Source organism: Vanessa tameamea, chromosome 17 (genome assembly GCF_037043105.1).
Source record: "Vanessa tameamea isolate UH-Manoa-2023 chromosome 17, ilVanTame1 primary haplotype, whole genome shotgun sequence".
Lineage (NCBI taxonomy): Eukaryota > Metazoa > Arthropoda > Insecta > Lepidoptera > Nymphalidae > Vanessa > Vanessa tameamea.
The window spans coordinates 6,355,612-6,497,368 of NC_087325.1; the positions used below are offsets into that span (position 1 = coordinate 6,355,612).

The 141,757-nt window shown below is 30.6% G+C and overlaps 1 protein-coding gene, 1 long non-coding RNA gene and 1 pseudogene across 3 annotated transcripts; all 3 read left to right on the forward strand.

Annotated features, from left to right (window-relative positions):
* The first annotated feature begins 14,479 nt into the window (after window positions 1-14,479).
* Window positions 14,480-92,255, forward strand: LOC113400342 (synaptotagmin-15-like). 2 transcript variants are annotated; one of them, XM_026639875.2, is made up of 12 exons: window positions 14,480-14,605; window positions 34,521-34,676; window positions 36,384-36,578; window positions 44,093-44,255; window positions 52,247-52,383; window positions 73,977-74,065; window positions 76,683-76,807; window positions 79,546-79,639; window positions 82,583-82,750; window positions 83,359-83,466; window positions 83,780-83,996; window positions 92,091-92,255. In XM_026639875.2, the coding sequence occupies exons 2-12, from the start codon at window positions 34,541-34,543 to the stop codon at window positions 92,216-92,218; spliced, it is 1,560 nt and encodes a 519-aa protein (XP_026495660.1). In that variant the 5' UTR covers window positions 14,480-14,605; window positions 34,521-34,540; the 3' UTR covers window positions 92,219-92,255. The 2 variants fall into 2 exon arrangements, with proteins under 2 accessions (XP_026495660.1, XP_026495659.1); XM_026639874.2 differs by having other exon boundaries at window positions 14,511-14,702.
* Window positions 20,885-22,688, forward strand: LOC135193748 (uncharacterized; annotated as a pseudogene).
* A 27,657-nt stretch (window positions 92,256-119,912) lies between the features above and the next one.
* LOC113400445 (uncharacterized) lies at window positions 119,913-121,530 on the forward strand. The gene is made up of 2 exons (XR_010309407.1): window positions 119,913-120,193; window positions 121,345-121,530. It is a non-coding gene; the product is annotated as an uncharacterized LOC113400445 (long non-coding RNA).
* Window positions 121,531-141,757: the final 20,227 nt, after the last annotated feature.

The window sequence follows — 141,757 nt, forward strand, 5'->3', positions numbered from 1 at the left end:
CTGAATCTTTAAAAATAACAAAAACTAGCTATTCATTTTATAAAGGTAAAGTAAATTTATTTATTACGATTTCCGATCATCATGAAATTTTGTATACAAGTCGTCAGGAGTACAGAAAACGACATTGGCACACCTGCCCCCTCACCCTCCACATGCAGCCGCGAACGGAAATAGTTTTACCATAAATAACTATTTGTTACAATACATTAAAAATTAACGTATTTTAGTAAGCGAAACAAGTATGATATTTGTCTGTAACTTTGCTAATATTTCATTATTGATAGAACTTTTATTAACACTGACGTTATATGATATAATCTTACTCTAATATTTGTCATTACAATAAATTTAGCTATGAATAATGAAATGTTCTGATGGCTGATGGCTTTACAGCCTTACTTATCAACGTTGTATACTGAGTGTTGTTTGCCAGAAAGAGAGAAGGAGAGAGTGTTTGTTTAAACAGAGATTTTTTTTTTGGTATCGGTAGGCGGACGAGCAAATTACCACCTGGTAAGTGGTCATCACCGCCCATAGTCAATGGCGTTGTAAGAAATATTAACCATTCCTTACATCACCAAAGTGCCACCAACCTTGGGAACTAAGATGTTACGTCCCTTGTGCCTGTAGTTACACTGGCTCACTCACCCTTCAAACCGGAACACAATAATACTGAGTACTGCTGTTTGGCGATAGATGTTTGAATATTGATTAAATAACTGTCCCTTAGCTAAATTTATGGGTCAAACCATTAATATTTAGTATCTACAACATCAAGTGACGGTTCGATCCAGTCGATCACGTTCTACTTATAAAATATATGTGCATAGTATATTTTTGTTTTATTATTATAAGATATAACATATAATAATAATTGTGTTAGTCACACGTACTAACGTAATGATTTATTTAAATATATATATATTATATATAGTATAATGTTGCACAATGTGTAACAGATGTTCGATATTTGATATATATGTAGAAAAATAATGTCAGATGTAATTGAGGAGCTGGCCCATATGTAAAATTAACATAACAATGAGTACTAAATTTCATTAAATGTATTCAAGTTAAGTGTGAAGTTTGCTAGTTTTAAAAATATTTAACGACTTGTTTTAAAACGAAATGAAAATTTGTCAGTATTTTCGTATTACCCAATTTTTGGGAATTCACTTAATACTCAAGTACATAAGAGAGAATTGACTGGATTGTCGGTCTGGCTTATAGTTCTCCAGATTTAATCTTTCCTTTACCGGATTTTTGAGTATAGCATCCTGAGAGTTTAGAAATTGGGAGACTTTACTATTCCTCGCAAATCACTCCAGCGATATAACAATAAGTCTCTCTCTGGAAATTTATGATTGCTATCCGATTATTATTTGAGTGAGAAAATACAGTATACATTTACGTTTTTGTATACGTTTGTGCTGTATAATAAATAATATAAATTATATATAAAATATATTGTGCAAGTCACACTTGAGAATGACCAATCTTTAATATAGATATTACCTTTACACTGTAAACGTATATATTATATTTCCCCTTAAAGTTACCTTTTTTGATTATATACACAAATATGTATCTGTTCTGTAAAAGATACAAACTTTGTGTTTTTTATAGATTTCTCCGACTTCACCTTTAAGTATTCATTCGGGAATTCTAAATTAAAGCAAGCTATTGCTGTAATAAAATAAAAGGTAAAGTTAATATATAAAATAGAAGAAGTACTATCCTGATTATTTATATAACCACAATCTGTTATAACTTTCACTTATTCCGCTAGGCTTTTTAAAAGAACATACATTAATCCTTTCTTCGACGTTTTATTTTATATATCATAACCGTAAATGTTGAAAGTCATGAAACATTGTTATATTAGGCTAAGTCTAAAAGGGCAAAATGATCCAACCGTGAGAACGCATTATTATTAACTGACAATTGTAGGCTTAATACCAGGCAAGGTTCACTGAAAATGCGTTTACTTAATTTGTATTTATAATAAATCTCGTACTCGACGGAGAAGAAAACATCGTGAACTATCAAGTTTATGATGAAAATCTTCCACTTGTGTATCTACCAAATAAATTAGAGCAGCGTAAAAATAAGCTCCATATTCATTTCTCAAAATATATTTTATCGTTTAAGTTAAAGCTGTTTTATTCCAAATACCCCTTAAATGTTTCTTATTTATTACATCAAATATCTTTTTAATATTTAAATGCAAATTCATTGTTACATTGCATCCAATCCATTATACTAGGATATTGTAACAGGCAGTTTAATAATAGACAAATTATTTCACACGGAATAGCCTGAGGTCGAGGCAAGAGCCAACAATCTTCATCGTATGACCTGCATACTACGAGCATATTGAAGGGTAAATACGTTATAAGCTGTTCAGGTTGCGCTCAGCTTGTGTCCTAGTTAAATTTCTAATCTACATAGATAGTACACCTTTAATTAATTAATTAAAGTATGAACTATATTTTATTTGTGAAAATGTAAAAAATATTTTTGATAAGTATAAATTACGTACGTATGTAAAAGTTCCGTATGTGTTTGATTTTATTTTAAAATCATTAAACAAAGTTTAAGAATCAGATAATATTAGGCACTTCTCAATCGAATATAATGCTAATTAAACTTCTCAAATGTATGTGTACATACAAATGTATGAATATAATATATTTTCTTTTGGAAACCTACAAACGTACCTTCTTCTTTCTTTGGTAAAAAATAATAATAAGATTTTACTATTAAACCAGCCTTTTGCATGTTATATTTTTTATATTATAAATAAATAAAATATTTCTAGCAAGATTTCTTATCAAATGTTTCCATGAATTTTGTAACATTAAAAATATTTTTACAAATTTCTTTTTTTAATAATTATTTAAAACGACAGACAGTGTCAATTCGCTGGAACTCATGCAGTTAACTCATTCCTTACTTCCCATATTTAATGTTTCTTCTTTTGTCCCAAGTGACCCACTCTGAGTCTCGCTTGTATGATTCCATATTTAATGTTTTTGTAACAATCTGTAATACTAACCCATTTATTTGTAACTTGTTATTAAATAGTAACATAAATAAAAAACTTCTTTCACTATACCAAGTTTATTATTTTTTTTATTTATGTATTGAAAAAGTTACACCATCAACTTATAAGTAAGCATTTCAAATTAATATCTGATGTGGGTAACATTTAAATTGATACGTCTTAAAAGGTGTAAACAACATTGAGTTATATATAACACGTTTCATATAACAATTTTATAAAAACAATTAATATCTAATATTGAAATAAATACTTTAATCTTTTATAATCTGAATGCATAATAGATAGAATAGTTCTCCGTTCACGGTTTTAAGTATCAAATAATATATAAAAATCTAGGCAAGAGCGAATAGATCTGCGTTGTTATATATGTTTCAAACTTTTTGCGATTCAACGGGGGAATGCAGCCAGCATTTTTGCTACCATTCCACGTGGCAGATTTATACAGTAACTATTTTTAATTTATATTTGTATATATTTAGGGACTTAACACTAATAATTCTTATGTAAATAAAGTAGTGTTTGTATTTGAATGTATTCGTATAATAAATCGAATTTTATTATTACACCAGTGGAAACTCAGTAAACAAGTAAGTAAAATTAATTTGTTGTTCAAGTAGCGTAAGGCAGGTATTAGTCGTTGGGAAACTATTCTCTATAAGAGATCTAGCGCTGTATGTTTGAATAGTTTGACTAGATGACACAATGAAGATTTATCGCTGCAGCGAACTTCAGCTCTAACTTTTACCAGTATTTGAACAATGTTTTGTTTTTTGTGTGTTAGGTATAAGATATATATCTTGGACGAAAAAGACGGACAAAAAGTTAGTTAATCAGTCACTAAATTTTTTATTAATTTCGCACAGACTATACCACAGACGTTAGAAGAAAATAGAAATTAATTATGTTAATCTAATTTAAAAAGATCATATCAACTATAAAATACACAAAAATGTATTAAAATACAAAATAATTAAGATAATTCTGAATCATAGACATATAAATCCAATTACAATAACAAAACGATACATTATTCTTGTAACACACTCAATATAACTTGAAGATGAGGTTTCGCTCTAGTTGATAAAGTGCCTTGGAGTTCTAATGTGATGTCCCGATACCCTTAGTTAGCCACAATTCTTACAAATGATTCCGTTCTTTCATTATTTTTTATTTCATTTCGTTTTCAACGTAAATAATAAAATTGACAAAAAAGACCTGCTGAGTTTCTTTCGCCGGTCCTTCTCGCGTCAGGGTATTTTCTATTTCGAACCGGTGGTAGTGTTTAATTTGACTCTCAATAAGTAAGTCTAATGCTTATATATTGGATAAAGGAGTTCGAGTTTGAGTTTATTATTTTTAATTAATAAAATTATTATTATATTTGCAACATCTATGACAAAATATCTCTAATATGCACAGTGACTTATTTCTATCTTATCGCTAATGGACGTGTAACAAAGTCAACATTAAGTATATTTATCATACAATATACATATATAAGTAATGAACTAAAAAAAAGTCATTAAATATTTTGATGGTCGAACTGAATTAACATTCATTATGAATAGTCAAAGCACATCAAACACACAGGGTACAATATAGCCTACATTTTGATGAACTACATGTGACAACACACGTCCGACTAAATGAGATTGTCCGTTCATACTGCGTTGCTGGCAGCTGTCACTAGGAATTCAGTTACCAGCTTTGCAGACATTTATACCGTCCGGTAAAATCAAACGTGGTAATCTCTATTTTCTGTGTTACTTTTAAGCTTAAATAACTAATTCTTATTTGCTGAACGGTTACATATTTCATATATTATTAGCGTAAGCCGATTTTTGTCCTAGAGATTATGGGACGATAGCACTTAAAAAATCGGTTATGATCTAATTTTTGAAGAATTTGCAATTTCCTGAATTGTTACAATTTAACAAATAATTAATTTTAAAGAGCAGAAATAAGTTACTGACCGTTTAGAGAGCGGTGCTGCGGATGTATAAAATAAAAAATGAAAAACGTAAACTAAATTAAAGTAAATTGTTATCGAAAAACTCCCATTCTAACTGAAGTAATGTATACTATTTGATATTTTTGGCGCCAATTTAAGATAATTGATTTGCAGTTTACAATGAAATTAAATCAAAGCAAAACCTGTGTTGCCTTTGAAATTCCTATAAAAAACTTTTGAATAAAAGCCTTATGTGGGCAACCCACTAGTTGTAATTAATAAACCGTTTACAGAAAGGTATTATATTAAAATTTATTGAAATAAAGCACCAAAAGATTGGTAATTTCTAAATGTAAATTCATTTAGAAATTACCAATTTTCAATTTAATAATTTTTTTACACTTGATGTGGATCCTACTGAAGTTTCTGTCCTTTTTTCTTATACTTAAATATATCATATATCACATATGTACCTAGCATATTAATGACAAATAGCTTGCTAGGTTCGATATCGATAATCTAACCTAATAACCTAACCTAACCTAGGTATTATATAAAATGTTAACATTTCACAATTAACAAAATAAATATGGACTAAAATCCAAATTTTAAATGTAGACTCAGTTGGGATGAAATAGGAACTTTATTGATTTTCTCATCGCCATCAAATTTAGGAGAAGTTCAGTTACATACACACGTACAGAAGATTTTTATATATATAAAGAATTATCAAGCTTACAATACAGATGTCTAAAAATAAAAACACATAACACATAACTTTTTGAGTTCTGTTCTTTTAACGAAGTTAAACTTGCAGGTTTGCTCCTGACCTTTCCAACTGTTATTATGCACTCACGTCACTAGATTAATATTTTCTTTGAAGGAAAATTCAAAATTGTATTAATTATATCAAAATGTAATCATATTTTTAATAAATTTTATGAAAATAATAAAAAATGTACAATTTATTCACGGTAAATCCTACTAAATAACTTCTCATACCTACAATTACCACTTACGATAATTAAATAAAGTTCGCGCCGGATACAATAAAGTTTTCAAGTAATCTGGATATACAGACGATGAAATACAATACAATAATGAAAACTTTACAAATGAAATAATTATCGTTTAATTTTATCCTTTTTATAAATATTTATTTAATATAATACATTATATTCGAATTAACCAAAATAATATAACTGATGAAACCTCATTTACGCTATAAAACAGTTTAATTAATATAATTATAATTAATTTGTTTTAATCATAAATTTGTTGCCACTTTTACGATTTACATATTAAACATACAAATAGCGTCTGCAGCTTAATACTCTACATGATATCTAACATACTTAAGCAATCTATAATTAAATTTAATGACAACCATATTTGGTGCGGCAATTAAAAAGAATATTTATTGAAGAAACAGCATTAAGTAACTAAGTTAATGAACACATCCAAACACACACGTATAAAATCTCGATAGGTTAATAAGCAATGGCTTAGCATGGTCATAACCTAGCATTCGTGATCGTATAATAATTTATATATATATAATACAGTAGCTATCAGCAATATAAGCGAATTCTTATTTAAATATTTGAAACTGTAAAGTATTGTTAATATTTAATATTCTGCCAGAGTAATAAAAAAAGGTAAAAGGTTCATTTATTTTCAGCGTGGACGTGAATTCTTGATTTTTTGTTTGTAATGTTATCTAACAGGTGTCGAGAAAGCTTGTTAAATAGGCCAAGGCCGCACGTATTACTTATGCAAATATTTGTTAGTTTCAGACGCTTTTACACTTCTTACTTTTAGTACATAGATTATTTATTATATCTTCGCCGTAAACTGTAAATAACGAATGAAAGGAAATAAAAAAAAAACTTAAAATGAAATATTGCTAATCAAATATCAATTATCTTTTTTGTGAGAATGATTGGTAATCTAATAAGAGGTAGAAAAGAGATGTACTGAATTAGTAGCCAAATGATACTAAAGAGAGGATAAAAAATTGATAATCGGTTAAAATTGGACGAATTCAAAGAAAGTACGATGCGAGTGCAGGCAAAAATTGGAAAATAAGACGGCACGATGCCGAAAGATAAATATGGAAAGGTTTATTACTAAAGCTAAAATTTCCTTAACTGTATAAATATTATGTACATATATACATTATATAATAAAATGAATAAATTTAGTCAACGTGAATTCATTAAAAAAAAATCAAACTTAATTTAAATAACGAACGCAAAACCATAGATAAAATATATACCTTAGAGTAGGTAAGTAAGTCGTTAAAAAGTCTACCAAGAAATGGAATTGGATGACGCAGAAACTCTTTGATGTCGTAACACCTTACAAAGTTGAGTCGTAAAAGGCTGTTTCAAAAGTAATTGCAACAGAAGTAAGACATGATAATCCTTTCTGTGTCCTACAATCGCCATGCGGATATAAGAAACGATTTATTCAGTCTAATTTAATTTTACGGCACATAAGCCGTTTATATCATTTGTTAAATTGCAATGTTAGTTTTCATCGGCTTTCGTAATGATGATCAAGTTAATTTGTTCTTATATCAAATCATACATAAATGCAGGTCATATAGATTTTTCCATAATATTAATTGATATTTCAAATGATGTTTTACCTTGATCTCCCACGCTAGGGTTAGCTAAGCTAGTATATGATTTTTTTAACGACTAATTCCGATATGTTAGTTAAAAGCTATACCTAATATAGACTAGGTATTTAGTTTGGTAAGCCCACTGCCTTTTTAAAAGTGTAACTATTAAAAATATAGTACCCCTTGTATTATATTTAAGATTAAAGTCAATAATTATATTCAAACAAAAAAATACTAAACAAATGAAACAAATTAAAAAAAATACAAATTAATTATTTTCTTTCTATATTTATAATTATGATGGCGCAACTTTTCTAACAATTCTACCTGGTTTTACTTTTCATCGGATGATATTTTACGTGAGAGAGTCACTGGCGTTTTAATTTTTCCTTTTACCTCCAGTCCGGTATTTTACTCGTAAAAAAATCGCTCGATTGTATCACCTTAGCGAGGAAGGTAACTGAGCCTGAGCGTTCACGGTTGGACGGCGCTATATTGAGCGTTACGTTGTTCGACTTCGAATTAAATTTTTCCTCTTATTACAGAGGACGGAATTTTCATTAATATATAAATTATTCATTTATTAAATTTCCATAATCTCTGCTATCTTAGATTGACAAAAAAAAAACGACCCGCTGAGTTTCTTTCGGTTCTTCTCAGGTCAGAGTATTTCCTTTTCCGTATCGATGGTAGTTGTTTAATTTGACTATCAATAAGTAAGTGTAATGCTTCTAAATTGAATGAAGAAATTTGAGTTTGAGTTTTGAGTATCTACTGGGCCTGATTGAAATCGTTATATAAACAGAAACTAAGATTATTTGGACACTTTTATTCAACAATACCTGATATTGCTTAGAGGGAAAATCTTGCAACTAATTTTTGTATCATTTCCATCCAACCGGTTGAGGTGAAATGTTACATTACACTATTGGTTATGGTAATAATACCATTTTATTTATTTTTGTACAGTAGACGAAATAATTAATAAAATGTTGTGAATTTTATTTTTCTCGTAAATTCCATAATATACTTATATCATTATCCATGTTCCAGGTTATTTCAAGTTTATTAACAGTCAACTGTCTTTTTCCGAGATTAGGTCATAGCAGAATGAGTTCGCATTTTAAATCTTAGTCTGACATTTAAATGTGAGATTAACTGTTGATTTATTTTTTTGCGGCTGACGTTACTTCTAATACTTTAACAGTATCGTATGTCCATTACAACTATTTCATTAGGCACTTGGGGATATTTAGCTATCAATAGTTTGATTATAACTTGTAATAGGTAAAGTCTCGAATCAAGTCTTGATAAGTCTTGTATGTTTTGTAACGTAAACTACGTTTCATCAAAAGTGTTAAGATGAATAAGTAATTAATGTAGCTCTTAAGTTCATCCAAATTAATGTAGATTATATGCGGTAGGCTCATAGTCAATCTGTGCAAAGACGCGGTGTGATGGCGCCGTAGCCTTTAATTGCCTTCGTCGCAGCTACACGTTGATAGCGTTGATTAAAGTGCTCTATGAAAAATTTATATTTATTTCTATGTTGTTATAATGCTAAAATATAGATTATATGTTTTGAGAAGCTACAGAGAGACATTATAAAGAGAGAAATACATTAACTATAAATGGTAATTTTGCTTTTATTGCGCACGGACATTAAAAAAAAATCAATTTACAAATTATCATAACATTTAAGAAATTATCTCACTACTGGGCAAAAGTTTCCTATTCACTTGAGGTGAAATTTGTTTCCATCACGCTGATCCTTGCTGATAGGCGGGTACACATATGGCAAAATTAAGAAGTAATACTAAACATAAATATGCACATGAAAACTCAGTGACGCCTGTCTGGGTTTGTCTTTCCAAAACGTGAGTTTTCAGTAAAGATTTATTTATTCTAGCTATTGAAACATCTCGGTTCACTGATTATATCACTTTCGATAAATCGTTTTTTGAATTTTAAAATACAGTATATCATTTTTTTTAACAAAAAAACAATTTAAAACAAATGTTGTTTTCAGATCCATTATTTGCGTGGGTAACACATGATTCAACCTTAGAAAGACAATTTAAAAAGGTCAGAACACTTACACTGCAATCATTCACCGCATTTCACTATCTTTTAAAATATAATACTTGATATATTTTAACTGTTAAAGAATTGTATAAGTATATTGTAATTGTATAAATGGTTTAACTCAATGCTGTTTATTAATATACAATATCACATAAATATCATTATTGTTCTAAATTTTACAAATAATAAAAAATATAATGAGGCAATGTAATGCTTCCTGTGACATGCTCCTCTTTCAACTTTTCGGATGGGGCAAACTTCTACAAAATTTCAGGCGTTATTTTTCATATAAAAATTCAGTTGTATTTGTCCCGGGTTAGACTGCCCGACGATTGAGATTAACGTGTACAGCTCGCATATTTTCACTCTACCTACCGCTGTCATGCTTATAAATCTGAAATCTTAAAATGGAAAAACCAAAAAATATATCGTTTATGATGAGGCTGATGATCAAATGGTTCGATTTCTTCTGAAGAAGATTAGCAGCTTATTAGACCACGATGTTCAAGTGCGGGCTGTTAAATATATATGTTCTTATCAAACTACAACAAGATAAACTATAAACACAATAGCATCTTGGACTCATTGCAGATATGAACCTGCTATGTTCTACACTGTATCATTCACTTAAAATCAAAGTGTTTTGTCCACTAAGATATAACCACTCCACTTTTTATAGTTGATTTTAATTTAAATGAAATTTAATTTAAACTTTTTTTTATTTGAATTGAGTTATTTTTTATTTTAGACTAAGAACACATTGTAATTCTTCTGTCTATAACCGAAGCAAACTACTTTTATCAAATCCTATTATCTTATAATATTATCATAAGAGCTATTAACTTTTTCCAGATATTTAATATATTATAATCATTATTATTTCTGTCGGATGTTCTGAATAAATAAATAAATTATTTATTTGCGCTAGTATTGACGTAAAAACAAATAACTTGTATGTTTATATTACAAATATACGTTTTGCTATTATTTATTTTAAGATATTTTAACCGGTGTGTATATATGTTTATTTACATAATATGTATCAGGTATAATTTTATTGTACATAAGTCGACTTTGATGATTTTTTGCGTTGGTAACACTATTGCAGCTTTGTGCCCACCTTTATTATTATATTGTTGGATATTCTTAAGACAACTTATTATTAACAGAATTGTTTAATATCCAACTTTATGTCCTTTTGTAAAAAATAGATTTTTATCAAGATCGTTTATATAGTTATTTAATTGTATAGTAATGTGATTTAAATTAACGTTTATTTGTTGACGTTTTCCACTATTCGAATTCAATAAATAAATTAATAAAATAATATTAATTTTCAATTTGTAAATTGCTTTAAAAACAATATGTATTTGTATTTAATTTAATTAACATTTTGTCCTATTTATACTTTTGGTGTGTAACAGAATCCTATCATTTTCCTGCAATAAGTGGGAGTGATTTCGTGAAAAGGGACGCAAGCGTGTAACAGGAAGTCATAGCAGCGGCCGCTATTTGATTTGACCAATGAGCGCGTTGCTAGAGTAGACCGTCAGAGTCATTTTCTAAGAACATATACATAGTGTTAATGTTGGTTATCAAAAAGATATCTACTAAGTCACGTTGGAGTAGCGTGGTGGAATACGCTCCAAATCTTCTTCTCAAAATCCTTAGCACAGGAGTTGGACATTTAGAGGCTGTTATTTTTACCAAGGTGATATGTCAAATGTTACACATTATATTGGACAACTGTAAGGTTGTTTTCTTATAAATATAAAAAATGAAAATTAATTTATTTACTATTAGGTTGGCGCACTAGGCAATATGCCACGGCCATGGGCCATGAGGATTTTCTTTAAATCCCTTGTGCCTGCTTACTTACCCTTCAAACGGGACCACAACTGGACAGGAAAGCAATACTTAAGTATTAAAGTATTGCTGTTTGGCGGTAGAATATATGATGAGGGGGTGGAACCTACTCAGACGGATCATCATAATAGGATTGTTTTCTAAGCAATTTACTCGGATCTAATTACAAATTGCAATGCCGTTTAATGTTTCACCATCATCGATATTGTACACTACCTACTTAATTATAATTACTTTCTGCTTTTAATAAATCAACTTGCTTATATTGCTAAGCAACACACCGCTTGGCGTGACTTCAGATAGCTTCGTAGTACCTACAAAGATAAAAAAAAATATTAAAAAAACTTATTGAGGTTTTTTTCAATCTAAGAAACTTTTCGGATATTTTTTAAGATATTTAACTTTTTATATCTAGTAAAAGAACAATAAAAGTTGTCGTTGAAATTATTTAAATATAAATTTCGAAATTATATATTAGTAGTATTTCTGTTATTGTCTGTATTAAATGAACGCACACATATTACAATTCGACGTGGATATTTTGGCGTGTGGCCCGAATCGGAATTAATGTCGACATCTTGTTATGTGTCGTATTTTGATAGCCGCAGCAACAGATAAATGATACCATATCTAATTGGAAATCGTAAATTCCCATACGTAATAAGGTTTGCACTAAATTTTTAGAAATATATTATTATAGTATAATAGTAGGTATGTTTTTGGGTGTTTATTTACGTACTTACGTACGCCAAAATGGTTGAAGTATATCCAGTGAAATTGGAACAGAACATAAAAAAAGGAAAGAAAATTGTTGATATTTTGATATCGATATATAGTATTGTGATGGAGATTACGGTCAAGACTATGTGGATTAAGACTTTAAAACGGAACAATTGCTTTAATAATATTTTCAGAACACAATTATAGTTACATAACCTGAAGTATTTTGTGATCTTCTTTATATGAACATTCTTTTTATGGCATTGAAAGATGGACGGGCAAATAGGCCAACTAATAGTCAGTGGTCACCACCGCCTTTAGACACTGATACTGTAAGAGCCTACATTTTAAATCTACATTTACAATATTTAAAAGTAATTCATTTGGAAATGAAATGAAATTTGATTACCTGGTAGCCCTAAAACTACAATTACACCCTCGTGTCGAAATTGGAACTAAACTCAAGACTCATCTAAATACATCACACATACAACCACGATCAATCTCACACATGCGTACATACACACAATTTATACTTAGATTCGTTACGTTTATAGAAGAAACTGACATCTTATACGTAGTTTATAACTTATATTCAGAACGAAAGCTACATAAAAAATATACAGGGTTATTGGTAATTCGACGTATTCCCGTTAGGAGGTGATAGGGGTGACTATTTGCTAATTTTAACCCCCATATGCATGATGCAAAAGTGAACCATTTTTGAGTTATCGCGTTTTTTAGATTTTTTCAAAATAAGTCAAATATTTAACATTTTTTTTGCCAAAAAATAATATTGTATAAATACGTAAGCTGCAGTATTTAGATAGCTTGGTAAAAAATATGGTCCGATTAAATTGTCGTCAATTATTGCCATCCAGATATTGACCGTAAAACGGCGTTGTGACCCTTTTGGCCTCTTTTTATTAGGATTTTTGTCCACTTTTTCACTCCAATAATATTTATTGTGGTAGTTAGTAATACCATCTTGATCAAATTTGAAAAAAATGTTGAAATAATATCGTTGTCCGTTTCGCATTTTTAAATTTGGACCGATAATTATTGTTTAAATATTGAAAAATATCAAGTGTTTAATCGTTTTTATAAATCAGAAGAAAAAAGTAGATTTTAATTGATACTTTTTTTTAAATAAATTTTTGAAGTTGCATATTTGTCTTATTTTGAAAAAATCTAAAAAACGTGATAACTCAAAAATGGTTCACTTTTGCATCATGCATATGGGGGTTAAAATTATCGCAAATAGTCACCCCTATCACCTCCTAATGGCAATATGTCGAATTACCAATAACCCTGTATATAAAAATATAAGACAGATGTATAAAATAAATTATATATTATTATTTATTTTTATATTATTTTATATGAGAGTAGCGCTCAACTAACCAGAAACAGTTTCTTTAACAGCTCTTTTAAAAGCAATTTAAGCCACTTAATTTACGTTAGAGTTTGTAAAAGAGCAAAGACTAGACTTATTTAAGGCTCACTGAAAAAAGACTTAAATATATTTTTATATAAAAGAAAAAAAACTTTATTGTAAAGTTTTTTAAATAAAATACATTTTATTTAATTGCATCGTACAATGCGTTTTTATTAAAACACGTAGTTTAAATAATAAATAACTGTTATTGTTGGTAAACAACAGATGTAAAAAAGAACAGATAACATATTTAAATTTAAAATATATAGGAACAATCTACAAGCATCCTACTCCTGGAAAGGCCTTCTCTCTTTTCAGGGATAAGGTTTTTGTTGCATATTCCAAAATACAGCTCCAGTGTTGGCAGGTGGATATACTTGGCAGAATTTCGTCTGAGAGAAGCAAGTTCCGAGCATGCGATACATTATGTACATTTACAAATTAAGTTCATTAAAATTCTGTAGTGTTTGTCCAAAATTGAACCGAAACCATGGGTTAATATTCACATATTCTGTCAACTAGGCTATATCAACTCAAAAATTATGTCTAAGCATCATAAGCCACATATCATGAACACACAATTAATTTAGTCCCGTGTAACGGCAACAGCGCCTTTACAACAAACAAAACTCCTACGGCAAATACACTACAATACTTTAACAAAATAGTCTTTATTACACGGAAAGTTAAAGCTTGTACACACTAACTTAATTCAAAGGGCATGCGCAGTTCCTCTTAGAGAGTTTGGCGCTACCTTACCACAGTATCTAACTGGCACTCTTAACCTCCGTGCGTACAGTCGGGAGGAAACATTTTTCGACTTTTCCTCTTACCTACCGAATATTATATGTAAGCATAAAAGTAGAAAAGCATGCAGATGTGTGTTTAGAGCGATCGAATCTAATATCTTCGCAACTTAAGTGTGTGTGTTTTATATAGTTAAAGGGTAAGTAATGTGTAACCTGTAGCTTGCCTGTTATTTTTCCTTATTAATTCATGTTGGATATTGCATGGGTCTTAGACTTTGGTGTATCGTTTAATGTTAAATATAACAATGTTTTATTAAATTGTCAGGAGTTTTGTTTATAATATTAAGTCGATTAAAATATTTAGAATGTTTCACTTTTATAACTTTTGACTTGTTACCGACTTTAAAGACTATAAAACTGTTGCAATTAAATGATTTAAAAAAAAAGATCAATTATAAATATTAATCTATTATGGTTGAGTTTATTGTAAGTGAGTGTCCCTTTGTGTGTCTTCGTTAGAATACTTCAAAGGCTTATTGTAAGCTTATCATTCTGATCTGCCGAGTTACAAGTTGCTCACAGCTATTTTCATCTGACCTCTGAAATAATTTATGTATAAGCCAACAATTTATTTTAACACAACAGTTTCTTACCTTGAAGATAAGATTATCAGAACCATAAATATTGTTATCAACTGACAAGTAAGCCATGCCATATAATGAATATTAACACGATCATTTTATGGGATTCGCAGGATGGGCGGTGTTTTCATTTCTTTCGTTATTTTTAAAGCAAGGCTTATCTCTTGCAATGACTCTAAGTAATTTTTCGTTGTTCCTTCTGCGAAGATGCGACACAATATCTTCATTTATATCATAGTTCCTTATGTACGTATATTATTTTTATATTTTCGTATAAAATTATATTGCAGACCCAACTACGTGTTGCTACGTCATACGATGAATTATAATGTTTGATACGATATTTAGTCACAAACGTTTTTTGAAATACGCTGAAAATATGGTAAAAAAATATCATGTCAAAAGAATAAGCGTTTAGCATGATGCGCGTTCAAAAAAAACGATATTTTTATATATATAGATTTATTAGAAATACTTTCTACTTTAAGTAACTCTCTAATTTAGAGTACATTTTAGTTATTTATTCTGTTTTTTTTAATCATATTTTTACGGTTTGCTTAGTGCCTAAAATAAAAACTATAAAATTAATTTAAATTAAATAGTACTGGTTGGCAATTTAAAGGCCGTTAGTCTTTTGAACATTTGCTCCAACCAAATTAATACTAAACCAAAGACGTCTTAATATTATGAATACAATTTTTTTATGCAAAGAAATTACTATTTATGGTAATTTGTTTTCGGCTTAATTTGTATTTTAACTTGAGCCGTACTTAATGTGTCATTTAATCAGAATTATATAATTTTAGCTACTTAGAAGTAAATTAAGTACGGGAATATACTTTAAGAGGTCTATTTGTATAATTTCGGAACAAATGGTACACAAATATTGTTTATAAAAATATGAGTACGAGAAAAAATACAAAATTAAAGCTGGGTTAGATTTGATCCATTTGGTTGCTTTATTTTAAATTAAGACAATTACGAATGTGTTCATATATTATATTAGAAATGTACTAAATGCTTTCGAAAATAATCATATATAAATATGAGACTTGGACAAATATAACTTCTATCGATTTAAACAAGTTCAAGGCCTAGTTTTATTTTTAAATGAGAACGATTCAAGAACAACCTAACTGTCCTATATAATATGATCCTATATTTTTATAGTAAACTAATCAATCATTTAAAATTATGAAAATGTTGATAGATTTAAATAAAAAGCAGGTATTTTTGAATTCAGTTCATTCTCATTTTAAAAATTCAGCTTATTTGACTATTGCACAATTTCGTGTGTAGTTAAAAATGGTTTAATAAATTTTTGTAAAGCCTGCTAATCAATATATGAGGTTCCAATACTATTAAAATTTACTCAATAAATTAAATATTTGTATTATTTTAAGTTATTATCTTGTGTTTTTCTATCTATGGGTTATCCTTTTATTTGTTAAACTTATTTAAAGCTATTGAGTCTAGTTTGCTAGAAAAGACGATGTTCAAAATTATTAGAACATACTAAGAAAGTGAACCTTTGAAAATCTATAATTATTTGAGTAATAATATCCGTATCGTCTTAAGAATTTATTTTATTTACCGTAAAAATGAATGCATTGAAGACATTATTACAAATTTTAGAATGAGAAAATTTCTAAATACGAAATTTTTATTACAACAGTTAAAAACTAACCTTAAAAGTAAACGTGGCTGTCTTTTCTTATAAAGTAATTGTTTATTTATCCCTGTTCTAAGGAGGAAAATCCAATAAGATTTATCATCAATATAACTTAAAACTTTTTTTACTTATATACACTTTTCATTAAAAATCACGCTAAGTTCAATCATAGTAGAACCTTCTTTATCCTTGACCCGAATGATAGTTAATTAATTAATTGTAATACAAACGGTTTTCTAAGGTCACCTAGTAATTACTTCGCGAACTAGTAAAACGTTTTAAAATTAAGTTGATTGTATTTTATTACATAAAAAAAAATTGATAAGACTTTACAGTCTTTTAAAAAGCAATAACATATACATTTAATAAATTTATATATAAAAAAAGACGAATGAAGTCGATTGTATCAAATCATATAATGGATCAATATGTTCTTTGCAATATACAATATATCTTTTACAAAATTATTTAATATTAGTTCAAAAATTATGATGTCATTAGTCTACTAAATTATAAGGAAGATTATTTTGATAATAGATTATAAGGGCGTGTGGTAATTTTATCAAGTAAAGGTTATTTTTTTTTACAATGCTCGTACTTAGATACTATGAAAATAAGTGTGCGTTCAATTTATTTTTGGTTTTATTTTAAGCGTTCCATTTAAACGAACGTTACGTAAAATCGCTGTACTCACGATCTTGATATTATTGTTAATTTGTCTGTGGAAGATTAACTTTGAAATTCGAGTGCTTTTGATACTAGGTTACAATTTTGATTAAATACTCGAAGAGATTTTAATGAAAGTTCATCGTTTAATTAAAAGTTTGTATTGCCTTCGTTAGCTGTAAATTTGTATGAGTATAAATCACGTGAAATGATTTAAAATATTTGCTTTGCCGGTGGAAGCTACAAAGCGCTAAATGTAACACGTTTTTACGCAGAGTTGACATGATTTATATATGACATTAAATATGAGGGCTTGTCGACTGTTTTTTTTCTATGAACTACTTTTTTTTTTTATTTTCGCATTTTTCTTTGTTACCCAGGGTCTTGTTTTTAACGAATTGTAATAAAATTTTTGAAATTTTTTGGTAGTCCGTCTGGGTATGTACAACCCGTTTATTAGATATTTTATCTTATAGCTTGTCGTTCGTCGTATTTGCTCGTCCACATTCTCATCAAATCAATCTTTTTCATAAAAAAGTTATTCTTTAGCGCGACATGAAGTAATGCTATAATAAAGGTCAATTATTATGATGTGTGCACAGGGTTTGTTTTTAAGTGCACAGGATGATATTATAACTACTTGATAAAGTTGCTCGCTAAACCAACGTTTAAGTGTCAATCGAAATATACAAATTCACACCTTATCTCATTTTACATTTTTTATTTTATTACTAATTTAAATTGTGAATGTTAATATTTGTGAGTAAGTCTTATAATAATGGTGAAGAATAATAAATTACGTATATCATAACAATAAATAATATTAATAAGTATATTATTATATCTATTTTCAAATATGCCGAAGAACAAGAAGTAGAACTTCGCACATGCGTACATAAGTACACGCACCTTTGTTTAAATTATAAGTGTATTGATATTTTGACAATTTATCGGGTACATTTGGCACTAGTTGTTGTAAATATGTTTTTGTTAAATGTCAGCGTTTATGTGTTTAAGTAAAGTAAAGTAATAATCTGATTTTGTCATTTCCTGCAAAGGCTAAGAATTCGACGTTTATTTAATAAGGGTCGATATACATTTCGATTTAGAATAATACGAATTTCCTCGTGATGTTAGCTCTACTAAGCAAGGGATAACGTGAGAAAACAAATGAATCCTTTCAAAATGTTATCGGTACTGGCTTTGAATTAAACCCTTTGCTTCGAATTAGTGCGTCTTTTAGTGACAGTGATTTATATATTTATGTAACCAATTCCTTATATTGTGAATACGTCGGAGATAGTATCTATCATTATATCGGAGATAATAACATTATGTTTGTGTCTGTAATTAATCTAGTTCACTAATTCCTTCACATAATAACACGATCGATACAAATGTTGCCCAAATATACGATTACGTATTACTGTACAAATTGTTTAGATAGGTCTGTGTTTAAGTTGTTAAAACGCGTAAATCTTAACCAAAGGTTGTTCAAACCTGGACAAGTGCCTTTGAATAATAATTTCCTTAATTAGTGTTTATGGTTGTGAATGGTATCGTGAAGGAATCTCCATTTATCGGGTGATAATCCACCACATATGCCCATATCCCCCAAAAGGAGACGAGATCTTAGTCATATATTAAATTGATTGACATTGACTACTGCTTATAATAGACGTCATTAAAAATAATAAAATGATATTAAACTTAGATTGAAATAAAATACGACAAAAATAATGGTAAAATGTTTGATATAGTTGAAAGTTATTTCATGAAAGTTAATTAAGTAATTAAAAAATCTTTTATACTTTTTTCAGACTTGGAAATTGAATTAATTATATTTTAGCATATGAAAATTCTCTCATATGAAATGTTAAAACAAAAGCGTAGAGAATAAATTACGAAATATTCGCATGATAGCGGTCAGTGAGAGCTATATGTGGAGAAGAAAATGAATTGAGAGAGAATATTAGGAATATTGGAGCTAATATGCATCTTATTCGTAATGATTAGTGTGTTAATTAAAAAAAGTCTTAAAGCATGACCTGATATTTATCAATAGCATTTAATTTTTAAAGATTTGTATATGTCATGTTTGTATTTATACTTTTTTGATCGAAGTTTGAAAGACCGGGTTTTTAAATTAAGACCTTTTTTCTCGTTGGAAAAACGCATTACTCGCTGGTGCCCAGAACGACTAGTACTAAAAAACTAGCGGTACCCTCTCCGACGGCTTCGTCGCTTCGGCGGGCGCTAAGGTATCGCTTTCGCGTGCTACCGTAATGACTTGATTGTAAATTAAGGCTTAGATTGTTAGTAATTTTAATCGTTGTCACACGGCTTGTTTCTCACTTAAGAATATTCCATATTTTTACTGCCTTATTAATAATATTAAGCTTGGAAAACATGTATTGATTGTTTATTAGAGGCGCAAATTATTCTAAAAATATTTATAGTATATTATATTTTGAAATATTGACGTCAACCTTAGATCAAGAGCAAAAGATACATGAATAGTTATTATTAGCATATTTAATAAAAACAAAGTGTATTTTTAGTTAAAAATATTCAAAACTTTTAAACAACGTCGAGCGTTATGATTTATTACGAATAAAAACTTACGTTTGTTTATTGTTCTTCCAATCAAGGTTTAATAAATGTGTTTAAAGCGCACCTTTTTCAACATTCCCTTTTGAAATAATTTAGCTTGTTATCAATGTGAAAATAGACCTTTGAATAATTGTTTTAAAATAATCGGACAATAGGCATGATGACAGATTTTGAAAAACTACACTACCATGTTATTACGTTATTACTTTATACAAAATAAATCTTAATTCTGCAAAAAAAAATTAAGTTTATTAGGTAAAAGTGATCTTTTAAAAATAAATTTTAAATTTTGTACAAAAACGCTAGAATACTAATGGTGTCGGTCTATGACGTCACGCTTTCGTAAACATTTGACAGTTCGCATGTTAAATGTTTATTTAGATCCGTAATTTAATTTATTTCATACGAAAATTATGAATTCTAATGTGTATCGATGGTGTGCGGTTCCTCAATGTAAATGTAACAATACATCTATAAAAACTCCGAAGAAGTTATTTATTAATGTTCCTTTGAAGAAAAAAGTTAGAAATATGTAGCTAAATCTTGCACGACGAGACCCAACAGCTATATCTTCAAGTTCTGTACTTTATTTCTGCGAAGACCATTTCGACGTAAGTATTTCTCTTATTTACTATATAATAATTAAGTAAACTTGAGATCATTAGAGAAAATTGTCAATAATATTGGCGATCACGTTTCAGGTTATGTTCCATTCCTTTATTACTACTGCAATACTCTATGTATATTAGAACTTACCTAAAACTTTTATTCTTGTTTCAGTTACCAAATGGATAATTATATTCAGTATCTTGTGATGGGTTCAGTTTCGCAAATGCGCATGAAGTCAGAGTGTATGCCCACAAGATTTGAATGCCAATCGGACAGAAAAAAACGAACTTCTAATACTACTGAGCAACCCTATGTTCTTAAGATACAAAGAAGGATACTAATTGAAGAAAGTGAAAAACATTTTGCAGAGAAAAGTACACCTACAAAACATTTAGAACCTGCAAGCATTTCATCAGAAAGTTCAGGTACTCACCAACACTATAATGTCAGCGAATGAGTTTCTGTTTTATTGGGTTAAAGTGTATATTGATTGAACTTGCCTATTACTTTTATCAATAACAGAGAACATAAAACAAAACTATTATAACAAAGTTTGTTACAAAATTTTTGTAGAACTATACATACGTAAGGCACTGGTTTATTTATTTTTATATTTTAGTTTTGCACACAATTGAAGAAAATCAAGAAGGGCTTCTAAAATCAGTTGATAAATCTGTACAAATACATATAACACATAAATTTAGAAGCAAAACTGTCCAGACCAAAATTAAGCTAGTAAGCCAGTTAACATCACCCTTGAAACCTGCTCAATCGCTACATCTCCATTTAAAATTGAAAGCTGTGGTAAACCAGTGATATCAAGCAGTGGTGTCAAGCATGTTATCAAGAAATAAATGTGTATAAAAGATCAATCTGACAGTGACATTTCATATGCACCATCTGTGAGTCAGCGAGAAACATCACCATCAATACAATCTCTTATAATGAAATCAACATCAGACTGCAGTGAATTAACTGAGGAGATAAAAAAAGAAGAAGGATTAAACATTCTCAATTATAAAATACTTAAGATAATGAAAAAACCAAGGTCTTACTTAGGTCTTCCTAAAAGCTGTTGTTATTTATTAGATTTAATTGAAGAACAAACAAGAATCCCTAATAACCATTTACTGCTTTGTTTAAAAAAAATAAAATTAAATAATCCATTTAGAGAGCTTGCTGATGATTTTGCCATGACCACTACATATGCAAGCAAAATATTTATTAAAAGTATACCAGTGACAGCCAGTGTAGTGCGACCCTTTATTGTCAAATTAAACAAAGATTTGATAAACTGTACTTTGCCCATGGCTTTCAGACATAAATTTCATCACACAAGTTGTATAATAGAATGTTTTGAAATTGAAGTGCAAAAGCCTTCAAAAAGTGCCAATCAAGCTCTATCATGGTCAGAATACAAAAAGGCTAATACCATTAAATATTTAGTGTCTTGTACACCAAATGGTTTAGTAAATTATGTTTGACCAGGCTATGGAGGAAGAGTAACAGACACATGTTTGGTCGAGACTTGTGATTTTATCAACTGTTTAGAACCTGGTATGTGTGTAATGGCTGATAGAGGGTTCAAGCATGTAGAACAATACTCACGTAAGAAGAGAGTACAACTTGTACGGCCCCCAAGTGTTGTCACTGGAGCCAAGTTATCTAAAAGTGAAGTAAAGGAAACAAAGCAGATAGCTAGTTTAAGGATTCATGTTGAGAGGTTAATTTGACATTTTAAGAGAATTTAATATGTTAAAGCCCCATGCATGTCTAAACACAAATTTTGTAAAAGTACTTGATGATGTTGTTGTAATTGCATGTGCTTTTATAAATTTGCAAGACTCTCTAGTTAAATAAAGCTACAAAAATTATCATATGTGCATTTTATTTTTAATAAAGATTACAATATACTTTGGTACAACATTGGATATATTTTTCCTTTCCACAGACCCGCTAAAAGTTTAAGGAAATCAGACATATATGTGACGAATATATGAAACGAGTAAACACAAGGAAGTTCGAACGATATACAAATTGTCAAATCAAAACAATATTACAAAAGCGCGATTCTGATTGGTGTTTGACCTAATATGGCGGATTCTTATGTTTTGTATTTTTATTTTTATTAAAATAAATAGAATCACACATGTAATTTAAAAATAAATGATTTACTTAGAGTCTCTCTATCCTATATTATTATTTAAAATTATAATTTCAGTGATTCTTAAGTACTGTCATCATGCCTATTGGGTTCAATGAAAATGAGATTTAAATTTACGTTCCATTTGTTTTTTTCCTTTTTATAGAAAACAGATTAATTATAATTGTTACACGATTATGGTAAATGGTTTTATTAAAAAATATAGTATATTATTAAATGTCTGGTAAAGAAATTTGTTTTTTTTTTAAATCCAACAAGTATATATCATTTATTATATATTAGCAATCCGCCCCTATTATTATTATAGCCATAATAATGGTATATATACAACTTTTGGATTGAAGAAAAAAATTAAAGTAAATTTAAAGATCAAAGCTTACAGAGAAGCGACTTTGTTTTATACTAGTAGAGATTCCTTAGGACATCTCATCTGCAATGAGTTTTAAAAGCTTTTTGTAGCTTCACTTTCCTCGGTTTCTGTAATTAAATCTTGTAAGTTGATTTACCCCACTTCAATATTAATTTGACTGGTGTTCGATTGGGCTGAAATTTTGTAAACACGTTTGATTTTTACGACAATACATGATTGATTAAATATCGCTTTGTTCAATATGGCGGAAGCTGACTCATTTCATCATAGATCGGATCAAAGATTACTATCATATCAAGAAAGGTTTTGATGTGCTGGAAGCGACAAGCAAAATAATGTCACATTGACCCGTTCATAATTTGACTGTTCTCAGTTAAAGTAAAAATTTAAGCCTTATAAACAAAAATGTAACATTAATTATTATTAAATACTAAATATGTTATAGCGCTATTATACCATAATACAAACTAAAATTTATATAAGCGTAAAAATCACAATCACAAAACAAAACAATCATTTATATGATTAAGAAATAACTAAAACGCTTTTATTTAATCGAAATATGTTCATTTTTAATAAGATCTAAGGTTGGTTGGTTTAATATTTGTTATTAATAATTTAATCTTTGATTATTTTGAACATAAATTATTTATGATTAGTTACATATTATATAAATTCATTGGAGCACTTAATAGTAGGGCTTCGTTCAAGCTCATCTAGTTACAGCATTAATTAGAATGAATTGAATTTCAGTTTAGAAGGTGAGTGAGCTAATGTAACTATAGGTACTAGGGGCATATGATCTTAGTTCTTAATGATAATGGTACATTGGCGTTGTTGGTAATGGTTAATATTTTTACAGAAAACTGTGTACGTGTGCGTGTGCGGGCATGCCGGCGTGTGTATGTGTGCGTGCGTGCGTGTGTTTGTGTGCGGGCGTGCGGGTATGTGTATGTGGGCATGCGTGCGTGTGTGTGTGTGTTGGCATATAATATACCTTATATATTATAAGAATAGTGCAACATAATTTTTTTCTTTCCTGTAATGGAAATTTTTGTAAACTTATTATATTTTATTTTGTAACAACATGCTGCCCCTCACACAAGCCTTTCGCTAAACTGGAAGATTAAAGAGGAATATTAGTAACTTTATTAAAAACAGACGTTGCCAGTATTTAATTTAAAATAATTATGTATTCAACATTAGTACATTTATAACAATTAATGCTTAAACTTTCCGTTCTAGATGACATCTATAATTTTAAACAACTACAAAGTTAAAACGCCACTATTGTCGAGGACTTTTATTAGTTAACGATTTTGTACAATGACAATCGATCTCATATAATCTGTTTTGAAATAAGTATATTCTGAGGTTTTTGTTTTGTTTTTACAAAAAAACTAGATACTCCTCGATAACTTTGTCGATAGCAAACTGATTTCGATGAAGTATTTTAAAGGATGAGTAATGCTTAAAAAGTGTCCCTTTAATTTAAAGTGGAATGGAGTGTAGGTTTTTTTACTCACTTAAAATTTACCTCTATTTGTTTTACTTACCTACGTATTGTATGTATATTAAACGATTTCTGCGATGGTACTAAATCGATTTTAAAATGCACTCCTTAGGATGAAATAGGGGTATAAACTAGGCAATTTGTTATTTGATATGTAATATTGTATACTGTAACTTGAAATGTATACATAATTATACTCGATATTTTCTTCGATTCAAAATACAAAAAATCGAAAAAGTCGATTAAAAAAAAACAATTTACCTATATCATTTTAATTTTATTAAATAAGCCTATAATTTATTCCAAGAAGTAATGTATAAACTTGTCGTATTTAAAATGAATAATTTTATATATTGAAAAAATAAACACCACAATAAACATACGAAATTTATTACAGCTACAATTTATAATGTAAAGATAAAAATATACATTAAAAGTACTAAAATAAAACACATATAATTGATATATTTTACAATTAAAATACTTGTTTCTATTTTTCGCTAAGATGAAGACCAGATCAGAAGGAAGATCTCTGAATAGTAGGTAATGAGTTTTAGGCAACTTTTCTTGAGGCTCAATTTTTTTGATACATTTTCTTTTTATTACGTTTTTATAAAGGCCTTGTAAAGGCTCGACTAAGGTATAATTGGTTTTATTCTTATCAGTATCCACCGGCTCCAAGCGTTTTCTTTCTTATCAATAAATTGTATTTCAGTTTGAACCATACCTATTAATTGCAAACGGCTTTTATTGTTTTAATTTTCTATATTTACGCCACGGCTTAGGTGTCCACTAAATCAAACCGTTTTTTTTGCTGTCGCTGGGTAATTTATTCATAACGGGGACGTTAAGTGGGGAAGTGTACTTGGGACTGCTAAATGGGAGGCAGTACAAGCTGATAAAGTACAAGCCGATTGCCATCCTATCTGATGGAGGCACTCACTATAGAAATCATGTTAGGGAAATTCGTGCACATCGTACTCGATCGTGAGTATAGCATTTCAAATAAGACTCAGTGACTAAGATAGAAAACGATGGCCTCCACTCTTGCCAAGATTTTGAAAATTATCAGTGCTCGTCTCACGAAATATGCACTACTGGTCTACTTTTTTCGGTAACAGACTTACATGCTTAAAACGTGTCATTATGTCATACATTAATTCGAGATGATCTAGTCTTGTCGTTAGAACGCATCTTAATTGATAAGTGTGGGTTCATCTCCAGACAAGCACCACTGTGGTAGAATGGTAGAACGAGCTCTGATCCTTCTCCTCACATGTAGAGGCCTTCGCCCAGCATTGGGATAATTTTATTTAATGACTGTTACGTTACTAATATGATATGGAAGCTCTTTTGTTTCAATATTATTTAATTTAAAGGTGGATGTAATATAAAAATATTCATTGAAAGCATTTTTTCGGAATCGTTGACATAAAAAAATATATATTCCTTTATTTTACATTAGCTTGGTATTCCCTCGACGCCAGTTTATTCTCATCAAGACAATTTGTTAAGTGAGTGGCATCGTGATACGTGACCTATCTTTATTGGGGCTATAACAAGGATTTAATCACCAAGGATAGGAGATAATATCATGCAATCTGCTCTTACTTTTTATAATCGATTAATGTATTTATTTACCTAATTAGTGTAACAATATTATTTTGCTTTCGATAAATTGTAAACATTAATATAAAACGAAACGTATACGCTAATGATAATTAACTTTTTATCTGTAGTTTTTATATTATTGTTACAAAAATTAAATTAGCTATGACTCAAAAGTTCCCACTGCTCCCAGTATTTACTTTAACCATTTTTTGCACATAATTAGGTCGACCAAAGAGTACGTTCTATAGAGGATGTTTTTTTATACATATTCCTCTTATAAAAGTAAATAGTAATACCGCGAATAATAGGAAAATGTTCTGAACAAACGACATCAATTTAAATATAGGCAATTAATTGGTAATTTCAATTTGAATAAAGATTTTAAATAAAACGAAAATAATTCAAGCATTTTAGAATAAATGTGTTAGCCTTTGACAAAATGCGATCATTAAAATGAAATACACAAATTTTCTGCTGCAATTTAAATGTCATTTTCCCAAAAAGCTATCTTCGCTCAAGCGAAACTATCTCCGGTCTGTGTGGTAGAATCGATTGGACTTCCTGTTATATGCGTCGAATGATTTAAAGCAGGATTGTATTTAAGGATAATTAAGTATAAAGCGTTATGTAATGATCAATTTTATTTTAAAATACATGTATTTGTTTTACGAAACAAACACTTCTATAAGATTTGATATGTCGTTTCAATTATTAATTCGGTTCGAACTTTATACAATAATAATACATTCTGATAATTCATGATGAAATTTAAGAAATCGAATAAAAATTAGCCGATAAATTAAAATCAATATTATTTTTTAATTAAGCAGATTATTATATCTTATTAATGTATAATAACGGATTACTGAACGAATTTCAGCCACAGTAACTAACCTCAAAGTAAAGTCACGCAGGAGATGCTTTATTATAAGAATCACGTGCACTCTTTGTTTTCACAATATCATAATCTGATCAGATGGTAAAGATAAGCCTATTACTATGATACCTCCTAACCTATTACAGCCACAAATTATTTCTGAGGAACGGAACTGTAAACACCTTTCTACGTCAAGGCCGTAATTGTAAATTTATCTATACAAAACTTAATAACTTTTAGTGGTCCACCCTGGGATTCTAACGCTGGATATTTGGATTTGCAGCCTTAAGGCTCGCTATTACACCGACGACAGATAGTCCCAAATAAAATATACCTCATTAAACTAGTCATTGTTTCAACATTAAGACACATGTAACAGACAGACAAACAGATTTTTGTTATCAGAAATCTATTACATAATATTAAATATCTATTATAAAATATTCACAAAAAAAAAATTAAAATCATGCACCAATCAATACATGATTTAATATTACCATTTCATAGTTAAAGGAATGAAATATTCTATTCCAACAAGATTATTATCAGGACTCAATACTTCGTATGTTATTGCTAGTTGAATAGCAATGGTTACGAAGTTACACCGTTACGAAGTCTCTTATTAGAACAGATCAGGTATCCGAGCGTGGAGGAGCCTCATATCGCATTTACAAGGGAGTGTTAAAAATAACTATGAGGTTGCATATTAACTTAACTTAAGAAAATACAGTTAATATATTTGAATATATACAAAGCTATTATTACTTCTAACGAAAATTCTCATGTTGGAACGAAGTTCTCTTACGCGACTTAGCAGAGTGAACTAGCAGAAATCATCACGTAAGAAAAAACAGTAACGCACTATCCAAGGGACCTTTTTCTCTCTTCGTCTTTTTCCATTGCGTATCACTTTTCATAACATAATTTATACTTATTTTCTTGTTAGTTATATTAATTCAGATAGTAATAAAAAACTTTTCATTGATTATTCTCAAGCGTTATTAATTTATTGTCTTGTGTCTACATAATATAAAGCGAAAGCCACTTCAGTCAGTGTGTATATATATATATATGTACCTATATGTATGTATGTGGAGTATATATAGTCGTTGCGCCTGCAAAATTCGCTGTGTTTTTTTTTCTTATTTTTAGATTTTTTTGCCGTTTTAATAGTTATTTCAATACGCGCGTACTGTAAAAACAATTTTGTGATAACTTCAATAATTTAAAAGTTTTAAAATTTTGCTATGTGACGTTCATACATCGAAAGCTACATAAATTGAAAAAACGATCGAAACGGCAAAAAAATCTAAAAATAAGAAAAAAAAACACATAGCTACTTTAGCAGGCGCAACGACGATATATATATACAAGGTAGGACTCATATACTACTTCAATGTTCAAGACGCCTTTGAAATAAACATTTTCACCAAGTATTCGAACATTTTGTACAAATATAAATTGAAACCTATAGTTCGGTTCGTTAACTTCATAGCAGCGTAGTATCGCATTCTTAAGTGTTTTTATACTGGAAAGGACCATTTAAATTTTTCGAACAAAAACTATAAATGAAATAAAAAATTTTTTTGGTTGTTTGATTGGAAAATTGTCATCTACAATAAAAAAACCACGAACGAAAACGAATCCCAACCTCTTCGCAATATTTTCGAACTTGTGCAGCCACGTGGGGTCGGGTATTATCTTGCATCGCAGTAAAATTATTGCCTATTAATTCCATTTAAGGTACCACGCGAACTTCTGAAACCTCTGTTATATAGTTTTTAAGTCAAACCACCTCTTCTATCGTTTTGACGAACTATCTCGCTATATACTCGTAAAAGTTCCTTTCGCCCAATCATCGAAAAGAGCTTGTCCGTGAGCTGCACATACCTTTGACCATTTGCTGATTTAAAAGGACTAATTTTCCCTTCCCTCGGCCTAGTTCTTTATTGTTCGTGCACTTACATTTATTCCACGCACTTCATTCAGTTCTGTTTTGATGTTTACTGACGTGAGCTAACGATTTCGTAGAGAAGTTGAAACAATGAATCAGTCGTCACGGCTGGTGGTTGCTCGTGTTCTGCTGGTACCGGGTCTCCTTTTGTAAGAACCTATCTCAACAAACCTTTAATATACTCGAGAAACCATAGACTGGTTTAAATTTAAATTTCTAGCAATTGGTTTTTAATCAGTGTCTTTCAGCACCGTTGTCACAATTTGAGCGGTTTGTTTGGACGAATGAATTTAAAAGATAATACTGTTAGTAACATTAATTTTAATCACAAATAAAAAAAAACAAAAATAATTATTTATAATTATTTTCAAACTTTACTCCGAAAACACACAGTTTAAGTCTATGCATAAATTTTATTTTCCCGTCTATATTTTTATCTGTTACTGAGGTTCTATTTTTAATTATTTTTTTATGTTAAATGGACAGTCTTGAATTTTTATATAACTCATATTTTTGTAAGAAAAATACAAATATAAATGTATATATATATACTAAGACAGCGTATTATCTTAAATTTCGATACTTCACTAGTGATACACGAAGTAAGCCTTTATAGAGTAAAAGGAGAACTTATGTCTAGTGTTGCAATGAAAATTCTGTTGCTATTATGTATTTAATGTATTCTATTAATATTTTGTATTCGTCGAATACCGAATATTTAAAATTTGAATTAAATAATTATGTATTTATCGCATTCGATAATGAATCCTACAATATGTCCTATCATATCTAAAACTATCATTTTTATTAATCAGACCGAATAGTTTTTCAAAATGCTCGACTATTCGGTCACGTGACTGTCTAAATATTGTGTATTTCACCCGAGGTCAAATGTACAATTCGTTATAACACCATTATAAACTATAGGCTTCAAAAACGAATACCCAAAAATTGTTTCGTTAATATTATATTTCTAAATTTTATTTTTGATTATTATTATATAGTATTCAAAATAGGATACGCTTAGGATATAATTTAATTTGAGATAAAAAGCTCTATTTTTATAATTATCTGAAAGATTGGAATAAGTCCTTGATAGTTTTATTTGAATAAAAAAATATTTTACCAAAAGATTTGACTGTTATTGTATACAGTTTTAAATACTGTTTGAACAGAACCATTTTTGTTTTCTTTTTAACACAATAGCGATTGCTCGGGTTCGAACCCACAGTTCGGTCATCACTCATGTACCTATTAACACGTTGGCTGCGGCATCAAATTTTTATTTTTTCCATTCCTGCCGTACGTTTAAGACCTCGTATGAAAACTATCGCAATGGCGGTACAGGGCTTATTAGACCCCGTAATGCTTGAGAAACTAACAGTTTGTTTTTTGGTTAAATCTAAAAATAAACCTTGAATTTTGGTATACTATTATTAACTATTAATCGATTGACCTAAAACTTGAAGCGTACATCCAAGGGTTGGTGTATTTAGAATCTGTAGGTAAAAGAAAATGAGGGGTCTTATGAACCTCGTATCGCACTCATTAAGGAAAGTTTTACAAAGTTTTTTAAATTTTAGTGATGGGAAACAAAAATATCGATATTTTTTTTACTTTATTTTTATTTTACTAATATTTTTCATTAAAACAATTCAAACATTAAAATGATTGACATGACATATGACAATTTTTTTTACTTTTCTTTACTTTGACTCACACAGAGGTAAAATGTTGTATTATTGTTATTGTATTTACTTTAATTCGTGGTCGAAATGATCCCGTATTAAAGTAAATACAAGACTGCATTCTGTTTTCAATAGGGATCATATAAATATATTTATCTCTTTCCTACAATATACGAAATAAATGTTACGGCCTCCGCACGACAGAGAAGCTAATGTTTTTCTTAGCCGCACCGCAAGGGAGACACATACGAGGCGTATTAGACCTCGTTCCGCAGTGAACGTGTTAATATATAAGTATAGAACTGTTTATTGTTTTTTACGTTCAAAATGTATATTATGATTACAGATAAGTTATAAATGTAATACTTTTAATGTTGTGGTTTACCAATTTTGCGTGGTGGGCAAATGCATTGGGCAAGCCCGCCTAGGTCAGTACAACCTACACATCACATGTATTATAGGCAAACAGTACTAAGTAGTGTCGAGAGAATTGGAAGAGTGAGTTAGTGTAACTACAAAAACAGGGGACATAACATGTTAATTCCCAAAGCAGTTGGCGCTGTATTTAGTGATCTAACTCAAGTCTATAGACAGTAATAGTCATTAGCCATCATAGACCACTGGTCAGCCAGCCTGCCTATTTGAATAAAACCGCTTGTTAATCACAAAATATAATGTACAATTTGCTGTAGATACGTTTTTTTTAAATAGTCGATTGATGTGATTTCTAAAGGTAATTTAAAAAAAATATTGTTTGTATGATATAATTGTAAAATGATAAAAAACTGGAAAATGAGATTATTTACCGTTTGAACAGTGACGTCTGTGAAATTGATGGAATTAAGCTTGATGAATTAAGCAAATTGCTTCGAGGACCTGGAAATAGAAATATTTTTTTACATTGATAAATTCTAGCAACGATTCGTTTAATTAAATGCTAAAATTAGAATATGTCATATTTACACAAGCTATAACGTGTCCCTTAAGTATCTACCTTCATAAAGATATAGTCTGGAATCTATGCAAACAGGTACTTATATTGACAGACATTTATATTGCAAATATCCTCAAACTTAAATTGTGATGCTGCCTGGTGATAAAATCAGGAACAAAAAAAATATATAAATTAAAAATAACATCAAAGAGACGTATGTCTCTGGAGCTACAACAATAAAAAATAACAATAAAAAAAAATGTGTGAGACATTGCTAATATATAATTCTGGCAAAAACTGATGTCAATTGGAATTTTGAATAAAATAGTTTATTGCTTTAAGATAAATAAACAAATATGACAGTATTATAAGCAAACATAAAAATCTTTAGGTACTATATTAAAGTAGGGTTTAAAAGCACTTTAGAAGCATTTGTGAGATGAAATGAAATGTTAAGTTACTACTGGAGCTCAATTGTTACCCTTTTTCTTTTATTAAATGAAATACATATTGTAACCGATGTGCAATTAAGCAATTATTTCTCTTATTATTTAACGAACGCTAATTCCACGCTTTATATCATATACGTATATCTTTATAATAATTTCGTACAGGTCTACGATAGACTTGATCGAAACCTATCCACAATAATGGATCGTTAAAAAACTAATTATTTTAAGTCGACAACATATATCCGTAACATTTGAGATATTTCAATATTAAATCTGGAAAATTCAATGATATCACGTTCAACGTGCGGCCATGTTCGACGTTTACGGATGTATTCAGAAAATGTGTTCCAAATTACGGTAAACTCAATGGAAACTTATACACAATAAATTATTAATAAATGAAAAACCGTATTTGGTTAGTTTTATTGGTTTTATCCGGGAGAAACCGGGTATTCACGTAGTAATTATATATACCTATATTTTTTTTATGGCATTGGTTGGCGGACGAGCACATGGGCCACCTGATGGTAAGTGGTCACCACCGCCCATAGACAAAGGTGCTGTAAGAAATATTAACCATTCCTTACATCACCTATGCGCCACCACCTAACTAAGATGCTATGTCCCTTGTACCTGTGATTACACTGGATCACTCACCCTTCTAGCCGGAACACAACAATACAGAGTACTGTTATTTGGCGGTAGAATATCTGATGAGTGGGTGGTACCTACCCAGACGGGCTAGCACAAAGCCCTACCACCAAGTAATATATGTTTTATGGAGTAAAATTATAAGCCTTATTCATAATTATCACAGTCGATACAGCATATCACTTTCGTATAGAAATTTCACGACCGTGTTTGCAGTGAGTTTTAAATTTGTTAAATATCAGATCTTTTATTTAAATTATTTTCTTAATTAAATTTATATATATTACGATTTAATTTCTCCTTCAGAGCTACTTACCATATTTCTTATGTAATTATCGTAACAATTTAATTTAATACTAAAAGTCACAAGTTCGATAAATTTTAATTTTTTTTAACACGATTGCATAATTTGATTTTGTCTCCGTGGTGAAAGTTTTAGAAGTAAATTTAGTTAAGACACGCCTTGAGACACATAATAGACCTTCTCTGTACTATTACAGTTAAAATTTTCTGGGAAAAAAGTAAAAATTAACCAACTAGAATGAATAAACTTTAGCCAACAGTTCATTCATTCTAATTTTTATATAAAGTAACTCTTTGTCATTATTAGCTGGTACTAGTGACTTTGTCGTAATAAAACATGCATAAATTCTTATTTTAAAGTTCTCGAAATCGCATAATAAAAATAATTTCTAGTAACACACTTTCCATTTCTTTAGAATCGATTTTTTGTCGAAATGTGTTCTTATTTTAAATCAATACACTTCATTTAAAATTGCGAAGTTGAATTCGCCATTAAAAAAAAATCCTCATAAGAATCTCAAAAATATATAATGAATAAATCAACCTAATATACATATATAGTACATTATGCGTTTTTGGGTAATTTTGTTTTTAATTAATTTTTGGACGGGCAAACGCCTCCGAGGTGAGTGTGGAACGCTTTAATTTATTTTACGTGTCTCTAGTGCATGTAATGGTACTGACTCAATCAACCTTCAAACCAGAACATAATGCTTTACATACTCGTAGTATTCCTAATAAGATGGAAAAAACTAATAAAGTTAGTAGAGTGAGTGATACCCACCCAAATGGTAAATGTGTATTCATTCATTCATAAAGAGCCTGTAAATTTCCCACTGCTGGCCTAAGGCCTCCTCTCCCTTTGAGGAGAAGGTTTTGAGCATATTCCACCACGCTGCTCCAATGCGGGTTGGTGGAATACACATGTGGCAGAATTTGGTTGAAATTAGACACATGCAGGTTTCTTCACGATGTTTTCCTTCAACGCCGAGCACGAGATGAATTATAAACACAAATTAAGCACATGATAATTCAGTGGTGCTTGCCTGGGTTTGAACCCGAAATCATCGGTTAAGATGAACGCGTTCTAACCACTGGGAGATCTCAGCTCAATGTGTGTATTATTATCAAAGAAATATACTTTCATTAAACATCTAAAGAGGTTTTTTTATTTATTTCTTCTTAGCCTTCTTCTACATCGTACACACACTTACCTGAAGATATAGCTCAGCCCACAATATGTTGAACATATTGTTAAAATGATTACTTACATTTATTAATATTTTCTTTGTTACAGGATTCATCAGATGTTTAGAGATGTTAAATCTGTCACCATCAGTTTATCGGAACGCTGATGACGGAGAGCGGACGGTCACCAGTAAGAAGGTATACTCGAGAAGACCTTGGTATGCTCCACCAATCGACCCTATAGACCCAATTGATCCTTATACAAGTGAGTAATATGGTTATATTATTGATTTTTCAAGTAAATCATATTATACAAGTTAAGAAAGATACAAAATACATTCTATAGCATAAAACCGATACATTGCCTGTTTATGGCGCTTGTGTGCTGTTTGGCGGTGAAATATATGAGTGGGTGGTTCCTACACGAACGAGATTGCACAAAGCCCTAACACCAAGTATATATAATTTGAATAAATACTAAGTTCCTAAATTGAACGATAGAACGCTGTTAAGCGAGAGATCAAAACAATTAGGACGAGCTTGATTCGAATTCGTATGAGATAATTAGTTAAAGACGAAGTAAGATGTTGTAAAGGTTAAGTACCCGCCAGTGCCAGAACTTTGAGTGGGAATGAGCATAAGTAATTAGTCTTAGGAAACCTTCGTACCTTAGGATATCAGTATTATACGAAATTATTCTGTTCTTCTTGAAATTTACCTCTAGTTTTTGGCGGGTACGGGGTTTTATATATAAGAAAGTATCAGGGGTTCATATCAAGTTTCTTAAAATTCGGTTGAGTGGTTCAGCTTCCCATTTCTGATATTAGTATATATCTAAAAGATTTGAAATAGTTGGTATGTAATGTCAGTTGTAGATCAAGCTAAGAGCAAATGTATATATCATGTAGAACAAATATGTAATTTAACGATTGAAATTAAATTCATATTCCTTTATTGAATTTATTATTTTATAATATATATACGTTATACAATTTATAATATTTAAATTTGAAAGCATTGATGCATTACACTTGGTTAACCATAGTCAAAGTACACATCCATCGGTTCGGAAAACAAAATAACTGAAAAGAATCGGTAAAAGAAACTCAACTCCTTTATGGTTCATTTTACAATTGTTGATGTATACTAATATTATAAATGCTAAAGTAACTTTTGTCTGTTGATTTTTACGGCCACACCATGGACTAATTCCCTGAATTTGATAAAATTTGGTATGAACTGAGCTGGAACCCAAGGAAGTACATAACGCTTTTTTATACCGAAACTGGACGACAAAATCTTACAACGCGAGTGAAGACGCTGGTGACAACTATTTTTAGAAAATTACCCAGAAAACCAACGTTTTATGCCCCAAAACAAATTGTGCTATCTATGAACTCATTTTTGTATGTATAATACATATAACCTTTTGCTTACAAACGGATAATATTTCCACATAAAGTACTGGTTAAAGAATGACAGAGATATAACATTTCAAAAACAATTTACAACAGATGAATAAAAAATAAACTGGTTCTTCTGGAAAATTTGTCTAGACTCGCGGACGTATTATAAAGACAAATTTATTTGAAAATTTTCCATAACAATTTATAAGGCAAATTTATAGAAAAATAGGTTTATTTCATTTAAAAAAAATCGTTAATTTCTATTCGGGATATGTTCATTGTTATTTTTACTTATACTTTAGTTCACAATAGTTTTCTTTAACTACTTATCAGATTTTTTCCGCCAAACAGAAATAATTAGTATTATTGTGTTCCAGTTTGAAGGGTTAGTGAGCCAGGCATACGTGCCATAATATCTTAGTTCCCAAGGTCGATGGGTATTGGCGAAGTAAGGAGTGGTTAATATTTCCTAGAGCGTCAATGTCTTTAAGGGCTGGTGAACTATTACCATAATTTGTTCTTCCATCTACCTATTTTATAAACATTATTTTTCTTTTAATATTTAGATTACGAACAAGATTACAAATCAGAGCAGAGTGGAGACTACTATGGAGTTCTGGAAAATGATGACCCAGTAACGGTTATCAACGTCGAACCTCTTGGACGATTGGAGTCGTCTTCTCCCAGTCCGAAGTTAGAACAAACACCAACAGCGAGGACGGTTCCCGAATTCTCGATCGCCAATGGTATCAACTTAAGAGGTAGGTTTAATTCATATATCAATGGCAAATTTATTTATTATTTGTGAATTATAAACTAAGCCACACGTTGATGGGTTTCTATACATATAAGATACAGCGACAAATATAATAATGCAGCTGTTATATTCTGCCCACGCAATTAGCGACCCAGTTTACATACATCAATAAACTTACTGAAATCTCATGTGTCGATATTCTTATAATATTTATAATATTTAAAATTGGATTTGCAATCCTATTTACTAAGAAATGAATGAGATATAAATGTTTATGACAATATACACGTTGATACGTATATATACAAGTACGTGATTATAAAAAAAGTAATTGAGAGCTCTCCACGATATAGCTGTTTGTTAAAAGACTCTTTGTAAAATCAAACTAAAAAAACCCAGACCAAATTAGGTAGAACATTCTCTAACCAGTTATTATACCGTCAAATAGAAATGCTTATTGTTTTATCGCTTGGTCTGTGAGCCAGTGTAATAACAGGCTCAAGGCACATTACATCTTGCATTCTATGGTTGCTGTATTTACCATGTATGAAGAAGTTCTTGAAAGGCAATTTTAATCCCGAAACTTGTGGTACTTGTGGCCCATAAGTAAGGCATTTTAATTACAGATACATAATATAATACAATATTTTAGTTTAGTGGTGCATTGACGATATCAGGCTAATTAATATTTCCTGCAGTGCCAATCGATAACTGTGACAATTAAGTGGTAAATTTGCTCTTTTTATTCCTTATATAATTCTAAAAAACATCTGCAATCAACCTAACTTAGCGTAACACACAACGCTAAGATTTATAGGTAAACTGTTATTATAAAAGAGGTTCACAATATATTTCGTTAATTAATTAGAATCTCTAACTTTATTAATTAAAACCATAATCGTCACAATTTAGTACTATTTACGATTTACCCACGATACGGTATTTGTTGTTAGCATACCTATATCCATATAGGTGTGTCACTCGCAGAACCTATCATTCCTAGTGTAATTCAAACAATCAGACGACCCTCGACCCTTTCTGTACCTGTGTATTGTATTTTGACTAAGCTGCATAAATCTACATCGAACGATTGCAAATATAAGAGAGATGTAACGTATTTAAAATTGGCTAATTATGAATATGGAGAAAGCCGAGTGGATAGAATAGGTGAATCTTAATTAAATATCACGGTTTTTAAATTGATAAAACGGAAATCGATATTTTGATGAAAGAAAAACATCCCGCATTAGAGCAGACTAATGGATATAAAATAAATAAGGCGTTCTATCATTATGATTTTACCGTCTAGTAATTATATTTAAATTAAAAATTGTGAACATATAATGATTACAATAAAAACTAAAAAACGACATAAATAAACCGAATATAATTTTTGTAAGTCCTAAAATGAGACGTAGACATTAAACAATATAAATAATATTAATAGCGTAAACCGATTTTTTTCCAGTGATTATGAGACGATAGCTGCACTTAAAAGATCGGTTATCATTCTCATCAAGCTCTTCAAAGTGAGCCCACTCCCAGTCATCAATTAATCGTAATATCTTTTTATTTGCTGCACGTCTATGGATGTGCAGAAAATAAAAGAGGATTCTTGATTGCAATTTACTAAATTGTTACGATTTAACAAAGAATGAATGTTAAAAGTTACTGGCCGGGTAGAGAGCGGCGCTGTGGCTGTATAAAAAAAAACAAACGTGAAACGCGAAACAACGCGAACAGACGTCGTCAGTTTACAATGAAATTAAATCAAAACAAACCCGTTATAGGTTTCGAAATTTGTAAAAATCTGTTATGTGCGATAAATATCAACATATAACGATTGAAATAAATTAAATATACTTTACATTGTAAATTATTAACACGTGTTATATGATCCAATGAAGATAAGATGTTAAAAACTTATATCAATAGACTCACGTACAAACTACAATTTTTTTTGTAATAAGTTATAAAGGTAATTAAGGTAAAAGCTTTTGATCAAGTAAGACGTTAATTGTGAGAAAGTGCCTGTCTTGTTAACTTCGCTTTTACTATAAAGCTAAATATACCCAAAGTTTTTATATAGTTCTAATTTAATTAATGAAATAATTTCACTTTGTGGTTTGCACTGCTGGGTGTGCAGTTGAAAGGACTACTTTAAGAGTACCACCTACTCATCAATTAAACGGGATTACTTTAAGATGAGTGCATATTCATCAATTATTTTAGCGTCTACCAGTGTGTATATACTATAATATTAATACATTATATACATTAATTAATATATATATTATATACATTCCTGTGTTACTATGGGCCAGTAATAATTACAGGCAAATAGACATGACGGATTCCAAGCTTGACGACGCTGTCCTCGAAAATGGTATGACTAATATTTCTTATACAGCTAATGTCAATGTTGACCACATACCATCAGGTGATTCCTATACCTTACTATAAATTATATTAAAAAGTAATAATTATTAGACACGATAATATTTAATCACAGTAAATACTTAAAATCATATTAAATTATTGAATGTCACGCGTTCATGATTTAAGCCTTACGATCTGCAGCCACATATGGTAGCCACAAAAACAACGAAGCGGTCGATAACTAAAAAATAACATAAATATTAATAACTAAAAATTACATAAACATAAATATATTTTTATAACAATAACTTATTTATTATTTTCGAATTGATTGAAATATTAACAATATTATATAGTTTAATAGAATTGCCAAACTATGTTTGAATATGTAACTATTAGTCAACACATTGTCGAGCTGTAAACATGAATATGCAATTTATTTTGATGAAGCATTGTTCACGCTGAGGTTTCACAATATGTCATCGCTATAATTATATAAGTATTTATTATTAAACTTGATTACATTTGCTTTGGCTTGAATAAAAAAAGATTATTTCAATAATTGGCAATATTTACATTACATTAACAGCCTGTAAAATTCCAACTGCTGGGCTAAGGCCTCCTCTCCTTTTGAGAAGAAGGTTTGGAGCATATTCCACCGCGCTGCTCCAATGCGGGTTGGTGGATAGAAATGTGGCAGAATTTCGTTGAAATTAGACACATGCAGGTTTCCTCACGATGTTTTCCTTCACCGCCGAGCACGAGATAAATTATAAACACAAATTAAGCACATGAAAATTCAGTCGTGCTTGCCTGGGTTTGAACCCGCATCGGTTAAGATGCACGCGTTCTAACCACTGGGCCATCTCGGCTCTAACCACTGGGCCATTGGCAATATATAATATTAATATTATAAATTAGAAGGAAGTTCTGTCTGTCCACCTAATTTTTTTCGGATCAATGACGTTAAGCAAATGATCTAATAGTTATGAATTCTGTTAGGCAACGGCTACCATTCTTGCTGACTTTAACGCCACCAAGCTGGCTTCCATTACGTACCACCGATCATGCGGATAAATTAGTTTTCCTCTGACTCTTCCCATTTAAGTTTCGGCATTCAACGTTGAATGTGTTGAATTGTCCACGATCAAGCTCTTTCCAACCGGCTCGGTCCTTTAGCATTGAGGAGATATGTTGGCTCACTCTGCAACCTCTGGTTCGAGGATTTTTTTGTATTTATTGTGGATGCTGATCGGATCGGATCGCGTGTGGATTCTAAATTCCGTCCACATTACCTCGACGTCTGGAAATCCACAACAACGCATTTTTTATAATTCCGTCTCAAATTTCCATGGCGGTAATAACTTTCCATCAGGTGAGCCTCCTGCTTTTTTTATATCGGTAGGCGGACGAGCAAACAGGTCACCTGATGGTAAGTGGTCACTACTGCCCATAGAAAATGGCGCTGTAAGAAATATTAACCATTCCTTACATCACCAATGCGCCACCAACCTTAGGAACTAAGATGTTACGTCCCTTGTGCCTGTAGTTACACTGGCTCACTCATACTTCAAACCGGAACACAATAATACTGAGTACTGCTGTTTGGCGGTAGAATATCTAATGAGTGGGTGGTACCTACCCAGACGGGCTTGCACAAAGCCTGCTATGCCATAATAAAAACCTTAAATATTTAATTTAAGCTTAAAATGTACATACATATTCTATATTTTTAATACATTAGTATTTTTAAGGCTATGCTATTACGATGTCAGTAGCTCTGTTCATAAAGGTACCTACTTCAGGGCATCGTGTAATGAGGCTCGTAAAATGTTGATGGTTTCATGTCATGCTCTTATTTTGTGAGCACGTTCAAGATACGAAAATGGTATCCTGAGAAAAATACGCTCGGTAAAAATATGAAATTTATAATTTGTCATATTTTTAATATTAGACGACTATATTTCTTTTTTAAATCATAAAAAATAAAATATATCTTGGTACTGAAAACGATAAAAAAAAAAACTAGTTTTTGAATTACATTAACGTTTGATTCAAGATTGATTGATTGGATTGAACATGAAGGTGGTAACTTTTACTTTTTTTTATGATATCGGTAGGAGCCGACGACGAGCAAATGGGCCGCCGAATGCTAAGTGGTCACTACCGCCCATAGACAATAGCGTTGTTTGAAATATTAACCATTCCTTACATCACCAATGCCACCAACCTTAGGAACTAAGTTGTTACGTCCATTGGGCCTGTAGTTACACTGGCTCACTCACCCTTCAAACCGGAATACAACAATACTGAGTACTGCTGTTTAGCGGTAGAATATCTGATGAGTGGGTGGTACCTACCTAGACGGGCTTGCACAAAGCCCTACCACCAAGAATTTATAGAACATATAAAAATATAAGATTCTTGCATATTTTTTTACTTTTTTACTTTTGAAGTACTTAAATTCCTCATTATAACAAATAATAAATACAATACTAATACGAGTATAATAATAATAATGACCGCAATATTGATACTTTATGTTATATCAGCCTGTTGGTCCTGTTATCAATTTGAAAGAGGTAAGGGCATAGTCTATCACGCTGCCCTTTAAGGTCGAAGTTTATTTGAGGATTAGAATTTTTAGAGACATGCAAGGATCAAAGGATCAAAGTCGTGGATACGGGTACTAATATAAAAGTCTATATTTGGAGGTAGAGCTTTGAGAAAGTCCGCCTGGATAGGTGGAACTCACTCACCGTATATTCCAGAGCCAACCAGCAAAATTGTAGTGCTGTTGTGTTTCCATTTGTATGATGTGTGACCCGGTGTAACAGACCCAAGAGATTTAACATCTCAGTTGCCGAGGTTGGTAACGCGTTTGGAATGTAAAGAATGGTAAAATTGTTTTATGACACCAATGTTTATGGGTAATTATGAATACTAACCATTAGGTGGCCCATTTTCCAGTCCACCTACGGCGTTTCGGGACGCCCAACAGAAGTGATAACTTAAACTAATCTAAGTTAAACTATTTAATATTTAAATTGTTCAACTTGTTATTAAAATGATAATGTAAGGAAAGTTTATTTATTAATAAAATATTTTGTTGATTATAAAATACATTTTATTCTTAGTTACAATTCTTGAATACGTACATTAGAAGTTTGGGTGTGTACATTATTAGTATCATTATTACCTGCCTACCGCTGCCGTATGTGTGAGAGAAAAGGAAGCCAGACAGACTGGCGCCGTAAAGCGTTACGTTACGCGGCTTAACCTCCCATAAGAAGTTATCACTTTAATATATTGTAATTTAATTTACTATAAAAAAGGAATTACGTCACTCGATAGTAAATAGTTATCTTTGTCTATTGGCACTGGCATAAGAAGTAGAAACAACAATGTTACCAATGTCACGCCAGCCTTTAATATATTAGACCGTAATATTTGCTTTAGCATTTACTTACGCTGGCTCTCTTGCCCTCCAAATAGAAACAAAGTAATACAAAATATTGCAATAAATGATTTATGATAAGTGGGTATGATGGACCAATACGGTGCTCGAGATATCGGGATTACGATTAAGCCCTGCATGAGCGGATGTTTTGAAAGAAAACTTATAGTACGACACAACTTAGATGTAGCATCGGCAAAATTCGTAAAACCGATCACATCCGAATTAAGTACGCCTTCCCAAAACATCAACGTTTATTTATTTCTTATGTGAATATGATCTTTACGCATACGTAATAACTAGTAATGTCATATAACCAAATATATTCGTCAAATTGACGCGAAAATTCACGTACGTTGATAGCAAAATAAATGGTCACATTATTAAATTTTTATTTGTTTTTAACTGACTTCAAAAAGGTAAGTTATTTACATTTGATGGAAATGATAGAGTAAATAGCTAGTATTCAAAAATTCCAAGGTAACAACAACAACAACAATACTGACTACTGTTGTTTGGCGGTAGAATATCTGATGTGTGGAACCTACCCAGATGGGCTTGCACAAAGCCTTACCACCGAGTAGGTTTATAAATACGTAAACTAAATGATTGTATACAACTACTGTTATGTAGAGTATAATCTTATTTTACTTAAAATATATATATATATATATATATATATATATATATATATAAATATATATATATATATAATACACTATTTTAAAGCAGCTTCATTAGTAAAAGGTAATCGGTTCCTACATCCCACAGATAGCTTGTCAACGCAACGTACCGTATATTACATAGAAATTTAAAGCTAAAATCCATTAAGCCGTATTACACGAATATGAAAGTGACAAGCTTAAGGGCATAAATAATTTTAGTAGTGTCATATGAAATTTGAAAGCATGATTTATTCTTCACAATTGCACTTTAACATTAACAGCCTATAAATTTCCTGGTGGGCTAAGGCCTCCTCTCCCTTTGAGGAGAAGAGTTGGAGCATATTCCATCACACTGCTACAATGCGGGTTGGTGGATACGTATGTGGCAATTTCGTTGACATTAGACACATGCAGGTTTCCTCGCGTTGTTTTCCTTCACCGCTGAGCACGAGATGAATTATAAACATAAATTAAGCACATGAAAATTCAGTAATGCTTACCTGGGTTTGAACCCGCAATCATCGATTAAGATGCACGCGTTTTAACCACTGGGCCATCTCGACTGCACTAGACTGCAATTGCACTTTAGAAATCTATTTATACTAATATTGAACAATAAGTGAAATATACATATAAATTATGTTAGATATGTATTACTACACTTCCCGTGGACTGTCCTTTATTCAGAGCTCTTGCCCAGCCAGACATCGGCACATCATCTTCAACGTAGTTGTCATTGTTGTCGTTGTAATCGGACAATTTTAAATGAAATTCGGTCTTTAAAAACGATCGGTCGTTATAAGAGCCATCGTAATAAATGGATAGTATTTTCATGCTGGCTCATATTAACCAACCATTTGCCTTTTAATTTCGCTAAAAACGGTTGGTTGTTATATCCGAAATCGTACTAAACGGACTACACTGTAATAGTTTTTCAAATATTCACAACGTTAATAGTTTTTAATACATATATATACTTTATAGCCTCTAAATGTATTAATATAAATTGTCCAACAGAAGCAGCACTCGTAGCTCTTGGCGGCGCAAGCGCAGCTTTAGTACTGCTCATTGTGATGGCGGGAGTATTCTGCGCGCGCAGACGCAAGAACAGCCCCAGTCCTGTACCATCACCACCAATACTTGTCTATCCCCCACATGACATCGCTGCTTCATGCTACTTGTAAGTAATACTTTTATTACTTTGTGTTCTTGTTCGTTCGTGTTTTGTTCGTATACATAAAAAAGTGTTTAACATCTTGTATAATATTTATCTAGTCTTCGTCAGTTGAAGTTCAGTTCAAGGTCAGGAACTTGCAGACGTACTTAAAGTACCGTTTTAAACAATACGTTCTGTCATTGTTAGCGTCATTAGTATGTTGTAGTTAGCGATAAGTGAGAATTTTCTTACATAGCGTAATTAGAAATAAAAATTTGTTAGCAAAGAGAAGGTTTGACATATACTTTTAGTATTTTATGTTATTATTTTTAAAAGTTATGTATTCATTCACACGTAGTAATATTTAGTCTTGTAAAAAAATTATTAATTACTCAAAGAAATATTCAAATGCAGAACAAGTTCATGTTGACAATTCGACCTTCGTTGAACTTTAATAAAAGATAAGCTCACCAATTATTTTAGTACCACGGTTTGCGAATCTAAGCGCGAGTTAGCAAGCGCATTAAAGCTCAAAATGAAAATCAAAATCAAAATATATGTACTTTATTCAAGTAGGCTTTTACAAGCACTTTCGAATCGTTATTTAACATACTATTTAAAGTAAAGCTACCACCGGTTCGGAATGTAGATTCTACCGAGAAGAAGCGGCAAGAAACTCAGTAATTACTCTTTTTACTACAAAGACATCTTCAGCATTTGACATATAATTACTGGTTGGCAATGAATGTTTTACTCAAGTGAGCAGTTAGCATCATAGCTAATCTACTATTACCTTATACAGTAGAATAAAAATAAATTTAAAACATTAATACTCACACAGTTTCTTCTTACAAATCCTATTCCTACAAATGTATTTGGCATTGTATTAAATGTAATTGTATTTAAGCTTCATTCTGTAAATGAAAAAAGAAGTCCTTGTTATTTTATTTATAATTTGTAACCAAGTTACGGTAACTTTTATCTTGTTGCTGTAATGAGTATTCTTCTCGACAGAGTACATATTTCTAAAGAGCCTTTTTATAAAATGAACGCTAGTTAAATTCAAAGGTTGTAATATCTTTTATAGTAAAATGTCTTAAGAATTTTCCTTCTTTACTATGATTATGATTTTGTTCTAAAATGTCTTACTTCGCTTTTCAGTTCACCTCGTTTCTAACGTGAAATATTGACAACCGAATTACACTGATACGCCATTTTGATACGTATATCCTAAAAAAATTATAATAATTACGGTCAATGTTGGATATCACGTTCTCACACTTCATATTCATATTCTACAGTGAGTTTCGAGTTTTTTTTGCAGAGTAATAGATGTTTTATTATTTCAAGCCGGTAGAATTAAGAGTATTGCTCCAACAGTGAATATTTTTTTAATAATACATCAGAATATAAAAATCATACATCAGAATACAAAAATGAAGTAGCACCAAAGAAATACTTCGAGAAATAATTACAATCAATTTCTGTTTCTCCTTATCGCTAATAAGGACGGACGGTTTTCTCAATCGGTATTGGCGGCTCGCTCGCTTTGTGAATTTTCCACTGACCTTATTTTAGTTTTTTTCTTTCATAGTGATTGCATTGAAATAAAATACTATTTATAATTATTGGTACATACTAGACGATAAATTAGTAACGATTAAAGTTTAAAATGTCGTGATGGTAATTGTATAGTAAAAACCTTTTTTTAGTTCGTATAACACAATAAACTAATTATACAAAGGGGGAAGCATGAGCTATGAGTCGTTTGAAGTTAGTATAAACTCAATTGTACAAACATGGGAGGTGCGCGACCTTTCTACTGGGTATGATTTATTTAGTTGGTATTGATGTATTTACTTGGTAGGGCTTTGTGCTAGCCCGTCTGGGTGGGACCACTCACTCATCAGATATTCTACTGCCAAACAGTAGTAGCCAGTGTTATTGTGTTCCGATCTGAAGGGTGAGTGAGCCAATGTAACTACAGGCACAATGGACATCTTAGTTCCCAAGGTTGGCGGTTCCCATTGGCGATGTAGGGAATGGTTAATATTTCTTACAGCGCCATAGTCTAAGGGCGGTGGTGACCATTTACCATCATGTGCCCATTTGCTCGTTCGCCAAAATATATAACAAAAAAATAATAATATCGCAATCATTTAATTTTTCCATTTTTAACCATAAATTTTGTTTTAACAATATTACTTATGATTTTTTATCTATTAGAAGACTTCTCTGCTAGAAGTTATATTTACATATCATGTATATACATATAGAAAACCAATGTATAATTACATCTCCATTGCATATTTTTTATCATGATGTTATGGTACATAAATAAATAAACACATCTAATACTTTATTATATACATACCGCGCATTAAACATCTATGAAGCAATATTTCAAGAGGAGAAATATCCTGGTATTTGGAGAAATTGGGTCGGCATTTTGTCTGTATAAAGGTCATCGGACCCTCATTAGTGAGATAAGTTTTGATGGATTAGGGACAGATCATTCAAGATATCTCCTGTGTAATTTTGTTACAAAACATTCATTGTTTCATTCCCGTCAACAAGTATCGTTTCTCTATGTTTACTTTACATTAGCAGTTCGTGACACGTCCGTACTTTACGCGATATTTTATTCAGTAACTTAAGTCTTGATCTAAGTTTTTTTATATGACTACAATTGTCCCTCCAACAGATGGTGTATGTAAATCAGATTTTTCCGAAATAAGCAAATACCCATGCAAATATTTCTTTCAACGACAAGTGTGACAGGAATTCTTAATACATATGTAAATGATATTCAAATTTGTTATTTGAATTAAGAATTTATTTAAGGAGTCTGAACTTACTTTTCAACGAATTTAATTGATACGTAACATGATGGAAATATATTATGTATGAATAAAATAATATATATATTTTTAATGAAAAATACAAATTTGTAAATGTGACTCTGATACACAAAAAAAGAATTAACCCTCACAATATTATATAGTTACCTGATACATTATTTAAGCCAATATAATATATTATTTTAACAGAGATAGGCTTAATTTTAAGGTCAGCTATTATTTATGTCTTTGCTGTAATTGTAATTTTACCTCCAACATTAAAAACTCGGTCGTTGGTAAGGCACACAAACAGTGTGCTTTGTCTTGTAGTAGTCTTGTTATAGGAATGATAGGCGTGGAAGTTAAGTTATACGCTTTTGTTTTGTACGACCTAATTGTTTTTAAATACTAGTATTATTGGTTACTGGTAACAAATTGGATCCACCAATTAGATTAAATTAGTGAATCATTCTCGTTTTCTAACACACCTTTACCGTATGTATTTAAGATCATTTTTCTAAGCCCATTATTTCTTTTTATATTCACTAAGTAGAGCTATCTGTAGTAACAATACATTTTTTATCACAGAATAAGATCATGATATATCAAATTTCAGTTTCCAACAGTTAATGAGTGAGGTGAGTATCGAGTTCTTAAAGAATAGCTTTGATTGTCACACCCTGATGAGACACTGTTAAAATACATCTATAATAATAAAATCTTCCTCCTTAAATATCCAATATTCACGAATGTTATTTCATGGTACAAATTATGGTTTCCTGAAATTGAGGTTGATTTAATAATTTTTTTTTTATTTAGGCTATTAGACGCGTAATTATTAAATAACACGCAATAGCAAGGTTGACATATTTAAAACATAAAACGATGCGTTCGAAGTTCAAAGAGTAACATCCATTTTATTGAGTTAGTTTACAAAAAAGACACTTTTGGACACTGAAAGAAATATTAGCTGCCCTCGCATTGTAATTGCGTGAGCAAATATTGGAACTAAGATGCTATCTCTTGTGCTTATTATAACACTGGTTTACTCGCCTGCATAATTAAGTTCTACAAGATTCGGAACAATACTCCTACTTCGTGTAATAAAAATTAAGTTTCGAAAATGTAAATTTTAATAGGATATTATTATATTAAAGGTTATTTCTTATGTAAAAATCTGTTGACGCATCTCTGGAGTAATAACGACTCGTATTTCGTGATAGAAAACGGCACGATGTTCTCTTAGCCCTTCACATACACATCTCATCGCCGCTCTCACTCTGTCTGTGCGCGTAAATTATATACGAGTACTAGCGGCCCGGTAAGTGCTTCGCTACGTATAAAGTGATATAATACAAAAATGAGTTACAACATCGATTCATTTTCTTAAAATTATATTTCTTAAAAAAATATATTTACTTAATTGCTATCTATTTAAAAAAATAATTCAAAACATTTGGATAGACAATATTTTTGGTTATTCCATTTTGAGTGTGAATAAACAAACGGCTGGGGGTACCGACTCTGGAACAGGCAACATAAAGTTGGCCGTGTGAAAAACATGATTCTTCCAAATTCACACCACAAACGTGAAGTGTTTGCCCTTGGGTCTTGTTGATGGACATCGCAAATGATAAACGAACAGGATATTGTAATCGTTTGAACTCGAATGGCATATCAGTTTGAATCATAGGGATACGCGGTATCAAACAAACTTCACCTTTAGATTTACCAGTTAACCAGTTAAGATCGTAGCTTCGATTAAAATTGGCAATAACTTTTTCACTGTCAATCTGGTGCCATTACACAGTTTTGGTGGATTAATATTTCGTAATAATATAATTAAAGAACCAACTTTCAGATTTAAGCAGTGCGGTGGCATACCAGCCGGTTCCAATGAATTTAAAAATTCAACTGGAAAGTTCAATGCCTCATCTTGATTCATAGCACTGCCAATTGATTTATATGTCGTGAATACACCTGGCAGTTTCTCTTGAATTTGAAAATTAATAGCATCGATATGAATGTTCTTTGGTGCTAAAATGGCGCGTTCTCTCAACCAATCATGATTTATATAATTCTGAAGAATATTCGGAAAAAAACATTCAATCAATTCATCTATCGATTGGACAATAGTACAAAAATTGTTCGGTATAGCGATCAATCCATTGATCCTGTCGATTTGTATTTTGCCATCACCAATTTCTAACAATTGTTTGGAAAAGTCATGGGCAGCTGGATCATTTTGTAGGTTAATACGCATATTTATGTTTAGTGTCAATTTTTGTACATATCTCCAAAGAACTGATGACTTCAAACAGGCATTTATTTTATCAGCAGGAGTTGATCGAGATTCGTACATAAGACATTGCGTCTTGTGCATATTCGTTCATATGTCGTGGGCTACCAGTAAACGAAGATGGCAATATAGTCAAACGCCCGATGTCATTTACATTAGCATCATTCGCAATATATTCATTTGCATCTTGCAAATGAATATATTGCGAATTTTTCGAATCTTAATTTTGCTTGGTTGAAACGAATCAAATTAAGACGTTCAGTTACTATTTTGGCATACATATTAATGATGTACTGATGATATAGTTTACCACATCTCAAGATATAATTCTGTGCTTGTGGACGAACCATCAATCGATACGAATAAAAATTCAAGGCACTAACTTTTTTCTGTATATGTAGACCTGAAAATAAATGCAAAATGTGACTTTGGAAATTGAAAATGTCAACACACAGAAAATAGGATAATTATTTACCGGTTTGTAGATCAGTCATTGGTATATTGATATGGTAGCCATCGTCACCTTTCCAATGCAATATTGGGTATTTTAATGCATCATAACTACGATGAAGTTCTGAAACACGTTGCAATTGGTCATTTCTGCGATGAAGTACAATATCACGGGATTGAAATTGATCACCAACAAATACAATTGCAACCTCATAAATTGTCGGTGCATTAAATCGCCTGGCATGCTCTCCAAAAGGTGTTCTATCAGCCCTTATTACGATTTTGTGATTATCAGATGGCATACGATCGAGAGCAATTTTAAACAATTGAACTAATGCGTTATGCTGATGGAAAAGCCATTGTAGCTCTCGAATAATTTCTCGTCTTGTATTAGAAACAATTGTACAACGTTGATCCAATTCACGATTTTCATCACAATAAAATAAATTTACAAAAATTGATGATCAGCGTCGGGGTACGGCAATAACGAACCAACTTGATGATAAATCTGGCCCTGAATCTGTAACATGTATGCAATTTTAGGTTGTTGATAAGAATTTTTAAAACTATCGAATACTTTATGACTAAGATTGATATAAATATGGGACAATCCAGTTGAAGTATTTACCTTAAACGTCGGCAGGAAATTATTTCTAATAATTTTAGTAGCACCAAAAGAAGTCATTTGAAATGCCGAATTGTATTGTTGAATATGACCCAAAAAATGCTTCGATGTTTGAGATATCTCAAATATTAGTGAATATAATGGTTCGGGTGGAATTTCTAATGCTGGCAATCTAACTTTGCCATTAGCACAACACATGCCGGGCGTTTCACCTGAAAATTTTGTCGCATCACAATGTGGACATATTACGTCCATCATTCCAATGTATCCGTACATACAATAATCAATCTGACTGTTGTAATTAAAAGCAGCACACATCGTTTCAGTCAAAGTAGCACGATGTATTCGCGATCGCCGTGGAAGATTCAGTACAGGCACAGGGTCAGCAGATCTATTTCGTGCACTACGTTCACGCTGCGATGCATTAGCTTGTGTGCGTTCATTTGCAGTCTATGATCGTCTTTGTGATGTCACATAATTTGTATTACGCGTTCGCCGACCTATATTTGCTCGTCTGGTTCGTGGCATTGATCCTTCATCCTTCATATACAAAAGAAAAAATGAAATTGAAAACAAATTGCTACATTAATAGTGGTGTATCAGTATTTATACATGTGTGTCTGGAAATATACGAGATGAAATATTGGTGGTTATTTTCCCGCAAGATATCGATTCAGTTTCGCGTAAAAATTAAAATACAAAAGGAGTAGGTAAGTAATATATTTTTTTAAGAAATGAATCGATGTTCTAGCTGATTTTTGTATTATTTCTAATGACAGCTCAATCATTTTTAAAATAAGAAATTGTGTTACATAGCATTATTTAATGCAATGCCATGGGTTATTTGGAAATAATAAATTGAATTAAGACGTATCACCTATTGAAACTGGTGGATGAGTGTACTCATTTTTAATTGATACTTACTTTTAATTTGACAGACAATTCTCCATCTAAAAAATCTCCATTAACAAAATGACCCGCCATTTATTGAAATCATTTGTTACAAAAAAATCTGATAAATGAAGAACCACTCGACCGATTTTGTGCAAACTTCACATAAACCATCTACTAAATAGTCTAAACAAACCCTGAAAATTTGGTTTGGATAGATGAGCCCGTTCTTGAGTTATAAAGTGACAACGAAAAATGCCACTTATTTTTATATATAAGATAATATACATTTTTTTTAAAACGAAAATGTATTTATTTAAATTATTTTATATTTTTATTGGAATGCCTTTAACTACATAATCTTTAATGACGTCAAACTTTCTAAGTTGTTTAGTGATGATTGATGTTTCCAACCTACTGGTGTTAATTTTATAAGATGAATTGGATTCGAATCTCAATAGTTGATGATCTACATTTCACCAAATAGAATTAGAAACTTTGTAGTCATCTTTTTTATTGAACATATAATAATAATCTAATAATCTTACTCACTTCCATTTCAATTTAATTAAAATCAACGAACTTCAAGCGATTTTAATATCTATTCATAATATATTCTTCTAAGAAATAATATAATTCATTTATTTTTATATACAAAATATAATAAGAAGTAAATGTGTTATTTGACATTGAATGGTTTAAAATTTATGTATATAAAAATGTTAATGCAATTATATAGTAATTTACACTATAAATTGAATATTTTCGATATTAAATTAACAAAAGCTATTAAATACTTCGTCATTTTATTAATGTGAATTTAACGAATTAAGTGTGATTTCCTAAATGAATTTTGTTACATGAAACAAAGCAATTCTGATAATAATTAGATTATTAACTTTCCATTTAGAACGAAGGAGGTAAACTTTTCGCTACCGACGCTGCGATCGTCCTCCCTCGGCGAGTTGCGTGACGTCAGCGTGTCGAGTCTCAACAGTGACGTGCTCTGCCCGCCCACCAATTCGCAGTACCGTTCAAATTCTTTCAGTAAGTCATTATGTTTTTACTTTGAAACTCTGTACATAAGAACTTTTAAATGAGATAATCCAATGGATAGAATACTTGGAATGGGATTGCAGGTTCAAATTCGCGACCACTAATGACATGTCACGTGTGTCACGTGTTTCAATTTTTGTTTAGAATTTATCTCGTGTTTAATATACATCGATTATTAAATGTTCGTAGCTATAGAATTAAATATAACGATCAGGTACCTAGCGTTTTAAGCTGGAGATAAGTTCAAAGAGATAATTGACACATAGATGACCAGACACTACGATGCTTGGAAAAAAGGTCGTTAAGTTGTAATACGAAGGTATCGAATATTAATGAGATGACTCGGAGCTCACAGCGCATTTTTTAGTTAAAGCGTTCTATGTATATATAAATATAGAACATAATTATTAAATTCTTTTTTTTTGTGTATTTTCGATTGCACCTGTGCTGTCTATTAGCCGACTTCGATGATTCTTTTTTTGAAATTATTAAATTGATGAGAATGATGTATTCTGTCATACAATCAAAATCACACAGAAAGTATTTTTGATACTTATTTAATCGTAAGAGAAATAGCGAAAAGGCTCAAAGGTGTCGTGAGGAAAAATCTTCATCATTTGTTGTATGAAAAATCGATATTTGAAGTTTCTTGTTTAGGTAGAAAATGACACCAGCTTATTTTAAATTTAAACACATAAACCTACATATGATATTATTTCGTCACAAGATTGTGCCGCTAATAATATTAAAATGTTGGAAAGAAATTACACTCGCGCTCCAAAGAGGAGTGCTCTTTACTAAATGCCAAAGCTTCTGAATTATTAACTTTATGTTTGATGTTTGTTAAACGTTTTTATTAACATCACATATTCGACACAAATGACGTCGCAAATTTGTATTCAATAAATCCTCAGTTCCAATTAACCAGAGAGTTCAAGATACTTATCATCATGTACACTATGGGATGACATATGTTTATTTTTGTTTCTTTGAACTATAAAATATACAAACCATTGTAGTATTTGATCTTTAAATTTTAAAAAGGGAATAACTTAATTCAATTCGATCTGCTTCGTTTTTTGTAAGCATTAATACATGAATCATTTAGTGCCAACAGTCTATCCTAATTAATTCAATAAGGTTTTATCCGAATGAACATAATAACAATGAGATGAATAACAATTATTGTGTTTAAATAGTCCTTTAAACATAGCTTGATTAGAATGACAGCTGTAAGCAAAATTAATGACTTTGTCAAACGTCTAACGAGTGATATATACACGAAAATTATCCATCAGGTCAGTAGTAGCATCGGTAGGTTAATTTGTTTTTTTTTTAATACAGTGCTTCCTTTTCTTATGTTTATACCGATTTCTCCTGAGTTTTCCCCGCACTAGTCACACTGGTTTGACAGCTGTCATTCTAATCATTTTTTTAAATTTAGTTGTCAAAACAATCTTTAATTAAACCTTATTTTTTTTCATTATTATTATTGTTATATAAATAAGCAATTTTCTCTCGCAAAGCATGCTATCCTTCTTAGGCTCACATAAAAAAGAAAAGCATTTTTTATAGTTCTTTTATAGTACTTTCAGGTTACTTTAGAGAACAATATTTTATACAAATACAACATAATAAGTGATTGTCTGCCAAATATGTCTACTAAATTTGCACATGTGTATGTGACTTTAATAACATGTATATTTCAATAGCTGAATGCTATAAATATATTAAGTTCAATTGAAACTACAAAGACATAAATAATTTTAGTTCGAATTGACTACACTAAGAGCCCAGATGGCCCAGTGGTTAAAACGCATGAATCTTAACTGATGATTGCGGTTTCTCGTGTGCTTTATTTGAGTTTTTAATTCATCTCGTGTTCGGCGGTGAAGGAAAACATCGTGAGGAAACCTGCATGTGTGTATTTAGTGTGTCTTGTGTTATTTCACCCTTAAATTGTAATTTTCATTATAAGGAAAAAATACTAATTTTCTTGTGAAATTTACTTTACCTCTCATGGTAACTCACGTTATAGTATAAGTAATTGTTGTACGGAAAGCATTTTAAATTAGATATAAAAAATTTTTTTTTAGTTCTATTAACGATTTTTATACAAATTGTATGTTTTGTTTTGCTCAAGTAACATTTGTTTGCACAAACGGTTATATCAAGGTAGTAACAAAATGCTGAGCTGATTAGTTTTATTATGACGTCATTTACTTCAAAACAAAGGCTATAATTATTTTTCTATTGTTTAAAATCGCGTGTTTATAAATTAAGCTTTGAAGTATTTTATGCATAGTAATTTTACTAAACTGAAAGCTATAACAATACATTACATTATACATTATACACATACATTATACATACATAAATTGTATGGAATAGATAAGCATATGAGCTAATGGACCACCTAATGGTAATTGGTCATCACTGCCCATACACATTGACACTGAAACATTAACTATTAATTATATCGCCAATGCGTCACCAACCTGCCAAGATATTATGTCCCTTGTGCCTGCAGTTACACTGGCTAACTCACCTTTCGAATCGGAACACACGTACTAAGTATCAATTTAAAATAACGATAAAACAGTTAACAGAATACGCTTTTTAAAAAAATCTTCAAAATACAAAATAGTTTACGTACTAAGTTAGTTAAGTATATAAATAACTATTTATTTATATACTTAAATATAAACACATATTTTACATAATATTCTTTAACATACATTGTTTTATGTATGCAATACAATGATAAATTCACAGTTGTAATTTTTGTTCACTTTTACCTTAGTTACATATTTTTTTGTTGTTTGTTTGAGGGAAAATAATTTATTTTTACAGATATTCAGCTTAAGGAACAAGGAATTATTTCTTGTTGCCACCGTCAACTTTTGTCATATGTCTTTGTTAATGGTATCAACATTTAATCAGGAAAATAGACGGTATGTTTTTGATTACAGATATTTAATGTCAAAGTTGATATTATTCCGTATTTTCGTATGTTATTTTCTAAACTTTTATATAAAAACATTATTGAGGTGATCTTAAAGAATGTATCTCTTTGAAATATTTTTATTTACGTTTTGGGGTCCTTAAATGTGACAGTGTATTATTAGGATTTCTTCATGTATGTACTGAAAAAATCACCTAAAGACATAGTTATGATGATGATTATAAAAACAAATCATCGGAACCATTAACTAGAAAATACGTAAATTCCTGATCTACTAACGCGCAACTTCAGCTATACAACATAAATACTTTTGAAGAGAATTAATAAAATTTAGCTTTACATGGGACGCGCAGCACCCCTCAATCTTCAACGGTATCCAATCGAGTTATTCAAAGAATAACACACTTAGTCAAACATAGAAAGTTTATAAATATGTATTTACATTAAATGGAAAGGTTATATTATGAGGTAGAAGGTAAAATAAATACAAAACAATTTTATATTGAAGTATTTATTTAACTTCACATGTTAGTTTGTAATCAAATCCCACTAAATTTTATACCATTTGAGCTGGAATTTATAACACAATTGGAATATATAGTTGACTTTACAATAAGAGTTGTATCATGATGAGACTCTGAGGTACTCATAGAAACTCCTTATATATTTAACATACCTTCGACGTGTTTGGGCGTGTTGCATATGTTGACAAATATCACAGTACTCATTGAAGGTTTTGGATTGAAATGTTTCATGATGAAACCGAGAAGTTATAGATATTCATGATTTGTTCAACTTAACTTTGCCGTTTAAGCTCTTTTCTTTTTTTCAGTACATAAATTAAAGGAAAAGTTGTTTTTTTTTTATTTTACAGTCAAAAGACTACTTATAAAATAAGAAATTAAAAAAGATTTATTATTTTTAATAACACTGATACTATATAAGATGTTAATTATCAAGCTCGCTGTTTGAGCTGAACTTTTGAACACGATAAAATGTTGATTAAAATATGTCAAAAACAAATTAATTACGCTGAAATTTGATCACCTTTTGAAATGATTAATATTTAATGGAGGCCGTAACGCGATATATGAAAATCTTTAACTAAATTTCAGATTCAAAATTAAGTTTGTCGTATGAAATGTAGGTTGAATTTATTTGGTAACAATATGGATTTTTTTGATATATTTTTATAAGTTTTTTTAATAAACATTTCAATAAGGAGCTCTCCTAATGATGTCATGATATAGTTAATAATATTATAGTGAATATTATCTCCCTTGAGACTTCGGCCGATTGGCTGAAATCGGTCATTGCGGCCAATCTCAAGGGATACACCTAATTACGCAGGCCATATTATAGTCCACACTTGTGTGTGCAACACAGGTGCACTCTCATAATTCAATGGGACGGAAAATCCGACACTACCAGAAATAGTTCAGGCACAGGACCAAAGACTTTATGAATTTTCCGAGGCACGGGAGCACACGTTTCTAACTCTCCGGGCTGTTACTGAGAATTTTTTTATCCGCCTGACCTGAGATTCGAACCCAGAAGCTCGGGCCTTATGTCTAGCCACTAAACCAATGAGGCAGCCAAATATAAATTATTAAAATACATCATAATTATATTACACAACAACCAGAATTTACGCAAAACATTTTTACAAATTAATAAATTAACTAGTGTAATGTATAGGACTCCTCGAAACAAACCAAAATATTGCGATAATTAAACATAAATCATACCATACAATACATTAATTAAATCAACGATAAAATATCAATCAATCACAATATTACACTACAAATTAACTTCACTGGTATTTTATTTACGAATAAGTAAATAAAATCAATCATATGATTTTAACCTACTCTTAGTTTTAGTTTACGCTTGTGGTTTTGCTCACGTGTTAGGTATCGTATTTTCTTTTCGTTACCTGTAACTATTACTGTTTCTGTAACTGTAATCTATGCAAAATTTCGTCATTGAGTAGATTAGGCGTGAAATCGTAACAAGGAAACAAATTTACTTTCGCATAAATATTATTTGGAATGGAACATTTTTCTCGAATGTTACATACATTCCCAATAATATTATATTCGGATGCAATACAATATTTTTGTTTCGCCGAGGTGTTGTTAATTTTATTATGGAGCTGAGAAGTGATAGTTACATTTTTCAATATAAAGTAGTAAGCGCTTTCGTTTTGGAAAATCTAGTTTGTTTTGACTAGGGACGAGTATCGGACAAAGTTAAAACTGAAAAATATAGGATTAGTCACATACGATTTACGAAAAAAAAACAAAGTGTACATTTTTATTAATATTTCTGTTACAGATTAAACAGTAGTTCTGTTTGTTTCTATTAATTGTGTATCAAACTATATTTACTAAAAAAAAAAAAAACAATTTATCCGCATTCCTTCTTATACTGATGATATAGTATGAAGGATGAATCATTAAAGTTGAATATACGATTAAACATATTGATGAAATATTATTTCAACATTTGTAATAATAATGTATCGATTCGCACGCTCGATTTGACGATAAAAAGATCTGAAGGCGCAGATGAAAGCAAGTAATGGATTTTGTTTCAATGAGACGTGTTGCGTAATCTTATTTATATTTTCCACATTTTTTTCGGCTGAATTAAAAGAACATACTTCTGAAATGTATTAATAACAGTTTATTTTTGTTATAAATGGGACTTGTATAATGTTTATCCATTCAAAATAGTAGTGGTCGGTTGAAAGGGGTCAAAGTATATTAATTCACGGTTGTTGATTAAATGATGTCGATGTCTCAAATAATTTAAAATAGATAGAATTTCAATATATACAATATATTATACAATATATTATAAAAACAGAATTAAAAAAAAAAGAAAAATTTAACTAAAATAAATGTAAAATCGTATAAAAAAGAGAACAGATTTAAACATTAATATTTATAACATTAAAAGCCAAGTGCAATAATTCATTGTTTGTTTAATCAAATAAACCAGAGCAATAATTTATATTAGTTATTCATTAAGGGTATTCTCTCGCGGCTTAATCTGAATTAATAGCACACTCGTACTTTGCAACAACGAACCCTTTAAATCGTTAGAACGTGACCATTTAAATAAAAATAAAACTAAGTCTGTACAAACGAGAATTATTTTAAACAAATATGAATTTAGAATTAAAATATATTTTAACTTTATGAGGTTTTGACGGGAATGGGTAATTTTTTTTCGTTTTGAAACGATTTGAAGAAGTAACTGTATAAGTATTTTGACCTAAATCGAAGCGATGTGCATCTCAGAGAATTTTATTGTTGACTTATTACTATCAATGGACTCAAACTTTCACTATACACACTTCACCTGCACATATAAGTATCATAAAAAACAAATAAAATCATCCAATACACTACGTACTGGAATTTTTAGGAAAAAAAAAAAAATATAATAATGACGTATAATTAATTTAATGGGTACAAGATAATAGGTTATGGTCGTAAATACAAATACCATTAAGATGATAAAAGATTTTATTGTCAACACGTTCGAGCACATTCCAGAAAAATAAGTGAGAGAGCTTTTATAGAGAAAACTAGACAGTTAAGGATCATTATTCGAGACCCAATTATTATTAACCATTTACACAGTCAGTTACAATGGACATTATGTGAGACCTATTAAGATGTTATTTATCTTATGAAATTGCGTTTATAAAGACAGCTCTAATACAAGAGCCTGAACTAAGCCGAATTCGTGTTAAAAACGCTAGTCTCATCCGATGACGTTACACAATTACAATTATATATTATAAAAACAAAAGTGACAAGCTTTAATAACTGTAAACTGGTTTTTTTTAAAATTATTTACTAAACATATATATTTTGTCAAGGCGCATGCAGTCATTTCAAGTTTCAACATCATTATTTAATTTCAAACAGAATAATAATAATATTTAAAGTATTTATATGTAATGGTCTGCATTCTTATAAATATTAGCCAATATTATAGTAAAGATACGGCTTAGTATTTGTGAGAAATATTATTTACACAATTACAATTATTACTTGGTGGTGAGGTTTTGTGCAATCCCGTCTGTGCAGATACCACTCACTCATTATTCTACCGTCAAGCAGCAATACTTAACATTGTTGTGGTCCGGTTTGAAGGATGAGTGAGCCAGTACAACTACAGGCACTTGGGACATAACATCATAGGTCCCAAAGTTGGAGGCGCATTGGGTGATGTAAGGAATGATTAATGTTTCTTTCAGCGCTAATTTCTATGGGTGGTGATAACCACTAACCATCAGGTGGTCCATTTGCCCGTCCGCCAACCTATATCTTAAAAAAATAATAATTAACTTAAGATATATGCAATAATATAAAACTTAAACATAATTATTTATTTATTTGGGAAACAAACAATTATAATTACACTTAATAGTAAAAAACAAATTTAAGAAAAAAAAAAAATCAATCAAGTTTCCACTTAAAATTAATACAAACACATGACAACTTACATTAAAAACAAAAACAAAAACAGAAAGTATTAAAAGCAAGTAAAACAGTTACAGTTTAATAATATGACGTAAACTAAATTTAAATTCACAAATTTTTGAGTTAAACATATCTAATTCTTTACAATGTATGTTATAATTGGAAATAATAATATAATTTATGTGAAAAGATAAAATTGTAGTGCTCACTGGTATGATTTTTAACGTAAATTAATAACTAACTAAACTAATCATATAATTCAAATACCGTTAATTAGACTGTACGGACAAAATCAGGTTAGAATATATTGCAATTATTAGCTATACGACTAATTCGTTGATCATTATCAAAATAAATAAATCATTTAAAAAAAACTCATAACACTTCTTCTGTACCAAGAATAACTGCCAATAACGTTACGTTTCTTAGTAGTATCTGTGAGTGCTTGAAGGATATATTCTTCTTGAGGGTGTGTTGAAATATCGATGTCAGAATGCCATACATATTACTAAATATAATTTAAGTTTAATATTCATCACTTGTTTCATAATCCGTTAAATGTAACATATATGACTGTATGAATAATATTCGGTGTAGTTACTGAAATATGTCTAATACGAATAATGTAAGCGTACGGAGGAAATCCTTAGGGGATATTCTATATTTAGTTTGACATAATTCCATGTCCGGATCAATGTTAAGATCTCTTCTATGAAATTCAGACGCTTCCTTATTAAGGGATCATGACATCAATCATCAGTGTCGAAAACTCTCCAAGAGGCTTTTTAATTCTAGTCGATTATAAATAATTACGAAGATATCCAATTTGGAGATATTTTCCGATATTTTCGTCGATTGAACGAACTTTTTTTTTATATCTATTTTAAACTAAAATACAAAACATCACATACATTACTCGGATCCCAATTTAAGTAGCTAAAGTACTTGTGTTATGGAAAATCAGAAGTATCGACGGGACCACAAACACCCAGACCCAAGACAACATAGAAAACTAATGAAATTTTTCTACATCGACTCGGCCGGGAATCGACGTCGAAGTGACGTACCCATGAAAACCGGTGTACACACTACTTGACTACGGAGGTCGTAAAATGAATGACACTTTCAATTTGAGTCTGTAGAGGGATGTGCCTCGACCTAAGGGCTTAGTAGTCTTTCGAAGCGCAAAACTTTACCACTACCTCCTTTTCAACTCCGAATTTCTATTACGAATACCTTGACGAGAATTCTTTATTAGCACGACTCGAGATTCCCGAACCTCGAACCCGAAACCGCGAAGTCTACAGTATTTACATAATAGTTTTAATGTAAATAAATGAAATAAGTCCCTAAGGATGAACAAGCCTTCGAAATTACCGCTAGTTAAAACTACCCTATTTTGTTTTTACGAGTACGTACGCTACAAAATGTTATCTATCCTTATTAGTCCTAATTGACCAACTTATTAATGTTCAGTTTGTTTGTCGTATAGAAGTACAATTTCACGGGTCAATTAACTTGAACAAAGAACTTGCATTTTAAAATTTGAAATTCAGCATGATAAGTTAGATTTTTAAATCGACGTATAATTCGCAAACCGGCACGCCCGACAGCCACACCTTCATTTATGATTCATAACACCGGTGAGCTGAAACCACAAAACTATTATTTACCTCAATAGCAAACTAAATTACTATTAAAATCAGTTTTTGCAACCGCTACTAAGTGGTACCCAAAATTTGATGTGAATTAAATTAATTTGTGTTTAATTATCTTATATATTAATAGCGTAAGCCGATTTTTGTCCCAGTGATTATGGGACGGTACCTGCACATAAAAGATCGGTTATGGTCTCATTTGAAGAACTCCAGCCTTAGATGTACAGAAAATTAAACAGGTTTCATGATTGCAATTTATTATATTGTTACAAATTACATCAAAAAAATTTAGAGAGCGGAAAAAAGTTACTGACCGGTTAGAGAGCGGTGCCACGGCTATATAAGAAAACATATGTATAAAAATTAAAAAAAAAAAAAAGTAAATTGTTATGGACAAACTCCAATTCTAACTGAATCATTATCTATCTATTTGACATTAAAAACTTCTTTTATTTATATGATGTCATCATTTTAGCACCAAATGTTCGTGAGTGATTTGATTCCCAATTTACAATGAAATGAAATCAAAACAAAGCTTGTCATAATTTTCGAAATTCCTGAATAACCTTTTGAATAAACGCGAAGTTTGGCGACCCACTAGCACTAATAAATAACATTATAGACGAGATAATGACTTTGTCTATTTGTTACGCTCTAACAATTCAACTACTAAATCGATCATCATTATATTTTGCGTACACGTTTGCAGGAGTGCACGAAAGTATCTAACACATCACCTAACCTACCCACACACTCCCCCACCTCATACGTCGGTGAAACCAAGGTCGGATACTAGTGATTTATGTTCGTAATCGATTTCGAATTAAAATATTTAAAATTACAAATATGAACCGAAAGTATTCGAAAGTATTATAACATAATGATATAAGTCGCATTCCACTGCTGGATTACTTCTGTATTTAAAGGAGAAGGTTACGTTAGATTAGGTAATGCGAATGCTTGGATGTATATGGGGTATTTTAATTTCGGTTTTGCTCACGATATTTTTCTTAACCGGAAAGGATGAGCTTAATTATAAACATAGAGGTTGAAAGGTAATGCTTTATGTTCAATTAAGATTCATGTACTATAGCTACTAGGCTATCTTGGCCCTTAATTAGTCTTATCGTCTCCAGCGGTGACATATGAGCTCGTTCATTTTTCGTCCAGAGAATGGGAATTGCAATTAAACGGGGCATATTGTAGGCTTTCTTATCACTATTCCCTGTGGTTTATATATTTTGTACTTTACCTGATTTTAATTATGATATGTAAATACTTATTTGAGATATCCATATAAATATATTTAATGTAAATACATGTGTAACATTTAAATGTTTGCCATTATTATACAATCAATGATATACACAATCTTTAAAAATAATTCAAAAAAAAAAACCGTTATTTGTTTATAACCAAACATGTGACAAAAAAATTATGACATTTCATAGTAGGTTAGATTATTTAATCAGAAAACCGAAGTCCTTTTTTAATTTATTTAAATTAGCAATCATTATAATTATTTATTAAAGCACTGTGCTCTTTGATATGTCCGACATTATTAATTCAACCTTGTGTTAACAGAGTTTTGTCCATTCAGGATTGAATACACCTTCGGCCAATCTAAATCTGTCTGTGCTCTAAATGTCATGCTCACTCCACTCGTGTTGACGCTTCATTAAAGCTTCTATTGGACATATTTACGCGGGACAGATCTGAAACACTGAACTGTGGATACGGTCATGACAACTTAACTGGTGAAATAATATCCTTACAAATATCATATATCTATTTAATTTAATCATTTAGAACACATAGGTAATTAAGTTTTTACGTTTCAAGTCTGATTAAATATAATAATAATAATAAGCCTTTTTATTTCTTGTTTTACAATAGTTGGTATTTATAATATTACAACGAAAATAAATAAAAAAAAAATCATTGTTATCAGTAAGATGACATATAATACAAACACATATAGTACGTATACTCACGTCTATTGGACGCTCTAAAATTTTATGTAATTTATTTCTCGTTGACTTGAAAAGAAAATTTAACCAATTTGCGACATAGTAAAGACACATCTTAGTATAGTACTAAGTGATCTTCCCTTTATACTCCGTAAATAATTGTAATGAAATTAACTATCTGACTTTGATTTATCCGTCTTAAAATCACCCTTTTCTCAATCTGTTAACATTCTAAGATCTTCAACTATTAATAACGTCTATCTATCGAGCAATCAAGTGCCTCAAATAAATCTATCAAAAGCATTTCCAAGGAGGTTTGATATCAGACAGGCCATAAAAATCTAGCAAATCGTATTAATGTAGCCTACCTACGGCGCCATTGAAATCCGCTACGTTACGTTCAATACTTTGTGAAAAATGAATAATAGGATTTAGAGTAGGCCTTTCTTATCATATTTACACGTATTGTTCCTCACGTTTATCTGTAATCTGTATCTAGGTAATTTCAAGATTCCAAGTATTATATGCTCCGACCGGCAGCATATAACGTTAACATCGGACGTAATTACAGTTAACGTACGTGTAACGCGTTAATACGGTATTCTATTACAATCCCTTGACAAAGGATTGGTCGGTGACGCTATTACGTTCTGCATAAGACATAAAATTGCACTTAACACATACAATAAAGCTGCTTATCCTTTACGGCTTAACTTCCCAGGATAAATGTGACCAAATATTCGGTTCGCCTCTCGGGATCGGCTACATAAATAATTAGGAGTTTGGTGCTGAAATATTAAAGAGAATGAACGCTTATCTTCGTGTATTTTTTTTAATTAGTGTCTGTCTGTATTTTCAATGTTAGTTGATATTATGTTTAAACATTTTATTTATATTTATTACGCTAGTCTTGATTGTACTTTGTTTGTAATCATTGTATTTTGGAAACATTTACACGAGTAATATTGATATAGCATTATTATAATTTATTGAAACCACGTAATGTCAAAAGTATGATATGTATGATTTCGATTTTTATCTTTTGCATTATATTTTTGTCATGTCCTTTAATGAAAAAGTTTCAAAATTAATTTAAGTTCATGTTCAGAAATTGCAAACTATCCACTAATTACATACTATTAAACATATTTTTTTTATCTTTAACGCTGATGAAACCACGAGAAACGGCTAGTACCTAAATTGTTATTCAAGCATGGTATAGTATGAGATGCTATACCAAGTCTATGTAACTTTAACTTAACCGATGTGTCTCTTCACGTACTGCGACCATTTCAAACATAAATATTTTCCTTCGATACTGAGGACTCATATAAAATTCTCTTTATCTCGTCGACCTTTCTTTGAGCACCATTCTTTCCCAGCAGAAAAGGCTGGCAAAATTTTTGTTCAATAACTGAATAGTGATGGAAATTCACTTTTAAATATTGTATTTTTTATATCAAAGGTAGACGGACGCTATAATGTGCTATATGATGATAAATGCCCATAAACAATGGCAGTATATGAATGTGCCACTAACCTTGAGAACTAAAAGGCTTAGTCCTTGGCGTCTGTTGTTTAACAGTATTCCTGTTCGGCGGTAGAATATATGACAAGTGGGTGGTACTAACGCAGACCGGCTAGCACAAAGCCATGCCACCAAGTATGTGTATTTGTACCGTTAGCGCTTATAATCATTAATAAAATAATTCGTGTTCAATTCCTTATTGTCAAATACTATTCCATGAGAAATTTTCGAAAAAAACCTAATAGGTATTACTTAGTTCAAAGAGTAACCTTTGTCATTTAGAGAGTCGGCCCGAATAGTGCCATTCGATCCCTTATTATGGGCATTCGGTCTGTTGGAGTGACCTTATTATATTTCGTTTTAATCTTAGTCTGAAAACTGCGTATATATTTTTGGAATGAAATTCCTTTACGCGTCTTACAGTAGAATGAACTGGCAAAAATCCTTACGAAAGAAAAAAGTGTTATTTTATCTTTCCCTTCTTTTTCTGATTATATTTAATTCGCAAAGCATTTAATAAGATTTTTTTTTCTTGTTATTTATGTACTCCTAAACGTTTTTGATTTATTTCGTTGTGTCTGTTATTTAATTCCGAATGTATATATTTATTATTAGTACAACGAAGTTTCAGTTATTCTAGAACAACTTAGATAGTTATATACTGTGACAATATCAAAACTATAACCAATTTTATAAATAGTTTCGTGTGAAGTACAAAACAAAAAACAAAAAATATTATTACTATTTAGATAATGTTAGACAAATAAAAACAATAAAAATATTGTTATTATTTAGATAACATCGGATAGAATGAAAATATTTACTTTATTGTTAATTAATACTCATTACGTGTCCGTATTAGGACGTCTCTACATAATATTAAACAAAGTCGCTTCCCGCTGTCTTTACGCTTAGAACTTTTAATATTGGATTTGAATGTGGCTTACATCAATAAACAGAGTGATTCGAGAGGAGGGTTTATATGTATATATGTATAATACTTGCATTTTATATATTCGTTTTCGATGACATAATTAAACAAACAAAAAAATGATTGTTTATGTTAAATATTTATTAGTGCAGCTAGAATTGTGTTAGTAATACATTAAATAAACAATACCTCACCTCACCTAACCTTGACAAAGTTGAATTTGTACTGTGCCTGGTTTGTTCCTCGTTTAATGTCAATTTCAACAGTTGTTTAACTCGCTAATAATGTTTCACGAAACATTAGCACGTGAGGTTACACAAGAGCCAGTTTTATTGACAACTTAATCTTATGCCGTCACTGCGATTGCGGCACCAAAGCTAAACTCAATTACCAATTCAATCACAATATATTTTATCTATATTTAATAAAACAGCATTTCAAAAACATCATGTTCAGGAAGCATAAGCAAGTTCAGAGAATTAATTTATAGATTTATAATAAGCGAATCCTCCTTGGTTTTAGCTTTTTGTGCTACTTTATTGTTAGTTTTAATTCTCCTATAATTTAAAAAATAGTTAAAATATATTATTAAATTAAAAAAAAAAACAGAAATAGACAAAATTCATATGATATTTGACAATTATCAAGAGTCTTAGTTAAGGGTACTTGATTAGAAAACATAATACTCTTGATACTCATTTTATAATAAGTATTAACATTCTTAGCATTCATAGAAAATATTTTACATAATAATAATACACAAGCGCTACATCTTTCCTTTGTGAAACGAGATTTTTCACAATGGAAATTTAACGCTGTGGAGCTTATTCGAAATTCATGCTGTATGTTGCAGTGTAGACCTTTATGAATTTATAGTGTTCCACGACAGAGTTAACGTCGTACAGTAATGTTTGTTATATCGTAGTATCAAGCATTTTAAGAATATAAAGAGACGTGTACTTATACGCACGTGAAAAGTTCTACTTCTTCGAAGTTAAAAAAAAGTTTTTAATTTCATGATAATTGATTACAATGAATTAATAATGATTATCAGTATAGTAATACTTACGAATTTGAATATTCACAGTTTAAATTCGTAATAAAATAAACATCGTAAATCCTATTATGAAGGTAAATTTTAATGTTTTGGAAGCAAATACTAAATACTGTTATCATTTCACCCATGTAATTTTTTTTTCATAGCACGCCCATAGAAATATAACTTTCATTTTAACCAATTAAAAATATTTAAAAAGTATCATAAATTTATGAAAAGGAAAGCATTTATATCAGATTATGCTTGATCCAATATCTGTCATTTAAATTCAACGACTAATTTATTTAAATATGTGATAATAAGCACTTTTAAAAGAGACAAATCTTTCAAACGACTCGTAGTTGAAATCTAGCGAGTAGAACTATGAAATACGTTTTACTGATTTGAATTAATTTTCTTATATATATATAATACATATTTATAATTATGAATACATAGAGTTAATCTATTTATTTACATCAGATTAGAACGGCGATGTCATTTCTATTAACTAGATGATTAACATAGTGTAATAATATTTTATGCAATTAAATCTATACTAATATTATAACTGTGACAATAACTCTGTCTGTCTGTCTGTTTGCTCTTTCATTACCAAACCAATGAACCGAATTTGATCGTATGAGCAAACTTGAACTCCAAGGAAGTACATAGTATACTTTTTTGCCTAACACATGATAACCAATCCCCTAAAACACGAGCGAAGCCGTAGGCGACAACTAGTATTCATAATATATCAAATTAATATAATCATTAGGATTACTGTATATCCTAATGAATGAATGACTAATGAACACAAATCTGTCAACTTGTCATTAAATAATTGATGCCCTTAATACTCTGCAAGAAATTAACAGTGATTTATCTAAGCAATAAAATAAAATTGAATCGTATTTCTGTGCTGTTCAAAATACCAATACAAACACTATATTAATTTTTGATGTCTGTCTATTTATCCGGCGGATTTATCTTTAAAGCGGTTAATAATGACAAATGTATATTTTTTGCTTATTATAATAATTAAATGTTGTACATTTATTCGTTTTATTGCTTCCATTGGTGACAGGAGGTCATGATTTGTATTACCATTCCTCGCGGTCATGATTCGTATAGAAGTTACCGTATTTTTAATGTTTGAAGATTCCATGAAGAGTCATATTTTCTTCCAATTAGTTATTTATTATGAAAACATACAACATGAGTGAAAGTAGATGCATTAATGATTAATAATCAATACTTGTTTCTGATATTATATTGATATAAAATATAAAAAATATAAAAGTCAAATATAGAAAATAAATATGAAGCAAGATAAACTTGAACATAAAATTCAATTTCAAGGTCTATCAAAAGTAAGCTTTAAGTTGTTAGTTTAAAGTTTAGATTTGTTTAATGTTATTTTATATTTCCAATTATGTAATTATAATTACTAATAACTATTTTAACGATTTATTCCTCTTAAATTTTACATATTTCAGGATAAAAAGCGTTATTTTGCTTTTACCAATATTGGTAATATGTAGATTTTTTTATTCATGTTAAATACAAATTTTACGCTAGCAAATCCGCAGGACACAGATAGTCTTTAATATAATCATGTGCAGACTAATTAGTCCTATTTATTTATGATTATTCTAAGTTATTTTTTAAATTTATGCATTGTTCAATTTAGAAATATTGTAATATTGATGCGAATACATTGCTTTAAAGAATAGCTTTGACTTTAAGGATTCTGAGACATGGTTATATATTTTTTCGTATACATCATATAATATTTGTCACGACTCACAATACGGATTATTCATATAAATTTCCAAAAAGATTTTTCAATAATTTATATACATAACTATAAATAATTGTCTATGTTGTTGCCTTAATTTATCTCTTTAATTAAAAAATACTGGTGAGATAGGATATAGTTGTAGAATATAATTGTGGTTTAAAAACAATAATGCAAAAGTTTATATATTGATAATGACTCGTATTAACCGATTCTGACAACGCTATCCAATATAGGCCATAGGCATATCAAGGGAGAACAGCCATGTACGCAGGTCATATTATAATATACAAGTGTGTGAGCAAACACGGATGCACTCTCTATTTCCTCATTCTTTTAAGCTAATAGGACGTCAAAACTAAAGCAACCAGAAATAGTTCAGGCGTAGCACTAACGCTTTCTTTTCTAGGATTTTAGCATCGGCGGCCTTATATCTGGCTGCTAGATTAGCCGAGATGACTCAGTGACTAGAACCTTAGCCAAAGATTCCAGGTTCAAACCCGCAAGCATTACTGAGTTTCCATTACCTTAATTGATGTTTATATTCATTCATATCGTGCTCAGCGAGGAAGGAAAATATCGTAAAGTAACTTTCATGTGTTAGATGAAATTCTGTGGCACGTACATCCGTATATATAACAGCGTGTTATAATAAACTCTAAACCTTTCCCGTAAAAGAAGAAGAGATTTTAGCCCAGCAGTGGAAAATATAGTCGCAGCTACTTTTTTAAAGTATATAACCATCAAAATTAATAAAATATACTTTGCACATTTCGTTATTTTAAGTTATCGCTCAATTCAAAATTAAATATAACAAGGACAAACGAAAATTGCAAAATAATAATTCGTCGAATAAATATATAACGTGAAATACAATATGATTGAGTATTCTAAGTAGGAAAAAATCACACATATATAAATTTGACATTTAAATAAATATCAAATTTATATTTTGTTTTCATGTGAGTTGATTACTGGTTGCTTTTAATTTGAATTTAGTAAACATTATGGAAGGTTTGCAGTTTATTCCACAACTCGTATGCTCCACTGCTTTTGAATATATATTTAAATGTATTTTATTAACGATGAAAAGCGATTAAATAAATAAATATGTAAAAATAAGACGAAAGCCACAGAAAAGTCCATTTTTGGTTATCATACTGCAAGAGACAAATCCGATACAGATGGCTTTCATAAAAAGAAACCCAATAGAGGGATAAAAAAGGCTGCTGATATTGATGATCGATCTTGTGGCGCCCGCCAAAGACAAGGAGGGGTACCCATGGTTTTTAAGTGGGTATTCTGGTATATTAGAGCGCACTAAGCGTCCTGGGTACCAGCGAGTCCCCGCATACTCCTCACTTCACGTGGTAGAAACGCGTAGTTTAGAGCAAGATAAAAAATAGACTGTTGGTAATGTGAAGCGCCTTCCCCCCGTGTGGCGAGGAATGCGACCATTTGATATTTAATTTTCACAGAAATGGTTACAATTATCTTTTAGCTTCTAATTATCGAACTTATTGGTAACGATGATCTTATTTAAGCGTTTCATTTTCCCGAACCCGAAAGTTCAATTATGAATAAATTGAGTTTAAAATAATAAGCAGCTCTTTTGCTTTTCGACTAGGATGAAGGGTTTCAATTTCAGATTAAAAGATTAATTTAATCTATTAAAATTTAGCACTTAGGTATATCATTTTCTTATTATTTGGAAATATATATATAGTTAGACGAATTTCAATTTAAAAAACGTCCTAATCATGAAAAAGTGTTTCTAAATTCTTCTGTTCTTCTAATTAAAATAATAAAGTCTATATAGTATTTTGGGTAGTAAATGTAATCCAACGTTATGTGTAAATAAATTGGTATGAAATTTTCGATGCATAGTGAAATTTGGTAAAAATCTCATATTTCGGATGGCTGTCTTTTAAATTACGACCTACGAACCCGAGACGTCTACACAGCTGGAGATAATCTTGGGGACCTTACTTGATCTAAAAGCATAGGTTATTTAAATATAGAAGTGTTGAATGTGGTGTTGGTCTGTACTCAGTTTGATTAAATATCTATTATATATTGTCTAACTAGTTAATCACACACAATCAACCGAGATGGCCCAGTGGTTAGAACGCAAGCACGACTGAATTTTCATGTGCTTAATTTGTGTTTGTAATTCATCTCGTGCTCGGCGGTTAGGGATAATATCGTGACGAAACCTGAATGTGGCTAATTTCAACGAAATTCTGCCACATGTGTATCAAACCCGCATTGGAGCAGCGTGGTGGAATATGCTCTAAGCCTTCTCCTCAAAGAGAGAGGAGGCCTTAGCCCAGCAGTGGGAAATTTACAGACTGTTAATGTCTATAATCACTTGATCATAACAGGCAATTACGAAGCACTCCATTGTTAAAAAATGTTATAAGTACGTTAAGTGGTATTTTTATAAAATGTATAGACAAGAAAAAAAAAACACAATAAGTCACGCAAAGAACTGGGATAAAAGAAACAAAAAAGAACATCGTTATTTTCATTCATAATATTAGAGGTTAAGGTTGAAATCTTGAATTCAAACTTTATTTTCTACTAGACTAAAATTTACATAATAAAATTTGAACAAGTTAAGATTTTATAAATAAAAGAAACCTTAGATTTTTTAGTATTCTAATCGTAAATTTCTTAGAATATATATTCTACAAGAGTGTAAAAAAAGTTTTAGTAGTATCACATCGTATGACGTCATATAATTTTATTTTGTAAAAAAATCTTATTTTTATTTTGTAAGTTTAATCGTATATCGATTAAACGAATACTTGATATAATATTTCCTCCGCGTCTAAAGTATATTGAAGCATCTACGTGAAGAGTTGAGTAAATATTAGGTAATTTGTCCGCAAATACGCTGTTGGAGCATTCCTTTACTCGCAGGTCGTAAAAGTGGAAAGCTTTTTACGTAGTTATGTACATCCTAACCTTTTTTAAGGATAGTTGACGTAAAATATATATTATAAAGATTTTATAAATCAATTACTAAACTCTGATGTGTCCGCGTAGTATTCAACGCACAATTTTACGAAGAACAAATAATAATATTAAAAAGAAAATCACTTTAAAGGATGCTGAAAAAGCAAGAGATTTTCGAACTATAATAATAATAATTATTATTATTATTATATTCTGTTTAGTGTAGTGTTTATGAAAAATATTTATATAAATTAATTGAAAATGAAACTTTAATGCATAAGAATCAAATATCAATTTTCATTTACGTAAATAAAAAATATTATTGATATAGCCATCGCAAATGAAGTATTGAAATAATGTTAAACCAATATTTCACGAATAATAAATTCTATTATAAAATATCGACCTGAAGTATATTGTGACGCTCAAACTAGACAAACTCCACTATTTAATTATTTATCGTTACCGTAAAATGTACTGGCTAGACAGTGTTAATTGCTTTTAAGCAAGAGCATTCTCGAGTAACACAGTCTTATCAAAGTTCCTTCATACTGTGTACATACAGAGACATTTAGTGACATACAATAAAAGCGCAAGATATAATAGAGTATCGTCTCCAGGCTCGTCTGAATTGCATAAAGTTATCAGTTATTCAAATCTCCATCAGGATTTATGTCGCTGGCCTTTTGAACATCTGCGCGACATTCTAATATTAAATATGTATACGGAATACTATATAATACAAATATATTGTACTGTTTACCAAAAGGACAAAAAAAAAGAAAGAAAGAAAATGAAAAATTATCTTTACGACCTTTAGATATAACATAATAAATTAAGTTTGATGTAAGGTGGTCGAGTGTTATCATATTAATTAAAAGAAAATTAATAAAAACTCTTTTTTATAAACATTTTTTTTTTAATATTGTTATAAGTAGTAGTAAATTTAATGCAATATTTATACTTACTACCAAAACGAAATTTAAAATATCCACGTATGTTCTATGGACGATATAAAAATAGTCTAATCAACCTTAGGAAATGTCTAGCGCATCGGAATATAAATCAAACGATTCTGCAGTGTGATTATCTTTATTTCAATCTGAAACTACGTAAAGTCGATAGAAAATATCTGGACAAAATCACTGGAATGAAAGGGATTTTACGAAAGATACTAAAGTTAGCTTCCAATCAGTGTCTTATTCAATCAAACGTATTAATGTTGTCTTTTATATTAATATTATTATTTTCTTTGATTAGGTCATATGTATACGTAACTTAATCACTAATTTGATATCAGATAGGCTGACAAATTATTTTCATAGCTTATTTTGATAAGATAATAACAATATAAAAAAGTTATTTTTTTATTTTCTTTCGGAATTATTTTTTAAAATATTTCACAAAAAGGACACATAAATATAATTGACTTATGTATATGTTTTTAAATTCAAACTAAACAATTCGAATAGGCGCTCACCGAGGTACAGGCTATTGGTTTTGTTTCAATCGCTTAATTGCTTTGTATAAAGCTTTACATAGAAATCCCACTGGTATTAATAACTACAACGACCTAAGAATTTAAGTTAAAGTCGACTTAAATGAACTGTTTGAAATAATTCAAATTGTTCTCTAGAAACATTAAGTTTCGCCAAGGGACGTATCGTTATTGATTTAACTTACCGAGATTGTTACTTGTACCTTATAATGCATTAAAACATTCTTGATAATTTAGATGCATAAATCTCAAAATATCTCAAGATTTTTTTTAACTAAGATAAAATTAATTTATGCCTAAGATAAGCATTTTATAAGCAGTGTAATAAAGAGATATATGTTTAAATAGTTGTCGTCCGCGGCTTCGCTCGCGTTTTCAATAGCTCAGAATAAAAACGAAAGACCGCTTTCTTGGAATTTTAATAGATTTAGATTACTTTCAAAGTTATTGATAGTTTATGTATTATAATAATTATATTGATAATAATTAAGGATTTGTCGTGATTATAACTTTTTTATTTTGGACGCGTATTCGATGAGGCATTGAGGCATTCGACTTCAAGACATTGCGATAGTTTAAAATATATTATAATAAAGTAATTAGTAATTAAATAATGAATGGTTCAAACAAGTATATCGAAAAACGATTAATAACAATTATATTGTTCATAAAATTGCAAGTAAATAATCGCAGAAATGAAATTTGCATATTAATTTTTTTTTTATTTTCAGCGAATACAACCGATTTGGGAGTTTTGGATCCATCGCTTTACAAAGCAGACCTTCTAGTTGAAGATCAACTGTGGCCTGAAGGACACGTGGTGAGTAATAAAATATTTTAATTTAATTTATTGTATTTAATTATGATGTGAATGAACTGTTAACCTTAGTTTTTAATTAGTGTAATAAACTATAAAATTAATTATTTTATATGATAATGGTTGAATAATATTTGTTTTAAAATAATAGGTATACAATTGCTATACACAAATATTTAAATTAATGTTATGGAATACTACTAATGTACGCTACACCTGCGTGTGAGGAAGGCAGGTGTTAGGTAACTTTAGTGTTGAGTATCCTATAAGGTATCTCTGTTCCAAATTCAATTCAAAACTGAGCCGCCTATGCGTGATTGAGTATTACATTAATTAGTAGGATTGCAGTTAAGCCACGTTTTTAAAGAAGTTATCGTATTATGAGTTCCATGAATCGGATAAAGATATTTATATTTTACACTAAATATATAATTGAAAGGTCACAGATAACATAAAAAACGACTACAATAATTAAGAAGATATTTTAATTGTATTTCTAAAATTAATAAATTAACAACCCTTTAGTTTTAATAACTAAATACGCTGGAATGAACTTATATTTTCTAACTACCTTATTGGTCTAGTGGTGTCTAGCTTATTGGTCTGCAGGTTTTGAGGTAGTGGGATAAAATCCACGGCTGAGCCATTGAACTATATTGGGTTTTTCTAACAAGAACTTATCAATAGAAATCTGGAGTTTAGGAGTTAGTTCTTACACTTCCGTGCCTCGAAAAACACGTGATACTGTTGCTGGGTCTACCGACATTTTTTCACTGTTAAAGCTCCGGCGCAGTTGGCTAGTGTCTAAAGAATACATGAATAAATGCAAACATTTCTTAGTTGTTTATATAAATCACACAGATTTCCTTTCATATTATACCAAAAAATTTAAATCTATACTAATATAGGAGGATACGTTTCTTTGTAATACCTAACAAAAAATACTTAGTCAATATACATAAAACTATTATTAAAAATGCATCGCATTTGAAGAGGATTTTTGTATATGACACTATAATATAACTAGCCGCGCTTTACAGTTTCAACAGTTTAAAATTTTGTCTATTGACGTGAGAAGCGTGATTTCCGTTTTCGTTATTTCTAAAAACTAAACCGAAAAAAGTAAGCTATATTAAAATTTTATATAACATTTTGTTTCTGACATGCAATCGGTAAACTGTTAATAAATTCCATAACTGTGAGAATCCATTAGACTGTGACAGCCTGTTTCACCGATCCAATTCAATTTTAAATTTCGGTTACAATATTACTTATGTGTCGACGGGAATAAGTCAGCTTATACAAGAAGCGTTAAATTTATTTCACATACGAAGCTTAGGATATAATTAAACTCACTAAAAGCATTTCGGCTGTTTAACTTTCGAGGATATTTGAGAATCAGATTTATCCATTTAGTCTTACATACTTAAAATGTTTCGTAACAAAATTATAAATCACATTCAAAACTCGTCCAACTTTAGGGATGTTTATTGGTCTTCGTAATAGAATTAATATTCTAAATTTGAAATATGTTTAAATAAAAAAAAAAAATTGCCAGTACTTTACGATTTTTTTTGTATCGTCAATTATTTTTCACGAAACTAAATAAGTATACATTAGCATAAAGTTAGTATTTTTTTAACAATAATAACACTATCTCCTTTTTGATATTGGTTTATGCATTATCTTAAAGAGGCTTAAGGTATTATCTTCTAACCAGCTACAGTTTACTATTAAGGAAAATCCTTATATTATCAATCAAGGGAATGTAATTTATTTGAACGAAAGCTAGATCCGTCGGCTTTCTGCTCGAACGAAGTTTTAATGAATATTTATGCTAGTACTTTATTACCGCAACTTGGGGATTTTACTTTTTATAAAAAAAATAAGAATGTACCTGTAAATATTAACGAGAAAGGAGGTTTTATTTTAATAAAGTTACTTCGTTCTTAACATCATAATTGATTGAGATCGTTGCTTACGAATATAATTTTGCAAAAATGTTTTAATTTTTTTTTTTTAATAATTCTCATGTGTATAGTTACATATATTTATAAAATTATGATAATGTCTTCCAAGCCGGTTTAGACCACAGATATTATTCTTAAGTGAGACAAACTATTGCTAACTAGAGAAGCATTAAGAAGAAAATCTATCACAAACAGAAAGAGTTCAGGCGCAAGACCAACGATGTTACGAGCTTTCTGAGTCATGGGACTGGTTGCACTTCCGACATACGTCAGAAAAACACATAGCTATGATACGATACTATAATATTATTATACGTTCCCACATACATATCTATATATTGAACAGTTCGTTACATTATTGTCCTTTGTTTGTCAATTGATTTCCTTAAAAAAAAACCTTGCAAATGAATTGTGATCGAACTTCGATCACAGTACGAACACTAGTACTATTTCAACTGCAGTAGTATTATGAAATATTAATTCTTAATTTAAATTTCACAAAGTAAATGATAGCAGAACCAACAACATTAAAATAAAAAATTAATAAACTCAAACAGAACATAGCTTTAAAACACATAGAATATTAAACGCTAAAGCGATATAATTTCAAGTATGCGACCGAGAACCAACTCTCATTTTTATTTCCCTAGGGGCGTGTGTGGTTCACGTTGAAGTACGAATCGGGGACTGAGCGTCTTCAGGTGCATATTATAAAGGCTAAGCATCTACCTTCCCGTACACCCGCTCTTGCTAATGCCTGCGACCCTTATATGAGGTGAGTTGAATAATATTTCTTTATTTAATTTAATACATACACTTTAAAAGATTTGAATATCTAACATGAGCTAAGTGACTTAAATTTACAGATATACAAATGTATTTCTTCATAATTTATTTATCATTTATAAATTAAGGGTCGGGTCATTTAAATATTTGAAGTATACCCTTTGATCACGTCTGGTCAAGAAGTGGAATGCATATTATTTTTGTCTACGCGCATGTATTGAATTATTATTAACGTACAAAAAGAGAGTGGGAACTAGTGTAGAACAAATTTTGTAAATATATTATTTAGAAATAATTATTCCACTCTACGCGGCACCAGACATTGCCTTTATGCTTCCAATTTTTATACAAATCTCCGTTTTAAGATCAACTCTTTGGCTGTGTTTATGAGAAAAAATTATATGTATGAGCGTACGCATCTAGAGTAAAAAGAATAGTTTCGAATGCAAACTAATTTTAGCGTAATTTATATATATATATATATATAATATAAAAAGTTATTACATACTAGTTATTGTCAACCTTGCTCGCGTTTTAGGAGTTGTCAGGTGGTAGGCATATAGCTTGAATCATACCAAATGTCATTAAGATGTCAGTGGTTTGGCCGTGAAAGAGCAACATAGAGATAGCCAGGAAGAGTTTTAGTTAGTAAAATATAATTAAATGAGTTTTATAGAAAACTTCAATAATGTGAAATGTATGCACCTACATATAATATAGTACACTGAGAAACACTCTCTCTGCTTCCTGTTTACTTACTTCCGTCACATACGCGAAAAATTTGATTGAATACTTCGTATGGCTATACAATTTCGTTCGTAATAATCATAACGTTATGTTAAATTAAAAAGGTATTTTTTGAAAAACGAATTTTACTCCATAGCCATCTTTTCATCCAACGTTTCTAAAAATGTAACGTTAAAACATTTTACAATTCAAGATTTATTAGTCTTAAATTAAAAAAAAAAAAAACATTATTTTATATTACGTACAACGTTCAGGTGTGTCTTAAGTGAGGCCCCTAAGTAGTATTAATCCAGGGCATCCTAAACTCACGGTCTTGCCCTTGGTAAATAATATCCTCTATTAATTAGGAAACATTTGGGCCTTATTTCTTATATTCCTAGTGTTCAATATGCTTTTACTTTATTGTTTTTTTATTTCGCTTATCTACGAAAATAGTTCTCTCTCTCCCAACAAAATTTTTGACACTTCACACATACACAAACCCCAGAGAGTATACAGCGGTACACAATATAACAATTTTTAATATTAAAATTTAAGTTATTTCCAGAGCAAGAAACGATAGAAGAGTCTCTGAAAAATGTGTCTATAATTTTTTTTATAGGTAAAAAATATTTTCATTTTTAAATTCCATAATATAAAACAATTAATTTAAAAAAAAATACTTTTAAGAAATGTAATTTTCGAGAAAGATATGTTATATTTTACAATTTTTTAGCGTTTGAAGCAAAAAGGTGGCTATTTTTTTTCGAAGTAACATAATACAGACATGAAATATCTTCATGGTAATTACTTCGTGTTTATTAATCTCGTGCTCAGCCTCGTATTGTTCAAATGAATTACATTTTATTTATTTAAAAAATATATATGTATACCTACTGCATAATTAAACAGTTTTTTCAAATAATTATGCATTATACGTATTTTTTAATACGGCCAGTTGAAAGGTACTAAGTACATGCTTTGATAGTGATTGCGGTTTCGAATTCACTCATGATAAATACTTATATAAGCAAAGCGGGTGTTGGTTGTGGCTGGGCGCTTGTGTTTCCAGATCTCTACACCGATCCCTGTGAAAATTTATATGTTAAGGGTTATTTTATTGAAGCTTATTCTATATGCTAAGAAGATTACGGGTTAATTGATATCTATAATTCATCTCGTGTTTAGTGGGGAAGAAAACGATTGCATGTATATCCACCAAACCACATTGGACCAGCGCAGTGGAATACTACAAATATTCTCCTCAAACTAAGAAAGGACGTAAATCAGTAGGCAATTTCAAACTAATGCTGTTTTTTAGTTCTATATGTGTGTGTTTATGGTACAAGGACACAGAAACCTTCGAAACAAGTAACATTGAGAATAAATTTTAGGTCGTATTTGAGTTTTAGACGTAGTGTCACATTTCCGGATGTTCCGGGACATTACACAAAATAATATATTTCAATAGTAAGGTTTTTTAAATATATTCATTACGATAACCTGTCTATAACAGATTCATTTATCATCCTTACGTAATATTTCAAAAGATAAAATGAAAAGAAAATTCTCCTTTGAAAATTTAATCTTTATCCCGACCAGCCAAGGTTACTTCAATCTATTTCATTTTGTACGATGAACGGGTAACAGTCGAGTATTACAATTATAAATAAAGCGTAATTTAACAAGAATATTATAAGAAAATATTTTAATAACTCAGGCACTAACTTCGTTTTTAATAAATACTCCTGTTCATAATAAATACTCCTGTAAATTCATACGTTATAATTAAAAAATGCATACGTAAGCTAACTTGTTTAAAATATAATAACAGAGAACGGAAAAAAAATCGGAAGCAACTGGAGGAAACAATAAAATTCGTTTATATTGTCAAAGAGCGGGAAACTGCGCGAGTGTACCCTCGTTAACACAAAGCGTTACAGCATTTTATTGCAATACTACTATGTAACTATTTTTTAAGATTTACTTTTGACTTAACAGGATTCAACTTATGCCCGATGAAAGGCGAGTTCTGCAAACGAAACAAAAGAAGAAAACTTGCAATCCGTTCTACGATGAAACTTTCGTTTACCAAGTGAGTTAAAACGAACAGAGTCACCTCTTCATTTGTTGTTAAATGCTTATTCAATTATGATTTTTCATAAGCTTTGATTCAACTTTGTCTGTTAGTATTTGTGGACCAAATCTTATGAAACAATTTGATTGAAAACAGTTATACCCAGCCGATTATGCTGAAATTCTGTACAAATTTGGTGGTAGGGCTTTGTGCAAGCCTGTTTGTGTATCACCCGCTCATTAGATGTTCTACCGCCAAAACAGTAATTCCCACTATTATTTCCGATTTAATGAGTGCGTGAGCCGGTGTAAATACAGGCACGGGGGGCATAACATCTTGTTCCCATGGTTGTAGTGCGGTATATACATATACATATATATATATATAATCTTTGCTCAGCCGCCTTCAAATAAAATAAAATACACATGATGGTTTTGACAATACTGTCTAGTAACAATGGTGGTTTTGAATATACTTAAATATCGTGCTTATTATATTCAAGTGATGAAAATGATTAACTACTGAGTTCCAGTTTCATGGTTCATTCCAAACCGGTTTTTGCGCATAATATAATTTAAAATACAAAATATATTTTTATTTCTGTAAATTTACGACTCAAAAGTACATTTTGATTTATGTGTATGTTACTTAAAGTTATTTGTTCAAAATGGCTGTTAAGGTGGTTACCTTCTGTTATAAAAGCTTTTATTATATTCTATTAAATTGTAATATTCTGTTGATGACGCTTTATCATTTTAAACTTGCGTTTTACTTATTAATTGCGTTTTACTATTTATTTCATACACGGTTTACGTATCAAAAGTAAGGAATAAAAAAATCAACATTAACATAAAAATAAATAATAATTGGATTTTATGTGTTTACCGATTCATTTATATATTTTATTATTTGTATACCAATCTTGTTCTTAGAATTATATAACATGACACAATAATTGTGTTATAAACGGAATTGAACCAAAGAATGAATTTATCTCTGTAAGAGCTTGCTTCCTTCCCTAGGGAGAGTAATAATGTATGCATATATTATGTTTGTAATTACATCGATATAAGCACAGTGAAAATATTATACTATTCAAATTATATTCGTATAAATTTGAAGTATGATTATTGAAAGTAAATTCAAATGTTACATAAGTTTACTATTGGCCACTTAACATAAAAAAACACATTTTATTTGATTTTATTTTATGATTAAAATTAAGTAATATTTGTTTGGTTTAGTTAATTATGGTCGGTAATTATAATAAATTCGTTGCGGTGTAGGCGTATTATCGGCAAACATTTTGGTTGCTTACAAAATATAAATTATTATTTACGTAATATAAAAACATTCAACTTTTAACCTTTTAACAATTAATATCGATTTTATTTGATATATTATTTTTATTAATTTCAATATAAAATATCGATTTAAATCTAAATATCGAAAAATCATTGCCTCATTTTATAAAAAAAGTATATTTTATATTGTTAAACATAAACTGACAGCCGAGATGGCCCAGTGGTAAGAACACTGGGCCATCTCGGCGGTGCATCTTAACCGATGATTTCGGGTTCAAACCCAGACAGGCACCACTGTATTTTCATGTGCTTAATTTGTGTTTATAATTCATCTCATGCTCGGCTGTGAAGGAAAACATCGTGCGGAAACCTGCACGTATCTAATTTGAACGAAATTCTGACACATGTGTATTCCACCAACCCGTTTTGGAGCAGCGTGGTGGAATATGCTCCAAACCTTCTCCTCAAAGGGAGAGAGCCCAGCAGTGGGAAATTTACAGGCTGCTAATGTATAACTGATAGTAAGGTTACGAGTATATCTCGTATATCGATTTAAGATCGACGGTTACTAGCAAGAACCATTGTTGTCAAGTCGACGCCTTGTTTTAACTTAAGCATATAATATTCACGTCCGCTAATAGAAGCGACACTCAAACCAATCAGCTGAGTACGGCTTAATTTTGAGCATCACCACCATTAAATGGAGTTCACGAATATTCCTTGTATTATATGCAAGGAAATGAAATTCGCTTATTTAAAGTAAAACTACGAAAACTGGTGAAGTGTAGGTACTAATAATATTACACACCAAAAATATTGTAGTTTTTTTTAATAAGACATTACAAAAACTGCCTTCTTCTAGTATAAACAGGGTATTTTTTAAATCACAATATATTTGCGTATTATATAAATATATCATAAACTAGCTGTAACTGCGTCTTCGCCCACGCGAAATTTATAAAACTTTACCTATAGCACAGAAATCGTCACCTCCCATGTTATCCCCTCGAGGTTTAAATTAAATAAAGTAACCTATTTCTTTTTCTGGGACTTCAATTCAGTTCCAGGAACATCGGTTCAACAGTTTAAGCGTGAAGAGGTAACAGACAGAGTTACTTTCGCATTTATAATTATATTATTTTTAACAAAAGACTTTACCGCTGTAAACATTGCTCGAGGGATGATAAGTTCAAAAACGTAACAATTAGTCAAAAAAAGAGATCAATGGAAATAAATAAAGATACAATTTTTTTTTTATTCCTTTCCTAAATGATTCATCTTGACTATGTATTGCCTAAACCTTTTAAATCTTATATTATTTTCATGGCTTATAGAAAGTAGATACCCAGCTACATCGATTAGTCGTACTCGGTATAGGTTAACTTAAAGAGTTTGATATTATAAATATTTGTAATATATATATCGTTATATTTCTAACAGTTCGACATCTCTTATAATTTTAAATCTAACATGAATTGTTTATTATGTCCACTTTGTAAAAGCCATTAATTACTTTAAATTTCAGGGGTTCATATGTTGCCTCAGTATTAAAGACTCATGTGGAAGTTTCTATAAACAAAGTAGTTGTATCGAAACTACCAAATACAACCTTTAAAAAGAAAATATTATCATTTCATATCAAAAAAATTATCAACAGATCCCACCAGGTAAATTAGAAAGTTTGACGCTGAAGCTTTCGGTCCATGACACGGGGAGAGTTGGTAGGAACAAGCAACTGATAGGACATATAATCCTACCACTCAGCGAACTGGAAGGAGTTGCTCCTGATGAAGAGCCCCAACTTTACAAATTAGATATTGAAAAGGTACGTTTTTTAAATTTTTAATCTCATTTATAACTTATGCAAGTTATGTTGAGTAGTGAGAGAACTTCTATGTAAATAACTAAAATAATTTCATTGCTTCATTTTCAAATTAATCGGTTTACAAAATTAATTATTGAATTTCGCATTAATTTTTATCGTTTGCATCTTCCAAACCGGATATAATTTATACAGTTAAATAATTTAAACTATGACGATTCAAAAATTCCTGTTAAGTAATGTTTATTGAATTTTTGTTTTTAAATTTCCACTCAAATGTTTTTGTTATGGATGATTTTAAGAAAGTATACATTTATGTTAAATTTTTAGTGAAAAGCAAATAATGCCAAAAATGTGAATCTCTAGATAAATTTGATCATACATTGTCAAGGCAATCAAGAACATCGTTGTGATAGAATCGTTTGATGCGTAAAATAAATATTTAAATTGCCTCGGCTTTTGTTTTCGCTTGCTGACCCTCAAAACTCAAGGGAATGTTTGCAAATATATTGAACAACTTTCTTCACGGTTATATTATTTTATAAGCAATTTTTATATTATATTAGTCTATTCTGGTTTTAGGGATATCATTTTATATTTATGTTTGACAGGAAATTCAGGATCCGACATCAGATTTGGGAGAAGTGCAAGTGTCGTTACTCTATAATGAAAATCTGAATCGACTCACTGTTACAGTAATAGAAGCACGAAACCTAAAGGTCAGTTCATCCATTTCCGTATTATCTATTTTCCAGCCCAAATACTATATGTTAGTACTATACGTTAACCCATGTAATTTTTCGAATGCAGCAATTTAAATAAAACATATAATAGAAATTATAAAATAAATAAAGTGTTATTTCAATCGTACATTTTTATTATAGTTTATTGCATTTCATATTTAATTCGAAACAATGATTTGAAGTGCAACTCATTCCCAAGGAGGTTCGAACATTCAAGTCATAATGTATTCATAGATTTTGACTCCAGTTATAATTATTATAATAAACAAGTTGGCGAACTTATTATTAGCTGGATCCATCATCAAGCAAGCGCGAAGTTGTGGCACGTGTCACACAAGAGCGAGCGTGCCGCGGTGTTAGAGCACGTCGCACCGCTGCCGTAGAAGTTTCCGAAGATGGCACAGCCCTCATTTCTGAGTGCTTTCACTTCCGACTGCGGGCGGATGAACTACATACCACCAGCGTCACCGTACAGGCTCTGCAACCACACTCCGTTTATGCCAAAGGTAGCTTTTTAAATCAAATTAAAGAATCAATAAATTTATATAATTTATATTGAACAACAAACTTACTACTGAAACCTAACAATAAGTCAGTAAGCACAAAATCAGAAGGCAACTGAGCTTATGATACGAGAGTATTTAGTTTTCTCTCAAGGTCGCCAATGTTGTATATGAAACATGATTCTACAGATTTTCACGGGTGAACCACTCCTAGGTCCCGGGTTGGATGTAGAAAAATTTCATTAGTTTTCTATGTTTTCTTGGGTCTGGCTGTTTGTGGTACCGTCCTTACTTTTGATTTTCCATAACACAAGTGCTTTAGCTACTTACATTGGGATCAGAGTAATGTATGTGATGGTGTCCGATATTTATTTATTCTATAGAAATTATAAATGTATCGGGAATATTTATTCGGAGTAGTACAACTAGACGTTAGATGATATATTTAATAGATAATTGAATATATAACAATTGTCATAGAAAATATCGATGTGATTCAGGCTTGTCATACATGAAATTCCATCACGTAAATAATAATATGTATTTATATTTTTTTACTGGCTTTCTTTAATCTTAAGCTGAAATCTGTTTTTGTTTCATGTAATAAATATTCTTCTATACCTATTTTTTCTGGTATATGGTAAGAGACTATGACCAATTGAAACGGAATCGTCCGTCGTTGAAAGCCGTTGATTTATTTTATTTAATGCCTAGAATGCGGGTCTCTTGTCTTGTATAAGATTGAAATTAAAATAAATATATTTTTTTAATTTCAATCTTATACATAATTCTAATATAAAATAAATTCTAGAATTAGATTGTATTTAACTTAAATAATGAAGTTTATCCAATATAATTTGTAAAAAATATATTATGAATCTAGCACGCTTAAATTATTACATAATATTATTGTATAAAGTTTGTAAATTTATTACAAGGTTGTTTTAAAATTCAAATACATAACTCTGATACGTTTGACTTTTACCGGTTAAGATTAAAATCTATTTAACATATATTTCATTGTTGCATGTTTATTGTGAGCGGATAGAGAACGCCTTAAGAATTAAGTCCGTATTTGAATGCATTTAAATAAATTAATAATTTTCCATTCTATTACATTGTTATTTCATAGGCTTTATTCTTAATTTTCCGAGAAAATATTCTATATTTAAAAAAACAATTAAATGTTGTTATGATGTGTCAATGTTACGGATACATTTATAAAGAAAAGTATTTTATTTATTATTCTTTATTTGCTTATTATTTTACTGCTCGTTAGCAGTGTATTGTATATTCGAAGCAGAATATAAAGGTGCTTGAAAATTTTATTAAATTGACGTCACACAGTAGGAAGGAGAATTACAAAGTGAACAAGGTGAGACGAACGAAGCTAGAATATGTCACGTCAAACTTAAAATTTCATACTCACACGATCGATTTATTGACTTTTTATGTCTGCAAATGCAAATTGTTTCACAAATAGTGTTACCTATTATGTAATTGAATACAGTTGTATACACTAGTACGTGACCAATTTCCACGTTTAACTCCCTCATGTCCATACATTGTGTCTCATTTCTGAAGGTGTGAAGTAATAATAATCCAAACTTACAACATACGTTATCTACCTACAAGGGAACCCTAGCGAGATAACGACCATTGCGAATTTGCCAAAGCGATTACTTTGCAACTTAAAATAAAGTTTACGACCTGACAAGTTTGTGTAAATAACATAGTAATTCACTTTCAGACATCAATTTTAGCAGAACTTTAGTAATTCACTACGTCTAGGCTTTAAACTACAAAACGTAATTTTAGAAATGTTATTACCTAGCCTTTACGGGTTAAGTTCACAAATTGTCTTAAACCTTTAAGTTCATAAATGAAGAGTAATAATAATAACAAAAGAAAGTTTCACTTAATATCGGCTAACATAACGCTACGCTTCTGTAGCAGTTCTACGAAATCTAACACAACATGTGCTACACAAGATTAGAAGCAGCTTATTTAGTTTATATTTTTCATTCTGTTTAACACAGCTTTACTAGAAATCCTATACGGATTCACCTTTTCCATCATCGTTGTGGAAAAATATCATGCACTGCAATTAATCATGTTATATTAATTATGTTATATTAATTAAGCCATATCATTCATTCAATGTATCTTGTATCTGTGTATATTGTTAAATACACACAGACAAATTATAACTGTGATACAAATGTGGTTTTACGAATTCAGATATAAATGTCAGTATAATTGATAGATGAATTAAGCATGACATGTCGGTATCATCAAATCGAATGGAAATTTCAGTCACAATTATATTGTTAATGGAATACTAATTGCTATAACAAAAATATATAATACCAGATGAAAATCCGGCTTCGCTCGGGTAACATAAATAGATCTAAACAAATACGTTTTATCCTTTACTTTTCATATAACTTTGTCATAAACGTTGATCTATAATTTAAGTTTTTATCGAATCTACCGTTCCCCTGCACGAAATTATTACTTGGAAAACACTTTCTTAATGCATCCGTAAACGTCAAACATGGCCGCCCGTTGATATGTCATTGAATTTTATGGATTTAATATCGTAATATCTTCGAATTTTGCGGATATATATATTATGTTATCGACTAAAAAATAATTAGGTTTTAACGATCCATAATTGTGTTTTGATCTATATTTGTGTGTTAGCGTAGACCTGCACGAAATTATTAATATAGATTATTTAATCAGCTAAAATAAAGTTTTATATAATACTTTCATTTCGGTTGTAAGTCGGAGTTCAACAAATTTTATTATAATAAATATAACACAAAATTTTACAAGCAAACAATGTAATTTTAGCTTCTAGTAAGCGGGTAAAATAATTTCATTAATCAGCTTGTAAATATTGGCAATCTTAAAATTGATTTTATAGAAAATTAAATTTTAGGGAACGATCAGCGGTTAAACTAAATGTTTAATTTTGTTCTTTAAATAAAAACCTAATTTAATTTAACAAACTTAGAGATTAAAGCTTTTAAATAGTATTTTTATGCCAACCGTTTGTATAATTCTTCCGAATTAATATTTATTTATTTTCTGATAATCCTTGATTTTTTTTAGCAGGAATCGCTAGTGGACTTTTATACGACTTTTAACCAATTTTTTCATGCTATGCTTCTGGTCGAGATTATGGCGGGAGTGGCGGACTCCCGCACACATACCACTGTGATGTTCTAATGGCAGGTCAACATCCACTGACTTATTTTGCTTTGTGAAAGTGTAAAAATAATAATTACAAGACCAAACTGTCTTCGTTTTTTATTCATTAATAGGTCTACAAATACTATTTTCATAACATTTATACCCGATCTTTTTTTATGAATTAGTTCATTTTTACTAATTGAGTGAGAGTAAACGGGCCTTTTTAAACGATTCCTAAACAATAGGATCTCAGTTCGATTAATTTTCATTTTTGACCATCATTTATTTGAAATTAATAAGAATAATTGCAAATAATTGAAAAAGAGCGGAGATGGCTCAGTGGTGAGAACGCGTGCATCTTAACCGATGATTTGTGTTTATAATTCATCTCGTGCTCGGCAGTGAAGCAAAAACTCGTGAGGAAACCTGCTCCTAACCTTCTCCTTAAAGGGAGAGGAAACCTTAGCCCAGCAGTGGGAAATTTAAGGGTTGCTAATGTAGGAATAATTTGTGTACATACTACTACAAAAACTTATAGAAAATTTTGTTCATGCATAATTATTTTAAGAGTTTATGCAATCTAGTTTCAGCCTCATCTAAAGACGTTGATTAGAAGACATTGATCTTGGTTAGTAACTTAATAGAAATTCGCTCGTCTCTGCTGTAATCCTACCTCTGTGGATCCGAATATCCTAAATTTGAAGAGAATTTCAATCTCTCGATGAACTCGGTTAAATGATTTGAATCAGTGTCAAGCAAAGCAAATTAATTTTACCAATTATTATAAGTAATTCGAAAGATATATTTCAAATTTGGAAACAAAAAAATAAATTCAATTATTGTTATTAAACCAAATATTCATTAATAAATACTTTAATAAATATTCTAATTTGTAATCATTATATCGCTGGTCCAACATGTTAAATACTATAAGTATTAACCTTGCAGGTATAATATATATACATCTAAATCAGACGTAGACAAATTTAATGTAAATTACAATATACGTTCAAAAACAACTTAATAATAAAACATTTCAGTACATTTGTTAATATCTGTTTCGTACTTTAATTTGACGCAGTACGAAAAACAAGATATAAAGGACAGATAGAAATTCATTTACTTCATAATATTCCGTAAATTAAATACTTGTTTATTAAAATTTATACCATTTTATATATATATTCATATCATCGTCAGTGTATTTATTAACTTTTCCCTTTATCGCAGTTGAAATGTTAATTAAATTATTATTAACGTCGTCCACGTCATCAACTCAAGATTATCTTCTGAAAGGAAAATAGCTGGGATGATATACGTCACCTGCGTTAATGACCCATTTCACAGATTAGGTATTGCAAATGGCTTCTGTGTAACGGACCTCAGTGTGCTCGTGTTATTTTTTGTAGTAGTCTCATCGCTTCTATGAATAAGTAAAGTCTAATAGGATTACATTTTAATGTGTCGCTACTTCAAAGTAAATTGAAGTAAATATCTGCTGGATAAATGCCTCGCCTCTTCAAAGGATTTTTTTGGATAGACATATCACTGATTATTATCCAATATTTCCGATTCCGTGACGTTGTCCAACGCCGCCGAGAATATACCAAGAAAAAATTAAGCATATGAATATTAATTTGGACTTTATTCGATCTTGCATCTTTGGCTCACGTATTCTTACCATTGTGCCATTCAAGTTTCGTTCGAATTTTTACAATGTATAATCTCTATTCGTTATACAAAGATATTCACAATATAAATGTATAATGTGATGGTACTTAATGTTTTTATCGTTAGCCTCTGTATTGATTCTTATATGTGTACACCTTTTTTATTTATTAATATATATGATTTTATATAAAATTACACTAAATAAATAAAAATAATTGAGCCGAGATGGCCCAATGGTTAGAACGCGTGCATCTTAACCGATGATTTAGGGTTCAAAATTGTGTGCTTAATTTGTGTTTATAATTCATCTCGTGCTCGGCGGTGAAGGAAAACATCGTGAGGAAAATTTCAACGAAATTCTACCACACGTGTATTCCACCAATCCGCATTGGAGCAGCGTGGTGGAATATGCTCCAAACCTTCTCCTCAAGGGAGAGGAGGCCTTAGCCCAATGGGAAATTTACCGGCTGCTAATGTAAAAGTAATGTAATAAAAAGAATTAAAACAAATTATAAATACATTATAGATTAATAAATATTTTTTATGGGGAGATGTATTTTTTCCGTACATCAGAACTTATACAACAAAGAAACAACAAGAATGTAAAAACGATATGCAATATATAAAACTAAGAAAAAAGCAAGCTTTAAAAATGGAACATTAATATGCTTAGCAAATGCTCTCATGTTTGAGAAAAAAAAGGGTAAAGGTACAGCGTAGTCCAACACGCAGCTCAACACGAAGCTTAGTAGTATATTTATGGATACATAGAATCGTACATCAATTCTTCTAAATCAAACAAATTTTATATTTTAAAATATCATCTATCTTCTATGAAGTTTACATATCGTCCATCGAGTTTGGAGATAGTTAAAAAAAATATTTGCTTAACTTATTGAAACCAAGACTTTTTGTCAAAATCAGTGTTTTTTTTTTTATTCATATATTTAGGTAGACTGGCAAATGGGACACCTGGGTAGTAAGTGATCACCACCGCCCATAGAGATTGGCATTGTGAGAAATATAAGCCACTCCTGACTTTGCCAAGGCTACCAACTGTGGGAACAAATATATTACTCATATATTCCTCGTGCCTGTATTTACACTTACTTACTCACCAATCGAACCGGAACACGGCACTAACAAATATTACTATTTATATGGGATATGAGTTTATCCAAGCGGGCATATAGGTAGAAAGACTTACCACAAAGTTTTTTCATCGGGTTTTTAATATAAGACCGTACTTAAATAATATCGTAAAAAATGAACTCATAAAATGACCTTATCTATTAACAAACCTTACGAGAAAAAGCCTCAAGTATGCACGTCACGTGAGACGTAAATAACTCACTTAGTTCCCCCTATTTTAACTTTGTCCCATGTGAATAGGATCTTTTTATGGGAAATAACATTATCAATCTATTTAACAGCCCAAGACATGTTAAAAATATTCGTTTAAATACAAAAATATAACAATGAATTTGTAATCTTAATGTACTACATCATATATGTCAGCATAGTGAAAGCCCGAAGATTTCACCTTTAAAATTCATAGGACTTAAAAATAACGTGAATTATTTGCAGAGGTTAATGTCACCGTGTCGATAAAATTTCATCAATATGAACATTACAAATAAATCACGTTAAATACATATCGTTAGATACATAGAACTTTCTAGTATATATATTTATTGATTAAATAAAAAATGGCCGTAGCACATATACTGAAATGAAGATTCACGAAAGATTTTTATTACAACAGATACACCGACAACAGTAGGAACTAATATGCTTTATCGCTTGTGACTGTAATTACACTAGCACACTCATCTTTCAAGAATACAAATTAGCTCTATTTGACTGCAGAATAATTGATGAGTAAGTGGTACAGACCACCCGCCCACCTGGGTTACACAACTATACTAACCAACCAAGTTAAAAACAGGTATGCGTAATAACTTGTAACATTGTATTTTTAAAATCAATTTTAATAAATCTTCAAAATTATATTGATAAATTATATATACTAATAGAGGAGACTTCTGCTTGTTTATCAAAACGGTTTTATTATTATATGTGAACAAAATGACTATTACGTTGTATGTACATATAATCACTCAATAAGACCCCCCCCCCCACCCCTACGCTAAATTGTGCATTAGTAGAAGTGATGCTCGTACTTACGAGATGTTTTAGTGGGCGTGAAATGAATAATATAATAAAGACGGCATCACACATATTAGTTTATATATGTTAAGGCACGCCGATAATTTAATATACAGAGCGCTCATTAGTGATCAGATCTATAACGGGAATTTGTATTCGCTTTTGTTGTTTCACAATAATGTTTCGCCCAGAACATCTGCCTTTTTTTATCCGAGGCGTAATTAAAAAAAATTACTAAATCTAAGCTTATACCAGAAGATGTGGAGCATTTCGGAGGAGATATTAGAATATTGCTATATTATCTATATATATAAAATAACAAGTCCTGACTGACTGATTCATCATCGGCGAGCGTAAACTATTGAAGTTAGGGCCTTGAAATTTGGTGAGGTTGAAATTAGGATCGTTTTATTTAGTAGACACCCACTAAGAAAGGAATTTTGGAAATTTAACCCTTAAGGGGGTGAAATAGGGGTTGAACGTTTATATGGAAGTCCGTCATTTTTTAAGTTAGAAACATGAAACATTATTTTTGGGATATTGAATAGAAATCAGTAGATATCTATTTAAGCGTTTCTGCATATTTTTTGATACCATCAGAATACCCCTTTAATTTCAAGAGAGTACAGTTTGGGCTTAAAGTATGCTTCACCATGATAATTAATAAAGTAGATATAAGAGAAAACTGTTTTCGCATAAACAGTTCTAAATAGCCTGTTCGAGAGTGAGCTCTGTAAGCAGTTTGGTGTATCTAGCCCGCGAAAGTTGAACCCCATATGAGGTCTTAAATTAACGTAACATTTTAAATTATTCTGTAATATAATCAATTTCCACGCGAGATGTAGTTTCAACTGGTTTAATCTAATGACGTGACAAGCTTGAATTGCGTATTCTTGGAAATCAATATATGCATAAAACGTATACGTCACAGAAAAACATTTTATTAGATTAGTCTAAATTGTAGGCAAAACATAAATCGGGTAGCTTATTAATTGAATTTAAAAAAGGTTAAAAACATGCACATTTCAATATATTAAAAAACATTAATATTTTCAGATCGCCTTTTAGGGAAGTTCGTGCTGGGCTCGTATATGTTCGCACGAGGACGCGCCTTGCAGCACTGGAATTCAGCGATATCAAGTCCAATGGAACAAGTGAAACAATGGCATCCACTCACAAACTAGATAACAATCACGCCCAATGACAACCGATCTTTTAGATGTAAGTTACAAGTACCTATCCTCACGTAGGTGCCGATAGACGTTGGAAGACATTTTTGAGTTTGTAAACTTTTAAATTATATCAAGATCAACTCTCAATTTTTAACCTTTGCCTAACGATATTTAGGCATTAGGATTTTTAATTAATCAGTCGTTGCGATTTGTATTGGATTATTATGAAACTCACAAACGTATTTATATGAATGTATTTTTTACGATGCATACAGACCCAATTCAATCCAAGTAATTAAAAAATAATAATTGTTCGATGATTTTAATCAATGACAATTTTATTTTCTTAAAGCAACAAATTCATAATTTCTGAAAAATTAGAACCCTATTAAGGACGTTTGTTAAACGAATTATCAAAAAACCCATTCCATGCATGCTGAGTTATCTCATCGTATAAATGCCAAGGATAAATGTCAGGGCATCGACGTGTGGTTCAATTTTCTAGTCGACTACGTCACGAACAGCTACGAATTCCTAATTGCTAGCCCGATTTCACTCCAGGGCATGTCTCGGAGCGCGAACTGTGCCAACGCAATTCATGCATTTTGTTTAGAGTTCATGTTCACTGTAATAATTAATTATGTTACATAGTAATTATTGTATTAGAATTAGTAAGCTACGTTTTAAATGTTGAATGCATATATTTAAATAAATCTATTTCCACATTTACGTTATATTGCGCACAATTTTAAAATTATATTGATTATATCACAATAATCATATTTTTTTTATTAATTATTTTTATTGAACATAATTTGAATACTATTCTCACATATTAATCATATTTATTTTTGTCAAATTTTAACTTTCTTTCCATGGACCACTATTCCAAAGTAACTAAACCAAAAACTTTTTCCTAGTAACCTAAAATAATAATTTACGTATCCATAAAACGAATGCATCAGATTTTATATGCCATTTTATTTTATTAATAATAAATAATTTAAACATATAATATATATACGTTAAGGTGGAAATTTCCGTCTGAGTTTCGCTGACTATCAGATACAGCAGAATAGATACGGATGAGAAGTCGTCCAGGCAAATAATCGATCTTTTTACTTGACTAAATATAGCGAAAACACGAATGTGCGAATTCAGGATGAATGGGACATCGTGTTAGTCTGCAATTATCTGATCCAATAACCTATAATACGATTTTAACGTACGTTTAACTCAACTTTCAAAGGATTTAATAGTAGATTGAAGGGAAATCAAACATTATTCTAGTTTACAAAACGAATTTAAACTTAAACTCAAGAAACTTTAGAACTAAAATAACTTTTACAACCACCATGACTTAATTAATGTGTAAATATTTTCAACTGAAACTCCCAATAGCTGTTCGTCGTAGTTGGTCATATTTATTTATAATTTATTAAAATTACAAAATCAGCTTATTACCTATTAAAATATAATAGATGTATAAGTTTTATTTATTAATACATTTTTCGAAAATATCGCTATTTAACAGTTAAATAACCATTTTGTGCATCTATTTTCAAATAATTGTTATTTGTGTTATCAAACTCAAATTATACTATAATATAGGTACAAATGTCTTATAATAATCACAATTTCATCATATCTACTTAACACAGATAATATATTACAGAATAACATATTAATATATACAGGTATCAAAGGAGTTTATCAATTTTATTGTGAAACAAGTACATCTTGTATAGAAAGTCATCATTATATTTACAATATATATTTTTAAGTTATCACTATTTTTATATCTACAATATCCCATGTATATATTGTTTGTATAAAAAACATATATGAGACACTACAAGTATTAATTGGGATTAATCTGTCAAATGTCAAAGGCAACAAGACACCGCGAGTTATTTTTATACAGTTCCTAGCTAGCATAATCTTTTTATTTTATAAAACAGTTTTATTTTTGATTTCGCACGAAGAGTAAGCTCTCTTTTTTATTCTCTCTCTTCTCTCTTTTTTATTTACCACATAAAATATAAATAAAATAAAAAAAATTTACTACTACTTAGTAATAATTAAAAAAATCCTTTGTTGTGATATCAAATTTTTCGACGACAGTGGTATTATTTGGGGTTTTCCAGTAGATAGTCAAATATATATATTTTTTTCATTATGCTTTAATCTCTGACGTGAATATTTCATCACGCTATTACTGACGTGGAGACGTGAAAAGTCCGTGCGTTCAAATAAAACTCATTTGACCATAGCTTCCTTTATAGTTGCTCTTCCGTAATTATCCATTCAAAACAACTTGAGATAATAATCTTTATTTTATTTTTATTATAAATCTCTATTTATTTGCTATAAATTTTTAGTTAAAATAAGTCTTTTATATTTTTTATAAACCTTAATAAACACACTATTTAAGTAAATCCAGTGATTATCGTGGCGAAGCTTACTTATGTTTGTAGTGTCGATATATTATTGTTGAAATATTAAATATACATATATTCATCCTAATATATTATATTAATTTAAATTAACAAAGTTGTCTTGTGATATTTTTTTTTGTCATTCTTCGTCGTTATGACCATAACATAATATAACATATAATCATTAAATAGGATATTGTGATAAACACCAATCATTCTAAATATTTACTTACATTTTAAATATATTAAATATTCGATAATTAAATATAATATTATATCAGATTATATTATAATATTGTATGTAGTAGTTATACATTCAATATTGTGCAAACGAACAAATAAATGGTGTAACGCCAAGTTGGCTGCAAATTCGTCTTTTATTTATCATCCTACCTCAAGAATAAAACTACCCTAATATTAATAATTTTTTTTAATGAAATAGATTGGAGGATGAAACAAATGGAACACCTGATTGTAAGTAGTCACCACCTCCCGTAGACAATGGTGCGGTCAGAAATATTAATCATTCCTTATATCACACAATTCGCCACCAACCTGGGAAGCTAAGTTGTTTTGCTACAACATGTACCTATGCACTGGCTCACTCACCCTTCAAACCGGAACACAATAATATCTACTATGCATTGCTGCTTGACGGTAGAATATATGATGAGTGGGTGGTACCTACTCAGACGGGTTTGCACAATGCGTACGTTAGAATATACGTTATAGGTATATTTGTATACTCTATGGGATCCAGTCGTAGCATTATAATTTATTATTTCTCCACAATAAATTGTTGTAATATAATAATATATTGTTTAGGATTAATTTTAAAAACCCTAACCAATATTCGTACTAAAAAGGACTTATTTTGGTTTCTAAAACAATGTAAGTACGTCAATTAATTAGCAACACTACCTACTCTGGCGTTTCGATTTTCAAATTACTACACCGACGAAGGTTCGCCGTCAGAATATTGAATAGCCAATCATTGTACAGTCGCAACCAGCTGTTCGTTAAACATATGTGTGACGCAGTGAAATTATCATTTTCATAGGGTAAATTTCCAAGTTTTCCATTATAGTTATGGGATGTACGTGTCGCAAAATTTCTGACGTAATATACATGTTAGCGCTTTCCTTCGCATTCAAGAATAGAAATCTAAATATTATTTTTGTATGACGTCATAATTATTAACATCCAAAGTCAACGAAATCATATTTGAGTATCATATTCGAGTAAGTATTGTATTTGGCCAAGAAAAGAAACGGTGACTTCGAGTTAATTGATTGTATATATATTTAGGGTTCCGTACCTCAAAATGAAACACGAAACTTTTGTAGGAACACTTCGTAGTCCGTCAAGAACCTTTTTTTCAATAACACGTGAAAGTATCAAATTGAAATTATCATATACTCAAATCTGTAATCCCTTGAAAAATCAAATTTGTAAGTCAATGCAATCAAAAATACATTCGTTTATACTCCATTTAATTTTAACACTCACAAGGGAATCAAATCCTGTCAGGTACTTCCCATTAACCTAGAATCATGAAATTTGTCAAGTATGTCATGTAGCACAAGTTAATTAAAAAATCCTCAGTCAAGTTCAGGGTTTCCAATATTTAGTCACTTCCTGCTAGGAAATTTGTAGTGTTAGCTTAGTTTTATTGCATACATTTAAATTCGTACAAGTATTCTCTTATAAATAAAATAATTTCGAACATAAATTCCCGTCTTTTTTAAATGTTTTGTTTATCTTCCCTGCTCAATATTGTCGTCATAAAATATCGCTTAATCTTTTTTTCTTATCTTTACTGACTAAAGCTGAAGTCAAATAGGATGACAAATATGAAAGTGCATTCATTAAAAATAGACTAAGCCGAGTCACGTCTATTAAGAAATCTGAAGGAGGCAATCATATACTATAGTAAACTTAGTAAAAGTTCTTAGAAAATGAGCTAAAGAGTCTAATTAAAAAACGAGAGATGTCGTGGGACCCGGCTGGGACGAAGATGCTTCATCTATACATTATGCATTGAATTACAGACACGATTAAATAATTTAACAACGTTTGAGAATAATTATATGACAATACCAAAAAAATTAAATTTAAATAATATTATTAAAAAATACATATATAATAGAAAGAGACAGAGAGAAAGGGAAAGAGAGGAAAAGAAATGGGCATAACGTTTTTACCTAACGTAGCGATTTCTGCCAGTTCACTCAACTGTAAGACGGGTAAAAGATAATAGTTCCAAAATAAAATATGGAATAACTTTATATAGAACTGGACGCGATATGTTTACATCGACAAAAGGTATAAAGCGAAGTTGTTAACTGTGTCTGTTCAGCTTGGTTATTTTAGAATAACCAACCTGACGAACAAACTACGTACTCGATTTGATGTAGTTTTAACTTTCATTCGATAACTTAATTGCTTACGGGTATGGTACATTATAATTTGTATATTGTAGACTAAAGACGATTTTTATGCAATAATTTACCTGAATATCAAATACTGATTTACGGGCCTAAGTTAAGTTATACATACATCAAATGAGTTTACTACTGAATTCTTTGTTATAAAAAATAGGAAACAAAATATGCCAAATATATTCTTAAGCTTACCCATACAGTAATTAACTCTTATTAAAATAAATAACGAATAGATGTTAATTAATTAATTAATTAACATCTATTCGTTATATAATTTATTTATTTATTTATTTATTTTTTTTATTTTTTTTTTTTTATAAGAAATTATCAATATTCGTCAAGTTTAGAAAGATGGTCGTGTTACATTTCCGTGTGTGACACGATCATGAGCTTACAATCGTGCGTCTTGTACTCGATCTTTGAACCGTGTGGTGGAAGTGAGGAAATGGAGAATATAATATGTTTGCAAACGATCTTACAAAATATTACACTTCAATATTCCTATGGTCATTGGATAGTCTATTTAGTCTACGGGTTTATGAAATATAAATTACAATATATGATATAATAACAATATACGAGGTATTGTTAGGCAATAATAAACACCAAAAGATAATAATAAAGCATGCGAGTATTATATCAAATACAAATTTCGATAATTTAATTTTATTTTACTATAATATATACGAGCCGAGATGGCCCAGTGGTTAGAACGCGTGCATCTTAACCGATGATTTCGGGTTCAAACCCAGGCAGGCACCACTGAGTTTTCATGTGCTTAATTTGTGTTTATAATTCATCTCGTGCTCGGAGGTGAAGGAAAACAACGTGAGGAAACCTACATGTGTCTAATTTCAACGAAATTCTGCCACATGTGTATTCCACCAACCCGCATTGGAGCAGCGTGGTGGAATATGCTCCAAACCTTCTCCTCAACGGGAGAGGAGGCCTTAGCCCAGCAGTGGGAAAATTTACAGGCTGATTATGTTTATTTTATGTTATGATTATAATATATATATTTTATAATACTATATAATATAATTTTTATATTATTTATAATATATGAATTGAATATCAAAGAAAGTTATTGCTTAAAAATGACTTTAAAAACCGATTACATAGTAAATATTTTATTACAGTAACTTTATTTACAAAAATTCTAAGAAGCATTTTCAAAATAAACTTAACTTGAATTCAATCACCCACCACTTTAGTAGCATAATAACACGTTCATTATATTTAATTAGGTAAAAAAATTACGCTGAACTTTTAATTTACTTAAGTGGATATAATTAATCTTTGTCAATAATGTTGTTAGCTAAATGTATTAATATTAACACTTAATTATAGTTTTTTAAAATAATAACGAGTCTAAAGGCGTGTCCGATGGATCTAGGTTTTTTCAAATGCCAATAAACGAAGTTATAGTTTATTTTAAGAAACCTGATTATATATTCTATTCAACTTAAATCGAAGTATTCTTTGCAAAATCGAACTTAGTAACGTATATTTCTGAATATAAAACTTAGACAATTGTATAAAACATAAATTAATACTTTTTTCTTAAACTTAAAGTAAACTTTCTCAATAACGATAAAGTAAAAATAAACATTTATTTTTATTAAAATCTGACATTTACTAAATTTATTTTATAATAAACTAGCGACCCGGTACGTGCTTCGCTACGTATAAAGTAATATAATACAAAAATGAGTTAGAACATCGATTCATTTCTTAAAAAAATATATTTACTTAATTGCTAGCTATTTAAAAAATTAATTCAAAACATTTGGATAAACAATTTTTTTGGTTTATCCATTTTGAGTGTGAATAAACAAACGGCTGGGGGTACCGACTCTGGAACAGGCAACATAAAGTTGGCCGTGTGAAAAACATGATTCTTCCAAATTCACACCACAAACGTGAAGTGTTTGCTCTTGGGCCTTGTTAATCCGACTGTTGTAATTAAAAGCAGCACACTTCGTTTCAGTCAAAGTAGCACGACGTATTCGTGATCGCCGTGGAAGATTCAGTACAGGCACAGGCTCAGCAGATCTATTTCGTGCACTACGTTCACGCTGCGATGCATAAGATTGTGTGAGTCTGTGATCATCTTTGTGATGTCACATAATTTGTATTACGCGTTCGCCGACCTATATTTGCTCGCCTGGCGAAAGAACACTGTTTTTTTTTTTCAAAGTAAATCCTTTTCTCTGTTAACTAAATCTTCGATAGCCATTGCTTTATTACGTCTTCTTGATTTAAGAATAGGTTCCAAATTTTTTGATGCTTAGAAACTGAAACAAAACCCAAAAACAAATATTGTTAAACAAACAAAAAACATATATCATATATCTTGGGTCTACTGAGCTCATATAAACGGTATGGTCAGTGTCACGTCGTTATAGTTTCTGAGGCTCCACACTATGAAGGTGTCAAATCCCGAGTCAATTCGAAATAATTTACTGGATTTTTCTTTCAAGATTTTCTCAACACAGAGTTTAGTCCTTAGATTAATTCAAAAGTCAATATTATTTGAAATTTTTAAATTTCAAATAATATTGACTTCATTAATATATTAATCAAGTTATAATAACAAAACTTTTAGCTTTTGTTTTCGCTAAACTTGTAACGATGTATTATAATTATTTTATAGGTCAGAAAATATTAGAATATTTTGTAACAACAAATAACTACGTAATACGATAGGAATTAACTTTGGTCAGCTGTTAAGACTAACAGTTTTACGTACTTACCGAGGAACGAGAGTGCATAAACTTATATTGCCTTGAATCGACGCTTCAAACCTGGGCTACGAGATCTGGTAGGTGCTACGCAACTAGACCAACGAGCCAGGCATCGAGAATCAACTTACAACAGACGTAATAAAACATTTCTTTTGAAAACTGAAATATTTAGAAGATAAAAATAAATGACATCGCACATAGATATTGGAACCCAGATGACACATCCCAAAATATGTTATTACAGAATGGCCCAAACAGTCCCCAAAATTTTAGTAATAAATCTCAATTAATACAATATCATATAGGAGAACTTATTTTTATTTTGTAAATTTTACATTCGTGTACTTTAACCTATAACATTTTCAATCGAATATACAAATAATATTCAAATACATTCGGTATTATTGTTATTCAAACATTTTTGGTATTAATATATACGTATTAAAATGTTATTTGAATAAATAAAATGTATTCAAATTATGGTGCTTCTCATTACTTTTGTCGTTTAGTAAAAAGTATATAGAATCTTTCTTTCTCTTATTATTTAGTAAATAAGTATCATTCTGTAATAATATATACTTAGGTTTCCACACAGCGTTTTCCTTCACCGTTGAATACGTCATGGATAATAAACAAAAAGTAACCATGCACTTTCAGTTGTGCTCTTGGTAAAGATATTCGGTATCATGCGACCATCTCGAATATATATATAGAAAAACATTATGATGTCTGACCAATTTCGATGAAGCAATCCCCAAGGCAGACCAGTCAACTACGCTGGACAAGTGTTATAGTGTACAAGTGTTTGCGCAAACACAGGTCACACTGTCTATTCCCTCACCCTCATAATCCGATGGGAAAGGTATAGCCGACAAGCCATTAAAACCAACGAGACTATTTTAAACATTGTTCTGCTTAACAATAAATCTAGACTTTATAAACAACTCAAACCTCATTGACGATCTTTGTAATAATACCCTTTGTTATAACATTGGTTGAAGAAAATCAAGTAAAATCGGAGTTCTCTCTCATTGTTAGATATGTACTCGGATTTTACTTTTGTTTCCTTATTATAATATAGAAACAACTTTAACAAAATAGATCAATGTAAAGCGTTATTTATTTATATTGTACAGATTTTTATTTCTTTATTTGTGGTGGTTTGTGGTGGTAAGTCATCAAACCACCGCCTACGGATATTGGCATTGTAAGAAACAATTTTTTTACATCCCCATCAATCTTAGGAACTATTCTATTTTATGTTATCTTCCTTGAGCTTTGTGTGCTTGTGTGAGTTTAGTTGAAGATTGAGTCAGCTAATGTAACTACAGTTATTCTAGGTCACTCTTCAAATCTGAACACAATACTATACATAGCTCTCCGATGGTAGAATGTGTGTTGGGTGGACGGAGTTGCACAATGTAACACCACCAAATAATTATTGTCTAATTAAGATTATTTATTCATTAAAGATAGATATGCCATCGGATTTGTATATAGATTTTACGTCGAACTACAAATACGATTCCCTACTGACTCTCTTAGACAAAAGATATTTAGTGCCTTTGTCGTACATACATCGTATAATCATAGATAATTTGCCGTCTTGTTATTATTCGTTAAATCATTTGACTTCAAAGAGCTGCATAATGAAATCAACTTTGAACGTTTCTATACCAATACAGTTAAATTACATTTAATGAAAAGGGGGAAACAATGAGACAACAAACTGTTAGAGTGTTTAATTAGTAAATAATTCGTTGGATTAAATTAAAACTTAGAGATATAAATATACATATATATAACAGTAACAGGAAATCTTAAAACTTTATCCGTTGCACGGCAACGATCTTAGATACTTAGATCTTATTATATTAACTGTTATTAACGTTTTATGCGATGGGTATAACGTCCCATATAAGGTCTCATTAAATGTCTTTCATTGGGCAATGAAACATTAAAATATAATCATCGTAAATTAATGTTCAATTTCTAAATTGATATTTATTGATTTTCATTGTAATGAAGTAGTTTTAGGCCAAGGCGTCTCAAAGGCTAACAATGTGTGTAGTAGACATTACAGCTCTTTAGTATGTGCGCAACGATTTTAGCTTATCATCTTTGAGAATATATATAATGTTGAAAGTTCTTTGGATCTGAAGCGATATAATATTAAAAATAATATAATCATTTACATTAAATGTAATGATACTGCATATAGAGGCTTATTATATATATGTAAGTACTGTGTATTATATACATATACTCATATCAGACACATTAAGTAGTACTAATAGAAATGTAGATTTATAAATTCAGTTTGAACTCAGAGACAGTTTTTTTTTATTATATAAAAACGGTGTTTTTTTACTAAATTTTCACGTGCTAAAGAAGATGAAAGAAGACGTCGTGAGAAAATCCTCATTTATGTAATAAAATAGGGTCACATGAATTAATTAAAATGTTCAAATACATTTCTGTTAATTATATTGAATGAAAACAAATATTTGTGATTTTGTGTTTTAAATATTTGAGTAAATGTTCATTAAGGAAATATATTTTATGTAGAATCGCGGTAACTCAGTGGACAATGTGAAACTAAATCGAATATCGCTGGGTAACCAGCACACAGTTTTCAATTGACCAATTTGTGTTTATAATTGACCTCCTTAACCTTCATAAGCGTACGCTTAAATTTCTCCATAACAGAAGTTGAGATATTGACTAAATGATTTTTTTTATTTGTCATGTTTTGTTAAAGTGATTTTTTTTAATTTTCATATGGATATTCAATAACAGTATAAAATAAATATAAATCCTTTCGCCAACTATCCAACTAACTAATAAGCCGAAATAAAACCGTGTTAGGTGTCCGTGTTTAACGAGACAAAGAAGATTAGCGAGTCCAATTTAGTATTACTAATAAAACGATCCTGAAATTTTCAACTTTCCCTGGTATAAGAATTAATTTTGCAAATATAAGGTATAATGAGAAAAATATAAAATTTTGACGGGGATATTATGCTTAAGAGAAATTATAAATTGAAAGCTAACATTATTATAATTGCTTTAGTGAAGACAAAGGCAAAGTTAATGATATCGTTATTACTTAAACTTCAAGCGACAAATACAATAGCACGGTGGAATCGTCCGCTAATGTGCAACTCGCATGTGACACTACACGTTCGATTGATCCAGAACTTATGTATGTATGTGGGTGCGAGGCTTTATAATAGTATCGCATTTCATAAAATCGGTAACAATAGTTTTTATATATTCGGCTTAAAATGATTTATTCTTGTTACTCTAATTTATGCAGTTGATTTTTTATACTTTGATGGATTATCGCGTCGTATTAAATTCATGCCGGTTTATTGCACTTTGCATTATTTTTAGATAATCCTTTTGACGTTAAATGTTAACTTGATAGATAGCGGGATCATTTTCATACAAAGTGGTTTTATCTTTAATCTTTTGACAGAGCTGTGTTTATCTTGAGAGTAGAACTAACGTAATTACACGTTTCTTAAGACGCCGAAAGCGATTCGATTACAACAGTGTGCTTGTATGTAATTTATAATTTAAAAAGCACTTTAATCAAATTAAACAGCGCAGAACTTGTGAATTTTAAACAGCGCAGCTATTCTTTTTTTACTGAAAATTAGTTGGTTGACTTTATAGACATTGGCACTTTAAGAACACCAACCTTAAAAACTAAACTATCGTGTCCCTTGTGCCTGTAGTTACAATGGCTCTTTCAATTTGGAACACAACAATACTAAATATTGCTGTTTGGCGGCAGAATATTATTATGATGAATTAACCCAGGAGGACACAAAGTCCTACCACCAAGCAGAACACTAAGAATATTCTAATATATCTAAGTAATGTCGCAAACTTTTTGACTTTCTACAATTGTGTTCTGCGTTCGAGTTTAATCCTACAGAATAGCTCACACATGTTTAAACTTAATTAAGTTAGTCTTAATTAACCTTTAATATTATATTTTATATACTCGGTTTACAGAAATATTTTATGTCGCAGTGGGTGGTGAATGAAATATCGTATAAATCATAATTTAAGATATGAATGAAAAACGAAACATACATAAATGAAAGTATAGATTGCAAAGAGAGAAGAATGATAGAGGTTAGCTGGAGGCGGAAGAATGAACGGAAAGAAGGATTTTGAAAAACGAACAAATCAACATCACGCTATTGGAGGAGCGATTAGCGTGATGTGTGTATGTGACGTGTTAATTTAGCTAATATAATGTACATTTCAATTATAAGGCTAAATATATAAATTAATTGAGTTCTGATTACGTACCATGAAATCATATTGCCATAATATATTATTATCAAATTATTATTATTGATACCTGATTATATATAAATATACCGTATAAATATTTATATATAAAAATCTTCTTTACGTGTGCATGTTACTGAACTCTTCCTAAGAGGTTCAAATGCGGAAGGTAGGCGCTGCGATCGGAAAGTAAATAAAATTCATATTTCACCCGGGTGAAGTCCGGCGAACAGCTAGTGTACTATATATACATACAGTAGTGGATATATTCCTTTACTTTGATATTATACAAAAATATAAATCTTTAATTGAAGGAAAAAATATAAATGTCTCGAAGACAAATGCTATCATTCTTTAGGCATTTCTTAAAATATATCATACTTTTACTTTATTCTCTGTTCCCAAAAGCCTTTAAAACTCAATAACTGCAGTCTTGCAATGTCATCACTGGTACTAACACGTAATATTATATACGGATATACGAAACAGCTCTCTGCAAATTCCACAACATTATAAGTGCTAGAATAAAAATATAAATTAAAAATGAGTTATCTTAGAACTCTGCTTACAACCTTTATTTATTCGAAGACAATTCTTGGCTGCAAAATATATGCTTCAAATCAAATCTCTTCAGTGCGACAAAATAAATAAAGTATTAAATTTACTTTAGTTGAATTTTTAGCAATCAGTGAGTCTAGTATAATGTGTTTGTTTAATCGATTTACTTTAAGAACATTTGTTTCATTTAACACAATTTATAAAAAGAAAGGCTTCTCTCAATGTGTATTTAAAAGAACTGGGATGACGATTTGTATTGAATACGTACAGTGAAAGAAGAATCTGCTATGCTGGTATAACGCCTCTTTTCCTTTTGGAAAAAAAGAATTGGAGCTTATATCACCATCCTAAACTACCATTAACGAAGTCATATTAAATACATGAAGACTGAGATGTGCTTGCCTTGGTTTTGTATTAGCAAATGTCATTTCGTCTCACTAAACGTAACATTGAAGTTATTCAGTTAACACATGCATCAGAATTCTGTTTGTCTGTCTGTTTTCAATGAATAATATTTTCACGCTACTCCAGGCTCCAGCTCCTTTGCTATAAAATATATACAGATAAATAATTGAGAACCCCCTTGCTTATTAAAATTAGTTCACATCTGTTGGAAAGCAATAGCGTGGGTACGAATGCTTCGTAAAACAACAATCGTAGAGATATTAATGTGATTGTAAAATAATTATAATAACTAATATAATTGACGATGATTTATAGTGTGTAGTAGACGTTATCTACAAATTAATTAAATTAACATTAATTTCAGATAATTTGATCATTCATTAATATAATAACTCAATAATAATTAATTATAAAACGACTGATTCAACGGGGAAATACTGCTAGCATTCTTGCCACAATTCCACGCGATCAATATTTGTATTGTAACCTTTTTTTTTTATTTGTACATAATTAATGCTTGTTCAATATTATAATGTTATAATTTACTACCAAAATTTTGAAATTAAATCTCCTTATACAATTCAACAATACAATACAATACGCACAACTGATATGATATTTATACCATATGTGATATTATATAGCTTGCTGGTCATTCTATTAAATTTTTTATAGTTCACAGAAACATCACTATTTTTGACAATGCAATATATTCTACAAGATTTACAATTCTGACTGTGGCAGCCAGGAAAGAGCTCTAAAAATGAATGAATATGATAAATAGTGACTTTTAGCGGTCAACGCGCAAACACAAGGCTCCTTTAGAAAAGTTAAATAAAACAAGGTTTCGGTAATGGTAATTACGTCTTAATGAACACGAATTATTACAACCAAAGCAGCAATTCTCGAAGAAGTTTTGATATCTTAGTGGTTTATATTTATTACAGACATTGTCTATCCGAAGCTAACGCGGGACTAGACCACAAATTCAAAGTCACTCAGCATGTTATGGACCGAGTTATGCTCGAAGTATCTTGAAAAGATAAAATGCGGTTATCCGGAGAAAAACCTGAGTTACCTTGACAGCTTATAAAATTAGCTACCTGAAGTGGTCTGATGGGATGGTCACGTAGATCGAAGGACCAATGGCCGTTTGAGTGGAGATCGTGGATTAACAAACCGATGACCAGGTGGGCAAAGAAGCGAGAACTCTGGTGCACCTTGGAAGAGACCAGTGGTGCAGTAAGTTCAGCAGTAGATTACGATTGACTGATGATGAAACAATACACTTTGATTCTATATTTTTGTAAGCTATTAAAAGTTGTTATGAAAAACTATTACACGTAATATAGTTTTTAAGTTAGTTTCGCGAACAAAATTATAATTACCGAACTATTTTAGCTATTAACTAATGGATGATAAGCCCCTACACTGTTCAATTAAAGGACTTAGTGTTAACATCAAACACTGAACGTGCCATATTACCTAAATTAACAAACAAAATTACCTAATTTATTTACCTAATGTTATACCTATTTTCTTTAACTAGGCAACGGTGCGTTAAAATAATAAACGCATTACGAAATATTTACAAAGCCGTCGGCACATTTAAATTGACCTATTTTAGCTCATGCATATTTATAGACCAGATGAACGATAATTTACAGTTAGAAATTTAGCTAATTCAAAAACAATTGCTTTCGTCCATTTGGATTTGTTTATTAAACTATACAAATTAACATAAAAAAACCTAAAGTTGGTGTAACTGAGAAGCGCAGCTACTTATTAATATATTAAAACTTTCTCCGAAACGCGCTGCATTTTTTAGTAAAAGATTTATGGATATTGGTTTAGTGGTTTTTTCATTTTGGGAAACGTCTCCTCATTAATATTGATAGATTACGTAGGATCATCACCATCATCATCATCAGCCGCCCATACTCGTCTACTGCTGGACATAGGCCTCTCCAATTGCACGCCACTGTGATCTATCTTCGGCTACTCGCATCTACCTTCTGCCAGCCGTCTTGCTCAAATCGTCACTCCACCGTGCCCAAGGACGTCCTACACTACGTTTGCTGAGACGCAGTCTCCACTCTAGAACACGTTTTCCCCAACGGTTATCGGTTCTACGACAAATATGGCCGGCCCACTGCCACTTCAGCTTACTAATCCGGTGGGCTATGTCGATGACTTAACATACCTGTGTATGTGTATGTGTATAAATATATAGTTCAATCCACGATGACGTACCCGACTTTTCCTACCACTGCAGTATAAGTGACCAATGAAAGCTGCTAGAATGTGAATTGTATTTTAACGGTCAGATTATTGATATGGGCACACGTCCTGACTTATATAACAGAAGAGATTTGTAGTCATCGGGAAATAGACTTCATTACATATTCCCGATAAGAAATAATATATATTTGTAAATAGTAATTTTTAGTTACAATTTCGATCCCAGCCCTTTTTTTTCGCTGGAAAAACGCGTTACCCCTTTTTCCCCACGTGGAAGTGGGGGGGGGGTATGTGGGACTCGCCGGTACCCAAGATGTTGGCGGTATACCGGAGTCCGGAATACCCACTAAAAAACCAACGGTATTCTTTCCGTCTCATAGGCGGGCGCCACGGGAGCGCTTTCGCATGCTACCGTGACGCTCTGATGGTCGGTCCGCCTATGCGGGCCTCCAAGGGGATTCCCGAGGTACTGAGAACCCCCCTAGTCCCTGAGGCGCCTATTGAGGCGGAAGGAAAAGGTGCGCATAACCCTTCTTCCTCCTCCCCGGTCGTCTTCGACGGAGCGGGTCTGCAGCGGCATGCTCTTCCCACTCCCGCTCCGCGGTTTCCTTCTGCGACATGACGCTTTCGCAAAAGGAGCGCATCTCCGACCAGCACATCTTACCGAAATATCCGTGCCTGGTAAGTACCTGTCATCCTGAAAATGAGCGTGCCCTTTTTCCTCTTGACCCAGCGACTCAAGTGGGGACGTATCGCCTCCACTGTCGTCAGGCCCGCCGTGGGTAACCACGGTAAGCGGGCCCTGCATAGAGTATATTTATTTGGATTATATGTACCTTTTTTCATATAAAATAAAATATTTTTTTAAAAGTAGTTGTGTATATATATCATATAAATTACTTACACTTATTCAGAGCTCGATGAATCACCATTTATATTAAAGACCATATGGTGGATTGAACTGACTGTAACTGTAGTTCAATTTGTCTCCGATATAAAACAATATTTGTATTAACTAGATTTATTCCTAACCTCTTGTAGTTCTAACAAATATTTTCTAAGATTTCTGGTATATTTTATGCTTATTAATCGTATATTTGGGTTTGGTGCCAAAGGGATTGAAGACGCTCAGCTGAATGCAAACAAAGGGCGACGCGTTTATATTACGAAGGCTGATCTACATAATCTTCTTCTTAATTACAGGTACAGGACTTGGGTATTATGTCGAGTTCATTAAAATTAATCTTTTTGTACCTGTTGGATACGAGACAAATCTGTGTTTATATAGAATATATTTTCAGAATAAATGTTATTACAAAAAAATTATAACACATATGCTTCAATTTATGCTACTTTAAAAAAAGTATGGGAAAATCCAGGTGTTAATTAATGGTAGTTTCTACACTCCCCTGCCTTGTATTTGGTAAATTGTATAAATCAGCTAATAAATTAAGTATGCACATTTATAGTAGTTTAAATCTTAATCCAGTTTCAATCCGCGGGCTGAATTTTACAAATTCATCACATAACTGCATTTTATGAGAAATATCGTCGTAAACCTAATCTATGTTAGTTTCAAGTTGTAAAACTAATGTTGAAATAAATTGAATAATTTTTCATTTCATAATACGTTTCCTAATAGACAAAGATGGATTACGGGACAATCCTTCCATTTTATTCAATATTCCCGAAATAAAATATAACATTACCAAGAATCGAACGCATAATATAAAAGTTGTTAAAAATGATTATATACACGGATATGGGGGGACATGCCATCAGTTCAAGGAATGTGTCGCCGCATTCCTTTAGTCACGTTGCAACTACTGAATAAGTCACATAAAAATGCAAAATGTTAAAAATGTCGAATGGTCTTGATGTTATTATAAAATAAAATAGTTCAAAATCATTTAAAAATTAAACGATTTTATTGAATAGAAAAATAACAATGATGTATATAATGTATTAAAAGCTAAAAATAATTAGATAGGTACGAGGAAAAGTTCACGTACCACTTTTCTCGTCGATCTAGGGTATTGATCAGACTCAAAAATAAACCGCTACTTAGGTAACACATTTAGCCGTCACGTTAACGTCACACAGTCCTCGACACGATAAAAAATGTCAACTAGATTCTATCATCCATTATTTAAATTCGATGCCTATAATTCAGTTTTAATTATTTTCTATGTGTACAAAATATAAATATGAGATTTTTTATTTTTACTTTAATACTCTTATATAAGCTAAAATATGCCATGCTTTAAACTATTTAATATAATATGTTATTGGACTATGGTGTTTTTATTATTCTCAAAGACTTAGCGCATCTTAAACTAATGAGTTTGTTGAATGACAATCAATAAGTATTAAATTAAAATAAAAACCTATTATAGTATTATATACAAATGTATATATATACTAGTTAAGTAGTTTAAACTTTTCAACGATTCATTGTTATCGACATTATTAATCTTAAATAGTTTTCAATTTCTTAAAGTAAATAAAATTCGAGATATCTATTTTCAGAATGTATTTTCAGATCAGATACATACAGAAACTTCTGAATAGAAAATACATTTCAGAAACATATAAAGCTATTTCAGTAAATTTTATCGCCAATAAGCTTTTAGTCGTTCAGAATTTGTTGGTTCAATATTATTATGAATGTTGTTTCTAATAAATTCTATATAAAGCATTCAACAGACATCTACTCAAAACGTAATATTAATGTTTAAATGAAAATACACTTCGGGAACGATCTTGACTATACTTTCAAAACAAATTTGACTTGTTCTGAGGAGTTGTTTACTAAGAGCCTTGTACAATTATATATATATATAACTCGCGATTTTTAGTTTAAGAGGGTTCTAAATATATTGAGAATGTCGAACTACTGAGTGATATCGATATACCTAATATTGACTAATTCTATTTTGGATACTGCGGTAGTAAATTACCTTTCCATCCGAAGTCACGGGGCAATCTTTAAATTTTTTATGGTATTCACTAATGCTATTTATTTGGTAGATAGTATAGGATAGTGGTTTTAAAAAACCTGCCCTTAAAAAGCAGAGACTCTTTTGGGAGCATTGAATACTCAGTGTAGCTAAATATAAGTTGATTCAGCTTCATAAGTAGATGTTAGAAAATTATGTTATATATTTTATTGATAAACTCCATTAAACTTGGCCCTCCTGACAATATGTGGGCGTCGGGAGGACGTTGCGCTCGACTATACATGAATATGAATCACACAAGATCTTAAGCATTAACTAACGAAAATATTAAAAAGACCTACAGTATTTTTTTATTCGTACTTATTCTTTAAGTTTATTTTATTTTACTCATCAATTGCTATCATAATACATATTAATACATAATGTTACAAGTTTGTGGATAATCAAATGCCGTTGGTGAAAGTAAAAAGTGATTTATTTATACAAAATTCAGCAAATTATCATCATTAAATAGCCCACAGTCGTAGCAATATAATTTATGTATTTGTTCGACAATTATTTAATGATTTGGCCAAAATAAAACGAACCGTTTAAAATATTCTATTTTGTTCATATACATTTATGTCATATGGTCAGTAATAAATGAACAAATTTATTTTCGATCTAATCTATCTTAAGCATTTACGAGAATTGAGAATTTCTTAAGATGTGGTAAAATCTAGGAAAACTACAATTATATAATACCTAATACCTAGGAAAACTATAAAACTATTAAGGTTCACTAATTATAAAAGATAAAAACTAAAAGTAGTCAATGGAACCTAAATTAAATTAAAGATTTTTTATATTTTTACTCACTTAAATAAAAAAATTCAATCTCAAGTTTGTCGTGGAGTACAAAGGAGGATATAATAACCTTTGTAGTATTTAAATTAACAATATATATGTAGGTATTGATGTTAAAGGCAAATTGAGAATAATTTTGAAATAACGAAGAGAGCAATGGATTTCTGTCGAAAAAAAAAACAGTAAAAATTAAGTCACTTGAAATTTCACTTTTTAGTCATAGTAAATTTACATTAGTGAAGTGAAGGAGATAGCTCATAATCTAAATAGTCCATCTCTTTCTTCTCGCATACATAACGTCACGCTGTCTAAAACAAAAATAAACCTTATTTTCAGATAGTTGATTGTGTTTTTTTTAAACATTTAAAAAACCTTTAAAATTTTGAAACGAATTCTGTGTATTATCTGAAACATTATTTCCTTTAAAATTTTGAAAACTGAAAGTAGAATCTAATTTTGCTTTTTAATAGCTAAAGGAGAAAAAGTTAAGACAGTGCGACGCAGACATGCCTTTATAACCATTTCTAATAAGATATTTCCTTTTATAAAAAGTACCAACATTTTGTGTAGTTGTATACACCATCCCTTTATATGGATCAACGTTCTAACACACTGCTGTACATTTATTCTTGTTAAAGAAGTCCTCTCCGCTCTAGCGTAATGAATTTCCACCTCTTAATGTTCATTTGTTCTAATTAGGATAAAATGTATGTACCAATAAATAAAGTGTTTATTTTCACTGACGTAGTATGTGGATTGTAAAACAACAATTAGTAAAAGATAAAAAAAAAAAATTAAATAGGATTTTTTTTTAATTTTGATGTCATTACTAAATTATTTGGGCTCACTGAACTTGAAGGGCTTACATGTCTGCGTTGTCTAATTGTATCGGATCTTAAGTCTTAGTTTTTATAATTTGCGATGTTTTTTTTAGTCGATGATTATTATTTATATTTATTTTACAATATCAAACGAATATTTACATGGAAATGGGGTAAATATTTTTTTAAAGCAAAATATTAAAAAAGTGTTTTTCGTAAAAACGAAATGTAATTGAAATTGATCCAAATCCTAGAATTCCTTTGATGAAATTTTTTAAGAGTTTTGTTGTGTTTTTTAATAATTATTGCGATGCGGTTTCGCACATTAAACGTTACTGCTCCGCCTACGTAGCTCGTAGCGACGTTATATAGCCTATATATTTGAATAAATGGTCTATCTAACGCAAAATATTATTTCAAATTGTTTTGGTGGATCCTGAGATTTGTGGTTTCGAAGAATCAAATTCTCCAGGTTTTTAATTTTAGTATAGACGTTGAAATTCTGTGAAAGTGCTTAATTTCGTATAATTTCATTGTCTAGTGCAAAAAGGGTTATATCAAATACGAGTAGCTCTTAATAACTAAAAAACAAAACTAGTGGTCGCCCGCGGCTAAACTATAGCATTAGTCGTCGGTTGTCAGACATAAAAAAGAAGCCTTCCTCGGGGTTCAAGTTTGCTTCATATTAAATTACATCGAATTTGGTTCAGTAGTTTATCCTTTACAGAATTACTTTCATTTTTGTATTATTTGGCAAATGGAACACTGTGGTTTACATTTAAAGTAAAAATCTACTGTAACTTTATTAACAAGAGCCCACTGAATTATAATATTTATAATAAATGCTCAAAATATTCGATTAAAAAAAGTAGCCAAAATGATTACGCCATAATACTTCTTAGTTAGTAAACAATAAAAAATCTTAAATATCAACTCATTATGTATAACACAAAGTAGCCCTAGTCAAGAGCTACTAAAGTTTTCGCATTTTCGTAACTTTACTCAAAGCCAGATCTCTGTTTGAAGTTTTTCGGAAACGGTGCGTCTGTATGAAACTTATAATTAATTTCACTCCGACTTAGTTTAGGGGCTCAGTGAATCTCGATTACTTTCATCAGTTAACCTTCTAAAAATATATACCGTTTGATTTTTATATTGTAATGTATTTTCTTTTTTATAATCAAACGATGACAGCAGTGGAACACGTGGATCAAAACGCAACTTTAGCTTTATATTCAGCAAAGCTCAAATAATCTATTATAGAATCAAAACTAAATTGTAATAACATTATTAATACAATACACATATATAAGAAGATTCTATTTCTATTATAAAGATACTATTTTTATTATAAAGATACTATTCTACGTATACAGAATACACGATGAGTAGTTTATCCGGTTCTAGTTTATTGTATCCGTCCATTGTATTGTCACCATAGTGTAATCTCTTTGAAAAATATCTAATTATGACGTATCATATAATTTAACTTTAAACATATATTGTATAATATTATTTAATTGGAAACTACAGAAACATAATTACAGATTATATATGTATTTAATATTGCAATGCTACAAAAATATTCGCTCATAATTCTAGTTACATTGTAATACGAACTAAAGGGATTACAAACTTGGGTATAAGTTTACACGTGTTCATCCATTTATGCTGTGATTTTTATGATTTACAAAATCAAAATCATAATATACTTTATTCAAGTAGGCTTTTACAAGCACTTTTGAATCGTCATTTAACAAACTATTTAAAGTAAAGCTACCACCGGTTCGGAATGTAGATTCTACCGAGAAGAACCGCCAAGAAACTCAGTAGTTACTCTTTTTCAACATCTAAAAATACAGTCATGTTAGTTAAATACAATTATATATGTATGTTATATCTCCTGCCTGGAAGTCAACGAGCTTTAACTCCACGTTTTTTTATCATCTATATAATATTGTATCGAATAATATACCATCTTTACCAATGTATTTTTTACAAATGACTTGAATCTATGAAACGGCAAAGTTAAAAATGTCTGCGGATTTTATAAGATAATAATATTTGTTAAATGTCATATTTTTAAGTTGTTTATTTAGATTGATGATGAAAGATAATATCACCAGGATATTAATACGTATGTTTTCCTATTTGGGATCCTCATCAATGTCATGGCGATATCGGTGAAGGGTTACTGTCTAAAATATAAAGAAGGAATTGATGAAAGTTAGAAGATTAGCTGTAATGTCACTAGAAAACAAGTTTTAAAAGAGAGTTGTCTTTACAACCAGTTCAACCCTTGCAAATATCATTAAATTTTGAAAATTTTACATTATTCGTATACTTAAATATTTATATACTTCAATTAACTTAATTGCAGTCGTGCAATATTCAGTCCCTTTTCTGCTGTTTAAAAAATACATCGATAACGTCAACCGTCAATAGTTTAGTATTACATAGTATCAGCATATTACAAAACTCTAACAATCCAGTATGATACTACGAGATATTGCTATATAGACACAGTATACAACAACCTTTAATCTCAACAAGATTTCACATAAGTAGTCTTATCAGTAACAGAAGCAGAGACGTAGTATCGCCGAAGACATTATACAGTAACCTCAAACCCGCAACTGCATTACCAAAGCAAATACAAGACTTCTAATGCAACGACCGCGGTCAAACCACATAGTCCCAGACCCATTGTATTCAAGTACAGCGCTCGCACTAGCCAGCAACGTTTCACTGAATAATATACAGAGCAACTTTTCGTGGAATTATACGTATATGTATAATTCCACGAAATGCCGAGATGGCCCAGTGGTTAGAACGCGTGCATCTTAACCGATGATTTCGGGTTAAAACCCAGGCAAGCACTACTGAATTTTCATGTGCTTAATTTGTGTTTATAATTCATTTCGTGCTCGGCGGTGAAGAAAAACATCGTGAGGAAACCTGCATGTGTCTAATTTATGTCACGAAATTCTGTCACATGTGTATTCCACCAAATCGCATTGGAGCAGCGTGGTGGAATATGCTCCAAACCTTCTCCTAAAGGGAGACGAGGCCTTAGCCCAGCAGTGGGAAATTTACAGGCTGTTAATGTAATGTAATGTAATGTATACCTATAATATTTGTGTCTGTACTGTAAACAATATACAGTGACGGACACATAAACTGCATCACTGTTCAAGACGCCTTTGAAATATACATTTTAACCAAGTATTCAAACTTTTTATACAAATTTAATTGGTTTATTGAAAACTGGTTTTTACAATTAAAAAAAAGTTGAAGCACCGGTTTTTTTTAATAAGGTGGCACGTGGAGTGGCCTTATTACTGACTCTAATCTCAGTCCGCATATAATCTGATTAGGGTTATTAAACCGTCTTTCAGAATCATGTTCCATTCTTGTGAAATCGCTGTTCTTAGTGCTACCACTGTTTTGGGCACAGGATTTCTTAATCTTCAGATTTTTTAATCTCTCCTCAAGATTCTTCAATTCATGTGACGTATCCTACCTTATCGCAATATTGTCGAACCTGTGCAGCGGCGTGGAGTCGGGCATTATCTTGCATTACTGTAAAATTTAAGCCTATTAATCCCATGTAAGGTGCCACTTGGGCTTCTGTTATATAGCGTTGTGCTGTCAAATCACCTCTTCTGCCGTTTCGACGAACCATGTTGATGAACACAAGTTCCGTTCGCCCGATCATCGAAATGCCACCTCACACCATACACGTTTGCCTCCACAAGGAAAATGCTCATCAATGCAACTTTGAATATCAAATTAAGCTCTAATACTTAAATTGAGCTTGATTTCTGAAATTTATCATAATATGATTATTACATCAGTACGACCGCGTTACAAATTCATAGGAAATATTAAAGGGGTTGTATAAGTCTTTGTGAAAACAAAGCTACCTACACTTTCTATTCTCTAGTGTAAACACTGCCGATTTTACAAATTACAGGCTGGGATTTTCTTGAGTTTTTATGTCAAGAAACTCTATATTTTTTATTGACATTCCTCGGTATATTTCTTCCTCAATATATTTATATTCATTGTAAGCGCATTGTAACGATGATTTTTATGATTGTAATAAAGATATATGGGTATATGTATTTCTTGAGTCTTTAAATTCAGAAACCCAAGTTATGATACTTTAATTGTTATTTTTTTATTATTTTATACACTAAGCCTAGTCCAGCTGTGTGATATTTTCAGGCCGTTCCTATCTTATTATCTCAGTTTCAAACTTTCACTAACAACTACTCAGATAGTATAAAATAAAAGAGAATCTCTTGAAGACATTTATTTCAAATCGTAATTGTATACGATGTTTAGTCTACAGAATCTAGATTGAAATAAAAATTTATATTCTTTAAAACAATATTGTTCAATTTTCTCCCGTAAGACTAGCTTTGAATGTTTTCAAATGAAAATAGATTTTATTGAGACTAGTAAATAAATAACTTTTAGTGTGTCATTTAGTGATCCTGTGACTTCCATACGCGCGTAAACTAGTTGGAATATTGTCAAATTATTTAAAAAAATATTTATTTACGGACCAAGACAATTGATATAAAAATATCTGGTCTCACTGTTTAGTTATTGTATAAAGCTGGAAAATCCGCGTGTCAGAACTAGCTTTTAAAATTCCTGGTTCAATCTCGTAAGATCTATTCACTATTTGTAAAGCTCAAATACTACTAAATAGTCTCTTGGTAGTGCGTGGGAAGAATGGGATTTAGTATCCATTAGGATTCATGGCTTCGTAAAGTAATAGATTACGCTTGAACTTACGCAATTTATTTCTCTCCGACAAGCGTTAATCGGCAAGATTTTTTTTATAGATCTCGTATTTTCAAACGAGATAAACTTTTATATGAGTATATAGTTATGTTTCATTATATCATATGTGTTTAAGTGGATGCTAGATTAGAAAATAATAAGACGTACTATGAGTATTATTCTAAGTAGAATAGTTATAATTATTAGATTATCTAACGTTATATAGGTTATATACGTATTCAAAAACGTTATATACGATTTAAATTAGAAAAACATTTGATTAGTGTTAGTAGGAGTAACTTTAAGAATTTTTCAGTATTATATCAAATCATAACCTTTCGTATACAAGCGAAAATTGAACAATATTGTTTTAAAGAATATAAATCTTTATTTCAATCTATATTCTGTAGACTAAACATCGTATACAATTACGATTTGAAATAAATGTCTTCAAGAGATTCTCTTTTATTTTATACATTTTTTTAATTTGGTACAACAGGCATTTTAAACGCTTTCTGGGATCCTGTTGTAGAACCGTATACATTGCCCCACAAAAGAGTTACTGACTTTTTGCAGTCGAGTAACAGGAGTAACAAATATGTGGTTGTTCCTTGTACCAATGCTATGAGTATCAAATGTATATACATATAGTATATGTAATTATATTATAATCGATTCATCGCGTGAACTACTCATATTTGCCGTCAGTTATTAATTACCGTAATAATACTTCCATAACATTGCGGAATGATAAAGTTAATACCATAGCAACTTCTATCGCTACAGGCTTTAAAGCCGTGAAGATTTTTAAAAAATATCATATATCATAGAGACACTTCTTGCCGAAATAGTCATTATATATGTATTGTATCTATGTTCTTATTTGTAACCTGTTACCAAAATGTTCCAGAGGTTCTAAGTTTTATTTTCCATCATATATCAATATTCGATGTGAATCTTAAAATACATTTAAATAAAATAAACATAAAATCATGTGATAATTATGACATCCGGCCTTCCTTCGTAAGTATATGTCACACTTGATAAAAAACGTCTTTGGCAAGTATTACATATACGTGATAAAGATTATATTGATATTACTTTCCGTGATAAGTAAATCTTTTAACTCAAACAAATGTTTTGCGGGTGTAGATTTATAATATAAAATTAACATTGGTTCTACAATAACATTTCAACAACCTTCAAATTTTATATGCATATATATTCGTATACTATCGTTTATGTAAGTCATGTTACAACGCAATAGTAACTGAATTGTATTAAAATATAATTATTTAAATATGTTTGTATTAAATTTATACATAATAGCCGATAATTTGAGATTCGTTATGCGCGCTTTATATTTAGAAGGTCACAGTAAGCTTATTCAAAAAATATTACATTACGAAAAGAATATTACATGATGACTAAAGAACAAACTAACTAATATAGTACTAACAAGCATCAGTACACGATTCAAAATAAATAAGACAAATACGAACTAGTACTTCTATAAATATTTAAATCAACGCATGAGAAATCGGTACGCTACGGACTGATAAGTTCCAAACGTTCAATTCTCATTGACTGAAAATCACTACATACGTATTCGTATAAAACTAAGTCCGCTTCCCGCTGTTTGTCTGTCTCTATGTATGCCTAGATCTTTAAAACTACGCAACGGATTTTGATGCAGTTTTTGTTTAATAGATAAAGTGTTTTTTTTTAGCATAGCATAGTATAGCATAACATAGTAGAGCATAACATACTAGAGAAATGCTGATAATTTTATATAATAAACACATTTTTTTGAGCTTAAATTGCAAACGCTGACTGAACCCTACAAGATAGGTAAAAATAATATGCTACAGTATTATACACTTTAAAAAGGTCTACAAAACAGTCCGCGATGTGTCTATCTGTTACAAACATTTTTTATCCTTTACTTTTTATGAGAAATAATGACTTATTTACGAAGCGATTTTAAGCAATACAGCATTAATCCTTATCAAATTAAGTGTCGCAAATACATTGTGCATAATATAGACCAATATGGCTTTATTTACAGCATGTAATATTCATTTATAATATTTTCGAAGATATTGCTGATTTAAAATGCAGGGACATAGCGGTTTGTTTTGTCTAACATTGTATAGAAAGACATTCTGTAGTATATTTAGCATCAGCATTGAACCCGTGCGAAGCTGTGGCGGATGGCTAGTAGCGCGATAAAATCCTTATTTTATCCATACGAAGTTAGGATGGGCTGCTTGTTTTATATAAAAATTAAATTATTTATTATGAGATCATTGTCATGCTATAATTGCGATTGCTAATATTAAATTAGTCATAACTATTACTCAAAACGATCTACAAGTATTTAGGTAGATAGATAAATATAACATTAATAAAAAATTACGGTTTTGTATGGTAAAATATTAATCGATTTGTTTAATGTCCGAAGTAGAGACCAGCTCAAACCCAGGGCTACGTTTCGTTTAAGATGTATATTGTGTGTAAAATCATATGTATGTGTGTAAATCATCGTCGTTTGTTTAGTTCAACGTCAAATGTTAATTTGGTATCCATGGTGCCACCACGACTGATGCACTGAACTACGCTGCTGCCGGGGTTCCCATTGAGACTTTAAAGGAGGCACTCCGATACCGCTTCCTATCTCTACCTCTGTGGTCCTCTAATAGGGGGCGTTGGGTGGAATGAATGCATAAATGCATGTTGGGTGACTTGTACGGGTAGGTTGCCGCTTCCCACTGGGATTGGTTTTCGTACTAATAACAGAACGTCGGTTCTCCTCCTGCGATAAAATAACGTTGCAGAAAGATGCCGTCGAGCAGGTACCTGAGGAGAGTGCCTCCGTTGACTCACTCCGCTGAAAAAAGGTCCACATGGTCCGCCACGGGCTAACTATCGTTGCGTCCCAAACTAGTATAGGCTAGGACCTATACACCAGTTTTTTTCCAGAGAATAAAAAATATTTTTATAATAAATAACGAAATAAATGAAATATTAAATGTTTTTATCGCTAATATCGTTATAAGTACTTTAAGAATAGTAAATAGTTTTAATGACTAATACTGCTAACAATATTCTAGAACGGTACTTGATAACAATCTTAGATACATAAAACCTTGATTGCATTTGGTTTCCACACTCAAGAAGCGAACGTAGATTCTGGAGCAATTATTTTACTGTAAAACAAAATGAGGTTTCTTATATTTTTCTTAATAATAGTAATTTGCATTGTGTTCGTGACGTGTTCGCACACGTTTATGGGCACGAATGTGTGGAGACAACAAGTGCATCGCAAAGATGTACGATTCAGTGCGAATTATATAAGAAAACGCGTTGAAAATGTTACATTTGCCATCCCGGCTACGAACTACCGGCGTTCTATACAGGTAAATGTTTTATATTATTGTTTAACTTGCGATCTTTGTTTGTTAGTTTGCTTAGATCAACTCTTGCCAATTGTATTAGAACCACTTTCTCTTATTATCTTATATTAAATTGAAATGTGAGCCAAGTCAGTGGTTAGAACGCGTGCATCTTAACCGATACTTTCGGGTTCAAACGCTGGCAAGCACCACTGAATTTTCATGTGCTTAATTTGTGTTTATAATTCATCTCGTGCTCGGCGGTGAAGGAAAACATCGTGAGGAAACCTGCATGTGTCTAATTTCAACGAAATTCTGCCACATGTGTATTCCACCAACCCGCATTGGAGCAACGTGGTGGTATTTGCTCCAAGACCTTCTCCTTAAAGAAAGAGGAGGCCTTAGCCCAGCAGTGGGATATTTACAGGCTGTTAATGTAAATTGAAATGTTATATTTTTATAATTAAGTGCCTATGTCAATGCATTTTAAGTTTCTATGTAAGCATGACTTGATTCTTCAGAGAATCTTTGTAAATCTAGTTCTGTGGTAAAGCTTTGTGCAAGCCCGAATGAATAGGTGCCACCCACACGTCATATTCTACCGACCAACAGCAAAACTAACTATTATTGTGTTCCGGTTTGATGCCAGTATTACTACAGGCAAAAGAGACAAAACATCTCAGTTTCCAAGGTCGGTGGCACATGGGTTTTGTAAGAAATGATTAACATTTCATACGGTGTTAATATCTTTGGGCAATGGTGACGAGTTACCCTCACATAACCCATCTACCCGTCCGCCTAATAACGTCATAAAAGAAACTCCTCAACGGCCAACAGCAAAGATACGAAATTATAGATAAATACAAAGGTCTTTAACATTATTTTAACATAATGTTAAAGACACAGCATATAGTAGCATAGTAGAATTGTGCAGCATAATGAAAATAATATAATAAACATACTCGTTAAATAATAAATATGAATTAAAGAATGAACGAATGAACCCGTTAAAGAATAAATAAATAGAATGAAGAAAATATATATATATATCAAATTTAAATCAAAAGAATAATTTACTTCATTTAAAAATGTATATGTACTTTAAGTGTCTAAGAAGAAGTTCTAGAATCAGAAATTTTATGAGATTTTTGATTTATATGCTTGTTTTATTTCAGGGTATTCTTGCTTACGACCTGACTAATTCTAGCGCGACAGCCAACGTCACTGCGGGCGGGATCGGGTACTCTTACGTCACGTTGCGTCTGAGCAACGACCGCGGGCGTGAAATTCATTATGATATCAATATTTACGTTTAATTCATTCAATTAAAAGCATGAAATAAATTAATACAGCAATTAAAATATTTATTTGTTTTTTATCCAACTACGTCATGCGAGCCACGATATCATTGCATATAGATAACAACAACAATCAGCTGTTTATACCATTGACCAGCCTCTTCGTCAGTTGTTTTGTAACATAGTCTTTAATTTTCCTAACAAATTGGCTTTATTTATAGGTCACAATCTTTTTTGCTGTATAATATTGATAAATAAATAATCGTTTAGTTCGTAAAACACTTGATGTTAAATTAAAATAATTGAAAAATATACCGTATATTTTCATTTATTCATTGGCAAAGCAGAATACATTAGAACGTTTAACCTGCTTTAAATTTGAATTATTTATGTCAATTTCACCGCGAGTACTTACTTTAATATAATATTCCAGCACAGCGTCCCAAACTTATTTCCTTATTGCTCTCTTGACACTAGACCAATATGCAATATATAATGGCACTTCAGTCTATGAATATAAATATTATATAAATATATTATAATATTAGACTCCACAACAACAGTGATCTGCATGTGACATATCATTCCAATATAATTTCCATTCAGGCGATAACTTTGGAAAATACAAAAATGTATAAAACAATTGCTGTCAATAAAATAAGCCCAATTTCACGTGTCCTATATTTTTTCGATGATTCAACGCTTTTAAAACAAGTTTCTCACTCAGGGGTAATGCATTTATACCTGAAAACATGTAAACTACTCTCGGACTCATAATAGGTATAAATCAGTTAAGTGCTAGAAGTAATGAATATTCACTTTACAATAATGTTAGTACGCTGTGGCGCTTAAATATTCCATAAATACTTTTTTTTTTTTCATTTTTATATTTGGACTTGGGTGTCTAACTGGTGCAGTGATCACTAAGACTGGCTTTTGTTATAAGTTAAGTGTGAATTCATGTGTTTTCTAAGCCCATTAACATTTGTGACCAGTTTTTTTTTAATGATTTGCAATAAAAAGTATGTATGTGTAACTTTGCAAAGAGGTTATTTTTAAACTTATTGTATTGCTTGTTTATTTCTATCTCTTATTGGATGATGCAAAAAACGTATCTACAAGTATTTCCTTATCAAATATAAAGGTTTTTACTTTAGTTAAATTTATCTTGCATGTAAAGAGGTGATTTTTTTTTTTTTTTTATAATGTTTGTTTTTATATCGTTTCGCCCATTAATAACCCAGTTGTAGCCTAAATATATCCAGCTTTTGTTACACATTTGAGTTAAATGAGGTTTAAATCGATTCACAGTGTTAGCATCTCGTCCGAAATATTTCACAAGGGACATACGCTACGTCGTACGTGCTCGGAACGTTTTAAACGAAACGAATGAACATTTTAAAAACATATTTTAAAGGTTGACTATTACATTTAAAAATGCTATAATTTGAGTAATAATAGCATGTTCTTTTTTTAATTTAATTTATATATTAATCTAAAATTCTGTCTCATATTAATAAGATAGCTGAATGTAATGAATACCTCTAGCTGCGGACATTTCTGACTAAATAGTCTTAATACTAGTCTTAATAATATTTCTGACACCGCAAAGATTATTTTTGTACTTGTTAATTCAATTGATTAATTTGTTCTACGTAAAAGGATAAATTTCTAATTATATAGACATTATTTTGGTATCGATATAATTGCGTCACAATATTATTTAGGCAATTTATACGAATTAACTTTGATTAATTTTCTTAAAATGACTTGAATTAAAATACAATTTCATAAGATTCTCATGTGTCTATTATAATAAATTGAGATATTATATGTATATGTTATTGCCATCTATTGAATTAAAGGATAGTGTTATTTTGTTTTAGTCTCGTGTTACTTTTACTATCGAAGACATAGTCAATAAAATGCTTGTAACTTGAAGGCAGGACAAACTTTTCTCATTTCTGCTGATCTTTGGAGGAGTTAGTCTTATTCAAATTAATTTAATTTATTTTATTTCGTTGCTTAAACTTCTTTCCTTTAAACATTTTCTTAGAATTAAATCTAATAATACTCATTGAATATAATAGAATGAATACCTATTGAATGAACTATTCATATACTAGTTTAACTAAAGGCGTATAACAAAGCATTTAATATAATTTATATAATCATAATAATCATATCAGCATTTTATATAATCACCTTTCATTTATTCTAAAAATTAATAAAAAAAAACAAAGAAGTCATCTCAATTATTGAATTTTCTTAGAATGAGTTAAACAAAGGCATATCGAATGTTATCTTGAGGCCACAAATAATAATTAACTTTTTCTGTGTACACAATTCAAACTTTCAAACTCAGGGATATTGCTGAGAGTTTTTCGATAGAAAAACCCAATAACTTATCAATGATTATTTTTTCGACCCTACCTGAGGCTGAAACCCCGGAATTTCCATCTTCTCAATGATATCTAGCCACTGGACCAACGAGGTAAATGTTATTTTAACTTGTATCATAACATTATCACTTTTTAAATATTCGTAAACACTAAAGTTCTCTAAAATTCATATAATTACAACGAATTTGATGAAAATGTTTAAATTATATATCTACGATTACTAAATTATAGTTTATCTATTCCGTGTCTAACATGAGACCAGTTCTGTTACAGTGACATGGTAAAACTATAATACATAGTATAATTTTAAAGCTATCGTGAAAACTTACTAGCAGTTAAAATTGTTTTATTGGTATTGTAGCCCTTATGGTCTTATATCTAAGGCTCTTTTTATTAAATTATACTTTGTACTTACAAATCTTACTATATTTACTTAATAGTATAATAATTAGTGTTAATATGAATAAATTCATTTTACCGGCTGCTCTATTTGAATTCTTAAATTATTTTCATCCATCTCGGGACTTACTATTTGAAAATATAGCAAATAGAATTGTAGCATAATATTCCCATTAACTCTTCCGATTAAGTTAAAAGCTAGTTCTAGTAGTTGGGACGACAATGAAAATAGCCTAAATGGTCAGGATCGAACCTGCGACTTTTTATATCGCTAGACAGACCATGAAACATTTACGCTAATTACGCTTAATAATGATATATTTTTAAGAGGTTAAGACTTTATAACACCACGATACAAACTCACGAAGGCGGTGCAGTAACGTTTAACGTGGGTGAACCACGCGGAACACCCTACTGCTCCATTTTCCTAACATTACTGGTAACAGAGATTTATACATGTTCTAGTAGATATAGTCGACTTGACATTTAACCTATTATAACTATATTTTATTTCGGTGGGATAGTTTAGTTATAGTTACAAAGGAAAAAAAATATTCTCAAAATAATTAATATAAGTATACATCACGCCAAAGTCTAGTGGCTAGAACACGTTAAACTTGTACAAATACTAGCTGAACCTGCGGCTTTACATGTGCGAAATTTATAAAGCACAAACTTCCAACCCCCGTTTTACCCCCTTAGAGATGTAATTTCGTAAGTTTGGTGAGGGTGAGTTTCTACACCCTATCAGCAACTTACCTGCCAAATTTCAAGTGTATAGGTGTTACAATTTCTGAGATTTCGTAATTAATCAGTGAGTGGTATTTCGTTTTCATAAATATAAATTTCGGGTTAAAACCACCAAGCACCACCGAGTTTTCATATGGTTATAATTTATTCCGTACATGGTGATGAAGGCAAACATTGTGAGCATGTGTTGGAAACAAATCTTACACATATCTATCGATCACAATAAATTCAAAATATTCTCCTCAAAAGGAGAGGAGGACCTGTTACCATTGTTTATTTTTAATAATATAGCTCGGCGGGCGATTAAATGGCGACCTGATGGTAAGTAGTTACCACAGCCTATATACAAAGACGCTGTAAGAAATATTAACCATTCTTTGCATCGCGAATGCGCCACCAATCTTGGGAACTAAAATGTTATGTCCCTTGTGCCTGTAGTTACACTGGATCACTCACCCTTTAAACTAGAATATTACAATACTGGGTACTGCTTTTGTCGGTAGAATATCTGATGATTGGGTAGTAACCCAGGCGGGCTAGCACATGGTCCATTGTTTTATTTATTAACCATATAATAATTATAAATTAGGTACTCATTTATTATATCTTCTTCCATATATAAATGATGAAACAACTTGATGAAGCGAAGCCATTACTCGACTCATTATACGTATAATATCTCTATAAGATAGTATATGTTCGGTCATGTGGTTTTATCTCGATCGCTAGTTTGATACAATGTTGTGTAATAGCTCTATTATTTGAGCACACGTTATAAAAAGTTTGTAATTTTGTTGTTGTATAATAACAGCACGGAAAACATTTAAAGGTTGATTTCATTGTCAAATAAAGTTGAGGTTATTTTCTGTAACAACGTTACAACAACAACATACATATAAAACCAATGGCTGTTTAGTAATGTAACAGCCTGTTAATGTACCACTGCTGGGTGATGGTGATGGGTGAACGAGGGTATTTTAGACAAGAAGGCTGCAGAGGAATATGTGCTTAATTTGTAAATACTTATAATTCCACTAACACATTGGAATTATAAATATGTACAAATTAAGTATGTAGTCATATATTACTAACTCAAAAAAAAAGAATCGTCGGTTAAGATTAACGTCTTCACGTAACCACTGGATCATCACAGCTCACGACTATATAGTAATAATCGGTAAGGGATCAAGTCAGATTAGTAAGGTCATAAGCTACAAATTAATTATTCATTCCATTTTCGTCTATCTCGTCTTTAAATGAGAAAATATATTATTTTAGAAATTTACTTTACCTAAAAGTAAAAATAAACAAAATATGAAAATATTTAAAAAAAATTGTTATATTCGATTTTCAAATGTGAATTACCCAACCAGTTTCTCAGTGGAGACGGCAAAACGAATATATTTGCACTCAGTATAAATTGAAACTCTGATTGACGGGACGAACGTTGCTGTTATTTGTTTATTTTTATTTACGAATACAAAATTCCGATATAATCGGTTTAAATTCAATTTATATTTGTTTAGGCCTAACATGGCGTAAAGTTATATTATTTATAAGGACTATAAGTTTTCATAATATTTTTTTTTTTTAGTATGACATCCGTGTTTATATTGCCTCCAGATGCTTAATATAAAATCAAAATGTAAGCAGTATAAAAAGCAAGATAAGCAGCATAAAAATAACAGCAATAAACAGCTTTAGTATTTTACTTTGTTTCACAACAGAGTGATTAAACTTACTTCAGATTACAATCTGTATTTATTTTTTTTGAACCGAGAGTATCTACAATATCAATGGTTGTTTACATTCAAATGATTCAATAATTTACTTTTTTAACTTATTAATTTAAATTTTAATGTTAAATATATATATATATATATATGTATTTCTCAATATGAGATATTTTCAGGATATTTTTTTTGAGTTCTATTATTTTAAAATGTCTATTCAGTAATACGTTTATTGCTGAATAGATAAAGCGTACTTCGCTTTTAATTATTGTTAATTTAAATATGTTATATTATTTGAACCCTCGAGATCTGTGGCCTTATTTTAGTCAGAGGTAGAGCGATAGCGATTTCCTGAAAATATAACACACATATTTCAAGACATATCTGCATCTAGTATGATGAACTCTTGTAAAGTTTTCTATGAAATTCCTGTTCAACAAATCATGTTAGAACTTTAATACAAATCATTGACTTCGTTACCATACTGACAGCCCGATCTACCAGAATACTTTTGCAAATAGACTTTTGTTTGCTTGTTTTATTGTATAATAATTTAAGAACGATCTTGCTTTGTCAAATTTGCTTTTATAGACAAACTATTAAGTTTAATACTTACAAGCCGTCCATTTCAACTGATAGCATATAATATTTAGTTCGTCATGGAAACCAGATCACGTATATTTGACTACTTATGTTTCAGTAAACGAAAACAAGGAAAAACATAACATTTACCTGTCATATTTATTTAGGTATATTATCATTAAAAAATATATACGTTTGATAAAAGAACATCAGACCTGTTTTAAAAACACAAGCGGCACTCAGTAACTTTCCATTAGCTCTCGCCTTGGTTCCAATTCAATTACAACGATTCATTAACTATCCTCGCACCTAATGCACTTTTGTAAGAATAAGTTGATTGCTTTCATTCTTCATCATTTAGGACTTCTGCGCGGAAAATATAGTTAGTTTTCAACTTGTATAACTTTTCGAATGAAACTTTATCCTTCGTACTCGACTCTTACTAGCGGGCTGGAATATTTTTTCAAAGGAAATTGGATATTTTTACGCTAACTTCTAAAGTTATGATAGTGAAACAAGTTGAATGTATAACTATATTTACTGCTTATAAAAACTTTGATAACCTTTAGTAGAAAATATTTAATAGTAAGGATTTGTCATAATACAAATTTTAAATTTATTTTAGAAGTTTTTTAAATATTTACCACCACTACTTGTAGTACGTTACCGACACTATGCCAAAAAGCCCTTTACGCAATTACCAAAAATAACCATAAAAGCTACAAACCAATCAGACGAATGCAGCGTGAACGTACAGAATACGAACAAAACCTAATATTTTTTAAACAAAATCACCAAATATTTTTTATGTATTCAAAGGTGCAAGTAGATTCAACCGAGAAGAACCGGCAAGAATCTTAGTATTTTCTATCGTTTTTATTACGGAGTTTAGTCAAGAATGTACAATTAAGTTTATATTTCCTATTTGAAAATCAACAAATACGAAGTGCACACTTTTTCATCATTAATATAATCTCGTATTGAGTAATATGTCTTATTTATTAAAGTTTTTTTTTTTTTAATAAAATATATAAAATTTGAAATATAAAATATTTTTTTTATTAGACCAAATAAGAATTAATTGTGGAATCTTATTTTAGAAACGAACACTGTGCCCCATTAATTATGAAATATTAATTTTACTATACTTAGGTACATTAAAATTATTCTATTTAGTAGCCAAAGGCAAATTAATTTCGCCTGAATCTCTTTCATTCTACACCTATTATCGCTGAAAATAAAATTTTGTTCCCTAATAACCAGCGTATTTTTATTCGCTAATAAATACATAAGTCATAATCGTAAAAGTGTCATTGATCCTTACAATATCGCCGAAATGATTACGTTAAACATTATTTACGGTATATCTCTATTAGAGATATAAAAACTTTATTCGGAATATTTCGATTTTATTACCCGTTTTATTTGTTTATATTCTAGAAAATACCTTTTACTGTAACTGGTACTGCCTGATTCGGTCCATTAATGATAAACACTTTTTATATTAATTGTTTTGAATTTTTTTGTACTGAACATTATTTTTTTTTTATTTAAATAATATTGAGTACTACTGTTTCAAATTAATTGAATAGTATTGGGTTACCAACGAGATATTTGAAAGGATTGTGATACCAGTTACTGATATAATAAAGTTATAATTGAGTTACTGTAAAATTATTAAAAATCATTACCTGTTGAATAGAGTTAATTTCATAACCCAGATCTTCAAGACCGGTACAAGTACCGGATTTTGAAGGTTGAACATAATTACATTTAAATTTGAAAAGACATGCAGAGATAAATATAACGCTGAAAAGTCCTTCGTTTAATATCTCTCCGGTTTGACAGACAGCCGTCCCATTGTGAGTCAATATGAGTGTGAGATCTTTGTGCAGCTTAGCTAGATAGGCCCCGTTGATTCATACAGCATCAGTGACACTTATATAAAACCGTGTACACCGAACAGTATTTAAAAACATAGAGTTTATTTATTTATATTTTCCTCGTAAAACATAAAGGAAACAAACTTCGTAATGAATTATCTTACTTTTATCGGTAGCGGTAGCGTGTCAGCCAAGTTCAAGTAACAGAACTGGCGATCAGCACCGTGTGTAATATTACACGAACCATTTGGAGCCACTTTTGACCTCCTCATAACTCAAAAGCTATTTGACATAAACGTGTCAAATTTGGCTCATATATTGAGACTCGCGAGATACATATGTGTTCCAAATGTCATAAACGCATCTCAAACGGTTATTTAGATATTAATGTCTAAAAATTGTCATTTTTATCACTGACTGACCTATAGATCAAAACTATAACCTACTTCCAGGTGACCTAGAAAGTTCAAATTTGGCATGCAGGTAGATAATTAGGCTAATACAAAGTAAAAAATCTGAAACTGGTAAATTTTTATCATTTTATTATAATTTTTCATTTTATTGGGTCTATTAGGATCACTTATATAGTCACGTAGTTCCTGTAATAGCTGTAAAAAAATATGATGTAATAACCTGCAATCAAAACTTAAGACAGCCGATCTTAATGTGGATTTTAAGGTCTTCACTTGAATATATAACGAGTTGAATACCACCCTTAATTTTTTTAAATCCAAATATTTCCGTTTTAGTACTTATGAGTATAGTCGGCTTTCGTATTTATTACGTTTTTAACTGGCATTTAGCGCACATCAATGGTGCAAAATTATTATACTTTAAAAAATAATAATAATAGGCATTTCGGTACACGGCGCGCGACGCAACGCCGGAGCAGCTGGATAGGAGTGTTGCGATAAAACCTTGACGCGGACGTGTCCGAGCGGATAGTAACCGTGCTCATAAGAATCCAATTCCAATGCCTTCCGATGGAAGCTGCCTAGTCTATTCGATTGCATATTTTTGTTTGAGTATACTAGTATACAACAAAAAAATAGGTTTCGTGAGACTATAGTAGAGTATGTATATCGTAACTGGGATGATTTAAGTATGTACTCTAGCGCTACAAACGGGGATCCTTATTGCTTGGAAGAACAGTATCCAGCAAGCATGCTGATGTCAGCAAAGGACTGGTGAATGGGTCCAATGGAAAAATAGAGAAGGTACATTGGGACGTCGACAACAGCAATAGCGCACGTAAAATAACAATTCAATTTAAACATAATTTAATTTGCGAACTAGAAGTCAAAACCAAGTTTCAGATGTTAAGTAATGTATATGTTCAAAGGAAACAATTCTCGATTTGGTTAGCATATTCTTATGCATATTCTACTACCATGCACAAATCACAAGGCCTTCGCCGTGACAGTGCTCTTCTCGACATAGGCTCCTCTATATTTACTAAAGAGCAGGCTTACGTTGGTCTCTCCAGAGTTAAAACCTTAGATGGAGTACATCTTATCAATTTAGGTCCAAGTCAAATCAAGGCACAAGAGAGCTCTATTGTAGAGTACAACCGTCTGCGCACGTTATACCTCCCCGACTTGCTCAAATTAAGTATAAACAGAAAACGCGTAAAAAAAAATCCTGACACTGAATGGGCAATTCACTCGAACATTTCAGAGGTACAAGAAAATATAGAACGTATCACAAAAAAGACAATTATACCCCGAAAATAGAATAGTTTAACAAAAACCATTTGGTATTAATTTTGTTATTAATAAGTACCTACTAATAATAATTTATATACAAAAAGTTATCCTAAGTTATAAGAAGAAATGCTATTTTATGTAGTTATAAATAAATTTCAGGAAGGACCATTGAACTTGGCACCCATTTAGATCTCACTTCTTTTGTCGTTCAAGTCAACAAACAAGGTATATATGATAATATTGGACTTGGCTCTCATTTTTACATTTATGTTTTGATGGGTTTAAACTTTTAAAGTAATAAATATAATACAATATGAAAAAGTGAGGTTCTTATAAAGAATTTAATATTAATAAATAATAATTATGCAATTTAATTCATTGTTATTAAGAGAATAAAATATACGCAAACTTATCTTATAGATTCTATAATATTTTCCCATCCTTACAGCATCAGACTCCGAAATCCGAATGTTTCATATAAATCATTTATATACAAAATCCCTTGCGTCTCATTTATTATGACATTACATTAGGATGATTTGAATAGAATGAATCTTCTTCATATATAGAGTATACCGGCTTCAATTTGCGCCTATCCATTTAGTAATAAGCCCATAATGATTTAAGTACAAACAAAACACTAAATATTAAACAGGAGCAAATATACTTTGAATACCTTTTAAGTCCTTGATATTTTTCTTATAATGATTATTTTATCGTGTCTGTTAATATATTACTAATAGATTATATAGAATACTATAGTTATAATATTATAAGATATAGATTTAATTTTATAATTACAATTCATCGATTTAATTCATTTCTCATTAGTTACCGCCTACATCACTTTTATTTTATAAACAAGCAATGTAGCTTTATTTAGTGAATTTAAAGGTCAAATAATCGGTGTTAATTAAAACATAAGTGACGTGCCACATAAATTATTAGGTAGATTAATTTTAATTTACCGAATATATCTTTGTTTAACGTACTATCAAAATACATTCATTATTGTCTTTTTACTTGATGTAAACTATTTAAAAAATAACAATAAATGGTACATTGGACGATCAATATTTATATAAGATTTTAAATTAACATTGTTATTTTTATTACTACAAGTATTTAAAACGGAATATTTACCATGTTTTCTCGTACGTTTGCTGCGTAAACACTGGTCACCGCCACCAATGCACTTTCGCCCCTACTATTGTCCCTTGTTTTATTTGTTTCACGTGCACTCGATGTGACGTATCAATATTTAGCTTTATATTGGCTGTATATTTTTTGCTTACCTCTTACACTGGTTATGGGCACGTAGTTTCTTTTATCAAAAATCTAAGTTAATAAAAAAGACCCTCTTGCTTCGTTGGTATCAATAAAGATTAAATAAATATTAACTATTGAGCCGAGGTGGCCCAATGGTTAGACCGCGTGCATCTTAACCGATGATTTCAGGTTCAAACCCCGGCAAGTACCACTGAATTTTCATGTGCTTAATTTGTGTTTATAATTCATATCGTGCTGGGCGGTGAAGGAAAACATCGTGAGGAAACCTGTATGTGTCTAATTTCAACGAAATTCTGCCACATGTGTATTCCACCAACCCGCATTGGAGCAGCGTTGTGGAATATGCTCCAAACCTCCTCAAAGGGAGAAGAGGCCTTAGCCCAGCAGTGGAAATTTTACAGGCTGTTAATGTAAAACTATTGAAATGAAACAAATTAATACCATTAGTTTTATAGACAATTGCCCAAAAATACAAAAACAAAGTCAATCACAAAAAATATTATACTATTATTCTATACATTGTTTTTTGTTAACATAGTAGTAGTAGTTTCATGTCAATCTAAATATATTGGCTTTTAGTCTAAATGTTTGGATATATTACTTGTATATTTTGTTTTTACTTATCGGTGGCTTTGCAGTCCATCTGAGCACCACTTACTCATCATACCTTCTATCGTCAAACAGCAATACTGAGTTGTGTTTATCCGTAAGCTAGGAGCGTTTATTTCTAATAATTATTTGATTTAGCGTAGCAATTGATCAATAAATATTTGCTTAGTCGTGGTTTGTTTAGATATAAATCAAAGTTAAATTTCCCAGAGATAAATCTTCTAGACGCGTGGTGTGTCTTTGTATGTGGGCGGTTGTGTCGTATAGCAATACATTAATAATTATGTGTGCCTCGTTTTTCTTGTTGATGTTGGTATTTTGACACTTAAAGAGTGAGTTAGAGCAACTACAAGCACAAGGGACATAACATCTCAGTTTCCAAGCTTAGTGGCGCATTGGCGATCTATGGAATGGTTTATCGTTTTATTTACCATAAGGCGGACTATTTGCCCGTCCGCTTACGTATGCCATAAAACTTACCTATCGTGTATTCATATATATTGTGATATCACTTACACAAGTCAGAACAGCTGTGTAAATGTAATTCAATTTTAGACTACGTTTGATGTGATTCTTGTAAAAAAAGTTTTCGTTTTTTTTTTTTAATTATTTTTAGTATGACGTAATCATTTGAGCAATTTCGTAAACATAAATCAACAGCGACATATCGATACAATTATTAACCATCGACACACGATCCCACGCGTAACATCGAGCGAGATTAAACGACTATCGTTATTGGAAAGCCATTGTTTAGTTAAGGCCTATTTAATCAATTGTAATGTGAATATATTTTATCACTCTACATTTATTATTGCTTATTTATAAGGTGTAACAGCCTGTATAGCCCACTGATGGGCTAAATTCTCCTTTCGAGGAAAAGATTTGGAGCTTATTCCACTACGCTGATTCAACCCATATCTTCCGGCATAATTATGCAGATTTCCTAACGATGTCTTCCTTCGCCTCAGCAGTAGTGGTTCATGAAAATTAAATGGTGCCGGGGTTTGAACTTGAATTTATCAATAAGATTCACTTGTACTATATTTAATTTGTGTAGAGTAGAGATAGTAGGCGATGATTCACTGGTATTTCGTTTAGCACAATATACCAAAGAATATTACTATAATTGCATGTTTAAATATTTTGCCACTAAAACTTTGTCTCCTCAAGCATAGACCCATAATCATACACTTGTATGTATTTGCGAACTATCAGTTCGGCTTACAAAAACATGGTACAAACTATGATATTACCTAAAACTCAGATTATAATCGAAGATATAAAAAGCCAATTGGAGCGCGCGAAGCATTATAGTGAAGCAATAAAAGCGAATACAAAGCGAATAGCCAATTCCCAATAGTGTGTGTAAATAAAAATTGTCAATACGCTAATAATTAATAATTAAAATCGCTTTTGATTTTGTATTATAACTACTGAGATTAAACATGTCAAATACTTTTTAACATAAATATAAGTACCTATATACACAGTTCTTCCCCAACGCAAAATACTACGAACCTATAATCTCGACTTATCCTACTTTTCGCTCCGTTGACACTGTTGTCCAAGTTATAAAACCACTTTGATTTAAGACGAAAGTTACTTATAAAAGTACAAAATATCGAGACGGAACAACACTTAGTCTAAAACGCAAGTTAAGTAGAACACGACTCCCGCTGCGATGTATTTGAAGAAACAAAACATTATTATATATCAAGTTAACTAAATAAAGGCACTTACAGTTTGTATAGTAACACAGGGGATAAGTTTTGTATTCTAGACTAAAAGGATTCTAAGTTTTATAATGAAGTACATAATTATCCCACGAAGGCAGACTAGAAAATGGGTTACGTAATTTTATTTTATATTGTTTTTATTGTCAGTAGGACAACCTACAATATCACATCGAAAACAAAATTACATTTCAAAATTATCTTGGCAAATGTTCTTTTATTTACAGGTAGTCTCACCGTGCAATATCACATTACACAATATGTATAATCGAAATAATAATAATTAATCTATCACGTATGTGTCAATCATAACACATATTTCAAAGTTGAAAGAAATCCAATTTGGTAATAGCATTAAGTATTAAAAACTCGTGGGTCTCCCGCGAAACTTCGCGTTTGTTCAAAAGTTCTTATGGGAATTTGAGAGACTATGATAGGTTTTGTTTTGATTTAATTTCTTTGGAAACTACAATTCATTCATCTAGATTAGGCGCCAAAATGATGAAACTTTATTTAAATGATTTTTTTAATTTCAAATAGTATACATTGGTTCAGTTAGAATTGGAGTTTGTCAATAGCAATTTACTTTAATTTTGTTTACGTTTTTCATTTTTTTTTCTTATTATATTTATTAAATTTTAACAATTTAATAAATTGCAATCAAGAATCCTCTTTATTTTTCTGCACATCTACGGCCGGAGCTCCTCAAAATGACCATAACCGATTTCTTATGAGCAGCTACCGTCCCATAATGCTGTAACACAAAGTTACAGTTATTTATTTCAGTATACAGTTAAAGTTATTACTATTGAGCGATAGAATACATCTTAATTTTTTCAAGAAGTTCAATAAGTTTAATTGGTATTTCGAGTGAACCGATTCAAAGATATATAATATACGAGCTGTTACCCGCCCGCTTCATGACAACATTTAATATACCTACTATATTTTTTTACTACATTTCAATTGTTTAATATATTATATTGAAACTTTACACTACAACTTTACAAAATAAAATTACTTTATATTCCTCCCGTACAAAACGCCAATTTCATATGTGAGGACCTAATATAATACTATTGCGTAGCTATTCCCCATGGCTTTGCTTTCGTGAAATATCCGCGTCTCAAATTTCAGGATGCCATCGACAGATGCTTCTACGGTGATATTCGCTCTGTTTCATATTTATTATTTTTACTATATGTACAATAATATTGTTTTATTATTAGGAATATAGTCGTATGTAAAAAACAACTTGGCATTTAAAAATACCAAAAGTAGTATTATTTTAATAGCGATGTTAAAAAACTTTTAAAATAAAATAAACTTGTATAGTGTTTTATTTTTACTGCGTTCATATGACGTTAATTTAAAAGCTGAACTTTTAGTTTCACAAATAAAAAAAATACTACCCATTTTACTGCTGATATGGCCTAGTTGTTAGAACTTGGCCATCTTAACCGACGATTGCGGGAGTATGCTCAGAAAAGCACCACTAATTTTTCATGCTTAATTTGTTTTTATAATTGATAAATTATAAACACAAATAAAGCATGTCGTAATTGGCGGTGAAGTAAAATATCGTCAGGAATCCTATGGCGTATGAAAATCTGCTATATCACACGTGTATCCACCAACGTGCATTGAAGCAACTTATGTTGGAATTAGCTCTAAACCTTTTACTTAAAGCGAGAGAAGGTCTAATCCCAGCTATGTGACATTCACAGGCTTTACTAGTAAAATATAAAGATACATCAATATTTTTATGGTCTGTTGTAGAATTAAAATACAAAAACAAATGCATATAGGACCTCTAAAACATACTAACTCCACGCGGTGATGATTTATACGGTACCTATTTTTATTTTCAATACCTATGTATTTTATAAGGTTGTCAAATAAATAATATTTATGTAAATAAAAAGTCGTATCCACGAATATTGTAGTAAGGTACTTATAAATGAAAATGCATATGCATGTTTATTTTAATATGTTTTATTATATTTAGTAATCGTACTTATTTATTTTCATATCATTTTTTTATTGAAGTAAATGTAAAGTGCACTCTGGTAACTATTCTTAGTTCCAATTTGACCTTTAACATAAAAAGAGCGCCAGAATTAATTCTACAAAGGTTCATTGTAACATGTAAACCTAAATTCACTACATTTTAATGAAACTTCCAGCCGCTATGACGTTTAATGAAATATTAAATATTCGCCATTATTTGAATAGTTGTAATAATCATATTTTTGTATAAAGAGATCAAGAATGTTTGTTTTTCTTAGAATTCCGAGACTTTTGTTACTAAAAATCTGTCGTTATATTTAAATATAAAAATTCAAATGAAAGACTATTTTATATTTGGAAATAAGGTTTCGCAGCCTTGATTTCATGGAATATTTTAAAAATATGTATAAAAAAAAACTAAAATTACGACGAAAAATAAATATTAGCTTACCGCCTAAAGCCGTCAAAATTCCGCATTTGTGTTTTGTTTCAGTAGCTCATATTCGACATTTTGTTTTAAGAATTTCAGTGGACGCGTTAAGGTTAAGGGTAATCTTAAATCGTCCATTACAACTCGTACGAGTACATGCATGGTTGATTTTTTTTATTATCATTATAGATAGGCAGAGGGCAAAAGCGCCACCTGATGGTGAGTTGTCACCACCGCCCATCGTATACATATAGCCGCTGTAAGAAATACTAATACCACACTTGGGAACTAAGATGTGCCAGTTAGTGTCTGTATTAAGAATAGTAGCAGCATTAAACGGCGCAAGAACGTGTGAAGAAATTGCACACGCGCATCTGGTGGCAATTTTTTTTAAATCTGTTGAGCACCGACGCGATGTCGGATTCCAAACCTGAAGCCGTTCCGTGTACCCGCGCGAGACGAAACCCTTATTTTATCTACAACGATCAGAAGCAGCATTAATCTTTTTTTTTGTTTGTACGTTTCTTTTCGATAAATATTACTGAGAAAAAAGGTTTTAGTTTAACTATATATGAGCTTATACCTTAAATAATTAAATATGAAAACAATCCAATATTCATTCCGTTCCAAATTCTAACTCCTTTTAAAATATAAGACATTTTTCTTAAATAAAACTTAGGTACCTACTCTAAAAAGAAATTATTGAAATATTTACATTACTACGCTTCCCGTTATATCTAAATTATTGTACACGACTGTACTATTAGTATTTCTCTGAAACCATATTTGTGTTAGTGCGGAGCTGTTATGCTATAATAATGATGTACCTAATAGAAAGAGACTTTATTAATGCATATCACTAAAGGATTGATTGATTTTACAAAATGATGATATACATATAGTAAGAAATATATATATTAATATTTAAATGATTCAATTCACACTGAATCGTAGAAATTTTTGAAAACATACATTTGTATATCATATCAGTAATGTTTATTTCGGATATTCTAATCCGAAATAAAGTATTTTTAGGCAATTGAAGTCTACTTTCATATAGATAGACAGACGATAATATATTTGCGCATAAAGGACTTTATTGTGACACTCGAATTCATGCCTTTTACGCACACGTAGAAAACATTTAAACTAACTTGAAAACTAATAAGGCTAGGGTAAAAGGGTAGCTATGTCCCACACGCAGGTAGAAAACTATCGATAAGAGGCAAGGCGTTATACATCCCTATGACTTCTGGCATTAATTTTGGTCCAACGACTTAGTTCATAACGCGAGTAAAATTGTGAATAATACGATGTACTTCAGTTCGTATGAGACCATCAAGTTCTTTTATATTCTACAGTCATAATTGGTTGAAACAATGTTACTCACTGGCAATTAGGTAAATTACTTATTACAAGTTAGAAGGCATATCTCAAATCAAAATTGATCTCAAATCAAATCAAAATAAATTAAAACGATGTTAACTTATTTGAGTTCTTTGGAATAAAATAATTTAAGAAACACAAACACACAAATTAATCACACAACAGTACAAAAAAAAAACAAATGAAAATTATTTATTAATAAATGGAATTTTTAAACAATAATTGAGATTTGTATCTACTTGAAAATTATATGCAAATTTATAATAAACCGGGAAAACCATGGAAGTGTGACGGACAGATAGACGGATACAACAAAATTATGGGAGTTCCTTCCGTTGTTTGTAAAAACCTGAAAATTTTAATAGTACATAATTCAACCAAAAAGTAATTATTATAATAAAACTAATTATAATTATTTATTTTATTTTTTAAATATTATACTAATTACTGTTTCAACTGTTTATTTATCAAAATTTAACTTTAAAGACCTTTAGGATCATCTCCCATAAGAATAAGTACTTTGATAGTTTTTTTCTTTTAAGAATAATTATATTAATTATTGACTCTTACCGGTAACTTCGATCTCGTGGAAGGTGATACGGATTTTGTTCAAAAATTCATGGGTTTTATTTAATTGCGCGAAACCTTTTTTTTATGGCATTGGTTGGCGGACGAGCATATGGGCCACCGGATGGTAAGTGGTCCTTACATCATATTAGTTCCCAAGTTGGTGGTCCCTTGTGCCTGTGATTACACTGGCTCACTCACCCTTCTAACCGGATCACAACAATACAGAGTACTGCTGTTTGGCGGTAGAATATCTGATGAGTGAGTGGTACCGACCCAGACGGACTTGCACAAAGCCCTACCACAAAGTAAATTAATTATTTTACTAAAATAAAAGTAAGTAAAGTAACTAAGGCTTAGTTGCTCCTCTTAAAATCAGCTATCTGAGCCAGCGAAAGACCCGTCAAAACCAGTCCAGCTCTAAGCTTAGACGGAAAAAACAAGGAGACAAATATTTTGAAAAAGCTGTTTTTTTTTAATTACAAGCAGTGACTTCAATTTTATTTATTTGTCTAGAGTATAGATAACGTAATAACTGTATATTAAGAAAATTTTATTGAACCAATACAACTAAATTCACTTAAAATTAACTAAGAAATATAGCAGCAATTTTCCAAAATTATAGCAATCAAATATTCGAAAACCAGCTCTTTAAATTAATATGGGTTGCTGCTCGATATTTAAAAATATTTAGAGAAGCAAAATTGGAATCGCCACTGTGATATTGTTATGGAAATCAAATGCTATAATGAGCAATTTAATTAGGGTTTTACGTGTTGGATGAAATTAGTTTGGAATCGATAAGATTCGTACGTACGAGAAATGAAGGCAACAATTATCGTTTCTAAACATACTAACTCAGAGAAGATTGCGGTTTCAAATTCAGGCACACTTTTTGGAACAAAATTAACAGTAGAATTAACTGGTAGAAATCGTAACATAAGAAAAAGCATTATGCCGCTTCCCGAGAAGAACCGACAAGAAACTCAGTAGTTATAGAAAGTTATTGAAAAATAACTCTCAAATTAACAAGCTACGATCTAAATTTGAGTAATAAGCTTGACGACAATTTACCTTACAATCTTCGACGTTTTATTTACGCCTGAATTGTTACCAGTTTTAATTATAAGCAGTTAAAACAGTTTATTTCAATTACGAACGAAAAAGCGGCAAAGCGCCTTTTGTTCACAAAAAGACATTAAGTTGCAAAATTACGGCCGTTTCGTTTATATATACAGGAGCTATAAAAGAAACAGTTATACGTTCAAAGTATAGGGTGCTCATATCAACGCTATAAGATAAACTTCTCTTTATGTAATGAAATAAAACGTGGTTTCGAAGTTCATAAAAATATCCAATTTCATCGTTTAAGTATTCTCTTTGTTATAAAATTAATATGACTTGCAAATAATCATAAGTACTTTACTCCTTTGTTAAGAAAATGTATTCTTATATTTTTTCTGTGTTTACGTTGCCAATTTGTCTTTAAAGTAAACTTATTTTTGTTTAAGTTATATCTGAATTAAGGTAGTCGTCAGATCCAAAGCTAATAAAGAGGTTTATGGGAGTTTAAATGGATCGAAACTATCTGTCCCTCAGGAGTTCTTGACTATGTTAAACGAAAACATTATAGAATAAAATTTATTGTACCTATACTTGGCGTTTCTAGTAGCTCTAAAGAAACCTTTTTCTGAAATGAAATTAATAATTTAAAAAAGATATTGAATTAGGTTACGAGAAACGATGACACAGAACAGACCGCTAAACTTTATCTCTACGACTATTTGCTATATTTCGAATGCAATTTGCTCAGGGATCTGAATTTCACCGAAAGTTATGATGATTTTTCTTAGAAAAAAGGTCGGAAAGAAACAATTACAATATATTTGTGATATCCCTTTCCCAAATAATATCAAATATTTTTGTTTTCTCCTTATGTTTGACGATACTTCGTATGTTTGTTTGAAATTTCATGTGTCGTTGAATAAATATTATTAAATAATTGTTAAAACGATGCGTTTTCCTCTAAATGCGGAGCCTACCTTTTTTGATAAACATTCAAATCCGGCCCTCGTTTCTTTTTACTAATAATTTAATATTGAAAAGGATGTCCTTTAAATTATAATGGGTAATGAATAGAGCACTCATAGAGTTTACAAGTACTGAAAACCCTCCATCTCAAGCCTCTGCCTAACCCATATGGAAAAATATTCTCAACACGTTTTAAACTATAATCATGAAACATTTTACGAAAAAAGCTAAGTCAATTTTTCCTTATACATAAAATAAAGACCTAAGTATTTTCGAGAACGCGGAAAACCGATTACTCGAAAGCGTGTGAACTATAACCTACAGAGCGTTATCGTCTACAGTTTCTAGTGGTATACGGTACAATAAAATTCAGATACAAATGTTTGTTTCAGTAACATAGACAGACTGGCAACTTGACTGCAGAGAAAGTCTAAAACTTAAGTGGTTTTCTTATTTATCTTTAAAAAATCTTTTTTCTTTTTTATAACGTTACTTTGTTTACGTGTGTGTTTTTATTGATGTGTGTGTTCAAAACTTGTACATTACAAATAACGCCAATAAAATCATTGACTTTCAATGTTCACGTGTTATTATAGAATACTATAAAGATATGATTGCTATTTTCAATATGGATATTGAAAAAAATGGCAAAAGTACTGTTCTGGTCGACTGTTTTTCTTTTCTGTTTTTCTGCCGATTATGTCTCGTTTCGTATTCTGCCTATCTTAGCTGCCAAAGTAGGTGGCGCGTGTGATTTAAGGAATGGTTAATATAAT

Bases quoted from the DNA above. Each gene is read 5' to 3' on its own strand.
- LOC113400342 (XM_026639875.2), top strand. From the start codon at position 34,541: ATGTTAAATCTGTCACCATCAGTTTATCGGAACGCTGATGACGGAGAG. The intron at 44,256-52,246 runs GTAAGTAATACT...CTTTCCATTTAG, and splicing joins ATCGCTGCTTCATGCTACTT to AACGAAGGAGGTAAACTTTT. The intron at 83,467-83,779 runs GTCAGTTCATCC...ACTTATTATTAG, and splicing joins TAGAAGCACGAAACCTAAAG to CTGGATCCATCATCAAGCAA.